Source organism: Delphinus delphis, chromosome 6 (genome assembly GCF_949987515.2).
Source record: "Delphinus delphis chromosome 6, mDelDel1.2, whole genome shotgun sequence".
In the NCBI taxonomy this organism is placed as follows: domain Eukaryota; kingdom Metazoa; phylum Chordata; class Mammalia; order Artiodactyla; family Delphinidae; genus Delphinus; species Delphinus delphis.
This window is the reverse complement of record NC_082688.1, coordinates 60,838,472-60,982,650: the sequence shown is the minus strand read 5'-3', so window position 1 is coordinate 60,982,650 and position 144,179 is coordinate 60,838,472.

Genomic DNA, 144,179 nt, shown 5'->3' with positions numbered 1-144,179 from the left:
GCGGCTAGGCCCGTGAGCCATGGCCGCTGAGCCTGCGCGTCCAGAGCCTGTGCTCCGCAACGGGAGAGGCCACAACAGTGAGAGGCCCGCGTACCACAAAAAAAAAAGAATTGTCAGGGAAGGGAGAGCTGAATAAAAACTCTTTTAAGACTAAATGTCGAGCACATTCTTTCTAAGATGTGTTTTTAACTTGTATTGAACCATTTCTTAAAAATGTAGTGGATTTTTAAAATACCAACTTTTTAGAAAAATTTTATGTTGAAGTTGCAATTGCTTAGGTAAAATAGTTTTCAAAATATCTAAATATGCCAGTGACACCATGTCCAGAAGTATACTTCTAAAGTAAATAGTATTCTTATAACAAAGAGTATATGAGTATATGAGTTTTATTTAGACCAAGAGTTTTTAGGGTAAAGAACAATTATTTCTATTTACCAAGTAATCTGATAAATTCTCCCACAATGTTTCATCATTGTATTCGTTTAATCTACCCATTAAAGGAATATATTATATATGCTTATATTAAACCTCAGCAAAAATTTAAGAAAGTGACTGTTTTGTCTTTCTTAAAAATGATAATTTTGATGTCCTGAGTGACTGACAGATATTTAATTAATATCATGCACAGCTTTTATCTAGGAAGATTAAAATACAACTTTCAACTGAAAGATTACATGAAAGAATTTCTTAAAAAGAATAAAACTGGAATAAAATGACAGATGAACAGAATAAATTCTCATACTTCAGATGAGAGCTTTTAATGTTTTTGTTTGTTTAAGTGTTGTTGAGATTGAAGCCAGTTTCGGTTATTATGTATGTCTTCTTTTATTGGTCCCCAAGAGATTGTTACACAGGACTCAGTTTATCACATATTTTGCTTCCTACAAAAGAGTCATAAGTTAGAGCACTCCTCTGGCCCATTTCTTCAGATAATGTATTTTCAAACCCCTATACTAATCCCTGTCCTCCAAAGGAATAACGCTTTCAGAAAATGCCTGATAAACAGAGGCATCCATCTGTAGCTACGTAAATGACAAGTAGATAGCTTGACGAGAAACAGCAGCATTATCTAAAAGCTGACCCGTTCAGTATGGCTTTCCCCACCAGTAATAATTAGATGTTACTGCTCAGTGATGTGTAGCATTGTTCACTTCCCAGGTGTATTTCTCCCCGGAAACATACCCAGACGGGTATCTCCAATATGTCTAAAAAACATTGTACTCATTTATACTGGTATAAAAGAAGTAAACATGTCCCTAAACAAGGGAAGATAGGCAATATCTCAAATCTACTGAAGAAAAGTATAGTGCTTTCCTTCCACATATTTTATTCAATAGCAAATTTCCTATTAATATCTACTCACCAAGTGTTTAGATCTGGAAAGATTCCCAAAACATGTTTTGGAAAGTTTATCCCTTTCTTTCCTTTTGTAACTGTAATTTCTTTAGCTATCCACTTCCTCTGAGTGACATTACTACACAGACACACAAACACACGCACACACACACACACACACACTCGTGCATGCACATATGCACACTGGTCAATTTCATACCCTGCAAAGTGCAAAACCAAGATTATGGCAGTTATTCAAGTGTTGAAAAAAGAAGATAAAGACATATAAGCATAACAGCTAAAATACTCCACTAAAAATAATGTATCTTCAACCCAGCAATTATACTGCTGGGCATTTTTCCCAGAGAAATGAAGATCTATGTTCAAGCAAGAATCTGTACACAAATGTTAACAGAAGCTATATTTGTAATAGTAAAAAACTGGAAACATCCCTGATTTTATTTCTCTCAATTTTAAATGAGATAATATCTGCAATGTCCTTAGCATCATCAACATTGTACTAGTCTTAACTGAAGTGTTTGTGTAGATTCAGAGTTGGCAATTGACACGTTTAATTAGTTGTTTATGTCTACATATAAACTTGCTAATTCATTCCATGTCTTGGTTAGAACTTTATGCATTTCCCACGTGTTCCATGCTGTCTCTGCTATGTCAAGTGTCCTTATTTGCCTCATGACCATCGTAAACTTCCACTAATCTTCTAACACCCAGCTCAAACATTTCCTTCTTTAAGAACGTTTCCTTTCACATCATTCGTACTATCTATACCAACATAGTTGTGTGTTCCCTTGATTTTACGATTACTATTTCTTATGTATGTTGCTAGTAAAACACAAATTAATGTCTATTGGACATGTATATTTATGTGTAAGTTATGTGTTCAGTAACTATGTAATTTATTGTCCAAACTGGAACACTTCTGAAAGTAAAATGTGATGCTGTTAGTAATAATGCCAGGCTAACTCATGTAAATCCAAACGATAACTTAGAATCCAGGACCAAACTCAACACTAAATAATAATCAAGTTGAATCTGGGGACCATATGTTATACTAATTATGTATGAGGACTCAAGCAATTTGCTTTTCATGTAATCAATGTGTATTAATGTTCATGGCACCTAAATGCACAAATGAATCCATAAATGACTCAATGTATCATACTCTGGCCAATGATTTCTGGTGACTCCTTTGATAAGGAGTCACCAGTTGATACCAGTTGATAAGCTTCTGTCTCTCAGTGATTTGTTTTACAATTTTGGAGGTAGAACTTTCCACACCACATTTTTGTTCTGCCGTTTTGTTCCCTTTCAGGATCTGCCAATAATGGACACTTGAGAGAGACTGAGAAGCTGGGAGAAGGAGGTAGGTCTTGTTTTCTGTTTGCCTCCTGTTCCTTTAGCAACCTTGTTTCTTCACCAGAGCAGCAGCAGTTACATACAATGGCAGTGACTGAATCTAGTTTGCAGCTTTTTACAAAAGTCACAAACACAGCATCATTGTTCCTCCTCAGAGATACCAGCACCTTGGGCGGGCACCTCATCTTCAAAGTTCTGGTTCCCTTCAAGCTCAGAAATACCTGTGTCAGCTGGCCAAGACCCACTCCTCAGAGCTCAGAGTTTCAGCTGTGCAGGCCCCTTTCTCCAAGCTCTTAAATTTTAATGACACAATCCACTTCCTTTTTCCCACCAGCCCTAAGAGTGGCAGGTGTTTCATGCAAAAGTTACCTCCATGATACCTTAGGGTTTTCTCTGTGCCTTTCCCATTACGAATTTGACACCGTCAAACGTAATTAAGAATTATTTACATTAAGTTATCTTCTTAAATAACCAAATTGTACAAGCACCTTCTGCAGGGTAACATTGGTACATATTCCGCACAATATGTGTTTTTCTCCTTGTGGTCTCATGTTCTTTTACAGTTCATTACTAACTAGTTATGAGTCACCAAATTCATAAAATCAATAATCAGGCCTATGAAGGAAATAATTATTGCTATGATCCCATCTTGCCTTTTTTAGCTCCATATCTGAAGACTCCATCAGAGAATATTAATACCATGACCTCTAATTTTTCCTGACTGCAAAATCTCATCTTTGTTTTGGTAGCTCCTTTATAAACCATTCCTTGATCATTTATGCCCTTTTTGAGGTCTTAATAAGCAAATACAAAATCCCAAGAAAGGAGCTCCTAATGGAAAAACTTTAGCTTCATCTCCAATATCCATTTTTCTTTTTAAGTGTAATTTATTTATTTTATTTATTTACTTATTTATTTTGGTCATGCCACACAACATGCAGGATCTTATTTCCCCTACCAGGGATCAAACCCCTGCCCCTGCATTGGAAGTGCAGAGTCTTAACCATTGGACCACCAGGAAAGTCCCTCCAATATCCATCTTTCTAATATCCAATATTTATTTTCTTTCTATTTTTACTCATCATGTACAATATAACAATTACAATAGTGATTTAATATAAAAATACACAGAACTGTAAGATATTAACTGTACCCATAGTTAAATAATTACTGTACACCTTCCTATTTTAATTAGTGTAGTGCTTTATTTCTTTAAGCTCTTTTAATTCACACATAATTATCTATGTTCATATGTCTTTACAATGACCATTTATATAGCTAGAAATATTTTATTAATTTGATAGGTGAATATTTATGTAGCCATACTCCAGCTTCTGGACATTCAGTTTGGTTGCAGATTGTCTACTCTACACCAGGCCACAATGAATATGTTTGCATACATATTTATATCTATTTTTTGTTTGGAATATATCCTTAGTGAAAATACCTAGATTTAGAAGTATTGTGTCTGAGAGAATTGAAAACATGCTCCTGTAATAAACTCAGACAGAATCTGCTCTCCTGATGATTCACCTCTTGGCTCATCCAAGACAGGGGAAATCACTGCAGTCTCTCTTATGGAGCCAAAAGATTTTGGACAAAACTGGTGCTTAGAAATAGGGGACTATATTCATGGGAAGCTTGTTTGTTCATAGTGAGTTTTTCAGGTATTTGGTACGTGGAAAAGGAAGGGGACCAGTCATGTTGACGTTCAGTAGTCTAGTAAGTTGTTACTAGTAAGTTCTTTTTGTCAGTCAGTCTCCAGGTGAGTTGAGGTTGATAAGTAGAGAGAAAGATGAAGATTCTTAAAAATACCTTAAGACTACAATTGATTTAGACTTGATAGTACATTGGGAGAGTCCAGTGGACTCTATTAGCAGAGTAGTGTTGCAGGGACTCCTCTCCTGAGCACATTGTGAGTTTGCTCTTCCTCACTTCCTTTGAAGTTATGTGACTAACCATCGTGCTCTCACCAGTGAAATATGAGCAGAAATGATAGCTTCAATATCTTAGGTCAGAACAGAGAAGGATGAGGATGTGTGTGGCACATGAAGAGAAATTCGGAGGAAAAATAAGCAAGTGCAGGGAACAGTAATGCAAAAGAAACCAGTGGTTAACAGTATTAAGTCCTAATGGAAGAGCAAAGAAAGATCAGAAACAATACCTACACTCTTGGAAAATTAATAAGACAGAGGCTGTTGGTAATCTGTGGGAGAGAATTTTCAGTGCTGTGATGTGAATGAGAACTAGATTAGAAAGATTAAAGAGTAAGTAGAAGTTGAGAACGTGTACATAAAGTATTGGGACTGCTTGTTCCAGAAGTTTGTTTATAAAGAAAATGGAAGAAATAAAGTGATAATTGCAAGGAGTAGTAAGATCAATAGAGAATTTAAGGTTTCTTTTTTAATTTTTTGTATTCAAGATATGATGACATCTGTATGTTTAAATGTTGATGAGACAAGAACATATAGGTGCAACTTTTCCTTCAGGACATGATATATAAGAAATTCATACAAGCAATAGATAGGAAAAGTTGAAGCAGAAGCTTCAGTCAAACCTGGATAGAGATTCAGGGAGCTGAATAGACGGTTTTGTTTTATGAATACATTTTGAATTGAATAGATAGAGTTTTAAATCATGAATATATAGATAGTAGTAGCAATAATGGGAGTGAATAATATTACCAAATACTGTGCAGAGTAAAAAAGGGAAAGGAAGGGAAGGGAAGAGAAAGAAATCAGGAGAGGAATAGGGGGCCTCCAGAAATATCTTAGGGTTGGTTAAGTAATAGAATGCTTTTGTTTATGAATAGACATATTCTTGTAACTTTCCAGTTGTCATTATCTATATTCTATATAGGTATATCTATACCTATATCTATATCAATATATGTATTTTTTTCTATCTGTCTAAATATCTGTATTCTGGAACTTATAAATATAGGAAAATAGGAAAACTTCTTTGTCTTTACACAGCCGCGTTTGATAAACAAGATCTAAAATACATTTACAAAATTATGAAAGTATATTTTTTGCTGTGTGCCATTTTTAAAATTTGATTTTGTGTTTTTCTTAAATATGGATTTTCAGTATCCAAAATGTATAAAAATAATTAACAGATTAATTTAAGATTGATAAACAGAGCATTGTTTGAAAACTATGTCTTTAATTTTTATGGAGAGCAGAAAACTAAATGTAGCCAGTAATAATATGATATTGAGGCATCTACTCCCCCAAAGTGGGCTGGAGAAATATAGCTCCTAATTTTTTATAGGGATATAACTGCTGCTTAATTGTGATATGTAATCAAAATAAATTTATGTATGTTAATTGTATTTTTACTAAACAATTTAATTAATAACTTTGAACATTTTAAAATTAGAATGTTCAAAGTTACATGAATCTTTTTTCATCATAATTACTTGGAGTGGCCATTACACTTTCCCCAAGATATAAGAAAACAAAATCCATGGGAATGAGGCAAAGGAATCTTCAGATTCAAGAAACACTTCAGAAGATCATTGTGTTAGGCAGACTCCGAAATGTCCCTCAGTGAGTCCACCTCCTTGTAGTTCAACCTTTGTATAATCATTTCCCTTCAAGTGTGGGCTGGATGTAATGATTTGCTGCTAACAAACAGAATGTTCCAATGTGATGGAGTCTCTTTCCAAGATTAGGTTATAAATCCTTACTCACATTTATTTTACCTCCATTGTTCAACCCTACCTGCTCAAATTGATGAAGCCAGCTACCATGTTGTAAGGTATGGAGAAGCCCATATTATAAAGAATTGAGGACAGCCTTGGCAAATAGCCAGCAGGTAACTGAAGCCTCCAATCCATCAGCCTACAGGAATTGAATGCTGCCAACAAACACCAAGTGAGTGTGAGTGGATCTTGGATCCTATTAATATCAAATATTAAGAGGATCCTAGGTCATATCAATGTCAAATATTGATATGACTACATCTTGGATGACACTTTAATTGCAGGCTTGTGAGAGTTCCTAAGTCTCAGAACCCAGAAAACCACATACAGATTCCTGCCCCACAGGTATTATAAAATAATAAATGTGTTGCTGTAAAATTCTTATTTTTGGAAAATATGTTGTCCAAAATAACAATAAATAACTACTAGAATAATATTGCACACTAAGACCTAGAACCTCCATTAGAAAAAATTAAAATGTGACAAAAATCAATGATGAAGAAGGCAAAAGTTTTCTATTTCATGCCCTTAAAATTTACTAATACATCTTGAATGTTCCAGCATTATACACCCACCAAAAAAAAAAAAAAAAGGCAAGAAAAAATACTCTGAGAATCACTCATATGATATAACAAAGAGGTCAAATCTTCTGCACAGCAAAGGAAACCATAAACAAGACAAAAAGATAACCCTCAGAATGGGAGAAAATATTTGCAAATGAAACAACTGACAAATGATTAATCTCCAAAGTTTACAAGCAGCTCATGCAGCTCAATATCAAAAACACAAAAAACCCAATCGAAAAATGGGCAGAAGACCTAAATAGACATTTCTCCAAAGAAGATATACAGATTGCCAACAAACACATGAAAGAATGCTCAACATCATTAATCATTAGAGAAATGTAAATCAAAACTACAGTGAGATATCATCTCACACCAGTCAGAATGGCCATCATCAAAAAATCTACAAACAATAAATGCTGGAGAGGGTGTGGAGAAAAGGGAACCCTCTTGCACTGTTGGTGGGAATGTAAATTGATACAGCCACTATGGAGAACAGTATGGAGTTTCCTTAAAAAACTAAAAATAGAACTACCATAGGACCCAGCAATCCCACTACTTGGCATATACCCTGAGAAAACCATAATTCAAAATGGGTCATGTACCACAATGTTCATTGCAGCTCTATTTACAATAGCCCGGAGATGGAAACAACCTAATTGTCCATCAACAGATGAATGGATAAAGAAGATGTGGCATATATACACAATGGAATATTACTCAGCCATAAAAAGAAATGAAATTGAGTTATTTGTAGTGAGGTGGACGGACCTAGAGTCTGTCATTCAGAGTGAAGTAAGTCAGAAAGAGAAAAACAAATAAATACCGTATGCTAACACATATATATAGAATCTAAAAAGAAAAAAAATGTCATGAAGAACCTAGGGGCAGGACGGGAATAAAGACACAGACCTACTAGAGAATGGACTTGAGGACATGGGGAGGGGGAAGGGTAAGCTGGAACAAAGTGAGAGAGTGGCATGGACATATATACACTACCACATGTAAAACCGATAGCTAGTGGGAAGCAGCCGCAGAGCACACGGAGATCAGCTCGGTGCTTTGTGACCCCTTAGAGGGGTGGAATAGGGAGGGTGGGAGGGAGGGAGACGAAAGAGGGAAGAGATATGGGGATATGTGTATATGTGTAGTTGATTCACTTTGTTATAAAGCAGAAATTAACACACAATTGCAGCAATTATACTCCAATAAAGATGTTAAAAAATAAAATAAAATGTGAAAAATTATAAAAATAAAAAAAATAAAATGAATATGAGGAAAAAAAAAAGTCAAAGTTGCTGAGAGACTAGACCTTAAGAATTTCCACCACAAAAAAGAACTGATAATTATGCAGTTTGATAGAGCTGCCAGCTAATGCTATCATGGTAATCATACTGTAATATATACGTGTATCAAACCAACATATTGTACACCTTAAACTTACACAATGTTATACATCAATTATCTCTCAATAAAAATAACTTTTAAAACAAAAAAGAAAAAATATTCCCTTCACATGTACCCGACACTGCCCAAGGGAAGTCTTTTTGGTCTTGGAGCGAGCCCAGAGGTTTCAAGCCTGTGCAGATAAATACAGAAGTCCTAGAGGGGTCTTTTCAGCTAGCCTGTGCAACTAAGAATTGGTAGTATTGACATACGTACAGCTGCTTGCTACAAGATTCATTCTACTCCATTTTATCATTTTTTAGAACTTCCACATAAGCTGTGTGCTTATCCTTGGAATTTCTTACAAGCCAAGAATGCATTTGAAATTGAACAGAGACATATTAATAGGAACCACGCATAGGTGTCAAATACACTTGCCTAGGAAAGACATAGCCTAAGAAATGATTAAAGGATTCAATCCTGGCATGAAGGAAATACAAAGTATCTGGCATTCTTCTGCAGAATTGTAATGTGAGATAAAGTCAAATAAATGACTTTTTCATGATTAAAAAAAAAATATATATATATATATATAGTGCCTAAATAAGATAGATTTTCTTCCTTTCACATAACTTTGTAATGATAGCCAAATTGCCCCGAAATGAAACTCAAGTCAGTACAAGCAGTAACAATAGGACTCAGGTACCATCTATCTTGCTCTTCTGCCATCACCAAGAAAGTTGACTTAATCAACATGGTTAAAACTGGCTTATCACCATAACATCTAGATTTTTCACTATTGGAAGTGGGAAGAGGATATAGAGAGCAAAGAGTTTTCTTTTAAAGACATGACATAAACTGTGTACTTTCTATTCACATCCTCTTAGCTAGAAAACTGTGTACTTTCTATTCACACATCCTCTTAGCTAGAACTTAGTCACGTGGCAACACAAATCTTCAAAGGAAGCTGGGAAAGGTAGTTTCTAGCAGGTAAGCTATATGTGCAAAAAAACTCAGAAAGCATGCATGTATTTTGGGAGACATGAGCAACATCTGCTACAGAAACCAATTCTTCATCAAAGACATTGGATATTCATAAAGAAAGAATAATGAAACAACTTAGACAAATAAAACACAAAAGCAAAAAATGAGGTTAAGACAGAAGTTGGCATTTTCAAGAGGTAGGAAATGATATACATGGTTTCAGTGTAATGATACATTATGGTTGGAGGGGTCTGAATGAGCTTATTGAAAAAGGTGAATCCAGGAAGGTAGCTTGGTGTCTTGGCAGAAGGTTTGAAAGCCCTACAAATAATTATTTTTTTCTAAGAAGAGTAAAAACTTTTACTCATTTTGAGCAAAAGAGTAAAATAATTAAGTTTGTATTAAGAAATATTTCAGAAAGCAGATATAAGGGTAGGCTGGACACAAATATAGTTTTAAGCCATATTATAATTTGCAGTTAAATTTTAAAGCACATTAGAAATAGAGCCAAGGAAGTGAGAAAGAAGAGATGACAGTTTAAAGCATACACTTGAAATAGAATAAAGTAAGATAGAATGGGATAGGACAGGACAGAATAGAACAAACATCGTAACATAACATAACACAGCATAACATAACATAACATGCAAATTGATAACAAGTCAAATATAAGGAATGAGCCAGAGTGAAAATCTGACTATGTCTCCAAAGTTTCCAAGCTAAAATTCTCCCTGAACAGCAGCTCTTATGAAAGGAAGTGGTACAGTAGAAACGACTGAGGTTTTTTTTGAAAAGGAGATAATGTTTTCCATTCTGCGTATGTATAGAGTCTCAAATACTTATGGGATGATCTGATAGAAATTTGTTAACGAAATCATAAATTATATTTTGGTTTGCCTATGTTTATCACCTTGGCTTATTTTAGAACACAATGCTCTTATTGTGCTGAGTTGATTGATCTAGTAGTCTGTCACCAGGCCAGTATTTCCATAACTTATTACCCAGTTAATGCCTTTCACTACCTCCTTTTCTCTCCATCAGCATGCGTTGGGCAATGAAGCACAAAAATTGCATATGGTGCCTTAATTTTAATATGCAAATATATACTGCTTTACTGTTGTACTTATGGTCTTTCTTTTCCTGAAAGCTTATTGATTGAATTTTTGACTCTAATTGAGAAGACTGAAATAAACGAGTTTTTACCTTGAATAATGATTTTCTATTATTTGCTCTTCTTGAATAATATGAACTATATACCTAACTAGACAGGAATTAAATTTCTTTTGGAAATTCTGAGAAATACTTTTGTATTACGTTTTTAGGATTTATTTCCTTTAAGTAATAACTTTAAATGTTGGTAAAGATAAAAAAGAAAACCAAAAGGAAAGTATTTACTGTAATAATAATGAGCTTTATACAAAATTACTTCAGTTTGAGAATTCTTCAGTTATTCTATCAGTGAACTAATGTACTGCCCTGTTAGACAAGGTCTTTAAACCAATTACATAAGGTTAATTGTATAAATTAACATACCTAATATGATAGCAACAGCACTAACTGGTTGAATAATGAGTGTTTTCTAACTGAATGCATTAAATTCATCTCTGTTCATCTAGTAATAAAAGCAATAACCTTTTAAACATTAAATGGAATAACCATGTCTATAATTATTTGCTTTTTTAGAGAATGAGAGAAATAGATATGAATCATACTGTTTGCTATTTATTTCTAATTTGCATGCTATAGTGATGTTCTCTCAAATCACAATACTTGAATGTATTCCAAAAATAAAACCACTGTCCAGGGCTTCCCTGGTGGCACAGTGGTTGAGAGTCTGCCTGCCGATTCGGGGGACACGGGTTCATGCCCCGGCCTGGGAAGATCCCACATGCCACGGAGCGGCTGAGCCCATGGGCCATGGCCACTGAGCCTGCGCATCCGGAGCCTGTGCTCTGCAACCAGAGAGGCCGCAGCAGTGAGAGGCCCGCGTACCGCAAAAAAACAAAAACAAAAAAACCACTATCCAATGATTAAATAGAGATGCAGAAACTAAGCCTAAAGGGTAGCAAGCTATATCTAGAATTTTCTTTATATATTGTGTTTTTAACAGTAGCTTGCTAGATTTTGGCAAACCTAAGACAACCATACTGAAATCTGTCAAATGCCATAACAGGACATTTAATATATTTCTCAGTTGATCTCCAAAATTGTTTTTATTCTATACACCTTGTGGTCCAGCCACAGCTACTTCCTATTGCTTGAAAGTGTCATTCTCTCATGACTATAAATTTGCTGATTTTCTTCACTCATTCTAGTATAGCCATATCTTTCCTTTCTCTATTTTGAGTTCTTACCCCCTCTTCCTTTCCCATGCCATCTTTCTACTGCTCTTCTTCCTTCTTTCTCTCCTTCTCCTCTTCATCCTTCTCCTCCTCCTTTATCACACCAAATTTATCTTTTTTGCATACCCAATTCATTTCCTAACAGACCATCTCATCACAAATAATTCTATACCTCTCTGTGCAAATTTAAGGGTCTATTTTTATTTTTCTTATGCCATCAATCACTGTCTCTCTTAGGCTATGATTTCTTACATACACATGTGCTTTTTATCCAAGATAATGTAGGTTTAAAAGAGATTTACTATGTTTCATTCACATTTTTTCTTTAGTACCAAGCCCAAAAACTTTCACATGTTTAGTTCTTAATAAATACTTGCTGAAATACACCCACTGACTATACATAGTAGTTCCTGGCAAGATAGACTCACTAAATTAAAAATTCATGCTTAGGGGGCTTCCCTGGTGGCGCAGTGGTCGAGAGTCCGCCTGCCGATGCAGGGGACATGGATTCGTGCCCCAGTCTGGGACAATCCGACACGCTGCGGAGCGGCTGGGCCCGTGAGTCATGGCCGCTGAGCCTGCGCGTCCGGAGCCTGTGCTCCGCAATGGGAGAGGCCACAACAGTGAGAGGCCCGTGTACCGCAAAACAAAACAAAACAAAACAAACAAACAAACAAACAAAAAATTCATTTTTTTTAATATAACAAATAAAATTGAATCTTTAAATTTATAAAGAAAAGAAACTAAACAGGAATACGGAAGTGCCAGCTAAAATTATGTTTCTACAGTGGATTCTCGTTAACATTAACAGCTTGGGGAACTGAGGTGAGTCAATTTTTTTCTGACAAAGTGAGTCCCTAAGAGCCCCAAGAAAGAAAAAGAAAATGTTTCCATTTGGATCAAAAAGAAACAGTGAAATTATCGGTAGAAATAGGTAGGAATAAAAAGCAGTGGAGGGAAAGTCACAGTGGAAGATTACAAGTGAGAGGCAGAATAATTATATTGATAAACGAAACCATTAAGGCTATAGGTAGAAAAGGTAAGATGAAATGATACCACAAGCAATAGAGAGAATGTAAGTTAAAAATCACAAAATGAATGTTACATTGTTTTAGTGTAATTTAAATGAAAATGAAGTAAGTCAAAATTACAAAGATACAATACTCTGGTTTTGTTCTTTTATTCTAAGTCTATAGTAAAGACTGTCTAATATAAGAGAAAGATAAGAGCATAAACGAGAAGAAATATCATTCAGTATGACCATTTCCACACCTTAAGAGGAAACTAGGTCTTTTCTGAACCTCCCATCTCCAATGTTTTTCTCTTAAATGGCAGCATTTATTATCCAATATTTTATATACTTGAGAGGTGCCCTTGCTCCCCATTGCTTTTATAATTCATTATTTTCCACTCTTTTGTTGAAAATAATTTCTATTCCTTTGATGCCCCTGCCCATTCCTTTGATGCCCATCTGGCTATACCAAAATTCCCTCTCCTAGCAATTATTTGTCAATGTCTTGATTACTCTCATTCATCAAAACCTTCACATCTGACTTTTCCTTTTTCAACCCAACTTTTCACCTATCAACTCAAGCTACGTTTTTATCTTGGATGCATTCAATGTCCACATGGGTGATTATCACTTATTCCGCCTATTGGATTATTAATCTCCTTATTCCAAAGGATCTTTTCCAGGGGGAAGACATGCCTTGATCTTTTAGTAAGGATTACTAAAATCTTAAATGACGACTTCCCTCTACACGTCTTCAGTTAAATGGATCACAAGATCATACCTAACAGTAATGAAATCAAAGAAGATGAGGATTTTTAACTGGTAACATCATCATTCTGAAAAAATTGAGATTCTTGCTGTGTAGAGAGTCCATACGGGATAAGCAATCAGCAGAATCTGTGAGACCATCTACTTTCACATCTCAGAGTTTGTACTACTGATATTTTTTCTCTCTTAGATATACCTCAGCTACCAAATTAAGTCTTCCCTTTGTCTTTTAAGTATTTTCACATCTGTCTCATTTATATAAAATAAATCCCACACTCAAGCTGCATGTCTTCTGAAGCTACATTTCTTTCCTCCATTTGCATTCAAACATTCTTGAAAGGGTGGTTGAATCACAGTGTCTATTTCTTTGGCTCTCATTTATTCACAAGCCTAATTCAATTAGGTTTTACACCCACTTTTGCAGTAGCTCTCATTGAATTTATCAGTGCTATCCATGTGCTACAAAGCTACACACAGCATTTCATTAATTCTGTTTCTTGACCACCTTTACCTCTTGACAATATTGACCACTATCTTCTTAAAATAATCTCTTCTTTTGGCTTCCTTAGCAAAAAAGTCCTCTGAGTTTTCAACCCACATCTCTAGCATCTGTGTCTCTTTTTATTCTTTTTTACACAATCCTTACATCTTTGTTTTTCTTCAAAGTCACACTTTATTATATTTCTAGCTATATTATCTTCTTAGGCCGTCTAATACTTTCACATGTTCACAAACATTTACTTAACTACTTATTCTTTGCCTAACACTCATTCAGGTGCCAGAGACTGAAAAATGCATACAAAAATTTGTGATCGCATAAAGTTACATTTTAGCTTTGGAAATGGCTAATACACACAAAAATTAAATAAAATATATAGTATATTACAAAGTGACAAGCATCAAGGAGTAAAAAGAAACCAGGGATTTGGAATAGGGATTGTCAAGATGGAAGAACTGAACTTTTGGAGAAAGTAAAGAAAATGTCTCACAGAAAAGGTGATATTTAAGAAACTTGTAGGAGGTAAGAGAATGGAGATATGTGAATGTCTAGGAGGAGATAACTGAAGGGAGGAAACTGAAGGACATATTAAAGGAACTATATAAAGAGCTTTGATTGATTTCTATTGAGAGGTATTAACTTATTGAATGAATAAATGAATCATAGGTAATCTTCATGGGAAGAGACATATCAAAATATTTTATAATCAGTGAAATATATTTTATTTAGATTATTTTCATTCTTTCATTTGTAATAAGTATTCTCCTTTTATACTGTAAATTAAATCTAAAATATAATTAAAACATTGATATAATAAAAGTATAAATATGAAATAAATTTATAAAATGTATTAAATATAATTAATGATACAGTTTAGTAGCACTCTTCTAGATTCTGGGATTAAAAGGAGAAAGCTATATAGGAAGACCATAGTAGTTTACACAGTGGGTTTTAAATAATCAAGTCATACACATATACTATAAAAATTTGGAAAGATAATTTTGAATTCTTATTATGGTCCACTCATTCTGTTCTCTCCGTCCTTTTTCTTTACTGTCTTGTAAGTATGTTTTGGTGACCATAAGAATAACCCTAGATTTTCAACCAAAGAATTTAAGAAGATATTTCTGTAAGAATGAGGTTATTGGTCTCTTAGATATTCGGCTCTTAAATAATTTTAATCGTAACTCTCTAGGCTGCTGATGATTTCAGTCAAGGCTGAGGTTACAGCATTTTGGCCTAGACATATCTTGCTCCCTGAAGTTCAATCAACAGCTTATTTTGTCACCCCTTGTCACTTTGTAAATTTCAGGGAATCGGTTGTAGCATGGTTAGTTAGTCGATGGCCTCGGTTATTTTTGTTGGAATCTTCTGTTTCTATAAAGGTTATAAAATTTAACAAAGCAATGAGCCCTATCAGCTGGAAATCAGTCAGGCTTTTCCCTTCTATTGGCACATCCTCCATGTCTGATCATTGCTCCAAAGGATTGAGTAGCAGTAAGAGAACAGGGAATCCACTGAGACTAAGGCTAAGATCTTCTCTCCATCAGATATATAATTTCCTTATTTTAGTTTAAAGTAAAACATATCCATTATTTAAATGCAAGGTTTTTGTGATTTTGCCTATAGTTTTCAGAAAAAAAAAAACAGAAATGATTGTGAAATGGACTAAAGTTTAAAACCACAGTAGGCTGGTAGGAGTTGGGGGAAGAGTCTATACATTAAATAAAGAATACCTATGGTGTCAAGAAGAATATTGAGATAGGTATATAATATATGTAATAATGCAACCCCCTCACACTTACTTTCCAGACTGATAAAGCCACCAAAGCTGCACAGCAGTTCACCTCCAGTTTCTTGCCCTTTGCAATCACACACATTTTAACCACAGTCTTACAATACGATCAGGAACTAATTCTCACCTACATTAGGGGATTTTAAAATCTTTTAAACCCCTATGTTTCAACATTCAGGTGGACTTATTTCTGTTTCCGTTAGTTTTTACATTCGGAATGCCTGCATACTTTCTGAATATATTCCTGAATGCCATGAATACTTTCATAGAATATTCCCTCTTATTTGTCATAATCACTTTGGATATATTGTTTCTGCTATGTTTTTGTTGCTTCTACTCACTGCTTCTAGTAACACATGGTCTGAGTTCTTTCAATTCTTCTTCACATGGCATAATTTCAATTCTCCTTTCCATAATTGTTATGCCCCTCTTCTACTTTGCCTTTGATTAATTATCTTGCATGATAGAGGCTACTATTTAGTAATAACCAAAGTGCCAGAAATACCTTGAAACAAGGTACACAGCATATCGTAGACTGTAAGAAACACTGCTTAACTGAAAATTATCACTATCTTGCTAACAACTAAGTTACAGAAATAATATGTTTGGAATCTGAAATTCAAAGCAAATCTTTCTGGTTCCAAAGTCAATTATGTTTCCACCCTATTGACGGCTTTATGCTTTTTATCCTCTATTTTCCCTTCTTACTCTATTAGTTTCCTGTAGCTGACATAACAAATTACCATAAATTTGGGAGCTTAAAATTACAGAAACATATTCCCTCACAGTTTTAGAGGTCAGAAGTCTGAAATCAGCATCACTGGGCTAAAATTAAAGGGTTGACAGAGCCACACTTCCTCCAGAAGCTCTATTGGAGAATCCATTTTTAACCTCTTCCAGATGTCCACTCTCAGCACTTTTATTCAACTAGAATTCCTAATCAAAGAAATTAGGCAAGAAAAAGTAATAAAAGGCATTCAGGTTGGACAGGAAAAAGTGAAGCCAGCCTTCTTTGGCTTGTCATTGTATAACTCTAATTGCTGCTTTTGTAATCACATCACTTTATCCTCTTCTGTCTGGGTCAAATCTCCCTTTGCCTCCCTCTTATAATAATACAGGTAATAACACTTAGGTCCCATGTTATCATCCAGGATATTCTCCCTGTTTCAAGGCCTTTAACTTAATCACATATGTAAAATTGGTTTTTTTTTGGGGGGGGCGGTTTGAGGGGGTTGTTTGGTTTGTTTGTTTGTCATGCAAGGTAACATCCACAGGTTCCAGTATTTAGGAGGTGGATATCTTCTGGTGGGAGGTCATTACTTAGCCTACTGCACTCTCTATCCTTCTCTACTCTGCTCTTTTTTCAGGTTCTGATAACCATGTCTTCCCTTCATTCCTTCTGCTCTATAGGGAGCTACAGCTCCTTCTTTGTAACCCTGTGGTTTAGCACCATTCCTCACACTTTCACTCACCTATACTTTTGTAAATAAAACAGTTTATTAAACTCTTCTTCAATTATCTTAATTATCTTAATTTGTGTGTGTCTATATGATGCTTGGACCTTTAAAATATCTAAGACATAAAATATAATTTGGGACATCAGCAAGATGGCAAATAGGAAACCTGAAATCTCCTTCCCCTTATGGACACACCTATTTAGTGACAATGCACAGAACAGTTCCCCTTGGGAGAAATCCAGAAACTGACTGAGAGGCTCCTGAATGCTGGGTGAGCACAGAACCAGCCACATCAAAGCTGGTAGGAATATTTCATCATGAGTCCTGTACCAGAGTACAGCACCATGCTATTGAAAGGAAACTCCCAGTTTCCAAATTCTTCCCAGGGAGTGAAGGAAAGGGCTAGACCATAGATTCAACATTATGATTATGCTGGGGGCTTCCTGAGCCACTGACTTCTGTCTCACCTGTTTTGAAGCTCTGATGAGACTTGGGATACTCTAAATATTGGGGACTATTGAGAACAAAAACTGTTGTTTGAACTGGCAAACTAACACATGCCATACTACACACCCCAGCTCAGCACAAAGCAAACAGGCAAGAAGAAACCCAGCCCCCAGCTTCTCCCATGGAGGAAAATAAAAAAGCACAGGCAACAAAAGTAACAGTATGGAGATTCCTTGAAAAACTAAAAATAGAATTACTATACAACCCAGCAATCCCACTACTGGGCATATATCCTGAGAAAAGCATAATTCAAAAAGAGTCATGTACCACAATGTTCATTGCAGCACTATTTACAATAGCCAGGACATGGAAGAAACCTATGTGTCCATTGATAGATGAATGGATAAAGAAGATGTGGCACATATATACAATGGAATATTACTCAGCCATAAAAAGAAATGAAATTGAGTTATTTGTAGTGAGGTGGATGGACCTAGAGTCTGTAATACAGAGTGAACTAAGTCAGAAAGAGAAAAACAAATACCATATGCTAACACATATATATGGAATCTAAAAAAAAAAACAAAAAGGTTCTGAAGAACCTAGGGGAAGGACAGGAATAAAGACGCAGACATAGAGAATGTACTTGAGGACACAGGGATGGGGAAGGGTAAGCTGGGACAAAGTGAAAGAGTGGCATGGACTTATATATACTACCAAATGTAAAATAGATAGCTAGTGGGAAGCAACCGCATAGCACAGGGAGATGAGCTTGGTGCTTTGTGACCACCTGGAGAGGTGGGATAAGGAGGGTGGGAGGGAGATGCAAGAGGGAGGGGATATGGGGATATATGTATACGTATAGCTGATTCACTTTGTTATACAGCAGCAACTAACACAACAATGTAAAGCAATTATACTCCAATAAAGATGTTAAAAAAATAAAATAAAATATATTTTTTAATAAATAAATAAATAAATGCATTGCTATGCACCTTGCTTTTCTCCCTTAATAATGTTCCAAAAGAGGGATTGCTGAGTCAAAGGATAAAATGCATTTTTAATTTTATAGATAGCATGATATTTATTGTCCTCCCAGAATCTTCTTGATGTTGCTATTTTTCTCTCTATAAGAAAGTTTTCAGCTGTTTCAGAAGCTTATGAGCTTCTCTCATTAAGATTTAAATGACAAATAAAATCTGATATACTTTCCCAGATATTTTCATCTAAACAGAGAATAAAGTCTGAAATGAAAAGAACAAATCTCTAAATGATGGTATCAATTAGCTGAAAGAATTTAGAGAGGGACATATTCAATATTCTAGAATTTGTGCCAAGCAAACAGAAAAAGTTGTCCTTACTCAAGGTCTTAGGGTGTAACTATTATGTAAACATTTACTTTAAATGTCACTTCTTTGAAAGTCTGACCTTGGCTGTTAGGTATTTGACACATTTGTTAGACCAACTTCCTGCCTGAATAATTGAATCAAGTAGAGTTCTGTTTACCCACTTAGAAATGTAACTGTTTATTTAAGTTCCTATACAAACTGACCACTTCTGTTTCTACTATAAACCATGAAATATGTAAATTAGTTAAATAAAATCTCCTAAAGTTAAATACGTACAAAAATAAATAAATAAATAAAAATAAATAAATAAAAGGATCATATACTATGACCTAGAGGGATTTATCCCTGGGAGTTGAAGATGATTTCAACATACAAAAATCAATTAAAATGATAAACCATGTTAACAGAAAGAAGAAACTTTTTATAGAAGGATTTTACGCCAACATAATAAAGGACATGTATATTAAAAGCCCACAGCTAATAACATACTCAATGGTGCAAAACTAAAAGCTTTTCAGGAAAAGCTCAAGAACAAGGCAAAGATGTCCACTCTCAGCACTTTTATTCAACTAGAATTCCTAATCAAAGAAATTAGGCAAGAAAAAGTAATAAAAGGCATTCAGGTTGGACAGGAAAAAGTGAAGTTGTCTCTGTTTGCAATGGCATGATATAGAAAACCCTGAAGACACTAGAAAAAATTCTCAGAACTAATAAAGAAATTCATTAAAGTTGCATTAAGTAAAAATAATACAAAAATTAGTTTCATTTCTATAAATTAACAGTGAGCTTTCTGAAAAAGAAATTAAGAAAACAATGTAATTTACAATAACATCAAAAATAATATACAAAGGAATAAACTTAATTAAGGTGAAGCATTTGTACACTGAATACTACAAAACATTGATTAATAAAATTAGAGTCAAATAAATGGAAAGCCACTCTGCATTCATAAATTGGAATATTTAATATTGCTAAAATGTCCATACTACCCAAATCAATCATGGATTCAATGTAATTTTTATCAAAATCCCAACGACATTTTTTTTATAGAAATAGAAAAAAAAAATCCTAAAACTCACATGGAACAAAAAGATCCCAAGTAGTCAAATAATCTTGAGAGAGAAGAACAAAGCTACAGGCATCACACTTCCTGGTTTCAGGACATATTACTATGCCACATTATAAAACAGTATGTGCTAGAATAAAGACAGACATTTAGATCAATGGACCAGAAAAGAGGGCCCAAAAAATCTCATGCATATATGATCAACTGTTCTTTGACAAGGATACATAGAATGCACAATGAGGAAAGAATAGTCCCTTCAACACATGGTTTATGGAAAACTGGATATCTACATGAAATCGGACCATTATCTTACACTATACCAACAGATCAACTGAAAATGGATTAGAGACTTGAACATAATACCTGATATTATAACATTCCTAGGACAAAACATAGGAGAAAAGCTTCATGACATTTGTCTTGGCAATGACTTCATGGATATCACACCAAAAGCACAGGCAACAAAAGCAAAAACAAACAAGTGGCATTACATCAAACTAAAAAGCTTCTGCATAGCAAAGGAAACAACAGAGTAAAAAGGTAACCTATGTAGTGAGAGAAAATATTTACATATCATGTATCTGATAAGAGGTTAATATCTAAAATATATCGGGAACTCCTTTAACTTTATAGCAATAATAATAATAATAGTAATAACCCAATAAAGATAGGCAAAGGTCCTGAATAGAATTTCTCCAAAGAAGACATACAAATGGCCAAAAAAATATGAAAAGATGCTCAACATCACTAATAATCACAAAAATGAAAATCAAAACCACAATGAAATATTACTTCACCATTGTTACTATGACTATTATTTTTTTAAATGATGAGTGTTGGTGAGGATGTGGAAAAATTGGAACCCTTGTACACTGTTCACAGGAATGCAAAACTCTGCAGCGTCTATGAAAAACAGTATGAAATTTCCTCAATTTTTTTTAAACGAACTACTACATGATTCAGCAATCTGACTTCTGTGTTTTTATCCAAAAGAATTGACATCAGAATTGAATATCCTCGAGAGATATTTGCATCTTCATGTTCATTGCAGCATTATTCACAATAGCCAAGATGCAGTGTCCATCAACGAATGAACGGATAGAGAAAATGTGATATATACATAGAATGGAATATTATTCAGCTTAAAAAAAAAAAGGGAAATCCTCCCATGTGTGACAACATGGATGGACAATATATTAAGTGAAATAAGAAGTCACAGAAGGAAAAAATACAACGTAATATCACCTACATGAGATTTATAAAATAGTCAAACACATGGAAGCAGAGCATGGTATGGTAATTGCCATGGGCTACAGAGGCAAAGGGAGGGATGGTGAGTTGCTACTCAACATGTGTAAGGTTTCAGTAACACAAGATTAAGTTCTAGAGATCTTCTGTACAGCATATTGTTTGTAGTTAACAATACAGTCTTATACACCTACAAATTTTTTACAAGGGTAGATTTCATATTAAGTATCTTACCACAATATGTATATAAAATTTGATCAGTGTACTTTCCTACTTCAAACACTGGTGGATTTAACACATTTCTAGGTGTGGTGGAAGGATTATTTTGAAATATTCACTTTGGGTTTTAAAAAGGAAAAATTCACGATTATTACTTGTGTGAGTCCATATGGACAAGATATTATAATTCAAATGGATGTCTTAGGATCTACCAGTCTAATGGTTTATGGTGCTCTCCTGGTACACAATGTTAGTCAAGAAAGTGTGTGTCCTGAAAAATACCTGACTTTTGCTAATGTCATGAATGGAAAAGAGAATCATCTAATGTTGATGGAATTCTTCTTAGCCCCCTCATTTGTATATTTTTGTTACTTTTAATTACTTGTTTATTTTGTATTGTCTGAAAGTTATCACTACATTAGAACACTTTATTTTCAAAAATGAGATACAAAGGTCTTCCAGGAAGGTGAAGTAGGGGTATAACTGAGGGGGAATAATAATAATTCCCCCTAATAATTCATATATGATGTATGTAAATACAGGCATTGTATAGCTCTACAAATTGACCAAAATGTGTGTTGGCCCAATATTCAGAAAACAAAAGAAGAATGAGAGCAAGCTAAATCAGAAATTTCTGAGCAAAGAATAATTTAATTAATACTTGATTAGTATAATGTAATTAACATTGATTGCATTTGTTTCATTTTTTCCTAAAAATGAATACAAAGATATTTTTCAGGTCTTGTTCAGACCTATACTGAATTTGCTTTTAATCCCCAATACTACTGTTATCCTTTGAGTTTACTCTCTGGTTAAATAATACATGAGCTGCTGTCCATTAACCTAAGTAGAATGTACTGGGTTAGCCCAAAAGTTTGTTCAGTTTTAAGTAAAAATAAAAGACACATTTTTCATTTTCATGAAGAACTTTATTGAACAACGTATTCACTAACCAAATGGACTTTTTGGCCAATCCAAGAATATTGAAGTTTCTATTTGGGGAAAAAGTTTTATCTAAAATGTTGATTTGAGTAGCGGATTATAGATTTTCAGTTGAAAATTAATAACCATTACATTCACATTTCTAACGTCAGGGTGAATAAATTGGTGCTATTGACTTTCAAGGTCTGAACAGAAATGATTTTTGGGGATTAAAATGGGGAAGAAACAAGGACCTACTGTAAAACACAGGCAACTATATTCAATGTCTTGTAATTATGATGGGAAATAACCTGAAAAAGAACATATATATATATATAAAACGGAATCACTCTGCTATACACCTGAAACTAACAAAACATTGTAAATAAACTATACTTCAATTAAAAAAAATTTTAATGGGAAAGAAAAAATATAGCTACAGATGGCTCAACTTTATTGTAAGGAAACCCTAATAAGACAATTCAACATGTACAATATACATTATTATTGATTTTGGAAGTACCCCCTTTACTCCAGCCTATGGATTGACTTCCTAACTGAATTTCAAAAAGGAAATATAATTGAGAAATGCAGTTAACAAAATTAGCCTTTCTTCAGGGAAATATATTTAACTGTTCCTGAGGCAATTTTATATGTGAATTACTGATCAATGAAACGTAAGTTTCTAGGAAACTAGACAATTTTAGAAACAGAGGGCAGAATGGAAATCTGGAGGTTATCCTGTCTATCTCATCTTCCTAGAAGCTCAGCCTTATGCCAAATAGTGTGGAAGTATTCCTTGAGTGCAGAAACCTGCCCTAATCTTATAAAACTGTTACTGTGCATATGAATGTCTGTACAAATGTCAATGACAAATGTGGGACTGGGACCATTTATCCCAAATGTATCCTCTTTCACCCCTAATAGTTTAATTACCTTTAAATACATTTCTTAGTTTTATAGGTCATTTTTGCCTTTGGCCTGTAAACATGTTTTAAAGAGCTTAAACTCCTCCCTCTAGCTGATTAGCACCAGGACTGGAACAGACCTGCCCAGCAGCCTGCCTGCACCAGTACTGGGATGCATCAGGCCCAGCCAAGCAAGTAGCCAGGCAAGGACAGAGCCCCACCCACCAGCAGGCAAGCTGCTTTAAGACCCCCTGAGCCCACAGCTGCTGTGGAACACAGCCCTGCACACCAGAGGGTCCAGGACCTGACCCCACACACCAGTGCACAGGACCAGTGCCAAGGACCCTGAGGGCCCTGCAGACAGATATCTTAGGTAGTAGCTCTGCCCATCAGTAAGCAGAAACCAGCCCCAGAACCCCCTAGGTCCATGGAGTTTCCTCAAAAAATAAAATATAGAACTATTACATGATCCAGCAATTCCACTCCTGGGTATATATCCAAAGAAAATGAAAACATTAATTTGAAAAGATACATACACTAATTTACAACTGTAAATAGCATTACTATTTACAATTGCCAAGAAATGGAAGCAAGCTAAGTATCCATCAAGAAATGAATGTATAAAGAGGATGTGATATATATTTGCAACAGAATATTACTTAGCAGTAAAAAAAGAATAAATTTTGCCATTTATAACAATGTGGATGGACCTGGAGGGTATTATGCTTAGTGAAAGAGAAAGACAAATACTCTATGTTATCACTTATATGCAGAATCAAAAAATAAAACGAGTGAATATAACAAAACAGAAGCAGACTCATATATAAAGAACAAATAGTTGTTAGCAGTGGGAGAGGTAAGGGAGGAGGACAAGATAGGTGCAGGGGATTAAAAGGTGCAAACTACTATGCATAAAATAAATATGCTACAATAATATATTCATACAGCACAGGGAAGATAACCAAAATTTTATAACTTTAAATGGAGTAAAAGGGCTTTTCTTTTAATGTAAAGCTAAAATTTATAAGTTACAGGGATAATATTGAGCACAATGTATCTGTCAGTGTTAGCAACTAACGTATAATGGTATCCAACTGCCTTCCCAAATGAAAAAGCTGCTGCTCAGTAGTATTGGCCAAATTATTTTCACAACTCTTTCTGTTTCCTATGAGCTCTAATTCAACCTCTAGGATGACAGAAAAATCTCCCTCCCTGGCATGTGATTTCTGCTATTTTACTTGCTCAAGGTCAGTGTTTCTTCATTACTTTAGCTCTTATCCTCTTTGCAAGCCCCTGGACCTGTATCTCAGGTCAGATTGTTACACATACATTAATAGTGTACTCTGAGAATCCCAGGTGCTTATTTCTATACAGTCATATGTTGCTCTGGAAACAACAGGGTTTAATTATTCTTTGAGATCCTTTCTAATGATATTTTTATGATTTTTTGGGTCATATACATACTAAAACTAATTTTACAATAAAAGTAATATGAGTTAAAATACAAAATTTTAATGGATCAGGTTATATAAAGTGAATACAGACCCCTCCTGCCATCCTAACTTCTTCCACAGTCCCAGAAATAATCTCTATTAATTGCATCTAACATGTTTTACTAAAAATGTTCTACACATAGGTGTAAGTATTGTCATACTATCATAAAATACCTTCTTTCACTTAACAGTATATATATATATATATATTATATATATATATATATAAAAGTTTTTCTTCTGTTAGGACATATTACTTATCTCATATTTTAACAGATATATATAATCTTACCACACAAATGTGACATTTTATATTGAAGCTGTATTCTACTGGTGAACATTTATGTTCTAATTTGTATAAATTATAAGCCATTTTGCACAGCATTCCTTTATACTTCTGATTGTGTTTTCTACAACCTGTGATTATACAAAATAAATTCCTACAAATGGAACTGCTTAATCAATTTTTTAAATTTTTAAATAGACTTTAAAAATTGTAACACTTTACAAAAAATATCATTAGTATTATTTTCCTATTAACTTGATAAACTTATTAATCACTTTAATGTTTGTTAATTTAGTTGGTAATAAAAATAATCTAGTTATTATTAGTACCCTTAAATATGTGTGAAGCCCAAAATATTTTCATATGTAAATCATCTTTTTAAATGTATTTTTCTGTGAACTGTCAGTTAATTTCTTTTTACCCTCTTTTTCCTCTTTTTAATTATTTTTGAGAGATTAAGGAATGTATCTATTTGTTTCCTACAAATTTTACAACTCCATATTTTTACTTGGTACTATCTAGTATTTTTCTAACCTTACATTACTTGAATTAATTCCAAATGATAATGCAGAATTATTTTTATAATAGTTCTCAAATAATTTACATATGATATCTGCATCACTACTCATAGTAAATTTGGTCTCTATTTTATTTATTTATTTTTATTTTTGTGCTGTGCTACGTGGAACCCTCCACACCAGATGCAGCAAAAACCAGTGTTAAAGCAGAGATGATATGACAGAACAAACTCTGAAACAAGGAATCCCTTACTGTCGAGACAATGTGTGCCCCATTATAAGTCTACTCTGTGACTGAGTTTTCAGTGTGATACTACAACGAGTCCTGAGTCCATAACTGATTTCATTGATTGATTTTCATTATCTCTCTACTTCACAACAGTTTCTAGCTTCTTCTCATTTTCAGTCAACTCTTTATCTAGTTTGGTGTGTACCTGACAGTAATCTAGACTTCTATCACAGAAAAGTCTGAGAATTTGTTTTTCTTGATCTTTGTCAGGTAATGGCTCCATCAGATACACACTTAGGAGTATCGTGGAGCATGAAAACACTAAGAGATTTCCCAGGGACACCTGAGCTCTAGACATGCTTATAGGTCCTTTTGTATAACACCATACCTGGCTCATAATAATATGAATTTATTATCCATGCCAGTAGTATAACTCATTTCTCTTCTTTCTAATATACCAGCTTACAATGCTTAAAATGACCAGAAAAGAAGTCATTACTTTAGATTTACTGTAATCTTATTGTATTCTTTGGAGGAAGGGTTCTGCCTAGAAAGAAAGACATCTTAACCATCAGAATTTAGAGTACCAAGTCAATGTGAGTGACAGTGAGGCCAATCCTACTTCCATTTTACCTCCAAACATACCCATTCGAGTTAAAACATTATATATCTGCACTTGACCAAGTGCATTTATTACAATTCTGAGGCCATCTCTCAAAATGTTTTCCCTGAGGTGGCAACTTATCTAAGCTTTCAGTAGGCCACCCTGTCATTCTTTTAGCCTGTTGGCTTCTCATAATGTGTTATATGGTAGGAATAGTGTGTTAATTATGGTACTTCCTTTGCCTTTATTGAATATCTTGATCTGAGACAATATTATGTTACCTTCTATGTCAGTAAATGTAATTTTCTACAAGGCTTGCCACTGCTGTTGGCAAAAATCCATAGTTGTATTAGTTCTCAATTCTTGTGAGAAAAAATTAATACATTTTCCAAGGTGGAAGGGATATAACTGAATTAAACTGAAGCCAAGTAACTCTGATCATCTGAAAGAATGGTACAACTGGAGGATCTGTGCAAATCATTTCCAGTAAAGATACCATATATAACAAAGTTGCTGAAAATATCAACTTGAATAAGTTTACTGAGTTCCATTTTTTGGGTCTTCCTTTAAGGGAGGGATGACAAACAGGTGAAATGAAGAGAATGTAATAGGGACTACAAACCTCTGCAACCTTTAAAGTCATGGATTGCACTGAAAATTTCAACAATTTATCCCACGACAAAGTATCAATATAACTTATGATTTATTAAGTTGGCAAGAAGGGATGGGAAGCAGCCTGGAGGGCTTCAAGTTGGCCTTTTCTAAGATCATCTTTCTATATATCAAGTCAGGAAGCCACTGTGAGGACTATTCTACCAGTGTGTGTCCATTCTAATTATGCACTAAAGTACCAAGTAAATAAACACAAATGGGGTCTGTGTACCTATTGTATCAAATGTGAGATGTTTGTGCCAGAATGTCATGTATTATCTCATCCCAAAAGGCTCCCTCTAACAAGTTGGCCATAACAGTAATTCAGGATCAGTGCTAGTGAGACTACATATAACAGACTTAAAATACCTGGTATTCCTCTTTCTCCAAAGGTCTGCTTCAAGGAAGGATTAAAAGGTGTTGCAACAATGTCTTCCTCAAGGAACACAACGTCCACCTTAATCAGTGTGCTTCGGGTCTGATAATAGAATTGGATCTAAAAAGTGAATGAAAATTGCAATGATATCCTTGTAGCAGCTGACTCAGCTTTCTTTTCACCACCTCTATTTTAAACTTTTTTAGTCACACAAATGAAGTAACATCCTAGATGACAGCCTATTTTGCCTTTAGCTCCTATGGCTATTATCTTGCTCTTTGTCCTCCTAAATAACCCTTGACTTACTTGGCTAATTTCCAATAAACATTTAAAATTGAACTCTTTTTATCTCTTCTATTTTCTCACCTACTCTAGCCCAAAATATTTCATTACATAATCTTTTTAGGTACTTATAAAAGAATTCAGTTAAAGGCCCCAAACAAACACACAGTTTGTCATTGGCACTTTTTACTTGCTTCCAGTTCTCTGCAGTTTTATCTTAACCTAAATCTTACGCTATTCTGCTTGAAGATATAAGGCTCATACTACAGCTCAAATAGAGCATTCAACTAAAAATATATAAAATTTCATTTGGAACGTCAAATAGTCATTTAAAGTATGGTCATATTTTACTCTTACAGGTGACATGTAGAATAATCTAATTCAGAACTGGGAGAATTTTGATGAAATGATTTTTTCTTAAATATATCCAAATGATAAGTCATTTAAAAATACAGTTATGATAAATCACCAAAAATATACAATTATAATGGCAAGTAGACAATTTAAAACACTTAATTTTTAGGTAAATTTATCTTTTTAGCATCTATACTAATAGGTAGTATAGACATTTAAATAATTCTCTGTACATATTACATTCACATCAATTCATATTCTTGGTCTCATTTTAATAATGTTTCTTTTATTTCCTACTACTTTAGCAAGTTCTTTTCATATGTTCACTCCTTGTGATTAATAAAAAGTCATAGAAAAGTATAAAATCCTGTTTAAATTGAATATTTTTTATATTCTAGGCTAGAAACGCTTTCTATATTAAGCAAGACCACTTGAGTTTTAATGCATACTTATAGAAATATGATCCATTTATTTTATATTATCTGCTGGAAATGAAAACTGTTCCTGGAGGTCTTCAGCTACCTGAAATGGATCAAAGTTCACATGTTAAGGGTAATCAGTATGTACAGTCAGTCGTCATTTTCTGCAAGTTGAAGGAGCCATACTGAGTACCTCTAGCCATTGAAAAAACGTAATTGTTCACTTCAGTTGATGTTGTATCAGGAATCAAACATATTAAAAATATGTTTATTGTGATTTTGTTTCAATTCCTAAAGGAATCTGAGGGATGTCTTCTGGCCTTGGGCAATGGTTGTCTGTTTTTCTTTCTTGTACATTTAAAGCAGAAAACTAAGAGACAGCAAAGTGTGGCAGAACTGAGTATATTTTTTCATATAAGATGCTTCTTAGAAGTATGCAACGCACAAGAAATCAGCAGTAATACTTTAACATAATTTTAAGTATCAAGCTGCAGCCTACTTTTCTCTAATACACTTAAAACCATATGGTTGTTTCTGTTTTCGGTGTCAATTTGGTTGGGTGGGCAATACTTAGGCACAACATAAGACAATTTCATTGAGTCTTAAAAGGTCTTTATTCACACTTGAGCTAAAGCAGCTGGTGGAGGGTTAGAGAGCACTCGAGTCACCAAATCTCTGGATATTGCCTTCTGCTGCACCATCTGTGCCCTGTTAAATATTCTTGATTTTTGCCAAGTTTGGGCCAATTTATATGTTAAATCAGTTACTGAAATCAGGATCCAAGAAGCTTCAGGGAGAAAAAAAAGTGATATTAAACTGCACAACTCTTATACATTAATTATTAGTATTGGAATGGGAAGTTCAAGTACTGCCACTCAAAAGATCATTGTGAGAAATCAGGCTCGCTGAATTTTGGGAGGACTGTGAATGTGAATTATTTTTCAAAAGCATTCACCCCAGAAAAATGTACCCTTCCTAATCTTTCAAGATAGTGAGTGAATTTTGTATGGAATGTTACAGAGCAGCTGCAGACTCAATTCTGCTCACAAATGCTTTTTAATCTTCTATGCACCATAGCCTAGCAAAGCCTAATACAGTGGCTAATTACGTTGGTAGCCTAACAGTTTACTGTCTTGTACCTGACAACAGCTTCAAGTAACACAAATTAGCCAGTATGTAACATCTTACTTTAAGAAGTATAACATTCTAAATTGCCACATGGAACAAGGCCTCAAATTAGGAAGGCTACTGTCCTGGTTTTGAGATATTGATTTTCGACAGTGAACCAGACTGTATTATTTCAAAATTAAAAGAAAATCTTAGGATATAAAAGTCAAATTACATTACATTTTTAGATATCTTTGATTAAATTAAATATAAAGTTTCAATGAGACTAGTAGCCAAGAAGGTAAAACACTAAAAATTGACTCTGAAAATTTTAGTGCAAATAAAAGAGAAAGACTAATGGATAACTAAGAAACAGCAGGATTAAAAAAGCATGTAGACACAATGCCCCTAAATATTTAGCAAAGCTATATACATGAAACCATAATTAATCTAATTAGAAATTTTTTTTAGTGAAAGATCAACATGTTCTAATGTGACTAATGAGATGGATATTAGCTAATATTTGCCAATTATCATCTCTGTGATCAGTTCTCTGCTGAATGCATTGATTCATTACCTCATCCAATCCACTCAAACCATACATATGTATACACTCAAAATATACAGTAAAAACTATATAAGATGTTTCAGTGTCATACAAAGGAGGCAGTAAGGAACTATTTATTGACATCAAAGCCATATCAAATTCACTCACTGCCAAAGTTCCTGTTAAATCATATACAAATGTCTTCAACAATTGTCTCACATTAACTAACTGAGACAACAACCTTTGACATCCCATATTAAGGAGTAGTAACATATTCTGCAAAAAGATAGCATTCAGTACATTGCCCCTAAAAAGAAACAAAGGTAAAAACAATGGTCCACTGACAAACTATCAAAGAAATTAGCCAAGCATATTTTTAGAATTGTTTGAATATTTGCCAAGTTTTCAATTCAGTATTTACATCTAAAACAACAATATTCCTCTTCTTTTTTTTGGCTGCGCTGCATGTGGGATCTTCGTTCCCTGACCAGGGATTCAACCCACACCTCCTGCATTGGAAGCGTGGAGTCCTAACCACTGGACTGCCAAGGAAGTCCCAAACAATATTCTTTAGGATTAAATGTTTAGTTTTGTTTGCCACAAGTAAAGCTAGGAATCACTTAATCTGTACTGGGATGTTCAGGCATTCTGTCATGATCGTCAGTTCATGTAGTTCAAGTTCAGATAGTACTACCAAGTTTCAAAGTATTTTTGGAAGAAGGGAGGTTGTGTTAAATAAAACAAATAAAACCAATCTCTTTGAATAGGTCAAAGAGATTGGGGTTTTTAAATTATTTTTCAATTCCGGAAAGAGAAACATATATATTTTCTTAGAGAAGGTAAATGTAACTTCACAAAATTCAATATGATTTAAAAGTCCCTGAGAACCGACTGTAAAAAAATGTTAAAATTGGGAAATGTGTCTAAGTTTATGTAATTTCTCCAGGATAGAATACTAAATTATGATATAATTTTTTAAAGATCAAGTATTCCACACATTATTTTTATTTAAATGTACAATTTTCCCAGTTTACTTTATCCCTTATAAGGACAATGATAGTGAAGGTGGAGAATAACATATATATTTAAATAACAACTCAAGTATAGAATTACCCAAATTGTCTTCTATACCACAATCAGTCAATAGACACCATGCCCTTCAAGCAGTAAAGCAAGATATAAATGAATGACAATGATACTTCCTCAGTAAGAATCAACCATATAAGCCAAGGTGAGTGGAGAGATCAAGATGGAGGAGTAAGAGGACATGGAGCTAACCTCCCCCATGAGCACAATGAAAATTAATTTACATGTGGAACAATTCTCACTGTTAAATAATTGGAAATTGGCAGAAGGACTCTTGTACAACTAAGGCTCTAAGAAAGATAGATGTGTAGTTTGGTAGGAAGGGAAGAAGAGTGATTGTGTCAGAATCTATACCCCTGGAAGGGGAACTTAGAAGAAAAAGGAGGTTGCATGGAGGGAAATCCACCCTGAGGAGTGAGCAGTTCTGGCCACAGGCTGGATGCTCATGTCCTGGGGTCCTACATAGGAGAGATAAGCCCCCTTAGCTGGTTGGAGGAATGCTGGAACAGACAGAATGGCTGTGGGAAGCCTGGACTCTGCTGATGAGGAGCAAGCATTTGCTGGCTAGTCCCCAGGCAGGGCAGAGAGAGGTCTGCTTTAGTGGTGGCTGGATTTCCTATGAAAGCCTTGCTGCGCACCCCAGCCTGACCTGAATGAAAACTCTGGACCTGCTTACTCCACATCACAGTGCAGCACTGCATCTGGGGCACCCTCAACCAAGGAAAAGACTCAACCATGGGACACAGAGGTAACCAAGTGACAGGGTAGAGCCTGAGGGAGTAGTAGTGACCATTGTTGGTGCTTACTCAATGACATCTCAGAAGCCTCTCCATCACATCTCACCTCCTGATACACTCTGAGAGTCCACACAGGCCCAGCCCTGCTGAGTGATTCCACAACAGGGTTGGGGCAGTGGAGGTTGGGGGTAGTTATCAGTTATGAGAGAAAACGGAGAGTTGTACTCCAGGCTGGGTCTGAGCGGAGGTATGGGCACCTACACAGACAGCCAATTGGACCTCTGTCTATGCACAGGCCCCACTTGCCTCAGCACTCCCCTCTTCTGGGGCAAAGTTCCTGGTGAGGGGAAAGAGAAAAACACACACATGAAAGGAGCAGAGCCAGCTTGGGCCTGACCCTCAGAGCTTCTGCTTCCACAATTTGGGATCAAACCCAATCCCTGGTAGGGCAGTGATGGCCGCTAAATCAAGAGGAAGTACTGCCTCACACCTGGCACCAGCTCTAGCTCCTTCGTTTACAGCCTCACCCCCCTACCAAGATGTTAACTGCCAGCACTTCTTGAGGAAAGACATGACTTTCATCCATGTCAAATCCATCTTTCCCACCAAAAGGCACTGGACACAGGCAATGGGTATAGGGATGTCCCTCATAAGAATACCCTTTCAAGACCATAATATGTAATGGTTTCACTTAAATTCATAAAGGCAGAGAAAGTTAAGCAAAATGAAAAGGCAGAGAAATTACTCTCAAATTAAAGAGCAATGGAATATCCCAGAAGAAAATTAATAAAACAGAAACAAAAAATTAATCAGATAAATAATTCAAAACATTAGTACTTGGTAATAAAAATGTTACGTGAATTAGGGAAAGGAATTGATGTAAACAGTGAATACTTTAAAAAGGAAATAGAAAATATAAAAATGAACCAATCAGAAATGACTAACTCAATGGATGAAGTTTTTTTAAAAACACACTAGAAGAAATGAACACCAGATTGAGATACAAAAGAACACATAAGTGAAATGAAAGATAGAAAAATGGAAATAACCTAATCAGAATAGATGAAAGAAAAACAAATTTTAACAATGAGAACAGTTTAAGAGATCTCTGGCATAATATTAAGTGTTCCAATATACTCATTATAGGGGGTCCCAGAATGAGAACAGAGAGAGAATGGAATGGAGAATGTAGTTGAGAAAATTATGGTTGAAAGCTTCCCAAACCTGGAGAAGGAAACAGATTTCCAGATACAGGAAGCACAGAAAGTTCCAAACAAGATGAAACCAAAGAGACCCACACTAAGACATAACATAATTAAAATGGCAATAGTTAAAGATAAAGAGAGAATTCTAAAGTCAGCAAGAGAAAAGCAAACAGTCATATACAAGGGAATCCCCATAAGGTTATCAGCTGATTTATCTGCAGAAACTTTGAAGGCCAGAGGGAGTGGCATGATATATTCAAAGTCTTGAAAGGGGAAAACCTGCATCCTAGGACACTTTACACAGCAAGATCATCACTTAGACTAGAAGGAGAAATAAAGAACTTCTAAGACAAGAAAAAACTAAATGAGTTCATTAATACTTAGCCTACCCTAAAAGAAATGCTAGAGGGTCTTCTCTAAGTGGAAAATCTATAGGATTTATATAGGAAAATCTAAGTGGATTCTACAGGAAAAGGAAAATCCCACTAGGAAAGGCAAATATATAGTAAGGACTGAGAATCAACCACTTAAATGAGCCAGTACAAAAATTAAAAGACAAAAAATGTAAAAGCAATTATAACTACAATAAACGGATAAGGGATAAGCATGGAGATGTAAAATATGACATAAAAAACATGAAATGTGGAGAAGAATAAAAAATGTAGATATTTTAGAATGTATTTGAACTAAATGACTACCAGTTTAAAACAAGTAGATATAATTATAGGTCAACATATATGAACCCCATGGTAAGCTCAAATCAAAAACATACAATAGAGGGACTTGCCTGGTGGCACAGTGGTTGAGAATCCGCCTGCCAGTGCAGGGGACACGGTTTCAAGCCCTGGTCCAGGAAGATCCCACATGCCATGGAGCAACTAAGCCCATGTGCCACAACTACTGAGCCTGCACTCTAGAGACCGTATGCCACAACTACTGAAGCCCGCGCACCTAGAGCCTGTGCTCTATAGCAAGAGAAGCCACCACAATGAGAAGCCTGCGTACCGCAACAAAGAGTAGCCCCTGCTCGCCACAACTAGAGAAAGCCCGTGCGCAGCAACAAAGACCCAACGCAGCCAAAAATAAATAAATAAATTTTAAAAATGCAATAGAGACACAAAAACTAAAAAGAAAGGAACACAAGCATACTAATAAAGAAAATCATCAAACCACAAGGGAAGAAACAAAAAGAAGAAATGAATAGTGAAGAACAACAAAAACCAGAAAACAAGTAATAAAATGGCAGTAAGTACATGCCTATCAATAATTACTTTAAATGTCAATGGATTAAATGCCAATCAAAAGGTATAGGGTGACTGATAGAAAAAAAAAAAGACCCTTCAATATGCTACCTACAAGAGACTCAGTTCAGGGCTAAAGACACAAACAGACTGGAAATGATGGGATGAAGAAAGAAATTTCATGCAAATGAAAATGACAAGACAGTGGGGGTAGAAATACTCTTATCAGACAAAACAGACTCTAAAACAAAGGCTATAACTAAAGACAAAAATGGGCCTTATATAATGATAAATGGATCAGTACAAAAAGAGGATATTATATTCATTAACTTATATGTACCCAATACTGGAGCACTAAATAGAAAAAACAGATAGTATTAGATATAAAGGGAGAAATTAACAATAATACAACAGTAGGGGAATTTGACACCCCACTTACATCAATGGACAGATCATCCAGACAGAAAATTAATAAGATAACAGTTGTCTTAAATGACACAATTGGACATTAAGACTTAATTGCTATCTACAGGACATTCATTCTAGAAACAGCAGAGTACACATTCTTTCCAAGGGCACAAGAAATGTTCTCCAGGGTAGATCACATACAAGGCCACAAAAGAAGTCTCAACAAATTTAAGAACATAGAAATTATATAAAGCATTTTTTCCAACCACAACAGGATGAAACTAGAAACCAATTACAGAAAGAAAAATGGAAAAAGAACAAACACATGAACACTAAACAACATGATACTAAGAAACAAATGGGTCAATGAAGAAATCAAAGAGGAAATCAGAAAATACCTCAAGACAAATGCAAATGGAAACACAACACTCCAAAATCTACAGGATGCAGCAAAGCAGTTTTAAGAGGGAAGCTTATAGGAATACAGGCCCTCCTCAACAAACAAGAAAAATCCCAAATAAACAACATTATCTGCCACCTGAAAGAATTAGCAAAAGAATACATAAAGCCCAAAGTCAGCAGAAGGACAGAAATAATAAAGATCAGAGAAAATAAATGAGATCAAAAAAAAAAAAATAGAAAAGATAAATGAAACAAAGAGCCATTTTTTTTGAAGAAATAAACAAAACTGACAAACCGTTAACCAGACCAATCAAGAAAGAGAGGGCCCAAATCAATAAAATCTGAAATGAAATGGAAGAAGTTACAACAAGCACCACAGAAATACAAAGGATAATAAGAGACTACTAGGAACAACTATAGGCCAATAAAATGGAAAACCAAAAAAAAATGTACAAATTCTTAGAAAGCTACAATCTCCCAAGACTGAATCAGGAAGAAATAGAAAATATCAACTGATCAATAACAAGTAATGAAATTGAATCAGTAATTAAAAACTCCAAACAAAAGTTCTGAACCAGATGGCTTCACAAGTGAATTATAACAAACATTTAGTGAAGAGTTAACACTATCCTTCTCAAACTATTTCAAAATATAGCAGAGAAAGGAACACTTCCAAACTCACTCTATGAGGCCTGCATCATCCTAATACCAAAACCAGAGAAAGGTATCACAAAAAAAACAAGACATTTTCAAGCCAGTATCACTGATGAACATAGATTCAAAAATCCTCGACAAAATAACAGCTAAATGAATCCAACAATACACTAAAAGGTCCCTACAAGTGGGATTTATCCCAGGGATGCCGGGATTTTCCAATACCCACAAATCCATCAATGTGATACAGTATGAAGGATAAAAACCATATGGTCATCTCAACAGATGCAGAAAAGCTTTTGACAAAATTCTACATCCATTTATGATAAAAAATTCTTCAGAAAATGGCCACAGAGGGAACATACTTCAACATAATAAAAGCCATATATGACAAACCCAGATCTAACATCATACTCAAACGTGAAAAGCAGAAATCATTTCCTCTAAGATCAGGAATAAGACAAGGATGTCTACTCTCACCACTTTTATTCAACTTAGTTTTGGAAGTCGTAGCCATGGTTATCAGAATAGAAAAAGAAATAAAAGAATCCAAATTGGAAAGGAAGAAATAAAGCTATCACTATTTGCAGATGACATGGTACTATACATAGAAAATCCTAAAGACACCACCAGAAAACTCATAGATCTCATGGATGAATTTGGTAAAGTTTCAGGATACATAATTAATATACAGAAATCTGTTGCATTTCCATACCCTAACAGCAAACTATCAGAAAGAGAAATTAAGGAAACAATTCCATGTACCATCCCATTGAAAAGAATAAAATACCTAGAAATAAACCTACCTAAAGAGGTAAAAGACCTGTACTCAGAATACTATAAGACACTGATGAAAGAAAGTGAAGATGACACATACAAATGGAAAGATATACAATGCTTATGGATTGGAAGAATTAATATTGTTAAAATGACCAATATACCCAAGGCAATCGATAGATTCGATGCAATTCCTATCAAATTACCAATGGCATTTTTCACAGAACAGAAACAAATAATAAATAATTTTAAAATTTGTATAGAAACACAAAAGACCTTGAATAGCCAAAACAACCTTGAGAAAGAGCACAGCTGAAGGAATCATGCTCCCTGATTTCAGACTATACTGCAAAGAAACAATAATCAAAACAGTATGGGACTGGCACAAAAACAGACACATAGATTAATGGAACAGGATAGAGGGCCCAGAAATAAACCTGCACACTTATGGTCAATTAATCTATGACAATGGAAGCAATAATATGCAGTGGAGAAAAGACAGTCTTTTCAATAAGTGGTGCCAGCAAAACTGGACGGCTACATTTAAAATAATAAAATTAGGACATTCTATAACATCATATACAACAATAAACTCAAAATGGACTAGAGATCTAAATGTAAGACTGGATACTATAAAACTCATAGAAGAAAACACAGGCAGAATACTCTTTGACATAAATCATAGCAATATTTTCTTGGATCTGTCTCAAATGCAAAGGAAATAAAAGCAAAAATAAACAAATGGGACATAATTAAACTTAAAAAAGCTTTTGTATAGCAAAGGAAACCATCAACAAAATGAAAATACAACAGGTTGAATGGGAGAAAGTATTTGCAAATAATATGACTCATAAGGGATTAATATCCAACATACATTAATAGCTCATACAACTCAGTATCAAAAAACCAATAGCTCAATTAAAAAATGGGCAGGAGAACTGAAAAGACATTTTTCCAAAGAGGAAATGCAAATGGCCAACGGGCACTTGAAAAGTTGCTCAACATCATTAAACATCAGAGAAATGCAAATCAAAACCACAATGAGATATCATCACATAGCTGTCAGAATGGCTATCATCAAAAAGATCATAAATAATAAATGTTGATGAGGATATGGAGAAAAGGGAACCTTCATACACTGTTGGTGGAAATATAAATTGGTGCAGCCACTGTGGAAAACAGTATGGAGGTTTCTCAAAAAAACTAAAAGTAGACGTAATATATGATCCAGCAATCATATATATCTGGATATATATCCAGAAAAAAATGAAAATATTAATTTGAAAATATACATGCATTCTAATGTTCATAGCAGCACTATTTACCATAACCAAGATATGGAAGCAACCCAAGTATCCATTAAGAAACCAATGGATAAAGAAGTGTGGTATATATATTTACAAAGGAATATTACTCAGCCATGTAAAAGAATGAAATTCTGCCATTTGCAGCAGTGTGGATGAATCTAGTGAATATTATGCTTGGTGAAGTAAGTCAGACAGAGAAAGACAAATACTATATGATACCACTTGTATGTGGAAATCTAAAAAATAATACAAACAAATGTATATAGCAAAAGAGAAGCAGAATCACAGATATAGAAAACAAACTAGTGGTTTCCAGTGGAGAAAGGGAAGCAGAGAGGGGGATGGTAGGAATATGGGATTAAGAGATACAAACTACTATGTACAATGTAGATAAGCAACAATGATAAATTGTATTGCACAGAGAATTATAGCCATTATCTTGTAATAACTTTTAATGGAGTATAATCTATAAAAGAATGAATCATTATTCTGTACACCTGACACAAATATAATATTTGAAATATCTTATACTACAATAAAATAATATTTTTAATTTAAAAAGGAAGAATCATAAAAATCAGATAGATAAACAAACAAACCAAGGTGGGTGTATCAAGGCTGATAATGTGGTAATTATTTTCCATAATGTATCATACTGTCATTTCATACTTTATTAAGGATTGATGAAGTACCATTTCTATAATTCACATCAAAATTTCAAATATTAACAATTTATAATGTTTGACATTATTAATGGATAATTAATGGCAATTTCTATAATATTCACTGATGTTTTATGAATACAAAATGACTTTCAGGTTGGTTCTACTTCAGGATATAGGCAGCCACTAATTTAATATAAAGAGACGATAATGCCATTAACACATCATAAATACCCTATGTTTCTATATACTGGTTATAAAAATTCAAATAAGTAACACAAAACTTATTTCATTTTGACTAGCTGTGATATTCAAAATTTACACACTGAAATCCAGCCCAATAAAGAATTTGCTTTATGCTGGGGCAAAGTCCAACTATCTCAGGACTCCTTTTCCATCCCCTTGGGCTTAGTTTAGCCTCACCCAAGATAGGGCAGCAAATGCCACTGAGCATGGGATAAACCCTGACTCACACTTGGCTCCAGCTGTAGCCCCTCTGACTCCAGCCCTTCCTCCCATCAATGCAGTGGCTGCCCATATATCATGGCAGAAGACGTGGACTCTGCTCACTACAGATCCAGCTCTCTCACCAAAGCCACCAGGCACATGCAAACTGCAGAGGCATGCCCCCACACAAGGACATGCCTTCAAGACCAGGATAGGTTACCCTTTCACCTAATTTCATAGAGAAAAACTGAGAAAGTTAAACAAAATGAGAAGAGGATTATGTTTCAGATGAAAGAAAAAGACAAAACCTGAGGGAAAAAAAAATCCTAATGAAATAAATAATTTACCTGATAAAGAGTTCAAAGCAATAGTAATAAAAATGTTCACTAAACTCAGAAAAGCTTCAACAAAGAACTAGAAAATATAAAAATGAATCAATCAGAACTAAGGAATACAATAACTTAAATGAAAAATACACTAGAAGGAATTAACAGCAGATTAGGTGATAAAGAATGCATAAGCAAACTGGAAGAGAGAAGAGGGAAATCACCAAGTCAGATGAGCAAAAAAAAAAAAAAAAAAAAAATGAGGGATACGGGACATCTAGGACAACATCAAGCATACTAACATTCACATTATAGGGGTCCCAGAAGGAGAAGAGAGAGAGAAAGGGACAGAAAATATGTTTGACGAAATTATGGATGAAAACTTAGCTAACCTGAAGAAGGAAACATTTCAAAAATACTGTAGATATAACATCTTCAAGATTAATGGTCACGTTGTCCCAAAAGAATATTTTGATAGAAGGAGGTGAATTGGTCAATTTCATAACTTAATAATAATAAGCTGTGTATTATGAAGCATTATTTTCTAAAGAGATCAAAATGGTTTTTTGGACACACTAGACCTAATAATAGGAGAAAATTAGCATATCTCCATGGTAATTTCCACATAGGTCATAGATACTGATTAAGGTGGTGAGGTGCAATAGATATGTTCAATGGTGACTTTTTAGATTAACAAGGAAAAGAAGCAAATAGCTCAAAATAAAACTTGTGGCCACTTCAAGAGCAATGTCTGTCTTAAAAATAACTAACTTAAGAAGAACAATAAAGTGATGCTGTCCATTCTAAATTACTTTCAAGTAATAGTCTCACTTTTCCTAAATATAAGTAAACGTAAGCCTTTAAAATCCTTTTTAAATTTTTCTTAAAAAATCATAATATGTCTCTGCAAATAAGGTAAATGAATACATAATAACAAGAAAGGAGGAGCATTTTAGGATACATAAATGAAATTTATGTTGTTACCAAATTGAGTGTTGGAAAGAAAAATAGAAGAATAAAACTTACAGGTTTCTCTTCTAGATAATTAGAAGGATAGTGTGAACATTATCTGAGTTAGGTAAAACTGTATAAAAGCAGTTTTTCCTGACAGAAATTGACTATGATTAATACAAGGAAATGAAAATTTAGATGCAAAGTGTGGAATTGGCATCAGGATCAGAGAAACAGATTTCAGAGAAATCAGAGTTAATGTCTGAAGGCAATGTAGTAATGAGGAAAAAATTGAGCAAAAGTTTCAAAAGGATAAATTTTAGTTATTGCCTTTTCTTATATTTCTTTTTTCCAAATTTGCATTGTGAAGTAGGAGCAACACCCCCCCCCCCAACCTATTTTATAGAAAACTAAGGCAGTGAACTCTGTACCTCAAGTTCATGCAGATGGGAAGAGCAAATCAACGTTTAAGACTCTCAGGCTTAGCACAGGGAGATCAGCTCAGTGCTTTGTGAACACCTAGAGGGGTGGGATAGGGAGGGTGGGAGGGAGACACAAGAGGGAGAAGATATGGGGATATATGTATATGTATAGCTGATTCACTTTGTTATAAAGCAGAAACTAACAGACCATTGTAAAGCAATTATGCTGCAATAAAGATGTTAAAAAAAAAAAAGACTCTCAGGCTTCTGCTGTTTATAATATATCTTTACACTAGGAAAGAGTTGTTTAAAAGGAAGGAAAAGAACCAGGATAAAATATTGTTATTGAAAAGGTTCAATAAATATTACTCAAATGAATTAAAAGAGCAAAGAAGTGATAATTTAATGAGTCACTACTTTAAAGACTAGATAAAAATATCCAGATCCTATAAATGTTATGATTTCAGGGAGATTGGAATTCCATCAACATATATCTAAACAATCATTTATAAATGAAAACAGATATAGATTCAAAAATTAATGAAAATCTGATTTATATTTTGGAGAGAGTGAATTAAAAGTTGATGTATGGAGGTTTAATACAGCTACAGGTGATGGCTTATTTGTACAGTCAGATTATGATGGAAATTTCTAACCAGGTTATTATTCAATATCAGGTCACTAAACAGCCATGGGCAGATGCAAAGCCTGTCTCCAAGTCCAGATGTAAAACCTCTTCTTGACAAGGTTCAAGGCTTGTCTAATACCTAAGTTATGTTGGAGAGTCCTGTAGCAGAGGAGTTTAATTTGCTTATGTACTTAGACACCTTGAAAACAAAAAATAACTTTTTCCTTTTAGCTACCAGCTTTTTTTTTTTTTTTTTTTTTTTTTTTTTTTTGCGGTATGCGGGCCTCTCACTGTTGTGGCCTCTCTCTTTGTGGAGCACAGGCTCCGGACGCGCAGGCTCAGTGGCCATGGCTCACGGGCCCAGCCGCTCCGCGGCATGTGGGATCTTCCCGCACCGGGGCATGAACCCGTGTCCCGTGCATTGGCAGGCGGACTCTCAACCACTGCGCCACCAGGGAAGCCCCTAGGTACCAGCTTTTTAATACGGTATTATTATTTCATAGTGTGCAGGTGATGACAGGAACTGTATGTAAGATTGGAGTTTGACATTGATAACTGATTTGCTTGTCTGCAGAATGTTGAAGATGCATTTGCTTCAATCTATGCCGCATCTGAAGTATTCTGGCTCCTACTCTATTCCCTCTCTCCTGGGCTTTGGAAATCTAGACATGCATTAGGATGTGGGAAATGTTCTTCCTATGTGATTCACTAGCCTGACAATGGGTAATAAAAACCTGATGGAAATGTTTTATTAGGCAGTGGAAGTAGAGTAACTGAAGCTAAGTTAGAAAAAGAAAACTAGGCTCCAGTAATATATTTAATATATTTGTGTATGTTTGCAGAAGAGTGAGATGGAGAGAGAAAAAGGTTGTTTTGAAGGAGCAACGAAGACAGGCAACTAAATTTTATCATTAGGATACATATTTTGTGTAATTTCAGTGAACACAAAGCAGAAATTTTTATTATGCAGTTACAGTATAATAAAAACATTACTGCAAAGAAAACAAGAACAAGAAAATCAACATATTCTAAAATAAAAAACTTAAAAGTTACTAAGAATTAAGGGGAAAACATAAGCTCTATAGTTTTTATATGTTATTAGAAGCTGAGACAAAAAAATCATTCAAGAAAAAAAGAAATTCTGAATGTAGACTAAAAGACTTAGAAGACAAATATGTTTTTAATTTAAAAAAATCATAAAAGCCCTTTTTGAATTATGAGTCAGAGTCTCAATTAAGGCAATATTAAAATACGTTTTAAGAGAGGCCAAGGACTCTTAGCATAATAAAATAAAATTACTGAAAACCACAAAGATCAGCACAAAAGCTGGATCTTCTCCAAGAAAACTTGGCATGACAAAGTAGATCAATTTATAAACTACATCTATTCTGTTAGAATGCCAGCCAATTAGACTTAATATTTTCTTGGATATACATTACAGTTTTAGATAAGCCAAAATGTGAACCATTCGTTATCAAGCTAGTTGAGAAAATTTTCTTGAAGATATGATTAACTAATAAAATTGCATTTTAAGGATTTCTAACGTTTAAGGAGCTGTGAGTTACAGGAGTTACAAAGATTTATTTTCTGCCTCCTTATTCTACAATTATCAATGTATTAGTTAACTCTTGTTCAAATATATTTTCACATCAATATACTGGAAATTAACGTTTTCTTAAATATTAAAGTTTGATCTAAAATAGCCAATTAATAGCTTTGAGAAAAATATAACATGTTAAGAAAACCCCACAAACATATTAAATATGACCAAACTGAAGCCAAAGACCCGTTACAAAAGTGTTTATGTTATTTCCATTCAATTTAGTTATTTATTTAGAACCTTCTATATGTTGGGAACAAACAGGATTGTGATAATGAACAAGACCGTATTTATTGTGTCTAATTGAACTTTCCTTCCAGTCAGCTGTTTTTGGATTAGTCACATAATTTGTTGATAAATGGAAGCAAAGTTTACCTACTTTTCACTTTTTTTCCTCTATCCGAATTAAATCTGAGGAATTAACTCTCTTTTGAAATTTATATTTTGCAAATTTTTATTATGAACGTTTCCAAAATTACAGAACAGCTTAAAATAATAAAATGATAGTATAGGTTAATCAATTAATATTTTTCACATTTGCTTTAACATCTATCTCTATCTATGTATCTCTTTCTATCATCATCATCTAATCTATCTATATTTATTTATCCATTTATCTTTGCTCTTTTTGTTTCTTTATTGAACAGTTGCAAGTCAGTAGTCCATATTCAAATATGTTGAACCATTATTCACTCAAAAATCACACATTATATTTGGCTCTTAAATGTCTTTACATTATTTAAATGTAATATAAACATTTTTACACTATTAATTTTTTTATAAGATCAAGATAGTTGTTTTATAGACTGTACTGAAGTCTGGACTTATCTGCTTTTACATTTGTGGTATTGTTCAATTTGTTCTTTCATACACTGTATTCTTTATGAACTGGAACACATGTCTAAAGACAGATCAGATACAGGTTACACATTTTATTTGCAAAAATACATCTTAGTTGACTGGCTAGAACTAGGATCACAAGGGTCCACTTACTGACAAGTTGTCCTACTACTAATCATGCTCATTTGGATCACTTGATTTCTTTGGAGACAATGAGATCTTCTCATTGTAAAGCTACATTTTCAAACTCTCTGATATTAGTAAGTAACATTTATGAATGATGCCTAGCTCATTAATAACATGCACCTGAATAATTATTGCTTTGAGTTTAAATCATAGAAATTTTCTTAATTTATCTTGTTTTTAATTCCCCTATTTGTTCATTTTTTTTCTTTTCTTGTAAATTTATTTTATTTATTTATTTTTGTCTGCATTGGGTCTTTCTTGCTGCACGCGTGCTTTCTCTAGTTGTAGCGAGCAGGTGCTACTCTTCGTTGCAGTGCGTGGACTTCTCATTGCGGTGGCTTCTCTTGTTGTGGAGCATGGGCTCTAGGTGCGCAGGCTTCAGTAGTTGTGGCTAGCAGGCTCTAGAGCACAGGCTCAGTAGTTGTCATGCACGGGCTTAGTTGCTCCACAGCATGTGGGATCTTCCTGGACCAGGGCTCGAACCCATGTGCCCTGTATTGGCAGGCGGATTCTTAACCACTATGCCACCAGGGAAGCCCCCATATTTGTCAACAGGTGTTCTTTACAAAGGATTACAGCTAATCTCATGGAGCCAATCTCATCAATTATGATAAACTACAATGCTGCCCTTGAAAATAAGATATAAGTTTGATTCTTTGTCTTTACCATTTCTTTAGTAAGGATTTGTATGTCATTTACTTTCATTTTATTTTTTTATGGGCATCCATATGTACTTACATATATTTATATACTTAGTGTATTACAATCAATCATAATGCATTTTAATGGTTAAATTGTTCCAAATTTGGCCAGGGAGCTCCTTCAATTTTTCATCTGTGTCTTTTGACATGTCCCCAAATTAGTCTTTGAAATCTTCCTTGCTTTTTAATAAGACAAGATATATCATATTTTTCTTGTAATTCCCCTGCCTTATATACAGAAATACTTCTCTAACTGACCCTATATTCTATTAGTGAGCAATGGTGCTTAGTATCCAAGATTTGCTGTTTAGGGGTGTTCATTGCTAATGGCCTTCTAGTAGACAGAGCTCAGATATTTTCTTAAATTTTTTAGAAATATGTTTGTATTTATTTGTTTATTAATTAAAAACATTGGATCCAAAACTTGACATGTTTTATGTATTTGCTTACCCTATAATAAACATTTAATAGCTTCAATATTACTAGTAACATTGCTATATTACTTTAGTATTATATTTGTGTTATGCTTGTGAGGGAACTGTATAATTTATTTGTGGTTCTTTTTCTTCTCCTTGGGTTATATGCCATTAGTGATTTACAATATTAAAAAATCATGTATAGGGTGTCAGGATTTTATTGTCTTCACTTATGAGTGTTTGCAATTGTTTTTGCAAATAATTGAATTGCTTGCGTATCATCTTAGTCCTTTTAAGGCTTGTTTGAAAATTTTGTAAGGGCAGGTTTAAAGTATCCTTTACTATAGAGCAAATTGAGCCCTACCGATAAAGTGTGACCTTCTGTGGTCTCTACTAAATTGACCATGTTTTCCCTACTAGGGCTGATTAAAACTCAAATGTCACCCAGCATGGTTGGAGCTCCATTGTTGAGCTTACATCTTGTTTTTTGTTTATTTGTTTGTTTTGCTGCTGTTGTGCATACATGTGTGTAGGTGTATGCTCTTGAAATTGTATAAGTTACAGTTTTTTAAATTCCTGGCTTCATAAAGCCTCACTTACATATACAGCCTAACATTTAGCCTGATATTCATAAAAAAAAACAAAAAACAAAAAACCTCTGCATATTTCTGGAGCTCCTTCTCTGTAGTTTCCTTCTCTTTGTTACTCAGCCCCATAAATTTTCACTGTTCTGGTTCTTCTAAATATTAGTCTCATTCTCAACAACTTAGAGAGATCAAAGACCAGCTTATATTTCATGGACTCCCTTCTCTAGCCATGATCCAGATAGGGCATGTGGGCATAAAGTCACAGCAATCATAGAATTGTCTCATTTGTTTCTTATCTCTAAGAGAAAAAAAAGTCTCATTTTGCCTGCTGTCCAATATCTATAACTGTTATTTTTATCTTTTGTTCAGTTTTTTTATTGTTTACTTCGGAATGTGAGTCCAATATTAGAAACCTTTTCATAGATAATAATGGAAATCCTTCATATTCATTTTTCATATGCTTGATAGATAATATTAGCTCAGTGAGGCACACATCTTAGTATTTTAACAAGGTTTTCATTTAATATATAAACTAATTTAGATGGAATTGTCATCATTAAATGTCGAGTCCTCTTATCCAAAAACAAGTAAGAGCTTCCCTTTTGTTCAAGTCTACTTTTGTGTCTTTCATCTGTGTTTTAAACTTTCCTCACATTTACTTGTGTAACTTTTAAAATTTATTACTATTTTATATTTTTCTTACTATTATAAATATATTTTGCTTTGTTATATTTTATAATTGGTTATTTGTTGAGAATACAGACTATTTAGTTCATATTAAATTTATATCCTGCTATACTTTAAAATTAATTTTTCATTGATTTTATCAATCATTCTTGGATTTACCAGTTATTCAATCGTATCATTCACAAAGAGAAAAAAAAAACTATTACTTCTTTTCCAATTTGTATCCCTTCATTTTTTTCTTTCTTGTTTAATTGCATTGTCTAATAATTACAATAAAATGTTAAATAGCACAGAAGTCCATGGTCAACTCTGCCCTTTTCCTGTCCACGGTGGAAATTCTTCAGTTTTCCCCATTAAGAAAGATGTTAGTCCAGAATAAAGTATATATGCTTTGTCAGGGTAATAAAGATAGCATCATGTAATATTACTCCATGTATGTGTTTTAACCAGAAATGAGTATTGAAGTTTGATGAAAGTCTTTTCAGCATTTTTGCAGATAATCATAATATTTTCCTTAGGCCTATTAGTATGAAAATCTTAATATTTTAATCCTCTACTCCCTCAGCTGTAGAACACCATAATTGGGTAACTAGTTTTTTCTTTAAACAGTAGCTTTTAGGGCAAAAGACAACACCCACATCAGTCTTATAAATAATATACCTCATATAATTAATAAATTATAAGTTGTGTTTAAAAAATAAGGTATATCAAGTTTAACTTCTTTAAGTCATCTTGAACTTTCTGAATAAAACATCAGGTGAATCTTCATTTGTATTTAACAGATATGGAGCATACAGCATTATTTTATATTACTAAGAAGGTATTCTCTTTCTTATTTTTTAATTTTAAAGTGGTATGTTTTTAAAAAATTTTTTCATAGATGAATATTTATTGTCACTAAGAGACAACAATATATACATCATAACCCCATTTGTAAAAATGTGTAGAAACATATAAAGACAAGTGTTCTAAGATGCTATTCTCTTTCATTTGACTATTGTTCTATACTTCAGACTTCTTATTCTCATTTCAAAAATTTATATTTACTCCTAAAAATGTCAGTAAGACTAGCTAAACATATTATAGAATAATAGAAACAAGCTAATAAAAGACTCTGGCTATATCTACAAAAATGTTTCTTGCTTTTACCTCAGCAAATCCACTTAAAAGTTATAAAATATAATCTTATAAATGTCTAAAAATATATGGAGAATGATATTCATTATAACTTGTTTTGCAAGTATCAAAACTGGAAAGAATCAATATGTTCATCTGGGACTGCTTATGTCAATTTTAGTGTATTATAGTGTATATATACAATGGAATATTCTTAAACTGTTTTAAAAAAAGTGAAAATTAGTATATGTTGACATAGAACAATCTCAAAAATATGGTAAAAATGAAAGCAATTTTTAAATATGTATAATATCCCATTTGAAAATTAATATGTGCCCAGAGAATCTCTGAGAGAGGATATACAAAAAATTTTACCTTGGAAGGAGGAATTTAAGTCAATGGGAAGGAGGTCTTTATATTTTTTAGAATTAAAAATGTTCACATATTGCTTTTACAATAAGCAGTTTAAGTTAAAAAATGTGCAAAGGTATATTATTAAATGTATATAAATAAGAATCAAATCATGCATAGAAAATCCATGATTGAATTTTAACACTCAAATTACAGTTTTATTATTTTGTTGTAACAATCAGATTCAAACACAATTTTCCAAATTATATAAACTTTAGAAATTTTTGGCTTCAAATAACCACTTCGTTTTTTTTCTCTTTTGGTTGTTATTCCTCAGAATCATAGAATTCAAAGCTAAATATCAATATATTGGGTAGTTAGGGAATGCACCATGCAGGGGTGAACCTATCTTTCCTTCCATCACTCTTGTTGTGTATGAAATTTATTGTTCTAGGAGGCTAAACAATAAGAGCTAAGGAGGTCTAGATATGTTCCTCTATACATTATAGGTACGTAGTAGTTGGAGATGTCACTGAAACTCCACTGGCCAGAAAATGTTAGATTCTGTATCTGAATAACTAGACTTTTCCAGCACATCTCAGAATGATTGCTTAACAAAGAGCCAAGTTAGGCTATGAGAAGCCAACCCAGAATTCAGAGGCAGCTTATATGCATCTAGAAACTGTTGAATCCCAAAATAACTGCATACAGATCCCAAAAGTGAAATGAAGTTCATAGAAAAAAAAAAATGTCCTCTGGCAGTAGACTTTCATTAGCTACTCTGGCTTTCAAGCTTTTAATCAATGACAATCTCCTTTCTTCCCAGTGCAGAGGTCTTTAACCAAGTAGTTTTTGTTTGTTTGTTTGTTTTTGTTTTTACCTGAAAAAGAAAGCTGATCTCTTAAATGCCCTTCAGTGTCTACTTACTGGACACACACAGTTGGAATCACTTTTAGATAATTCTTATATTTTTCAGTCCAAGGTGGGTGAAACAAGAAAATGTTATGAAGTTTCCACTATGAGATGAGCCCTTGGGGAAATAGATAACCTAAATAAAGGTAAGTTTGTCTATATGGGTAGTATTAAAGAAAAAAAATTAATTTGGTTGAATATCTAAGCTTTAATGTATTTTTGGCCTTAGATGGTACTTTTGGGCACCACTCTGGGTTATAAAATGTAAGCTCTTAGTTTGGAAATGGGCTTTAGAGGTCATAGAGTGCTAGTCCAACTTTCCTTCTACATATCACTTATCCCTGGAGTATGCTGGGAAAAAATGAGAATTTATTTTGAACATGAATATTTTCAGTGAGAACTTTACCACTTATGAGATTGGCATAATGATTAGAATTACCTTCTTTAAGTTAAATTCTGTCTCCTTGTGTCCCTACTCAATAGTCTTTGGTTTTCCCTCAAAACAACGTAGAACCAAGTCTCCCAATTTCATAATACAACTCATAGCTGAATATTTCTACCTAAACTCCATTTAGCTACTACAAGTTAATAGTCCTCTGTACCTTAAATCACTCTCCCTTGAACACAATAACCAAATAATTCAATGCTTAAGTGTAGTGTAGAACTGTCTTTTAGACCTCCTTTTCTTCTGTTTTCAAACTCCTAGGCATTCTTAAGAATCAAGAGATAGCTTATGCTACTTCTTGCTCTAATAAGCACTTTAAAATGCCACTTTTTGTCCACTCTAGCATCATACAAACTTCAAAACATCAAGGACTCTGTATCTAATTTAAAATTCATGCTTCATGTGAGGTTTTCTTCACTTTCAAACAACAGTTGTTCTCAGTTCAGTTCATAGACCCATGAGCAGCCCCAAGACACTTTTAGGGGACTTGCAGTGTCAAAATTATTTTTTAAATAATATTAAGATGCCATTTATCTTTCACTGCATTGATATTTGCACTTCTAGTACAAAAATAATGGTAGATAAATGTGCTGAATCCATTCAGTGAATCATGGTAGTTGTAGTCATTTTATTTTCACCACCATGCTCTTAAAGGAAGAAGACTGCTTAACTTAAGATTAACTTTATGAATGAGTAAAAATTATTATTTTATTAAATATCAAACTTTATTATTCTATGTAATGAAATGGAAAATATATATAACAAGGAAATGATAAAAAAATAGATGTGATCAATTACAAGGTATGACCATGAGAGAAAGAGATAAAATGGAGAAAATCATAATTGAAAGTGAATAGTTCAAGAGACTGCGGAGCCAAAGTGTTTGTGGATCCCAATATGGATGATGATATCGTTGAGGTGGTGACAACAGAGATGGAGGAGAAAAAAGTGAGGTAGAATACAAAAAATACTCTTCAGTGATTGAAAAGGGTGACATAGATAACTAAAGGTTGGTAAATGACAAATTAGGGGAGCTAATTTTTTTTTTCAGTAGTTGATGGCACAAGTTTCAAAGAAGCTGATTTTGAAAGAGTAGCTAAGATAAATGGTTTCATTTTAGAGTGGGATACAGTAAAACACTTAAACTACCCCTGGTGCCTAGTTATAAGGAATAAAAGGGATAAAACATCTTCCACTAGCGAAGTCTACAAGGGAAATTGATTATTCAAGAAGCAAGAGAACTCCAGTTCTCACTAAGTGAGAAGATTAAAGAAACATCAAGAGAAGTTCTTTAGGTTAGAGAGGACTTTTAAAATCCCATGTCTAAAGCGTGGGGGAAGAGAGGAGTAAAGCATTAGGTCTATGAGAAAGTGAGTGGACTAGTATGATAATGAGTGTTCTCTGTATAACTGATGGCCTGAGATGAACAGGGATAAAAGGGATGAAGATATAAGTCCTGATCAATTTCCTGCTTTAAAGTAAGCAGCCCAGTCAATTCAAACTGTGATCCTGAACTTTCAGAAATCTTCACAATTACTCCCTCTAGAAGCTACTAAAGATATGCCTGTGAGGGTAGAAGAGTGAAAGAGGTCCTTTATTGAGGGCAGGAAAAAAACTTCTTTCTTTCCTGTATTCTGTCTTACCTTCTGTGCTAGTGAAATACCATAAGGTGCCAACTGTTCCCATTCTTTCAAATATGTTGCTGCTCCTGGAGGTACAAGGCCCTTGATGTGCTGTAACAGAGAGGTTGACAAGGAGAGAAGAAAGCAGTCTTCTTGGCTCAGATCAGTGTGATAAATTAACACAGTTGGAAAAATAGCGTCAACATGCACATGACTGGGGGCTGAAACTTGATGTTACTATGCAGTGGCTTACGTGAGAGATGCTGACTAAGAAGGATGAAGTTGAAAGCAATGAAGTGATATTTAACCAGCATACAGCATGACTCAGTGAGGAGTAGAAATCAATGAGGCAGAAACAGACTCCTCTTGAAAACAAATGAGGCTAAAATGGACCAACTCCCAGCCCTTTTCAGGTTCCCTTTTTTGTTTGCAACTAAGTCAGCCAAGCTGAGTTCTAGTCATATTTCTTCCTGCTCTGAATTGCCTATATTTATGTCCAGTTATGGACATGAAAAACAGCCCACTAAAAGCATAATTGCTCATCCTCCTTACTCCTCAGCCAAAATTGCTGTTTATACTGCACTAGTTCTAACTCACAATGTGCTTAAATGTCATCACTCAGTCAGTGTCCAGCTTAAACCAAATACATCATCCCATTTCTCTTTTCAGAATACTGGGTTTGAAGTAAACAAGGACATTAGAGAGGACATTGATCTAATGGATAGGAGTAGAATTCACACACAAACATCAGGATCCAAAGGAAATATTCAAACCAAAATTTATGTTGTATTCCTAGGAACAGGTGTGCAATTTCATAAGGTTCTGAGAATATTTTTAGTTTGGTTCAGAGTTAAGGGTCTATCTTTTTTTTTTTAACATGTTGGGGGTAGGAGTTTATTAATTAATTTATTTATTTTTGGCTGCATTGGGTCTTCATTTCTGTGCGTGGGCTTTCTCTAGCTGTGGCAAGCGGGGGCCACTCTTCATTGCAGTGCACGGGCCTCTCACTATTGAGGCCTCTCTTGGTGTGGAGCACAAGCTCCAGACGCGCAGGCTCAGCAGTTGTGATCACGGGCCTAGTTGCTCCGCGGCATGTGGGATCCTCCCAGACCGGGGCTCGAACCCGTGTCCCCTGCATTAGCAGGCAGATTCTCAACCACTGCGCCACCAGGGAAGCCCAAGGGTCCATCTTTAAACAATAGTTGAAAAGCATGGGATGAGTTCACTGTTTGGTAGCAAATATTCAGGCAAGGATGTGTGGAGGAGTTAGTGTCTTAGAAAAATCTATGGAATTTGTAGGGAGGCAAGAATAATGCACTCTAAGATTCTGGGTAAAAGTTCAAATTCTCTAGTATTGTTTTCAAGGCATTCTATGATCCACTGCCTGCTTCCTCACGAGAATTATTGCTCACTAAAGGCACTGGTAATATAGAGAGAGTGTACACCTTCCCTTTGCAACTTTTATAATGTTGTTCTCAGCATGGAATGCAAAGTACCAATGCTCAGGATATGAAAACCTTACTCTCCAAAGCCAATATTACCTCTCTGTTTTCCAGTTCTTAAAATATCATAAATCACTTGGAGGAAAAGCCTGGGACTTTTTTTTTTCTTCTACACTATGTCTAGCACAGAGTTTTGAATTATATATATTGAGGTTGGATTTTGAGATGACATGAAACATGGCAGAAAAAATCTTTTGAGTTGTGGACTTGGAGACACAGGTCTGATATTTAATTCTGCCTCCACTGAGTACAAACTCTGACATTTTAGAAAAATTTAGATTCTTTGTGTGTATAATAATGATAACAGATCAAATTAAATATAGCATATAAAGGGGTTTAGCACAATATAACAATAAATGATCATCTAATGTTAATTCATTTTATTTTCCAGCCTAAAATAATGACTCAAATAAAATAAAAGAGAAGAATTCTGGACTTTGAAAATAGATATCAAGTTTGGCCAAGCTTTGAAACAAACTTGTAGAGATAGCATACCTCTGAGAAGAAAGGTATTTCTTTCTTTTTCTGAAACTTTTTTCTCCTAGCATTGAAATAAGAAAAAGAAAATCTGACTATTTTCCACTGATTTTTAAAAAATTATTTTATGTGCAAGGCCTATGTTATGCATACAACTTTGGGCAAAGACCTAGGCCTCAGTTTTAACTTTAAATGAGGAATGGGGTGATATGTTCTTTTATCCCTTAAAAGATGAAGAATATAATTCTTTATGAACATAACATCTCTTATGATTGTATTAGTGTCAGTGAGCAAAGAATATTAAGCCAACTTAAGGAATTAGTTATGGAGTTGTAGAGACAGGTGTAGTGATGATGTTTCTTAATGTCTTTAAATTTTATTACTTAAAGGACAGCTATTTTAAGGCAGGTATATCTTTAATATCTGAATATTTCAGGTAATTATAATGCAGATGGACTAGCTTAGAGCTCAGAAGCAGATGCAATGTAAAAAAGGAGTAGCATTGCAGTTTGCCACTTATATCCTCATTGATTTTAACAGTGATTAATTTTGCCTGATTATTTGAAACACTAGACCATTTTGTTTATCTGAGGTGAATCAAAGTTAATCAAACAATCTTCATGTTTAATTTCAATGGATTAACAAAATATGGTATCATCATTTTCTCTTAATCTAAGTTTCTTTCCTGTTTTTTTTTTTTTTTTTTTGGCCACGCTGTGCGGCATGCGGGATCTTAGTTCCCTGACCAGGGGTCGAACCTGTGCCGCTTGAATTGGTCTCCCCTATCTTGACACATGGAAAGATTGCACTTCCTGGAGCCTTGAAGTTAAGTGCGATCATGCGACTTACTTGGCTAATAAAATGTGGGGGGAAATGACATATATTGCTCCTAGGCAGAAGTCTTTTAAAGTAGATAAGTAACTGTTGAAGTTCCTTCTCCCTGCTACTATAAGCAGTCTGCATGTGTGAGTGAGGAGTACATAAAACACAGTCCCCAGTTTACATATGAAGGACTTGTCCCATCAGTGAAAACTAAAGCTTCTTTTTAAGCCACTCATATGGTGAGGCTATTTTTAACTGCAGCATTAGACTCTCCTGAGTGATCAAGAAACTGAAACCAGAAATTGAGTGTCTTCATAACAAAAATCGTAAGATATTTTGCATAGGCTTAATGGTTAAGTGGCTGACAGCAAGGAAACTCTAATCCAGGGTTTGAAATATGGCCATACATGTAAGGCAGTAGCAAATTTTTTGGTAATACTGTTGTCTTTGTATGTTAAACAGGTACTCTGGGAGAAGAAGTCACACAACACAATATTAGTTATGTGTGTTGTTTGTTGGAGACTGTCACTGGAAGAGTATCACAGGAGAGAGATGACCTCAGAAAATAAGTGGACAATTTGAAAGCAGGAATGAAAGGGATTAGAGAGACTCTAATATTGGAAACTTTTAGGTTTAGAAGAGACAAGTGATTCTCAATTTGGCATAATAAAATTATAAGTAAAAATGGCTGAAAGTAACAAAGACTTACTAAGGTTATCAGCAAAGGCCATTAATCCCTTGTAAAAACCTGTGAATAAACTTAAAGCATGTGAGAGTAAACATCCAACCAACCATGTATTGCAAGTGAAACATGACCATTGAAAATGGTAAATACGGTTCATAAAAAGCTAAGTATCTCTGTTTTCCACCATCACATGATAGGCTCAAGGCACTCATAGTTACCTTGAAAGAGAAAGATATATGGCAGTAAGAAAGAAAGAAATATTGTAAATATGAGAATTATAACTCAGAGGATACTTTGTGGATATTAGCACATGGAGCTGTTTGGAATTTTACGGCAATGTTTTTCTCATGCTCCAGCCCATTCATCTATTTGTTTGCTTTACTTTATAGTAGTGTAGATTTTTCTCTGTTACTTGACTTATATCTTCCTTGAACTAGGCTGAATATCAATCAGTTAATTTAAAAACAACAACAAAAATATGGTGTACTGATTACAGGTTTCAAAGAAAACTTTATATGACATCAGAGATAATGGACAGATTATCCAAGCAGACCCAAGCACTAAGGAAAAGACAGATTCACTCTCCAGAGATGAGGTTTATGACATAGGGACTCCTGAGGAAAAATTCTGTTTATCAGGAAAATGAATAGAGCTATGCAAATGAATGTTGTCTAATGTGAGGAAAAGTTTGAGACATTTGGATGGGGCACAACGTGCTGAGGGGATTGTTAATGGAATTCAATATAGGGAAGAGGAAACAAACGCCTGAGGTAAGTTGTCTTGTCCTAGATGAGTTTTTCAAGGATATAGTATAAGTTAATTCCCACTTCCTGAACCTAAATCCAGGTGCCTACTCCCTCACTTAAAGCAGCTTGAAACCGGTAATAGTTCTTTGTGTGTTTCCTTTAGGTATAGTCCTAATGTTATGACCTCAAAACTTACCTATAAATTCATGAGATTATTCTAGAATTTAAGTGGATTTTACTTTATGTCTGAACACTTTCACAAGCAAGACAACCCAAAGTACACTTCATGTATTCAAACATGTACTCAAAATGCATAATTTAATTTTATGTTCAGCAAGCATAGGGCATTTGCCATGATGCATGTTGAAGATTGAGAATATTTATATCTACAAAGCTTAATTATTGTGACTATGAAGAAACTCTACCTTTTTCAACATCAGTTGACTATTTATTCCAAAATTATTTCTCAGGCAGATAAAACTGTAAAACAACAAATAATTTCATTATTTGGTTTTGGAAAATCTTGCAAGCCAATTCACCCAGACAAAAGTTTGCTCACATGGGCAAACAGCTTGCTTTATCAAACACTTTATCAAGGCCCATAGCCTCTCCTTACTGCGTCTATGAATTCCATACTATTATGTTATTAAATTTGCCCAATTAATACCCAATAATAAGATAAATTGTCCCCCATCATAAAAGATTTATCTTAAGCTACCTGAGTCCAGATCCCAAAGCCTATAGATACACTTCCCTGACCCTCTCTTCCCAGACACTACTGAAATGTTTTCAAGATTATGTTCTTTACTTCAGCTATTTTAATGAACTTAGCTTTCTTTCACTAGCACTTTTCTTAGTGGTGTTTGGTGGAAGGCTGACAGCTGACGATGTAATGCCAGAAAGCATTGTATCCTTGTAGATTTGTCAGAAAGCATCATCTGCAATTTTTTGACTAACATTGGAAGACAGCCAGAAATTAACAGACTTTGGAATACATAAGGCTTGGTTTGAAGTCTACATTGTCCACTAAGTAACTATCATATCATATCCATGATATACACAATATATATCACTGTATATGCTCTACTGGCATGTAAATCCAAAAGTTTGAGTTAAATAGAAGAAAAAGTCATAATTAGGAGAACAGAACAGAGGATAAAATTAGGCACCATGAGAATGCTGGGTCTGACAGGTAGCAAAAGCAAGTGTCTAGGGAATCAGGTAGCAGAAAGAATTTAATCAAATTGATAGTAGACCTCAAAACCCACCATCAAGAAGAAAAGTAATAGCTGTAAGTAGGATTGGTGGCAACAATCACCTTAAACCTGAGCCAATTTCTTTGAAGAGGATCTTTGTAACTTCCTTATGCAGAGACACAATGATGATAACAAACTTGCTACAGAAAACTACATATATTCTCAAGAGGAGTTCAGGAGCAGAAAGCCAAGTGGGTTCTTGGAAATGTCCTAATAACATCTGCCTAAATATTAGAACAAACGAATCCTCTTAGTTAGCATCATCTAATTTGACATAGACTCAGAAAAGGAAATGTAGATGAGAATGTGTATGATTTGCTTCCTTCTTTTCATTTTACAAAATTGCATGAGAAGGAGGAAAATTTTATAGCTTTTCCAGGTAATTTTTAATCCTTTCTATGAGGGGATTCAGGGTAGATTGTTTTCTTTTTAGTATCTTTACTTGTCCAGGCAAGTTAAACATTTCACGTGACTGACATATCTGACAGACATTACATCAATTGAGAAGGTACTTTTCCAAAAGCATTATTGTGAATTTCTATTATGCCAGTTATTATTTAAAGATACAATGTCTTCTCTTCCTTCAACTTAGCTGTCAGCCTTTTTCTTTCATTCCATTTCCACAAAGGTAATGGCCATCACTGACAATTTCCATTTGGAATGTTGAATATGAGATAGAAATGCTGAGAAGTGTTAATGATGTGGAGTTCATTATTGTTTTACTAATAAGTTCTTAATAGTAGTTGCCATTCCCAAAGCGTTTTTATTCTGAATGCTTATGATCCATTTTAGCACACATCCTTGTTGAAATACAGTTTAGTTGTTTCAATTACAGTTGTAATGTTTCATTGAAGGAAAAATTTTAAAATACAGAGCTGAGCCAGAGCTGGGATGTTTAATTTGCTCTGGTTAACCTTAGAAACATCATTCATTTAACCATAAAATATAAAAAATTTAAAATATATGAAGAGGGTAAGCTGTGACAAAGTGAGAGAGTGGCATGGACATATATACACTACCAAACATAAAACAGATAGCTAGTGGGAAGCAGTCGCATAGCACAGGGAGATCAGCTAGGTGGTTTGTGACCACCTAGAGGGGTAGGATAGGGAGGGTGAGAGGGAGGGAGACACAAGAGGGAAGAGATATGGGAACATATGTATATGTATAACTGATTCACTTTGTTATACAGCAGAAACTAACACACCATTGTAAAGCAATTATACTCCAATAAAGATGTTTAAAAAAAAAAAGGGAAAATAACATGTGTTGACAAGGCTATGGAGAAACTGGAAGCCATGTGCATTGCTGGTGGGAGTGTAAAATGGCACAGCCACTGTGGAAAACAGTTTGGTGCTTTCTCATAAAGTTAAACATAGAATTACCATATGACCCAGCATTTCACTCCTAGGTATATACCCAAAAGAACAGAAAACAGAGACTCAGACAGACTTATACACCAGTGTTCAAAGAAGTATTATTCACAATAGCTAAAAGGTGGAAACAAGTGTCTATCCACAGAAGAATGGAAAACAGAATGTGGTATATACGTACAATGGAATGTTATTCAATTGTAAAGAGGAATGAAGCTCTGATACATGCTACAACATAGATAAACGTTGAAAACATTATGCTAAGTGCAATAAGCCATACACAAAGGTCAAATGTGGTATGATTCCATTTATATGAAGTATCCAGAATAGACAAATTCATAGAGACAAAAAGTAAAATACAGGTTACCAGGGGCTGGGAGAGGGGGGCAGTTATTGCTTAATGGGTACAGAGTTTCTCCTTGGGATGGTGAAAAGTTCTGGAAATAGATAGTGGTGATGATAATACAATGTTGTGAATGCCACTAAACTGTAAACTTAAAAATGATTAAAACAGTAAATTTTATGTTACGTAAATTTTACCACAATAAAAAAATTAATAATAATAAAAAATATATATGAAGAATCAAAATGAAACTTTAAGCAAAACCTTACATTTTTAAAAGTAAAAACAAATATTTGCCTCAAATTATTTTTTAGGTTTGAACTTTTTTAGTTTTTCTGCTTATTATATTTTGTTGAAATTGATCTTAGGGCTTTTGTACAAGCTATTTCTATGCCTTGGGACATATCTTCTCCTATTCATCATCTAAGTCCTAGTCACTCTTCAATTCTCAGTTTTTCATTTTCACTAAAAGCCTCTCTTTTGAACATAATCTACATCAGATCCCCTGATTTTCCCTCACAGCTCGCATATTTACTCTCCTAGAGTGATTATTTCTTAATATTTGCCTCTATTACTCTCATGGAGACTGCATAATTGTAGAGACTATGCAGTGATATCTATGAGCTTGTGTGCATTGTCTTTGTATTATGTTGCTTCTGATATTAAATTCAAATGCTTTGAAATTTAATCAAAATTTATCTTAGCCTAATCAAATATTTATCTCTTAGTTATGTTTAATTCATCTCTTATCATTCACTTAGTCTTTTATTCATTTTGTTGGTAACATACTGAGTGCCTTCTATGTGCTAGATATGGTGCCAAGTAATAGAAACTTAGTTTTTTAGATTAACTCAACACTTGAAAGATACTAGGTTCCTATATGAAGAGACAGTAGACAACAAAACTTAACTGTCAATAGTACACTAATTGTTATGTTAGAAAAAAACAAAAAGGGGGAGAATCTGCATCAGTTAAAATAATTCAAATTAGGCTTTACAAATTAGGCTTTTAATACACCACAGGAGATGACTTATTAAATTTTAAGTAGAAATTAGCCAGTTTGAAAAAGACTACAGAGTGTAGAGAAAGTGATGGCATGAATAAAATATTTCAGACAGAGGATTTGAATTAGACAGTAGCTGGGAATGCCCTTGGGACTTTTACCTCAGTTATTTTTCTCTACCTAAAGCACTAATCTCTTAGATGGACAAATGGTTGACTTCTTTACATTCTTGAAGTTTTATGCACATTTTACCTCAGTAAGTCTTTTTGGCCAAACTATTTAAAATTGCAGTTTTGCAGATCTCTCAATACCCTTTGCCTTGCTCTGTTATTAACATATTTTTAAAACTGCTTATTTATGAATTTTATGAAGAAGTTATGTATCTACGACTTGCTTTTATTCATTTGACATTTTGTCACTAATTTTCATAGTCTGTTATGTGAAGCTATTGTTGACTCATTTTTACAGTTAAATATGACTCCAAATATACCACAATTTATTTTTTCATTTTCCTTTCAATGGGTCTTTGCATGTTTCCAGGTTTGTGCTATTACGAAGAGAGGTGCTACTAACTTTTGCTTTGGGATCCTTTGGTCTACATGAGCGAAAGTAAATTTTTCAGATTCCAGGAGTACAGTTGTTGAGTCATAGGGTAGAGGGAAGCACTGCCTTTGAAAATGACGCCAAATTGTTTAACCAAGTGTATATAACAATTTACACATACATCAGTAATGTATAAAATCTTTATTTCTGTTATCAGTCTTCTCTTTAAGTCATTTTTCAGCCTAAACGAAGGACATAATCTTAGAGACATGTTCCATCCAGATCTGCCTCTCCGTTCCACATGTTGTGGTAGGACATTGATGAGGTTTAACTTCTGTAAGTGTCAGATTTCCTTGAACTTTTTCTTTAATGGTCATTTATCAAATAATGTGATGTGACTGCAAATGTACAACATTTGAGACTCTGGAAATTACATATACGAGCACTGCAACACAAATGAAAATTAATAGAAAGATTATGGTCATAGTTGGTGGTTCACTTTTAAGCCAGGATCAAATAAAAGTTAGGTTCTAGATCTTGTTTCCAAATTAAAACGTTCAGAACTATTTGACAGCCAAAAAAATAAAGAATAAGAGCATAAAGATTAAACCTGATAATACGTGGTTCTGGGTTTTGTTTCATCAGACTGAGGAAGAAATAATTATTCGCACACTGGGATCCATTGGATGTAGAATTACTACATCTGAAAGGTCTTTTGTAGAAACTATCTCTTCCTGAAAATCATCTGATACTTTCAGTTTGAAGTCTCTGGCTAGAACAGTTTTCTAATATTCCATGAATTCCTGAAAAATATGCATGTGAGAATCATTGCCTTAAATTTTTTTTTTTAACAAATCATTGTTTTTTAAATTTATTTTATTTTTGGCTGTGTTGGGTCTTCACTGCTGCATGTGGGCTTTCTCTAGTTGCGGCAAACGGGGGCTACTCTTTGTTGTGGTGCACAGGCTTCTCATTGCAGAGGCTTCTCTTTGTTGTGGAGCATGGGCTCTAGGCATGCGGGCTTCAGTAGTTGTGGCACATAGGCTCAGTAGTTGTGGCACACGAGCTTAGTTGCTCTGTGGAATGTGGGATCTTCCCTGACCAGGGCTTGAACTTGTGTGCCTTGCATTGGCAGGCAGATTCTTAACCACTGAGCCACAAGGGAAGTCCTTGCCTTAGAATTTTATTTCTGGGCTTGCTTTTATAACACCCAACAATATGCTGTATTGAGGTTTGAACCCCTTGAGGGCTATCTTTCTCTGCAGTCTTCCAGAAGACACAGTCTCTAGATTTTAGGTGACAGAGAAGTTCTTTAAGAGGTTGTTGAGGAAAATCTAGCTGTATCAGCTGGTGAATTTCATAAGCCATTTGCAGTATTTTGCCATGTCTGCTTGTAACAGAGCAGAATCTAGTGTCAAAGGTGGTATTTCTACATGCATGGGTATCTCATTACTAATTCATAAAAGTAGGAAAAAAATTAAACAGAAGGAATTGATCTCATTGTTCATAGAGCTGTTGACACTACTTTTTAGATGTGGAAGTTTGACAGTTTCTGAATGTTTTCTATTTTTAATTCAGAATTCCATTTGTTCTATTTTTTTCAGATGATTGCTTTAATATGAACAGTGAAGTTTCTGAGTAAATGTCAAGGGTTTTCAAAGATTTTAAATGAAACTCCCATTAAAATGGGCAGATAGTCCCTAGAGAAATAGATTGGAATTCTCTAGAAGAAGAACACAGAATCACACAATTTTGTTTTGGTTGTTACTATCAGAGCCAGGGATTTCTAACAAGGAACAGCTACATTCCATTCTGGGAAAAAGAAAATAATAAACAGGATATATTAAAAATCCAGTGCATGAGTATAGTTCCATAAAATGCACTTGGAAATATTCAAAGCAGCCTTGAGCTGTGGTCAATTTTCTAGGCCCAGTCTTTACAGTTTTACAATGATTATGTTGGTGACAGACAGGACATGAAAGGAGGAGAGTCTCGGCCAGCTTAGTATAGTTAAGCCAACAATGTTGATGGAGTACATTGGTTGTCCTTTGTGTGGTGACTGATTTTTATGGAAAATTTTTGCAGGGTTCCATGTGAGAACATTGGTGGTACATAGAGAGCCATCCTGATAGCATCAGAGGTGATCATCACGTAATACTCAACAATATTAGTTTCTGATTACAGAGTCAATTATTGACCTTCCATCATAGCCCCTGGGAACTTCTTCACAGAATTAGCTCTTGGGGTAACATAGGGATAGGGCTTGGTCTTAGATATAAAGCTAGTTGATAAACTAGGACATGTGCTTTGGTCTCCATGTTACTCCATTATACTGGTCACTTTCTTACAGAACAATAGAGAACTTAAAAAATCTTTAATCTGATGATCTTTCTGCATTGGGGTTTATGGTGGGGTCAAGAATTCCTACTCTCTTAAAAGCATTTCAAAATTATATATTACCTTAGAGGTGTACTCGTTTGTTTGTATATAACTGGCAATCTACTGAGTGCAATGAGTTCTATCTTCTCACCTGGTTTAGCCTCTGGACAGGTTAATTTTGATGGGTGCGTTGAGGCCTTTTATAATGTTATCTAGCGTGATAGTTTACTCTTTCAATTGTAAACAAACAAGAATATATTTGGATTTTTTATGGGTTATATAATAAATTCTTCAGAATTTGGATAATTCCCAGATAAATCTAGTCAATTTTAAGATTGTTCTTTTTCCAATAATGGAAGGAATGGAGCATGGTTTAGCTATTTACAAAGATGGATGGAAATCTGTGAAAAAAGAAAGCAATATAATCTCATAAATGGTCACCCTAACTGCAGAGAAATTGTAGTTTTTGTTGAGCAATAATTAGTACACAACCTAAAGGAACATCAAATTTGAGGGAGAGCCTAAATTCACGTAAGCAGAGACATTCATTCGTTTAATTTATTCAGTTAACAGCTTCTATTGCCCTGAGACAAGATGTATAAGCTTTTACTACTAATTAAGAGAAATGCCATGTTAATCTACCTATTTCTAATCATTTCCATGAAGCTGAATCAGCACATCAATGACTGTTCACATCATTTACATAATCTTGGAAGAAAGGTTTATGATAGTTAAAAAGGCCAAATAAGTGAAGCCATCCAAGAGTTCATTTTTTAAAAATTGCCTATTCATCCTTAGGATGTAAAGGAAGAATTCTGGATACTAGTCCCTTGGTCATGTCATATGGCGTGGCAATTTCAAGAAAGTTGGAAATTCAGTATCTGAATTACTAGGAGATTCACAAGAATCTCCCTAATTGACACTTAGTAACCTGCCTGGAAAATATCTGAATGGGTTATAAGTCTGCCAGAAATGAGAGATTTATTATCTTGGGACAAAGACAGGCAGAGAGGCAAACAGTTAAAAACAAGAAAGCATTTTACCAAGAAAATGGTATTCTTACATATGAACAGTCATTGAAAACATCCCTAATAGAATCGTCTTTATTCATAGGAGGCAGAACAAACTCAGAATTTTGGAAGTCAATGAAAATAAAACACAGCTTTGATATAACCTGGGACCTGCCTCACTGTCATGAACACAGAGGCTCCTTGGACCTAAGGGAATATGGCCTTCCTGGATCAAGGGTCTCGGTATGTGAAAATGAGGTCGTCTTGGCTGGCACTTTGTGAGACACCACGCATGCCAAAGCTTCCACAAACACTACAAGAAAATAGTTACTTTAGCAAAACTAAGGCTACCATATTTACTAAACAAGAGAAAATGCCATCATTAAAGAGCCCTTTAGTATCTCAAGGTTATTTTCTAAAATATCTGAAAAATGTATATTCCCTTAAAAATCTGCTTTTCATTGTCCCTTCACAAATATTACATTTATTAATTATTGCTAACACTGTAATAAATAATAATAATAAATTATTATAAATAACAGTACCATTATAGCTGATATTAACTGAGTGCCTAATATGTGTTGGGCAATACGAAAAATGTTTTATTGTGTATGGGTTTTTCTTGCATTTCTCATAAAACCCTATGGTGTAAGAAATAGTACAGATAAGAAAATTGAGATAGAGACATCAAATTGCTATGTGTTACAACCGAAGTTGGAATCAAATCAAATTCCTATTATGTACCAGTCACTGTTATAAGCACCACAGATTCAGAAAGATAAAAATGCTTATATTTGTGGAGCTTATATTCTACTAAATAGAGAAAGACAGTACGAAATATAAGCAAGGGAAAGAATTGGAGGGTGATAGTCAAAATGTGAACAATATAGCAGCAAAGAAAAGTGGGGAGGGAAGAGGAGGTAAGATAAATGTGATGGTCAGAGAAGGCCTATTGAGAGGAAGTATTTGAGAAAAGATAGAGATGAGCTGATGGAGTAAGCCATGGGGTTATCAGAGTGAAGGGAATTCTGAGAAAGTTGAACAACAAATAGAAATGTCTCAAGAGAGGGCATTCCTGACTCATTCCAGAAATGACACTGAGATCAAAGTGGATTTAGGAAAGAGAAGACAAGGAAGGGTTAAAGGGAGGTCAGATCATAAGGTCCACGGAAGTCATTTTATTTTACTTACTTACTTTTCTACTGAAGTATAGTTGGTTTACAATATCATATCAGTTTCAGGTGTACAGTGTAGTGATTCAATATTTTTATAGATTATAATCCATTAAAAGTTATTATAAGATAATGGCTATAATTTGCTGTGCTATAAAATATATCCTTAATGCTTATTTATTTATGCATAGTAGTTTGTAGCTTTTAATCCCATATACTTATCTTGCCCCTCTCCCTTTCATTCACCCTACTGGTAATCACTAGTTTTCTATATCTGTGAGTCTGTTTCTATTTTGTTATACACATTCATTTTATATTTTTAGATTCTACATATAAATGATAACATACAGTATTTGTCTTTCTCTGTTTGAATTATTACGCTAAACATAATATTTCCTAGGTTCACCACATTGTTACAAATGGCAGAATTTTATTCTTTTTTATGGCTGAGTAATATTCCATTAAAACAAAATATATATATATATATTTTGCCATAAGCCAAATGGATAAAGAAGAAGTGGTATATATACCACTTCTTTATTCATCCATTCATCTCTTCATGGACACTCAGGTTGCTTACATATTTTGGCTATTGTAATTAATGCTGCTGTGAACATTGGGGTATAAGTATCCTTTTGAATTAGTATTTACATTTTTTACAGATATGTACCCAGGAGTAGAATCGCAAGATCATATTGCAGTTCTAGCTTTAGTTTTTTGAGGCCCCTTTATACTGTTTTCCATAGTGGCTGCACCAATTTACATTCCCACCAACAGTGTAAAAGGGTTCCATTTCTCTACATCCTTGCCAACATTTATTTGAAGACTTTTTTTTTTTTTTTTGCGGTACGTGGGCCCCTCACTGCCGTGGTCTCTCCCGCCGCAGAGCACAGGCTCCAGACGCACAGGCCCAGCAGCCATGGCCCACGGGCCCAGCCGCTCCGCGGCTCGCGGGATCCTCCCAGACCAGGGCACGAACCCACGCCCCCTGCATCAGCAAGCGGACCCCCAACCACTGCGCCACCAGGGAAGCCCTATTTGAAGACTTTTTGATGAGAGTCACTCTGACAAGTCAGAGGTGATATCACATTTTTGTTTCCATTTGCATTTCTCTAATGATTAGTGATACTGAGCATCTTTTCATGTGACTGTTAGCCATCTGTATGACTTTGGAAAAATGTCTATTCAGGTTATCGGCCCTTTTTTTTGTTGTCGTTTGGTTTTTAAACTGTTGTCTTATAAACTCATTTCCAGAGTTACATAGGTCAGCACCTTTTTTTTTTTTTTTTTAAGAAGATGTTGGGGGTAGAAGTTTATTAATTTATTTATTTTTGCTGTGTTGGGTCTTCATTTCTGTGTGAGGGCTTTCTCTAGTTGCGGCGAGTGGGGACCACTCTTCATCACGGTGTGCAGGCCTCTCACTATCGCGGCCTCTCTTGTTGTGGAGCACAGGCTCCAGACACACAGGCTCAGTAGTTGTGGCTCACGGACCTAGTTGCTCTGCAGCATGTGGGATCCTCCCAGACCAGGGCTCGAACCCGTGTCCCCTGCACTAGCAGGCAGACTTTCAACCGCTGCACCACCAGGGAAGCCCCGGCCCATTTTTTGATTGGGCTGTTTATTTTCTTGATATTGAGTTGTATGAGCTGTTTATATATGTCAGATATTAACCTCTTATCTGTCATATTATTTGCAAATATTTTCTCCCATTAAGTAGGTTGTCCTTTTGTTATGTCAATGGTTACATGTGCTGTGCAAAAAACTTTTAAGTTTAATTAGGTTCCATTTGTTTATTTTTGCTTTTATTTCTTTTGCCTTAGGAGACAGATCCAAAATACTTATTACTAATATACATATCTAAGAGCATTTTGCCAATGTTCTCTTCTAGGAATTTTATGGTTTCAGGCCTTACATTTAGGTCTTCAGTCCATTTTGTATATGCCATGTGGAAATGTTCTAATTTAATTGTTTTACCTATGGGTGTCCAATTTTTCCAACACCACTTATTAAACAGACTGTCTTTTATCCACTGTATATTCTTGCCTCCTTTGTTGTAGATTAATTGACCATAAGTGTGTAGGTTTATTTCTGGGAACTCTATTCTGTTCTATTGATCTATGTGTCTGTTTTTGTGCCAGCACTATTCTGTTTTGATTATTGTAGCTTTGTAGTATATATAGTCTGAAGTCAGGGAGTGTCATACCTCCAGGTTTGTTCTTTTTTTCTTAATATTTCTTTGGCAATTTGGGGTCTTCTGTTATTCGATATAAATTTTAGGATTATTTGTTCTAGTTCTGTGAAAAATGTCATGGGTATTTTGATAGGGATTTCATTAAATCTGTAGATTGATTTGGGTAATATGGACATTTTCACAAAATTAATTCTTCCAACCCAAGAGCATGGGATATCTTTGCATTTCTTTGTATAATCTTCAATTTCTTTTATCACTGTTTTATAGTTTTCAGAGTGTAGTTCTTTCACCTCCTTGGCTAACTTTATTCCTATTATTTTATTCTATTTGTTGTGATTTTAAACCAGATTATTATTAATTTTTTGCATTCTCTTTCTGATAGTTTATATTAGTGTATAGAAAAGCAACAGATTTCTGTATTTAACCTTGTATCTTGCATTTATTAAATACATTTATTAGTTCAAATAATTTTTGGGTAGAGACTTTAGGGTTTTCAATATATTTATTATCATGTCATCAGAAATAGTAAGTTTTACCTCTTCCCTTCCAATTTTGATGGGTTTTGTTTCTTTTTCTTGTCTGATTGCTATTGCTCAGACTTCCAACACTGTTAAATAAAACTGTTGAGAGTGGAAATTCTTGTCTTGTGCCTGATTTTAGAGAAAAGGCTTTCAGCTTTTTTCTTTTCTTTTTTTTTTTTTTTTTTTTTTTTTGGAATTTTGGACCATAGTTTATTCCTGCAAGTCACATTGAAAAGAAAAAAACAGCTAACATGGAGGTGGTGGGTGTATGCTGTTGTTAGAAGCTTGCACCACTAAAGTTCTCCATGGAACAAATTATACCCCTTTTGTTGTCATAATAAATATACAAAATTTTTCTTTATTAATTTTTTTACATCTTTATTGGATTATAATTGCTTTACAATGTTGTATTAGTTTCTTCTGTACAACAAAGTGAATCAACTATATGTATACATATATCCCCTCCGTCTTGAGCCTCCCTCCCTCTCTCCCCATCCTACCCCTCTAGATCATCTCAAAGCACTGAGCTGATATCCCTGTATTATGCAGAAGCTTCCCACTAGCTATCTATTTTACACATGGTAGTGTATATATGTCAGTGCTACTGTTTCACTTCTTCCCAGCCTCCCCTTCCCCTCCTGTGTCCTCAAGTCCATTCTCTAAATCTGTGTCTTTATTCCTGCCCTGCCACTAGGTTCATCAGTACCATTTTTCTAGATTCCATATATATGAGTTAATACACGGTATTTGATTTTCTTTTTCTGACATATTTCACTCTGTATGACAGACTCTATTGACTGTTGAGTATAATAATAGCTGTGGGTTTGTCATAAAGGCCTTTATTATGTTGACATATGGTCCCTCTAAACCCACTTTGATGAGGGTTTTATCATAAGTGGATGTTGAATTTTCTCAAATTCTTCTTCTGCATCTATTGAGATGATTATGTGATTTTTATGCTTCTTTTTTTTAACCCTCGTGTATCATAGTGATTGATTTGCCAATATTGAACCATCCTTGTAAGCCTGGAATAAATCCAATTTTGTGGTGTATGATCCTTTTTATATATTGTTGGATTCAGTTTGCTAATATATTGTTGAGCATTTTTACATTTATATCATAAAAGTAGTTACTTGTATTTTTCTTTCTCTGGTTTTGATATTAGGGTAATTGTGGCCCTGTTGAATGAATTTGGGAGTGTTTCATTCTCATAAATTTTTTGGAATAGTTTGAGAAGAATAGGTATTAGCTTTACATTATAATTTTGGTAGAATTTCCCTGTAGAGCCATCTGGAACTGGATGTTTGTTTGCTGGGAGGTTTTTATTATTATTATTATTATTATAATCAGTTTAGCTACTAGTGATCAGTCTGTTCAAATTGTCTGTTTCCTCTTGATTCAGTCTTAGCAGATTGTATAAATTTGTCCATTTCTTCTAGGTTGTCCTATTTATTGACATATAACTGTATGTAGTATTCTCATGATTTTTTTGTGTCTCTGTGGCATTGGTTGTTGTTTCTCCTGTTTTGTTACTTATTGTGTTTATCTGACATCCTCTTTTCTTCATGATGAGCCATGCTAAAAATTTGTTAATTTTGTTTATCTTTTAAAAAAACCAGCTCTTGGTTGTATTGATATTTTCTATTGGTTTTTCAGTCTCTATTTTATTTATTTCCTCTCTGATCTTTATTATTTTCTTCCTTCCACTGATATTGTGCTTTGTTCCTCTTTTATTAATTCCTTTATTTGAGATTTTTCTTGTTTCATGAGGTAGGCCTGTATCACTACACACTGTCCTCTTAAAACTGCTTTTGCTGCATCGTATGGGTTTTGGAAAGTTGTTTTCCCATTTTCATTTGTCTCAAGGTATTTTCTGATTTCCTCTTTGATTTCTTCATTGACTTATTGGTTTTTTAGTAGCCTATTGTTTAGTCTCCACTTGTTTTTGATTTTCTCCTTTTTCTTTCTGTGGTTGATTTCTAGTTTCATACTATTGTGGTCAGAAAAAATGCTTGATATATAATGTCTAGGCTCTTAAATTACTGAGACTTGCTTTGTGACCTAGGATGTTGTCTATCCTGGAGAATGGTCCATGTGTATTCTACTGGTTTGGGATGGAATGTCTCATATATATATATTATGTCCAAATGGCTTATTGTGTTATTTAAGACTACTGTTTCCTTATTGATTTTCTGTCTGGATGATCTGTACACTGATTTAACTGGGGTGTTAAAGTCCCCTCCTATTATTGTATTGTCAAATTCTCCCTTTATATCTGTTAATATTTGTTCTATATATTTAGGTGCTCCTGTATTAGATGCATATATGTTAACAAGGGTAACACCCTCTTCTTGTACTGATTCCTTTATCATTATATAATGTCCTTTGTCATTTGTAATAGACTTTGTATCAAAGTTTATTTTGTTTGATATAAGTATTGCTACCTCTCCTTTCTTGTCCTTTTTATTTGCATGGAATATTTTTTACCATCCTCTCACTTTCAGTCCATGTGTGTCGTTAGTTCTGAAGTGAGTCTCTTGCAAGCAGCATATAGATGGGTCTTTTTCTTTTCTCCAATTAGCCACCCTATGTCTTTTGATTGGAATATTTCGTTCATTGACATTTATTACTTGTTTTACTGTTGTTTTTGTAGTTCTTTCCTGTTCATTTCTTCTTTTTTTGTTTCTTCCTTTGTGGTTTGATGATTTTCTTTAGTGGTATGCTTGTGTTACTTTCTTTCTAGCTTTTGTGTATCTATTGTTTGGTTTTGATTAGGGATTACCATGGGGTTCATATATGTTGACCTATAACTGTCTGCTCTTTTTTAACTGGTAGTCATTTAAGTTCAAGCACATTATAAAAGATCTACATATTTTACTCCCCTCCCCTATATTTTTTTCTTTCTGATGTCATAATTTACATCTTCATGTTTATACTTAACTATTTATTATAGTTACAGTTGCTTTTACAAGTTTTTGTCTTTTAATCTTCATACTAGCTTATTTAAGTGGTTGGTCTTCAGTCCTTATTATATATTTGCCATTCCTTGTTGGATTTTTTCTTCCCTATATATTCTCACTTATTGTTACATCCTTTTTTTCCACTTAGAGAAGACCCTTTAACATTTCTTTATAGAGTACATTTAGATTTGATGAACTCTTCTGGTTTTTGCTTGTCTGAGTTCTTTATCTCTCCTTCAATTCTAAATGATAATCTTCTGGGGTAGAGTATCCTACGTTGCAAGTTTTTCTCTTTTAGGACCTTGAATATAACATGGCACTTCCTCTGCCCTGCAAAGTTTCTGCAGAAAAATCATCTGTTGGCCTTATAGAGGTTCCCTTGTATATGACGCTTTGCTTTTCTCTCACTGCCTTCAGAATTCTTTCTTTAACTTTACCATATTAATTTTGATATGTCTCAGTTTGGATCTCTTTGGGTTCATCTTGTTTGGACCCTCTGTGCTTCCTGTACCTGGATATCTGTTTCCTTCTTAAGGTTTGGAAAGTTTTCAGGCATAATTTCATAAAGTACATTTTTGACTGCCTTCTCTCTCTTCTCCTCCTGGGACCCCTATAATGTAAATGCTTGGTTTTTTTTTTCCCCAGAGATCTTGTAAAATATTCTTATTTTTTAAGTTGTTTTTCTTTTTGCTGTTCTGATTAGGTAATTTCCATTATCCTATCTTCTGTATCATTAGTCTGCTGTTAATTACTTGTAGTGTTTTTTATGTCAGCTATTGTATTCTTCAGTTCTGACTGCTACTTCTTTTTTATATTTTCTAGTTCTTTGTTAACATTCTCACTGTGTTCATCTACTATTTTTCCCAATTCAGTTAGCATTCTTATTACTAATGCTTTGAATTCTTTAACTGATAAATTGTTTATTTCTGTTTCATTATTTATTTTTACATGGGTTTTCTCTTGCTCTTTCAGTTGAGACCTGTTCCTCCATCTTCTTATTTTGCTTACTGTTCTCTATGTCTATGAATTTAGGTGAAACAGTTACCAATTGCAGTCTTGAAGAGGTGTTCTTATGTGGGAAAATCCCTGTAGAGTCTGTGTGTCCCCAGGGCCTTTGGTGGGAGTGCTGGATTCAATGTGAACACCAATCATGTTTTTCCTCTGGGTGTGCTGGCAGCTATCACCTTGATAGGAGATGGGGTTGGAGATGGAGGGGCTTAGGCAAGAACCAGGAGTGAAGTGCGGCTTCCCTTATACTCAGTGCTGTCTGAGCCTATCTGGGACAGGATCAGATCTCAAGTAGCTGGAGGAGGCCCCCTGAGGGTCAGATCTGAGCTGGGTCTGTTCGCTCTAATCGTGTACTCTCCCCTCTCCCAGCACTGGCACCCATGCCTCAGATGGGAGCAGCACTGTAGCAAGAGAGGCCCATGAGGTCTCTAGGCTTGTTTTGGGGCCGAGGCTGTGGCAGTCTGGTTACAGACAAAGGTCTTGGCTGCTTCTGATGTGTTGCCTGTGCAAGCACCAGTAATGGCTGCCTACACCCTGCTCAGGCACTGCTTCCTCACAACAGATCTTTCCCCTCAACCTCTGCTGCCCCTGCCCTGGTGTGGAACCTTGCCACAGGGGGCAGACAGGGATTGTGTGGGCTCTCAGCATGTGTTGGAGCATGGGCTGTGGCAGTCCACCTTTCCTCAGAGATTGGAACTGCTTCTGATGCCTTGTCTGTGTAGCAGTGGCTGCTCCCAAATCACTCAGACACTGTTTGGGGTTTTAGTTGCTTCTGTGTCTCATGGCTGATCAAATTCCACAGTTGTGTCAGCCCTCACTCCAGTTTGGAGCTGCAAAGTGAAGTAAGCAGGGTTAGAGTATTCCGTTGGCTTAGGCTGGGGCATGTGCTGGGGCAGTTGTGGGAAACTGGGCAGCCACTCATGCAGTATTCAATCTGCCCTCTCCTCCCTGCTTTGGGAGTAAGCATTTTCACAAGGATGTGTTCCTCACAAGTGAGGTCCGGCCTTACCACAGCCCTCCTGTTAGTTCCACCAGCCCTTCGACCAGCAAGAGAGCTCGTCTTCCCTGTGGTGGACATCAGGACTGGAGCCACCAATATGTGGCTTGAACTACTCACTCTCCAGGGAGGATCTCCACTTCTGTAATCTCCTTTTTCCTCTGTGTCTCCTCCCAGGGGAACAGGTCCCAATCTGATTGCTTCTTTTCCCTTCTTTCTTAATTCCATGTAGCTCTTTCTTACAGCCTTGGTTGTACAGAAGTATTTCTGACAGTTTCCAGTTAGTTTTCAGTGAGAATTTTTCCATGGGTAGATGTATTTTTGATGTGTTTGAAGGGGGAGGTGAGTTCCACATCCTCCTACTCTGCCCTCTTGCTCAGTCTCCAAAGTCTTTTTATTTTTATTTTAAATACTCTTATTCTGAGAGGGCTTGAGAGATATTAGAGGACAGGATACAACTGCACTTCCATTTTGAAAATCTCTTTTTGGCAGCTGTCTTCAGTATAGTTTGTAGGAGCTCAAGAATGGAAGCAAGGAGACTATGCAGGAGAAATGGTGTCTATTAGGATATTTCCTCTCAGCTTAAACCCATTCTGCTATGTCATGCCTTGTGATCTGTGGTAGTACTCTCTAAACCTGCTACCTTACAATTAGTTGTGTCAATAGAGGTGCCAGTGGCCGCCTGGAAGCTGAAGGAGAAAGGAATGACACTGTCCTTCCCTTTTGCCTCTTCCCCCTTCAGCTGGACCCCAGCAGTTCACTAATAGTTCCAGAGGCAATAACTGATTCCAGTTCGTAGGTTCTTCACAGCTCCATTAACCAGGATCCTTGTGCCTTCTCTAAGCATAAGCATCAACACTTCAGTGATTCTGAGTCTCAGATCCATAAGTCCCCTGCTTGAGCTCCTGGGCTACCTTTTTTTTTTTCCTTGTCTATAGCACATAAAAGATCTCATGAAACACATACACGAACTGAAAAGAAAAGCAAGAGAGTGACTACTATAAATGTCAGAACAGTGTTTACCCCCAAAAAGGTCAAGAGGATCTAGAAGGGCAAACTTGGGGGGGATGGGGACTTCTGCCGTGATTGAAACTTTATTGATATGGGTAATAATTTTATGATAATTTGTTGTATAATTATTCACTATGCTGTATATTTCTGTTTTATACACTTTCCTGTGCATTTTTTCACAATAAAAATCATAGAAAAATTTAATGTAAATTGTAGAAATATCCTCTCAGTATGTGAACAATATCAATAAATTGCTTAATAGATCTCTAAGTTGTTAAAACAAAAGCAAATCTGGGAAAATCTACCAATGTAACAATGTTCTCTCCTCAATTCAAATTTGTATGCAATGTTTTGATACATGTCTTTTGAATTTTTTTCCAATCTTTTTCTTCTGCTATTGAGATATATATGATGTTTTTTCCTTTTATTTGTTATTGCAATGAATTACATTTATAGCATTTTAATGTTAAATACATCTTTCCTTCTTAGATTAAAGACAATTTGTCCATTGGCTTCTGAAATTTAAATTGAAGGAAGATTAAAAATACAAAATTTTATCTGAATGCTTATAGGATTACTCAGACTTATCACTTTTTCATAATTTAGTTAGTAAGTAATTTTATTGAAAACTTAAAATTCATTTGTTTTGATTTATTCATATAAATACTGTATTTTAGTTTTTAATATTTAATTTCATTTTATACTGTAATTCTTGTTTATTTGTGCATTCTTTATCAGTCTCAAAGTTATTTTTTAGCTATTATTCTTTTAAAAGTAAACTTTGCCTTTGCTAACTCTTTACATCTTATAATTTTATTTTTCCATTCTCTTTGCCTTCATCCTCTTATTCTTCTTCTAACTTACCTCTGTAATTAAAGCATTAATTATCAGCTTCTCTTTCTCTTCTAAGAAACTACTATTCTTTAAAATACTACATTAGAAACTCATGTTTCTATATGTAACAACTTTTGTTTCCTTGCATTCTCAATGGGTTTTAAACTTTCATTTTTTGGATACTTATATTTCTAAATGTATGAAATTTTAAGTTGGCTTTTGCTTACCTTTTAGCTTCATTATATAGTACGTAGAGAAGGCTGCCTATATGTTACATTTATTTGAAATTTGTTGATATATTTTTCACGGCCTAATATATTATGATTTTTTGCAAATGTGTCAAGTGTTATTGAGAAGAATGTGTATTCTGTAATTGTTTGGTGCAGGATTTTATATGTGTACTTGTTAACTGTACATTAAAAACATATTATAACTCAACTATCTATACTTGGGATATTTGTCTTGCCAGCTCTCACAAGATAAAGATTTAGCTTCTCTTTGAACGTCTATCAATTTTTGTTTTATATATTTACCAAAGCTCTCTTGTTACATGCAGACAAGTATAAAATTGTTAGTGCTTTCTGAGTAGTTGAGTTCTTCATCATTACATAGTGATTTCTACATGATGATTTTGCATTAAAATCTATTTTGTGTTAAATCAACATAACTTTATTTTGATTAACATTTTAGGGGATTTCCATCCATTAAATGACTTAAAGGCATTCAATGTTAGAACATTCTGGTGCCTATCTCATACAAAGCCTATAGTTTGATTTTGCATTTTCATCCAGACTGACCATTACAGTTTTGTGTTTTTAATCTAGCATGTTTAGTTTGTTTGCATATTGTATTATTACTGATGTTTTGCACGTAATTGTATATATTGTGTACTTCCAAATCACCTCTCTCTTTTTTTATCCTTCTTTTATTCTCTTTTATTACCATATTATGGACTGCGTAAGGTTACCCTTTCCCATGCCACTTTATTTCTTGCTATCAATTTGGATGTATATAACTTTAAAAAAAATTATTTTAGTTGGCCCTTTAATATTCTTACCTTGCATACTTATTTTTAAATTCTAGAATAAATTGGTATTTTAACCTTCTCAATACCAGATTTTAAAACATTTTAACACACCTCCCCATCCAAAATTACAAGATTTTAGTTTTGTCTTTTTACTGTCAAACACATGTGATGCATTCTGTAGTCTTAGAGTTTATTGCATTAACATCAGATAAAAGTTAGATAATTTTACAAATTTCCGAATATTTAGCCTAATGTTTGATTAGAAAATATCTTAAATTAAAATTTATTTTACATTTGAATGATAATTTTCTTCTGAATTATGTACCTTTTTATGGGATGCATGCATATATTTCTCAAATCTTATTTCCCTTTAGAATTACCTTGTAGTATTTTAGGTCATAGCATTCAAAGTCCCTGTCTTTAGATAGTGTTATTTAATTGGTCTAGGTTTTAACCTGAGCATCTGTACTTTTATAGACGACTTCCCCTCCACTCTCACTCAGGTGATTACAATAGCAGCCAAGTTTAAAACAACTGGTTAACCTAAATTGTGGGCTCTTTGAAATTTGAAAAAAAAGTCTTGGTATTTTTTCTATTCCTAGTACACAATACATCAGACACAGTGGTTGCATATTAGACAAATAAGAGAATAACCACATATCATAATGACATTCAGAGCTCATATAGTACCAAAGTCCAGCATGATAACAGAGTTCTTCAACTCAGGTTAAAAATTAGAAACAAAAGTAAACAAAAACAATATCCATTCACTTTTCTATTGAAGTGATTTTTTTAAGGTTTCATTTGCTTTTTGAGAATAGGATTATTTCCATCACCATAATTTTCCATCTCCCTATTTTATCCATCATTTGAAACTGTTAGCCATTGTTAGTATTTCACAACGCACCTATTTATCTTCATTATATAAAACCAGACTTATTTATTTGCTGATTATAACTGAACAAGTTTAAAGTTAGTGATATTTTTAAATGCAAGCAGCAGTTTTGACTTGTAGCTTATTCCACAGGACAGTGCTGAACTAAGGTTTTTTAGAACTGCTAGATCTCTGATGAGGTAGGTAGGCTTAATTAATGCCAAATGATGCTCACACCAGGAAACAAACTTCTTGCAGTGAGGGAGGAAGCAGCACATTTAATTTGTTATTACTAAAGGAAATGTGATACTGGGACTGGATGTTGTAGAAGGCAGAAGGGCCTATCTAGCAATCTGTCAATTTAGACTCATTTGCATTCAACAGATAATAAACTCTATTTAAATAAATATCAATATGAGCTATATTTTTGTTAGATTGATTGCTCTTAATTTTGGTTTCTAGCATTTTTTGAAAGTCAAATTCAATGTGGAGAGCTACAGGGGAAATGTCATTCAGTCACATCTCACTATTACTATAGATCATTCTGGATCTTCCTTGATTGCCAGTTTACATAATAAACTTTCTATTTAATCATTAATTCATATTCCTGGCTGAAGACATATTGGCACATATAATAAACAGAGTCTACATATATTTGTATGTGTGCATATAATTCTCATATATATATTTTTATTTTCTCTAGACACATTATTTTCTAACATATCTAGGAATGAAGTTTACAGAAGTGTATTAATAAGACTGAAAATTTTTTCAAGGTTTCATTGTAGTTCTAAACTTTAAAAAATGTATTTAACTGATTTGTTATTTGGTGCATGCAATTTTATAACTACTGTGTTTTCTTTATAAATTTTGAACTTTATCATGACCCAATGTCCTTTTATACTCCTCAGTGATTTGTATTTTAAAGTCCATATTTTCTTTTATTTGTATTTTAGTGTGCATGCCTATTAATAGGTACTGTTCCTTGGAATAACACCTGTAGAAAGAAGGTGAGAAGACACTGTTGTATACATCTTTTAGCATGTTTATAATTGTTGCTTTGAAATTATTGTCTGATAACTCCAACATCTTTGTCACCTCAGATGGTCTTTGCTTTTGATAATTAATCCCATTTTTCTTATTTTCCATATGTAGGCTCATTCTGGATTGTATCTTGGACATCACAAGTATTATATTGTAGAGGCTCTGTACTGCTATATGACTCTGAAGAGTGTGGGGTTATTGATGTTATTGTTGTTGTTATAATAAACACTTAATTGTGTTGCATTCAAACTGCAGTTAATTGAGATTTAGATGTGGTTGTTAGAATTATTTTTAAAAAGTAGGAATCCACATGGGAAGAGCTAAGAGGTCTCTATTTCTCTGAACTTGGCATGCAGAGGCAGGCTTCCTGTGGAACCTCTGTTGATGGTTTCCTGTTAGCACACATAAAGAAAGGCTCCTTACTCTCCAGGCTCCCTGTACTCTTTGAGGTAGGTAAGACTCAGCCTACATAAACAGCTTCTTTTGCTTTTAGAAATCAGAATGTACTTAAACTCAATGAATTAAAAGAAGCTAATTTCTGCAATGATCCCTTTAACCATAGATCTCTGAAGCCAAACTCTGCCACTTTCCTCAAACCTACACCCTAATTCACTTCTCTTGATATTTTAACAGGTAATGAGGGAGACAGCCTTGTCTTGTCTGCCAGTTTTATGTGCCAGGATCGTAAGAGTGGCCCAGTTCATTACACAATGCTGCTGTGTGGATCCAAGAAATCTTTTGGCTTTGAAGAGGCAACTAACTTGAAGCTGGGCATGGTAAAAACTGAACCATATTCAGATCAGCATGATTTTAGAACCCCCAGATTTTGCTTATATTCTCTACCTTGGATAAATGTCCTGCTTCTGTAGTTGACCAGTTTTAACTTGTGTCTTCCAGTTTTTGGTTATACAGACCATGCTGTACCCTGGTTTTTGTCCTAACACACTACAACTTACTCCACTGTATCTGACATTAGGTTCCTTAATAAATACAAGTAAAACATTTCTGGTCTATTATACACAGAGAAAAACTATAAAGATTTTATAATATAGCTGATATGCATATACGGCAATACGTTTTAAGTATACAAATTAGTAACAGTTTCCAAAAAATTATAAAATTAATATTCATTATTCAAGGGATGTGACTATGGCTTTGTATGTCTTCCAATAAATTGCTACTCAAAACGTAGTCCACTAATCAGAGCCAGTCTGAGAACTATTAGCTGGTCTGTTACAAGGTAAGTGCAGACATCAAGAGTGTTAATACACTTCTATAGAAATGTGTTGAAGCAATTCTTATCTGAGAAATGTAAAAATAATTAAAAATGACCTTGCATTTTTATGTCTTTGTTTCTCTATTTTCTAATAGTCTCATTTTATTATATTTTGTGGCGTCATTTGTCTGCAATTGATTGGAAATTTAAAAATTATATATCATATTCTTTAACCAAAGACAAATTATCTTTAACACTGCCTTAGCAACTAAGGATATGGCTGTAAGTGTAAGTATATTGATAAAAGCATGCCTGTACCTGGTAGAGAATAACTCAGGAACTTCAGTCAAGGAAAGAATTTGAGACAACAGAGTTTAAGAGGATCATTGCAGTGTCAAAGTGAAGAACGCCTAAGGACAAGAAAAGACACTGCAAAACTTAGTGTATGAGGTGGAAACTGAGAACCTGTTTCAAGATGACAGTGGGGTAGGAAGAGTAGAAATAAGACTTGAGGGATCTTGATAAAAAACATCAGTAGACCTGGATACATTTTCTCAAAGGGTATTGTTATACTGTCAAATAAATCCAATAATACAAAGGATTTTCCTGTGGGACATAATGAACTTTGTGACAGCTTTGGAGTCACAAGGCTTCGAAGAAATAAAATGAGTAACATTCTACATGTACATTATGTCTAAAGACCCATAATATCAAGAGTATAGTACTTTAGGATTATTATTTATTTATTTATTTATGTGTTTATTTTAGGCCATGCCATGGGGCATGCAGGATCTTAGCTCCCAGACCAGAGATCGAACCTGGGCCCCCTGCACTGGGAGCGATAAATCTTAACCAATGGACGGCCAGGGAAATCACTAGGATTCTTAAAATGTACAAATTTGCTCTTATTATAAACTTTTCCATGGAAAAAAAATTTTGAGTACAAATTTAATAAGACATTTCTAACTTGAATATAATTTTAAGAGAAAAAATAGTGACGAAAAAATATTTGTTTTATGTGTGATGAAAAAAACTGATGGAGGGGTGATTGTACAGAAATGTCAATGTCAGTCTTTACTTTTTTCTATTTATAACAACTCACAAATAATTATGAAACCTATGAAATATTTTAGGAACATATTTTATATATCTAATCAAGCTGATTTTTAAAGTAAATGCAACCAAAGCATTTACCAACAGTGATTATCTTTCCCACAGTTTGTTAGTAAAAGTTTAGCACAAATAAATTCCAAAGATGATTAAGTTCAGAACAAATAAATATCTCAAAATCTAAATTAATGCAACTATTCCAATACAGTCAGAGGATATGAGATAATTATTCTTACAAGTAGCATTTATTAATTAATTTATTTGAAAACCTCTGCAAGTTTTTTTTTTACTTTATTTTACTTATTTTTTTAACATCTTTATTGGAGTATAATTGCTTTAAAATAGTGTGTTAGTTTCTGCTGTATAACAAAGTGAATGAGCTTTACCTATACATATATCCCCATATCCCCTCCCTCTTGCGTCTCCCTCACACCGTCCCTATCCCACCCCCCTAGGTGGACACAAAACACCAAGCTGATCTCCCTGTGCTACGTGGCTGCTTCCCATTATCTATTTTATATTTGGTAGTGTATATGTGTCCATGCCATTCTCTCACTTCGTCTCAGCTTACTCTTCCACCTCCCTGTGCCCTCAAGTCCATTCTCTACGTCTGCATCTTTATTCCTGTCCTGCCCCTAGGCTCTTCAGAACTTTCTTATTTATTTATTTTTTTAGATTCCATATATATGTGTTAGCATATGGTATTTGTTTTTCTCTATCTGATTTACTTCACTCTGTATGACATTCTCCAGGTCCATCCACCTCACTACAAATAACTCAATTTCATTTCTATTTATGACTGAGTAATATTACATTGTGTTTATGTGCCACATCTTCTTTATCCACTCATCTGTCAATGGACACAGGTTGCTTCCATGTCCTGGCTATTGTAAATAGAGCTGCAATGAACATTGTGATACATATCTCTATTTGAATTATGGTTTTCTCAGGGTAAATGCCAAGGTAGTGGGACTGCTGGGTCGTACAATAGTTCTATTTTTAGCTTTTAAGGAACCTCCATACTGTTCTCCATAGTGGCTGTATCAATTTACATTCCCACCAACAGTGCAAGAGGATTCCCTTTTCTCCACACCCTCTCCACCATTTATTGTTTGTAGGTTTTTGGAAGATGGTCATTCTGACCGGTGTGAGGTGATATCTCATTTTAGTTTTGATTTGCAGTTCTCTAATGATTAGTGATGTTGAGCATCCTTTCGTGTGTTTGTTGGCAATCTGTATATCTTCTTTGGAGAAATGTCTATTTAGATCTACTGGCCATTTTTGGATTGGGTTGTTTGTTTTTTTGATATTGAGCTGCATGACCTGCTTGTATATCTTGGAGATTAATATTTTGTCAGTTGCTTCATTTGCAAATATTTTCTCCCATTCTGAGGGTTTTCTTTTCATCTTGTTTATGGCTTCTTGGCTGCACAAAAGCTTTTAAGTTTCATTAGGTCCCATTTGTTTATTTTTGTTTTTATTTCCATTTCTCTAGGAGATGGGTCAAAAAGGATCTTGCTGTGATTTATGTCATAGAGTGTTCTGGCTATGTTTTCCTCTAAGAGTTTTATACTGTCTGGCATTACATTAAGGTCTTTAATCCATTTTGAGTTTATTTTTGTGTATGGTGTAGGGAGTGTACTAATTTCATACTTTCCCATGTAGCTGTCCAGTTTTCCCAGCACCACTTATTGAAGAAGCTGTCTTTTCTCCATTGTATATTCTTTCCTATTTTATCAAAGATAAGGTGACCATATAAGTGTGGGCTTATCTCTGGGCTTTCTATCCTGTTCCATTGACCTATGTTTCTGTTTTTGTGCCAGTACCATACTGTCTTGATTACTGTAGCTTTGTAATATAGTCTGAAGTCAGAGAACCTGACTCCTCCAGCTCCAATGATCTTATTCAAGATTGCTTTGGCTATTCAGGGTCTTTTGTGTTTCCATAAAAATTGTGAAATTTTTTCTTCTAGTTCTGTGTGAAATGCCACTGGTAGATTGATAGGGATTGCATTGAATCTATAGATTGCTTTGGGTAGTAGAGTCATTTTTACAATGTTGATTCTTCCAATCCAAGAACATGGTATATCTCTCCATCTATTTGTATCATCTTTAATTTCTTTCATCAGTGTCTTATAGTTTTCGTCATACAGTTCTTTTGTCTCCTTAGGTAGGTTTATTCCTAGCTATTTTATGCTTCTTGTTGCAGTGGTAAATGGGAGTATTTCCTTAATTTCTCTTTCAGATTTTTCATCACTAGTGTATAGGAATGTGAGATATTTCTGTGCATTAATTTTGTATCCTGCTGCTTTACCAAATTCATTGATTAGCTCTAGTAGTTTTCTAATAGCATCTTTAGGATTCTCTATGTATAGTATCATGTCATTGACAAACAATGACAGTCTTAATTCTTCTTTTCTGATTTGGATTCCTTTTATTTCTTTTTCTTCTCTGATGGCTGTGGATAAAACTTCCAAAACTATGTTGAATAACAGAGGTAAGGGTGAGCAACCTTGTCTTATTCCTTATCTTCGTGGAAATGATTACAGTTTTTCACCATTATGAATGATGTTGGCTGTGGGTTTGTTATATATGGCCTTTATTATGTTGAGGTAAGTTCCCTCTATGCCTACTTTCTGGAGGGTTTTTATCATAAATGGGTGTTGAATTTTGTCAAAAGCTTTTTTCTGAATCTATTGAAATGATCATATGGTATTTATCCTTCAATTTGTTAATATGGTTGATGACATTGATTTGCATATATTAAAGAATCCTTGCATTCCTGGGATAAACCTCACTTGATCATGGTGTATGATCCTTTCAATGTGATGTTGGATTCTGTTTGCTAGTATTTTGTGAGGATTTTTGTATTTATGTTCATCAGTGATATTGGCCCCTAGTTTTCTTTTTTTTGTGACATCTTCTTAATTTGAAAACCATGTATTTTATAAGCGGTCAATATCCAAAATATATAAAGAGCTCATACAACTCAATAACAAAAATCAAACAATCTGATTGTTTTTTCCAAAGAAGACATACACATGGCCAACAGGTACATGAAAAGATGTTCAACGTGACTAATTATCGAGGCAATACAAGTCATAACCATAGTGAGATATCTCCTCATATCTGTTAGAATGGCTATCATAAATAAGGCAAGAGATAACAAGTGTTGGTAAGTATGAAGAGAGAAAAATACCCTTGTGCACTGTTGGTGGGACTGTAAACTGGTACAACAATAGGGGAAAACAATATGGAGGTTCCTTAAAAAATTAAAAACAACTATGATATTATCCACCAATTTCACTTCCAGAGATATATCCAAAGGAAATGAAAATAGTATATTAAAGAGATACCTGCACCCTCCTGTTTATTGCAGTGTTACAATAGCCAATATATGAAAACAATCTGTCTGTAAATGGACGAATGGATAAAGAAGATGTGGGAAAAATATATATATATACAATGGAATATTATTCAGCCATGAGAAAGAAGAAAATCCTGCCACCTGCAACAACCTGGATAGGTGGTGATGGCATTATGCTAAGTGAAAGAGACAGAAAATGATAAATAATGTATGATATCACTTATACATAAACACTTAGAGACAGAGAGTAGAATAGTGGTTAGCAGTGGATGAGAGGTGGGAGAAATGAGAAGATGTTGGTCAAATGCTGCAAAATTCCAGTTAAAAAATGTTTTAATCATCTAATGCACAGCACTGTTATTATCAATTCTGTATTATGTATGTGAAAGTTGCTAAGAGAATAAATCTTAAATGTTCTTACTACAAAAAAAGAAATGGTAATTATGTGACGTGATGGAGGTTTTAGTTAACACCATGGAGGTAATCATTTTGCAATATATAATCGTATCAAATCAGCAAGATGTACGCTTTACACTTAAACTTTGATTTATATGTCAAATATATCCCAGTAAAGGTGGAAGAATTTTTTTTGCCATCCTGATGATTTTTCCTTGGGTCAATAAAGAATTTTGAAATAAAAAAAGAGAGGGAGAGGCCAAATACTTGGAGAAGACTTGTTCTTTCTTGACTGAGGATCCTTAAATGGATTATAAACTATAAGAAAAAAAGACAAATAAAAAAGAAAAGTAGGGTTCTTTATTTGGTACAATTCTAAATACATTCAATTATTTATTAGAATCTGCTGTAATTATCATATTGCTGTGCTAGGGGAGGGATATATTGCAAAACTTAACATTTAATTAAATAATTTATGTGTACTTTATAATTACTTATTTTGTACTTATTGTATGAGAGGTGCTATGTGAGGTAGAGAAATGAAAAAAATGAAAGTGAATCAGACACGAATATTGCCCCTAAGGACTTTAAAAAATGGTATAGGTTTCTCAAGCAAATGCAACTGGAGAAACTAGGAGAGAAAGCTTACTACTTGATTTAATATTCCTAGGTGCTAGCAGTTGTCTTCCCTGCCTGATATGATCCCCATTGGCCCATTGTCTTAAGCAGTTCAGTCAATGGAGAAAACTAGTCAGCACTGCACCTTAGAGATGGGCAGAATTATTCAAGGTTAATTCATAATATAGGTCAAACCGTATACAAGTTATTCAGAAGTTATTACATTTCTGATAAAAGATAATATGGAACGATTTTATACCAATATACAAAATAATGTATACCAATAATTACAGTCCCTCTCTAGTTAAGAACACAACAACTCTACCCTTTTACTCTCCCCTTTTATGTTATTGATGTCACAATTTACCTATTTTTATGTTATATATTCCTTAAATTATAGTAGCTATAGTTATTTTTAGTACTCTTTTCCTTTAACCTTGATAGTGCAGTTAAGTGGTTAAGTTATTCAATGGGAAAAGGAAAGAGTGTTCAAAAATAGTAATGGTAAAGTTGGATATACACAAGCAAAAGAATGACGTATGGACCCTACCCTATACCATATACAAAAATAAATAATTCAAAATGAAACGCATAACTAAATTTAAGAGCTAAAGCTATGTAACTCTTAGAAGACAACAGAGGAGCAAATATTCACAGCCTTGGATTTAGCAGTGGTTTCTTAAATATGACCCCAACAGCACAGACAACAAAACAAAACAGATAAATTGTACACAATGAAAAGTAAAGAGTGGATAATGATGTTCCTAAATTAAGATTACACAATGTAAATTGGTATAAATTTTAGGTAAACAGAATCTTTACATACTAACACTAAAGACAGTAGCCTTTGCTTGTACAAAATATTGAACATTATCTGCTTTTTGTGTTTAGGTTTTTTATTTGAAAAATATATACACTTCTTTAGGATCATTCTAGATTTAGACAATCCAACAGTTCTTTCCCCCAGATCTTACACTTAGATGTCTAAAACTTTGTACCCTTTATTGTTATGTGTTCTAGAGGGCATGAAGTATACCTGACTACTCCTGTTGCAATCTGTGCCTTTCTGTTGTTTAAAGTATTTATGTGGCTTCTTGAGAGATTCTGCCTATCTATAGCAACAAATTATTAAACTCTCTTTTGTATGTAATACTTGAAAATAATAGTGTTTATTCCATGATTAGCAAGCTGAGAAGAGACAGAGGGTATTAAAACGCTTTTTCCAGCGTTAACTGCTCTTTTCCTCAACATTAGTGACAGATTAACAAGGATTAGAAAATGAGCACATTGGTTCTCAGAATATGGTGAATGACAAGCGGATGCTCTCAGAACTATGCAAAATAATCTTTACATGAATTTCATGCTTGAAAAATGGCAAGTTTGAGGGATCCATAGCTATTAACTAACTTTTAAAAATTAGAAGCATAATCTGCAGAGGAATTAGAAAAAGTCACTTAGAAAGGCTGATTGGCAGTTATGAATATATGTGGAACACACAATGCTTTGGCATCCGATTAGGAGTAGATTCCTCACTTGGCATCCAGACCTTCCATTGTCAAGCATGCCCGATATTGTAAATCTCCATTTGTGAGCATGGCTATTCTAAGAGGCTGAAATATGAAAATGACTTGCAAATCACCATTTGGGGCCTACATTGCAAAAGAATTAAAATGATAAACATGGCAACATTAGTATTTTCTGTCTGATTGTGTTGGTTTTAAAAAAGTATGTTTAATGTGGACATGTAGACAATATATAAAAGATTAAGCTGTGAATGAATCCTGATTACAGATACTTTTTAGTAAAGGAGACAAATCATATTCATGTTGCTCAGAGACATGTTATAATTTTCTGTAGGATATTAATTTGCAAATCAGTGGGCCACATTAAAATTGTATAGTGAAGTGATCCTCAGGATCACTGCTGTACTAATAGTGAGGGATAGTAGGTCGGGGGAGAAGAGCGGTGCGGAGAGAGAGAGAGAGAGAGAGAGAAACAGGGAGGCATTCAAATAAATAAATCCAGTATAACCATCCCACCCATCATTTTAGGAAATACATTTTGTAAATTCTGGCCATTTAGTCCCAGTAGTTCACAGATTGTCTTGTTTAACTTCATTTTCATTAATTGGTACATCAACATTTGCTACTTCCATTTTATATCATGATGTTATGTAAAACAATATGCATCAAAGGCTCTACTTTAATTATGCTTATTCAGATATGAGATCGGATAGGTATGAGGCCTCCACTTAATTATTCCTTTCTTATTGAATTGAGTAAGGTAATTTTGATTATAAATGAAAGATTGACAAACTAATCACTGCTTATAAAAAACGTTTATGTTATATAAAAATATCTACATGATTCTACAGATTGTTCCTCACACTATATTATTCGTGAGGGCCTCATTTTCACAGTAAGCCCTTTCATACATTAAGTATTGTGTTAGGCTCATGGCTGCATAGCTTCAAATGTCACATCTTCACATGTCTATGTTCTAAATTGGAAGGAAGACGATAGAGCTAAAAGTTTTGTTTGGTTTGTTTTCTCCTCCCTTATATTGTCAGTCTTTTTTATTGGAGAGAATGTCATCTGAAAAAAAAACAGAATAGAATTTTCCTTTTGACTCAGTGGCCAGAATTAATCCGATCACTGGCAAAATATATGTGTTGAGGAGGAGGCAGGTGTATAGATAACTCTTCGTTCTTGAAGAATATTTACCAGTCCCAACAAATCTAGCATGACATTTGTCTATCTTTCCAACATTTCACACAATTATAACATCCAATGGAGAAAACTTGAATTCTTCAAATTTAGGGCCATACTTTATTCATTGTTTTATCTCTAACACCTGGCATAGTTCCACCTTATAAACTATAAGCATAAATGTGTGTGTGTGTGTGTATACACACATATACAAGATAAACAGAAACAGGTGTGTGTGTATATACATGGAGATACATTAAAAATAAACATTATGTGTGTTCCATGTTTGTTGTTATTCTTCAGTATTACGTTGGCTAAATTAGGCCTTTTCCCATTCTATACAAAATTTAAGATCAATTTGTCAGTACGTACAAAATAACTTGGTGAGATTTTCATTGGGAAGAATAGGTTACTTTTTATTATGTGAAGACTATGAAATTGATGGTACTAGATGGACAAAAACAGTAATGTCATAGGGTTCAATCTGAAGGAATCTAAAAGTTTCTAAACCCTGAGATACAACTTGTGTAATCAGTACATTTAAAACGGAAATTGAAGCAAAGGAATACAGTGACGTGTAGAAGACTGTAAAATAATCAGTAGTAGAACTCAGACTTGAACCTAATCTATTCACTGTTAATTCAGTACTTTTACAAAATCAATCTTCTCAACCACCACCATCCAGTTATTCAACAGAAAAGTTTGATTGCTTATCTGTTATTAAATTTTGATAACTTAGAGTTGCAGTGATAAATAATAACTTCTCTGTCCATATGATTCAATATAATATTCTAAGTAATATGCTTAATACATTACTCTTTAAAAAGAAGGCACTTTAAAAAAAAAAAAAAAGAAGGCACTTAATAGATTTCTGTCTAGTGAGAGATTCTCACTAGAGAATCTAGTCTGTCCAGTGAGAGATTACACTCACCCTTTTCCTTTATTAAAAAATATTGATAATTTGGGGAAAAATGTATATTAAAAACTTAAAGTCCCCATTCATATTTGGTTTACAGTGTCGCTCTTATGAACATCAGTAATCTAACATTTAGGAAAAATAACAGTAAATTCTTCATCCAATTTTATAAATGCCACATTTTCCCATGGTGGTATTTTAGATTTTCTTTTATTTTACTTACTTATTTATTTATTTATTTTAACATCTTTATTGGAGTATCATTGCTTTACAGTGGTGTGTTAGTTTCTGCTTTATAACAATGTGAATCAGTTATACATATACATATGTCCCCACATCTCTTCCCTCTTGCGTCTCCCTCCCTCCGACCCTCCCTATCCCACCCCTCTAGGTGGTCACAAAGCACTGAGCTGATCTCCCTGTGCTATGTGGCTGCTTCCCACTAGCTATCTATTTTACATTGTATATATGTCCATGCCACTCTCTCACTTTGTCACAGCTTACCCCTCCCCGTCCCCATATCCTCAAGTCCGTTCTCTAGTAGGTCTGTGTCTTTATTCCTGTCTTGCCCCTAGGTTCTTCATGACCTTTTTTTCCCCTTAGATTCCATATATATGTGTTAGAATACAGTATTTGTTTTTCCCTTGCTGACTTACTTCACTCTGTATGACAGTCTCTAGGTCCATCCACTTCACTACAAATAACTCAATTTCATTTCTTTTTATGGCTGAGTAATATTCCATTGTATATATGTGCCACATCTTCTTTATCCATTCATCTGTTGATGGACACTTAGGTTGCTTCCATGTCCTGGCTATTGTAAATAGAGCTGCAAGGAACATTTTGGTACATGACTCTTTTTTTTGTTGTTGTCGTTGTGCAGTACGTGGGCCTCTCACTGTTGTGGTCTCTCCCATTGTGGAGCACAGGCTCTGGACGTGCAGGCTCAGTGGCCATGGCTCACGGGCCCAGCCACTCCATGGCATGTGGGATCCTCCCAGACCAGGGTATGAACCTGTGTCCCCTGCATCAGCAGATGGACTCTCAACCACTGCGCCACCAGGGAACACCCCATGACTCTTGTTGAATTATGGTTTTCTCAGGGTATATGCCCAGTAGTGGGATTGCTGGGTCGTATGGCAGTTCTATGTTTAGTTTTTTAAGGAACCTGCATACTGTTTTCCATAGTGGCTGTATCAATTTACATTCCCACCAACAGTGCAAGAGGGTTCCCTTTTCTCCACACCCTCTCCACCATTTATTGTTTGTAGATTTTTGATGATGGCCATTCTGACTGTTGTGAGATGATACCTCATTGTAGTTTTGATTTGCATTTCTCTATTGATTAATGATGTTGAGCATTCTTTCATGTGTTTGTTGGCAATCTGTATATCTTCTTTGGAGAAATGTCTATTTAGGTTTTCTGACCATTTTTGGACTGGGTTGTTTGTTTTTTGATATTGAGGTGCATGAGCTGCTTGTAAATTTTGGAGATTAATCCTTTGTCAGTTGCTTCATTTGCAAATATTTTCTCCAATTCTGAGGGTTTTCTTTTCATCTTGTTTATGGCTTCCTTTGCTGTGCAAAAGCTTTTAAGTTTCATTAGGTCCCATTTGTTTATTTTTGTTTTTATTTCCATTTCTCTAGGAGGTGGCTCAAAAAGGATCTTGCTGTGATTTATGTCATAGAGTGTTCTGCCTATGTTTTCCTCTAAGAGTTTGATGGTGTCTGGCCTTTCATTTAGGTCTTTAATCCATTTTGAGTTTGTTTTTGTGTACAGGATTGTTTTGAGTTTGTTTTTGTGTACAGGATTGTTTTAATTTCATTCTTTTACATGTAGCTGTCCAGTTTTCCCAGCACCACTTATTGAAAAGGCTGTCTTTTCTTCACTGTATATTTTTGCCTCCTTTATCAAGGATAAAGTGACCATATTTGCATACTCCAGGCTTTCTTTTGATTTCCATTTGCATGGAATATCTTTTTCCATCTCCTCCCTTTCAGTCTTTATGTGTATCAGGTCTGAAGTGGTTCTCTTGTTGACAGCATATATACTGGTTTTGTTTTGTATCCATTCAGCCTGTCTGTGTCTTTTGGTTGCAGCATTTAATCCATTTACATTTAAAGTAATTATCAATATGTATGTTCCTTTTACCATTTTCTTAATTGTTTTGGGTTTGTTATTGTAGGTCTTTTCCTTCTCTTGTGTTTGCTGTCTGGAGAAGTTCCTTTAGCATTTGTTGTAGAGCTGGTTTGGTGGTGCTGAATTCTCTTAGCTTTTCGTTGTCTGTAGAGGTTTTAACTTCTCTGTCGAGTCTGAATGAGATCCTTGCTGGGTAGAGTAATCTTGGTTGTAGGTTTTTCCCTATCATCACTTTAAATAGGTTCTTCCACACCCTGCAAGTTTGCAGTTTCTGGTGAAAGATAAGCTGTTAACCTTATGGGGAGTCTCTTGTATGTTATTTGTTGCTTTTCCCTTGCTGCATTTAATATATTTTTTAAATTTAATTTTTGATAGTTTGATTAATATGTCTTGGCATGTTTCTCCTTGGATTTTTCCTATATGGGACTCTCTGTGCTTCCTGGGCATGATTGACTATTTCTTTTCCCATGTTAGGGAAGTTTTCAACTATAATCTCTTCAAATATTTTCTCAGTCCTTTTTTTTTCTCTTCTTCTGCTGGGATCCCTATAATTTGAATGTTGGTGTGTTTAATATTGTCCCAGAAGTCTCTGAGACTGTCCTCAATTCTTTTCTTTCTTTTTTCTGTACTCTGCTCTGTGGTAGTTATTTCCACTATTTTATCTTTCACATCACTTATTCGTTCTTCTGCCTCAGTTATTCTGCTATTGATTCCTTGTAGAGAATTTTTTAATTTAATTTATTGTGTTGTTCATCATTGTTTATTTGCTCTTTAGTTCTTCTAGGTCTTGTTAAACCTTTTTTTTCTCCATTCTATTTGCAAGATTTTGGATCATTTTTACTATCATTACTCTGAATTCTTTTTCAGGTAGACTGCCTATTTTCTCTTCATTTGTTTGGTCTGGTAGGTTTTTACCTTGTTCCTTCATCTGCTGTGTATTTCTCTGTCTTCTCTTTTTGCTTAACTTACAGTCTTTGTGGTCTCCTTTTCACAGGCTGCAGGTTCTTAGTTCCCATTTTTATTGGTGTCTGCCCCCAGTGGGTAAGGTTGTTTCAGTGAGTTGTGTAGGCTTTCTGGTGGAGGGGACTGGTGTCTGTGTTCTGGTAGATGAGGTGGGATCTTGTCTTTCTGGTGGGTAGGACCATGTCCGTTGGTGTGTTTTGGGTGTCTGTGAACTTATTATGATTTTAGGCAGCCTCTCTGCTAATGGGTGGGGTTGTGTTCCTGTCTTGATAGTTGTTTGGCATGGGATGTCCAGCACTGGAGCTTGCTGCTTGTTGACTGGAGCTGGGTCTTAGCATTGAGACGGAGGTCTCTGGGAGACCTCTCGTTGATCGACATTACGACATAGGAAGGCTCTGGTGGACCAATATCCTGAACTCGGCTCTCCCACCTCAGAGGTTCAGACCTGACACCCAGCTGGAGCACCAAGACCCTGTCAGCCACACAGCTCAGAACAAAGGGAGGAAAAAGAAAAGTAATAAAATAAAATGTTATTAAAATAAAAAATTATTAAAATAAAAGAAATTAAAAAGTAATAAAAGAAAGAAGACAGCATCCAAACCAATAAACAAATCTACCAATGATAACAAGTGCTAAAAATTATATTAATAAAAAAAAAAACAGACAGAAGCCTAGGACAAATGGTAAAAGCAAATCTATAGAGACAAAATCATGCAAAGAAGCATACACATACACACTGACAAAAAGAGAAAAAGGAAAACATATATATATTTAAAAAAGGAAGAGTGCAACCAAATCAATAAAAAAATCTACCAATGTTAATAAGCTCTAAATACTAAACTAAGATAAACATAAAACCAGAAACACATTAGATGCAGAAAGCAAACCCCAAATCTACAGTTGCTCCCAAAGTCTACTGCCTCAATTTTGGGATGATTCTTTGTCTGTTCAGGTATTCCGGAGATGCAGCTCACATCAAGTTGTTTCTGGAGACTTAATCCTCTGCTCCTGAGGTTGCACAGAGAAATTTCCCTTTCTCTTCTTTTTTCGCACACCTCCTGGGGTTCAGCTTTGGATTTGGCCCAGCCTCTGCATGTAGGTTGCCCTCTGGTGTCTTTTGGGTTGTCTGAGGTCTTCTGCCAGCGTTCAGTAGGTGTTCTGTAGGAGCTGTTCCACATGCAGATGCATTTTTGATGTATTTGTGGGGAGGAATTTGATCTCCATGTCTTACTCCTCCGCCATCTTGAAGGTCCCCTTCTGCAAGTTTTTAAGCTAAGGGTCACCTAAGTAAAATTCTTCAGTGGATATGTTGCAAGTCAGAATCAATTGCATTATTTATTTCTACGTCCTTCTATAAAGAATGAAAAATGACTGGGACTTGATTAGGATAAATTGAAATATGTTGTAGTGATTCCAGGTATTTTCATAAACAAATTTATTATTGAATAATTTCATTCCTAGTTGAAACAGAGATTTTAAGACATAAGGAGGATGTTTTTGTAAAAAAATGGATATAAAGAAAATGATAGCAATAGACAGTCTGAATTATGCATATAACTCTTTGGGTTCATTGTTTACATAGGGTATTTTATATCTGACTTTCATATAGTCTAACATATTAAGGTAAATTATATGGAATTATGCCAGATTTAATTAAATGGAGATTCTGTTACTATGTGAGTGTGTGTGTATATTTGTGTGTTTGTCCAATATCATATTTTTATGCATACTGAGCATGTCAGTGAATATCCTTAATACCTTAAGCCCAGTTTGGATGACACATGCCTTTAATGTAGAATGTAGTTACAGCCAGTTTTCATAGTTTTGACCCCTAACAAAAAATAAATATATAAAAGAGCACAGCTTTAGTAATTCATTTAAATTCATTTCTTCATGTAAATTAATCTATTTATATAAGGTTCAAATATATTTGGTACCTAGATAACTGTTCTCTCAATTTTATAGCCCCTTGCTGCCTCTTACTGCCCAAATTCCTCAGTAGGCATCATTTCCATCCATTTGAAATGTTCTGTTAATACTGAATCCCCAAAGGGGACTGGTCAGTCTCTCTTCTCCCAGGAAGCTCCTTACTCCTCCACTAATTTACACACAATGAACTGCATGGAAAAGTTTTGGAAGAGACTGTCTTTGAAAGGGTGTATACAGCAATTTGTGACACCTTTCCACTCTTACAAAACAATGTATTTTACTTTTCGTACACTTATATTACTTATAGGAGCCTAAAATGGGTTCTACTACAAAGAAGCTGCCTGAGTGTCTAATCTTCTACATGTAAGATGTTTTTAAAAGTTGGTGGCAATCAAAAAGTAAAGCATTTTTCAGTGAATAAATGAAATTTAAAACTTTAATTTCCCTCTTATCAGAACACCTAGCTACATATTACTTCTCCACAGAGTCAAATTTAGAAGAATGGGTTTAAGGTTCAAATATAAATTACACCAATTTCAGATTATTAAGTTTTGGTTTTTAGGCTTGATCTATCTTTTAATTCTTGATCTATCTTTTAATTTTAATTCCAATGATGAAAAACGACCCTCATCAATGAAAAGCCCTAGATATTCAGGTAGGTGTATGTGTCTGTGTGGTGCAGCGGGAAGGGGGTCACAGAGGGGATATGAATAAAAGGAACCTATGTGGGTCAGTTTACATTGTTCAATATATAATAATATTTGATTTTTGCTCTGTATACTGGTGTAATTTGCTTGTGGTAGAGTAGTTTCTGACATAGTACTTCTAAAATTATTGGGCTACTGTCAACAAATTTCTATTTTCTTTTATCTGTGTAATATCTAAATCTGTGTATTCTGCTCTACAGAGGAGAGGAGGTTAACACCAGTAACATCTATTCTGTAAATAAATCCCTGCCAAAAAATTAAGGAACCATTGTGTGATATCTTATATAGTTACCCAAATTGCATAAAAGCAACAAAGAAACAAACCTAAAATCACCAAAGGCAAAAAAAAAAAAGGTAAACTATTGGAATTTTTACATTTTAATTGCCAACACAATAAAGTTAAAGAAACATTCTCTCTGGCACAAGCAACAGTGCCCTTTGTTCTCAGCAGAATGTGAAAATTTGCTATTTATGCTATACATGAATAAAACAGATTGCTAGCCTTCACAGAATTACACTTGGGACAAGCTTTGAATCAAAATGTTTTTACCTTTTTTCTTCCTTTTTTTTTTAAAAAAATAGCAACTATCCCAGCAATTTTGATATTAATTCATTTGTATGGTCCCTGTCTACAACATGCTATGTGTGGTTTATTTTGCTTATCTTATCTTGGTACCTTATTGTTATTATGGCAGTTTGTCCTTTTCTCTTATTTGCCATAAACAGATAATCATTCCTTTATCCTTAGGTATTACATTTTTCTAACATATGCTAGGGCCTTGTTTTGGTCCTATTACTTAAGATACTCACACTCTTCACAGTTGAATGTTTTGCAGTAGTGGCTGATATAATTTTTCCAGTAAGAGACAAAACTTTCTGGACTTCTTCCTTAGTACTTGGGCATTAACAACCTCTCTAAGACCATATGGTGCAGATGGCCATCCCACTTCATCTGGTACCTTTCCAAATTCAGTTCAAATTTAATTCCAAATTATTCAAAGTCAACTTATTCCAAGAAGTTAATCTGCCTTCTTTTTAGTAACAACTGGTGTGTGGCTATAGATAAATTTAGAAATGTGATTATTAAGTGGACCAAAAAATGCATACATTTGTTCTCTCTGAAGTAATATATTAATATTTTCTAAACTATCATGTGTGGAAGCTGTTACAATGTCAAGGTGTTTGTTTTTTTCCTTTTTATGAAGTAACGTTTATTACCACAAACTAAAACCATACGGTTTTACATCAAAAGCAAATCTTTAATAATAATATATAAAATAATACTGGATAAAGCCCACAGTAAAAAATGACTTGTGAAACATTTTAATACTGGAAAAATACTTAACGGAGGAAATTCAAAGATAAAATAAAGCATATTCTCTTTCTATTCAGATTTTGACAAACAACTAAACTATCATTATCTTTAATAAATTACTAATGAAAAATAAATATTTCTATATGATTAAATCCCTAAACAGTTAATGAAATTTGAATATTTAAGAGATATTGTTTAAACACCTAGTGTGTTCAAAGAATTGTGCTAGATTTGGAAACAAATGATGACAAAAATTTTTTTCATCTTCAAGAAACTCACAGTTTAATGAAGAACACAGTTGAATAAATGAATAATGGCAATATAATCCAATATGCTGAGTGCTATACTACAGATTTTAACAATATGTTGGGGATTTAGAGAAAAACAGCTTTTATTTCTATCTAAGAAAGTGAGGGAATGTCTGACAAAAGGGAAGATAGGAGCTTGTTTTCATTGAATCCAAATATCCTAACTACCAAGAACATTAAATGGGGAGGAAAAGGTGCAAAGAAAGATATGAACAAATGATAATGCCCAGCACATAGGTTAACCAGAATGTAGTAGAAATAATGTTGGTAAATGTCATAGTGTCAAGAATTTAGCTGAGCTACTCCATGGTATTGCTACCTCAGCCTCCATTTTGTTTGGACAAATGGCCTGCAAAGGTGCCTTAAACTGATATTAGCCCCTCATGCGAGAGCATGTCCTACATAACAGCCCTCAGAGGCACAAGTAAATGTAAGTTCCTGATATGACTTCCTCAATGGCCTTTGTGATAAACAATCTCCCTCGTCTCCCATTATATAAGGGACTTGTGCACCCATTATATAAGACACTGCAGAGCTTGCGCACCCATTATATAAGACATTGCAGAGCTTACCAAAACCCCACCTTATTTTTTTGGTTTGAACTGACCAATCTGGCTTTAGCCTGGGAATCCCAAAGGACTCCACCGACAGACATTAATAAAGGCATGTGCACCAGTTCCTGTGCCTCTCCCTCTAACTGTACCCTGCTTTGACCTCCCCTCACAACCCCTGAAGGCATGCATTTTATTTCATCCTGGACTTGTGAGGAATAAACTACTCTATTTCAACTCCCTTGTGGTCTTTTGTTGAACTCTGGTTCATCATTCAACAACCCTGGGATCTACTTAACAAGTGTTAATTTAACTAAGTCACAATACGCAGAAAAGAAAGATTAGGATATTTTATGAAAGAGATTTATCTCATAGTACAGGGTTTATGTTTTGTCTTTAAAAACATTAATTGAGTGAAGGTGCTCAAACATAAACATGACATGATAGAATTCCATTTTTTAACAAGAAAATTTTGGTATTTCTGTGGAAGAGGGAGAGAAGTCAGAAGAGACACTTTGCAGGACAAAGTAAGATATTGGTGTAATAGAGAATGTTGGTGAAGTAGAAATAATGTAAACTTGGAAATAAAGATGAAGAGAAATATTCAAGAGTTCCCCTCCTCACCTTTGTAAAAGATAGAATACTTGGTGTTTATTGCATGTGGAAAGAGAGAAATAGAAAACATCTATATCATCCAGGTTGGAGGTGATTTGGGATGGAATTTATACTGGGAGCATCCCAACTTTTTTTTTTACTTTACTGGATAACTTATATTTTTCTCTTATATTTTGTTCCTGTTAAAATAATAGGAAGTCAAGCCCTGATTTCCCATACATCTTCTCCTGTTGTCACTGTCAGAGAACTAGTTTTTTAGTATCTTAGTTTCTATCATATATCTGATGAAGAGTGAATTTTCAAATTATATAAGGGACTCGTACAACTCAATAGCAAAAGGACAAACTACCTGAATGGACATTTCTCCAAAGAAGAAAACAAATGGCCAAGAGGTATATGAAAAGACAACCAACATCAATGATCATCAAAGAAATGAAAATCAAAACCACAATGAGATATTACCTCACACCTGTTAGGATGGCTATTATCAAGAAGAAAACAAAACAAGACAAAACAAAAAGATGGTAAATGTTGGTAACAATATGGAGAAATTGGAACCCTTGCATACTTTTGGTGGAAATGTAAATTGGCACAGTCATTATGGAAAACAGTATGGAAAGTCCTCAAAAAGTAAAAAGAGAACTACCATATGATCCAGCAATCTCATTTCTGGGTATTTATCTTACAAAACAGAAATAAGGATCTCTAAGAGATATGTGTACTGCCATGTTCACTGCAGCATTTTTCACAATAGCCAATATGTAGAAACAGCATAAATGCTCATCCATAGATCAATGGATAAAGAAAATATGGTATATACATATATGGCATATTATTCAGTCTTGAAAAAGAAGGAAATCTGACAATATGCAACAATGTGGATGAATTTGGAGGGTGTTATGCTAAGTGAAATAAATCAATCACAGAAATACACTGTTCGATTTCACTTATAGAAGATACCTAAAATAGCCAAATTTGTAGAAGCATAGAGTAGAAATGTAGTTGCCAGGGGCTAGAGGCAGGGGGAAATGGAGAGTTGCTAATTAACGAGTATAAAATTTTAGTTATGCAAGATGATTGTTTCAGGGATCTGCTGTACAACAGCATGTCTACAATTAACAGCATTGTATTAAACACTTAATTTGGTAAAAGGGCTAATCTCATGTTAAATGTTCTTAATACAATAAAAATGGCATTTTCTATTTTCTCTTATAACATTAATCTTAAAATGATGTAGCATTAGGTCTGTGTTCTTTGGTATGAGGAAACTAAATTTAAAAATATATATGATGCACATAACTTAGCCTGTAAAATTACTAGAGAGATATGCATTCTTAAACATAATTTAGCCTGAAGAATTACTAGAGAGGTATGCATTCTAAAGTTCACATATCTTGAAATATGTGAACTTTAGGATTGTGGGTAATTCAAATTTCCTTCTTTCAATATATGTGTTGTTTGTCAGAGAGAAAGCATTTGAAATTTTATATCATCTTAATTGGCTTTCCCCTACAACTCTTAGTTAACAAACTACTCAGTAGGGTACGGCACTTCTAATTTCAAGTGATAATTTAAAGATGAGCCTTTCAATCTTAACAGAATCTATTAAAATTTTTCTGGAACATTTAGAAAAATAATACATTTATCTAGTTGTGCCAAAGTTTGTTACTACAGTCTTTACAATTTCTTTACAGTGAAACTAGACTCTAAGTCTTAAGAAATTGCATTGTCTTTGTTCTGGGTTTGGTTCTTTCATTATTTCAGTTATAATGTATGAATATGGAATCTCTTTTTCTTCCTCTCTCTCCTCTCTTTCTCTATGTTGTCCCTAATTTCCAAAGATAACCCTGTTAGACTAGTGCTAATTAGTAAATGATATTAATTTGGCTTTATTCATTTTAACTATTGGCCATCACCTAAACTACTATTACATGCAGAGATAACTCTGGCATCCATCATTACCAAAAATGAGATACAAATGGGAGAAAATAAATCCATCTAATCTTGACTCAAATTAACTTTTCTTCAACTTTCAACTGAAATTTTGTTTGAAAGAGAAAGAGAATAGGAAGGAGGGAGGAAGGGAGAAAGAGAGGGAGAGAGGGGGGGAGGAAGGGAGAGAAAGCTATAATATTATATTTTTCCATGCTATATGTATTATTTTTAAAAGTATTATTACTTTTATAAACTCCACACTGATTATTAATGTAGAAATGTCTAGTGTTGCTTGTTTTTCCTTCCTAAAAAGCAGAAAGCTGATTATGAAACAAAATAATTTTTAAAGCCAGCGTAAAAACTCAATAATTTTGGTTATGTAGACCTGTAAAATTTAAATGTAGAAATATTAAATATTGTGAATAGTATTGACTTCATATGGTTCTAGAAGCTTACAGCAGACACCAATGCTTTGGGCTTTGTTTAGTACATTTTTTTATTCAAAAATATTTTTTTTAATCATATCCAGATCCCTTAGGCACCATTCCTACCCAAATAGATTTTAAAATCAAAACTTGTTTAGTGCCATAACAACAGTGCTATTGCACCAGCAACAGCACAACTGAAGAGTTATTCCTAAAGACAAACCTAGGATCACTATTTATTCTCCTTGTGTAAGCACTAGGTAAGCTGAATGACTCAACCTCTGTTTTCACTAATTCATATCTGACTAGATATGAAACCCCTATTGCTGATATACAGTTGACAGAGTCTTCGTTCTTCTCATTATTGTTGTGTTTTCGGGTACCTATTTTATTGCCCCATTAAAAATAATGGATGATTGTATTTAAATTCATTAACAGGATAACAAAATAAAACAATTACATAGGCAATAACATCAGTAACCCAACATGTTCAAAATAAGAAAAATCAACTGATAACAAGTAAAAGACAAAAACTACAAACTGTAATTTTACAGTTAACTCAAACTTTATAATTTAGTTTTAGCATAATATGATCCTTTACATTAAGTTAAGGCTGTAATTAAGAAAGTTATGTTTTTTTATTCGATTTGTGTTTACTTTGTAAATTTTTTGTGCTATCTAAAAAACAAACAAAAAAACCCAAAACAAAACATGGACTATAAGCTACCCCTGAACTATCAGCTCAAATAAAGCATATTTAGCTTTATACTTATGTGTAAGTTGTACTATAAGAAAATTATATAAAGAATATCTACAAGAATATCTTTCTATTAAAAGGTCGAGCAATGGTTATTATATATATTTTTAATTCCTTTAATGGCTGGTGTTACTCAAGGGTATAGCTTTCTTTTTCTCTTACTCTATTAGGGTGATACATCCAAGGCTTCATTTATAATCTGTATGAATTGCCTGTATTATCTGTTATGTATTATCAATATTGAGTCACTTTATAATGGAGCCCTTTTGAGAAACTGCAGTTCAACCTTCTTGTGCAATGCACATAATCTTGGTGTGATTTATATGTATTATTAATACATATATTTATATGTATACACACATACATAGAGAAATTACAGGGTAGATTTCATTGACAGCTATATTAAATTAATGTAAAATTCTAACTTATGCTTTATTCTGGAGAACTTTTTATATAAGGAGGTTTTTATATTGGTACATGTAGTATATGAAAATTGGTGAAGAGAATAGTTACCATTTAATCTGGACCAATAGCTGTGCTAGGTGCTTTCCGTATGTTACTTCATTTGATTTTAAAAGGAAGAATAAAATCTTTTAAGTTCACACTTTTTAACAAATAAAGTAGGAATTTCTGCCGTGGTTAGTAAATTTAATTACAAAACTAAAGCTTTTCACTACCACATTCTATTAGTATTCTTGGAAAGCGCAGTACTGGAAGAGTCAGGGACCCATAATAAGACTTGCTTGGCAAGGTGGAAAAATTCTGCTCTTAGGGGATGAAAAGTGGTTCAGGATATTCCTGAGTATGTATGCTCAGAACTCTGTCTAGTAGTTCAGAGTATAATTGTGTACAGGCATTTACATACATACATATATATGTAGGTTTGGAAGTGCATGTGCTAAGAACTCTAGTCTGAATTAGAACCAGTATGGAAATCATGCAAAAGTTGGCATTAAATATACACATTCTAAGTGGTGAGAAATTTATATCAGTAGGAAGAGCATAAGGAATTCAGGGGATACCCAAACTATAAGTATTCAGGAGGTCTTTCAGTAACAGAGAACTATCCAAAAGCATTCTAGTCCCCAGAGAAGACTGCTGGAAATGAGTTCTATCCTAGAGAGAACATACTAAGTCGGGTACTAAACCAAGACTTTGAACTTAGTGGCAAAAATCTGTTTACAAAAATGAACTTGTGGACTTCCCTGGTGGCGCAGTGGTTAGGAGTCTGCCTGCCAATGCAGGGGACATGGGTCCGAGCCCTGGCCTGGGAGGATCCTGCATGCCACGGAGCAAATAGGCCTGTGCACCACAACTACTGAGCCTGTGCTCTAGAGCCTGAGAGCCACAACTACTGAAGCCCGCATGCCTAGAGCCCATACTCCACAACGAGAAGCCACCACAATGAGAAGTCCACACTGCAATGAAGAGTAGCCCCCACTCGTCCGCAACTAGAGAAAGCCTGCGTGCAGCAATGAAGACCCAACACAGCCAAAAATAGATTAAAAATAAATATATTAATTAAAGAAAAATGAACTTGTGTTAAGTGAAATAAACCAGACAGAGAAAGACAAATACTGCATTGTGTCACTTATATGTGGAATCTCAAAAAGAAAAAAAAAAAAGTCGAACTCAGAGTAGAAAATTGGTTGCCAGGGGCCAGGGCAGTGCGGAAATAGGGAAAGGTTGGTTAAAGGGTAAGCCTTAAAGGGTAAAAGATATGAGGGTAAAAGCTTTTGAGGTAAAAGGGTTAAAGGGTATAAGCCTTTGAGGTACAAGATGAATAAGGTCTGAGGATCTAATGTATAATAAGGTTACTACTGTATAACAGAAATTTGCTAAGAGGGTAGAATACAAATATTCTCACCACCAGCCGCCCCCCCCAAATAAAAACCACAAAAGAACGAACAAAAAAAAAATACCAAAAAGCCAAAGGTAAATAGGTAAGGTGATGGATGAGTTAATTCCATGTGGGAAAATCCTTTCACAATGTATAGGTATATCGAATCATCACATTGTACACTTTAAGTATCTTACAATTTTATTTGCCAATTATACATAAATAAAGCTGGAAAAAATGAAGCTGGACTGGATTATTATAAAATGATATTTATTGGAATTAGTTAACTATTGGTGCATAAACAAAATGTTACTCAGAATTTACTGGATTATGGCAACAATAATTAATAGCTCACAGTTTCTTTGGGTCAGGAATGCAGGCATAATTTAGCTGGGTCTTTTAGTTCAGGGTCTCTCATATGCTGCAATCAAGTGGTCAACTGAAACTATAGTTCTCTCAGGGATTAACTGGGGAAGGATCTCTTTCTAAGCTTAGTTTCTGCGTGGTTTTAGGTATATATCTCTGTGCTGACAACCTGTATTTAAGTAAACGTCTTTGCAGTCATCAAGTGAGAATACTTTCTTTAATAGTTTAACCAGAAAACATTCATAAAAAAAAATAGTACCTGAGTTACTTACGTTCATTATAGTTTGTGCTTCTTGTTTAAATGTCAGTTTGGTTTTATATGAAACTCCAGACTAACATTTTTTTTGAGTATCATATGTGTTAATTATTGCCTATTGACCAAAAGCATATTTGTTGAAAAGTCTGATATTTTAATCATATTTCAAAATAATTTTAGAAAACAATCTTAAAGTTTAGGTGAAAGAGTGCTAAAAATTATAGCTCTTAAAAAGAAGGAGCAGAGAAAAATAAATGGAGTCCAATACTATGAATATAAACATGTTTTTTGTTTTGTTTTTTTATCTTTCTTGTAATAAGAACACAACATGAGATCTACTCTTGATAATTGTTTTTTTTAATGTCTAGAAGCTAATTTATTTCAAACATAATTTTGTAGGGTGAACTTTCCTTTTTTCTAAATTTAATTTATTTTTTTATACAGCAGGTTCTTATTAGTCATCCATTTTATACACATCAGTGTATACATGCAAATCCAAATCTCCCAATTTATCACACCACCACCACCACCCCCGGCCGCCTTCCCCCCTTGGTGTCCATACGTTTTTTTCTCTACTTCTGTGTCTCAATTTCCGCTCTGCAAACCATATTCTAGGTTCCACATACATCTGTTAATATATGCTATTTGTTTTTTTCTTTCTGACTTACTTCACTCTGTATGACAGTCTCTAGATGCATCCACGTCTCCACAAATGACCCCAATTTCATTCCATTTTATGGCTAATATTCCATTGTATATATGTACCACATCTTCTTTATCCATTCGCCTGTCGATGGGCATTTAGGTTGATTCCATGACCTGGCTATTGTAAATTGTGCTGCAATGAACATTGGGGTGCATGTGTCTTTTTGAATTTTGGTTTTCTCTGGGTATATGCCCAGTAGTGGGATTGCTCAGTCATATGGTAATTCTATTTTTAGTTTTTAAGGAACCTCCATACTGTTCTCTATAGTGGCTGTATCAATTTAAATTCCCACTAAGAGTGCAAGAGGGTTCCCTTTTCTCCACACCCTCTCTAGCATTTGCTGTTTGTAGGTTTTCTGATGATGCCCATTCTAACTGGTGTGAGGTGATACCTCATTGTAGTTTTGATTTGCATTTTTCTAATAATTAGTGATGTTTAACAGCTTTTCATGCACTTCTTGGCCATCTGCATGTCTTCTTTGGAGAAATGTTTATTTAGGTCTTCTGCTCATTTTTGGACTGTGTTGTTTGTTTTTCTAATATTGAGCTGCATGAGCTGTTTATATATTTTGGAGATTCATACTTTGATGATTCATTTGCAAATATTTTCTCCCACTCTGAGGGTTGCATTTTTGTCTTGTTTATGGTTTCCTTTGCTGTGAAAAGCTTTTAAGTTTCACTAGGTCTCATTTGTTGATTTTTGTTTTAATTTCCATTACTCTAGAAGGTGGATCAAAAAATATCTTGCTGTGACTTATCTCAAAGAGTGTTCTCTCTATGTTTTCTCTGAAGAGGTTTATAGTTCCTGGTCTTACATTTAGGCCTCTAATCCATTTTGAATTTATTTTTGTGTATGGTGTTAGGGAGTGTTCTAATTTCATTCTTCTAAATGTAGCTATCCAGTTTTCCCAGCACCACTTATTGAACAGACTGTCTTTTCTCCATTGTATATCTTTGCCTCCTTTGTCATAGATTAGTTGACCATAAGTGTGTGGGTTTACCTCTGGGCTTTCTATCCTGTTCCATTAATCTATATTTCTGTTTTGTGCCAGTACCATACTGTCTTGATTACTGTAGCTTTGTAGTATAGTCTGAAGTCAGGGAGTCTGATTCCTCCAGCTCTGTTTTTTCCCCTCAAGACTGTTTTAGCTATTCATGGTCTTTTGTATCTCCATACAAATTTTAAGATTTTTTTTGTTCTAGTTCTGTGAAAAATGCCACTGGTAACTTGATAGGGATTTCTTGAATCTGTAGATTGCTTTGGGTAGTATAGTCATTTTCACAATATTGATTCTTCCAATCCAAGAACATGGTATATCTCTCCATCTGTTGGTATCATCTTTAATTTCTCTCATCAGTGTCTTATAGTTTTCTGCATACAGGTCTTTTGTCTCCCTAGGTAGGTTTATTCCTAGTTATTTTATTCTTTTTGTTGCAATGGTAAATGGGAGTGTTTCCTTAATTTCTCGTTCAGATTTTTCATCATTAGTATATTGGAATACAAGAGATTTCTGTGCATTAATTTTGTATCCTGCAACTTTACCACATTCATTGATTAGCTCTAGTAGTTTTCTGGTGGCATCTTAAGGATTCTCTATGTATAGTATCATGTCATCTGCAAACAGTGACAGTTTTATTTCTTCTTTTCCAATTTGCATTCCTTTTATTTCTTTTTCTTCTCTGATTGCCATGGCTAAGACTTCCAAAACTATGTTGAATAATAGTGGTGAGAGTGGACATCCTTGTCTTGTTCCTGATCTTAGAGGAAATGTTTTCACTTTTTCACCATTGAGAATGATGTTTGCTGTGGGTTTGTCATATATGGCCCATAGTATGTTGAAGTAGGTTCCCTCTATGCCCACTTTCTGGAGAGTTTTTATCAATAATTGGTGTTGAATTTTGTCAAAAGCTTTTCTGCATCTATTGAGATGATCATATGGGTTTTTTTCCCTTTATTTTGTTAATATGGTGAATCACATTGATTGATTTCCATATATTGAAGAATCCTTGCATCACTGGGATAAATGCCACTTGATCATGGTGTATGATCCTTTTAGTGTGTTGTTGGATTCTGTTTGCTAGTATTTTGTTGAGGATTTTTGAATCTATATTCATCAGCAATATTGGTCTGTAATTTTATTTTCTTGTAGTATCTTTGTCTGGTTTTGGTATCAGGGTGATAGTGGCCTCATAGAATGAGTTTGAGAGTTTTCCTTCCTCTGCAATTTTTTGGAAGAGTTTGAGAAGGATGGATGTTAGCTCTTCTCTAAATGTTCAATAGAACCCACCTGTGAAGCCATCTAGTCCTGGACTTTGGTTTGTTGGAAGATTTTTAATCATAGGTTCAATTTCCTTACTTGTGATTGGTCTGTTTATATTTTCTATTTCTTCCCGGTTCAGTCTTGGAAGGTTATACCTTTCTAAGAATTTGTCCATTTCTTCCAGGTTGTCCATTTTATTAGCATAGAGTTGCTTGTAGTAGTCTCCTAGGATGCTTTGAATTTCTGTGGAGTCTGTTGTAACTTCTCCTTTTTCATTTCTAACTTTATTGATTTGAGTCCTCTCCCTCTTTTTCTTGATGAGTCTGGCTAATGGTTATCAATTTTGTTTATCTTCTCAAAGAACAAGCTTTTAGTTTAATTGATCTTTGCTATAGTTTTCTTTGTTTCTATTTCATTTATTGAAATAATGAAATAGAAACAAAGAACAAGCTTTTAGTTTAATTGATCTTTGCTATAGTTTTCTTTGTTTCTATTTCATTTATTTCTGCTTTGATTGTTATGATTTCTTTCCTTCTGCTAACTTTGGGTTTTGTTTGTTCTTCTTTCTCTAGTCCCTTTAGGTGTAATATTAGATTGTTTGTTTGAGATTTTTCTTGTTTCTTGAGGTAGGCTTGTATAGCTATAATCTTCCCTCTTAGAACTGCTTTTGCTGCATCCCATAGGTTTTGGATGGTCGCGTTTTCATTGTCATTTGTTTCTAGGTATTTTTTGATTTTCTCTTTGATTTATTCAGTGATCTCTTGGTTATTTAGTAATGTATTGTTTAGCCTCCATGTGTTTGTTTTTTTTAATGTTTTTTTCCCTGTAATTGATTTCTAAACTCATAGCATTGTGGTTGGAAAAGATGATTGATATGATACCAATTTTCTTAAATTTACTGAGGCTTGATTTGTGACTCAAATTGTGATCTATCCTGGAGAATGTTCCATGCGCACTTGAGAAGAAAGTGTAATCTGCTGTTTTTGGATGGAATGTCCTATAAATATCAATTAAATCTATCTGGTCTATTGTGTCATTTAAAACTGGTGTTTTCTTATGAATTTTGTGTTTGGATGATCAGTCCATTGATGTAAGTGAGGTGTTAAAGTCCCCTACTATTATTGTGTTACTGTCGATTTCCTCTTTTAGAGCTGTTAGCAGTTGCCTTATATATTGAGCTGCTCCTATGTTGGGTGCATATATATTTATAATTGTTATATCTTCTTCTTGGATTGATCCATTGATCATTATGTAGTGTCCTTCCTTGTCTCTTGTAAAATTGTTTACCTTAAAGTCTATTTTATCTGATATGAGTATTGCTACGCCAGCTTTCTTTTGATTTCAATTTGCATGGAATATCTTTTTGCAACCGCTCACTTTCAGTCTGTATGTGTCCCTAGGTCTGAAGTGGGTCTCTTGTAGACAGCATATATATGGGTCTTGCTTTTGTATCCATTCAGCAAGCCTGTGTCTTTTGGTTGGAGCATTTAATCCATTCACGTTTAAGGTAATTATCAATATGTATGTTCCTATTACCATTTTCTTAATTGTTTTGGGTTTGTTTTTGTAGGTCCTTTTCTTCTCTCGTGTTTCTCACTTAGAGAAATTCCTTTAGCCTTTGCTGTAGAGCTGGTTTGGTGGTGATGAATTCTCTTAGCTTTTGCTTGTCTGTAAAACTTTTGATTTCTCTATCGAATCTGAATGAGATCCTTGCCGGGTAGAGTAAACTTGGTTGTAGGTTCTTCCCTTTCCTCACTTTAAGTATATCATGCCACTGTCTTCTGGTTTATAGAGTTTCTGCTGAGAAGTCAGGTGTTAACCTTATGGGAGTTCCCTTGTATGTTATTTGTTGTTTTTCCCTGTTGCTTTCAATAATTTTTCTTTGTCTTTAATTTTTGCTAATTTAATTACTATCTGTCTCAGCGTGTTCCTCCTTGGGTTTACCCTGCATGGGACTCTCTGCACTTCCTGGACTTGGGTGGCTATTTCCTTTCCCATGTTAGGGAAGTTTTCGACTATAATCTCTTCAAATATTTCCTCTGGTCCTTTCTCTCTCTCTTCTCCTTCTGGGACCCCTATAATGCGAATGTTGTAGCCTTTAATGTTGCCCCAGAGGTCTCTTAGGCTGTCTTCATTTCTTTTCATTCTTTTTCTTTATTCTGTTCCACAGCAGTGAATTCCACCATTCTGTCTTCAGGTCACTTAACCATTCTTCTGCCTCAGTTATTCTGCTATTGATTCCTTCTAGTATATTTTTCATTTCAGTTATTTTACTGTTCATCTCTCTTTTTTTGTTCTTTAATTCTTCTAGATCTTTGTTAAACCTTTCTTGCATCTTTTCATTCTTTGTCTCCATTCTTTTTCTGAGGTCCTGGATCATCTTCACTATCATTATTCTGAATTCTTTTTCTGGAAGATTGCCTATCTCCACTTCATTTAATTGTTTTTCTGGGGTTTTATCTTCTTCCTTCATCTGGTACATCACCCTCTGCCTTTTCATCTTGTCTATCTTTCTGTGAATGTGGTTTTTTTTCCACAGCCTGCAGTATTGTAGTTCTTCTTGCTTCTGCTGTCTGCCCTCTGGTCTTGATAAATTTTTAAGTGCACAAAAACTATGTTTTGAGGTTGTAATAACTGAAACGTACTAAGTTTAAATGTAACTTAAAACAGTAACATTATGTTTCTGGAGTTAGAATGAAAACCAAATGTAGCTACTGGTTATTGTTGATGTTAGTGTTGTTACTAATTAGTAGCACTAATATTTGATGGAATATTATGCAAAGATTAGACTGAGGCATTTGAACTAATTATTATTACATTTTCACTAAAAATAAATTATACAAGACTATCAAAATCATATATATGTAAGTGCATGTACATACATATGTGTGCATACTTAAAACTGAAGGAAATTCATTAAAATTAAAATAACTCTAGGTGCTTTGATTTTAGGTGACTGTCCATGTTTTACATATTTCTAAGATACATATATGGCATGTGTCATATATACAATTCATTTAAATTACATATTTATTGCATGTAATTTCATTTAGGCATGTAATATATAGTAATCTGATTTGCATGTAATATACTTAAGGTCATATGTGTCATATTCTAACATGTATAATTTAATATAAAAAGCATAACATTAATAAAAGCAGCTTTCCCCGTTGTAGATAAGCACTTCTTTCACCCCAGTCCCTGTCAACCACTGACATCAGTTCTGCCCCTTTAGTTTCACCCTTTCCAGAACGTCATATAAATGGATCATACACTTGCAATCATTTTGAGTCTAGCTTCTTTCTCTTAAAATAATGCACTTCTGATTAACTGACATATGTGTATCATGGAGTGTTGTATAGATGTCTAATTGGTTTATAGCATTGTTAAAACCTCTATTTCCTTTTTGATGTTATACCTACTTGTTATATCCATTATTCAAAGTGGGATAATGAGGCCTCCAACTATTATGAAATTTTCTATTTCTCCCTTCAATTCTTTCCATTTTTTACTTCACGGATATTGTGGCTCTGCTTTTAGCTTCATGTATGTATTTATAACTGTTCAGTCTTCTTGATGAATTGACCTTTTTATCAACTAAAATATCCTTCTGTGTCTCTAGTAAAAATTGTTGTCTTAAGAGTCTATTTTCTGATATTAATACAGTCATTGTCACTCTCTTATGGTTACTGTCTGATAGCATATCACATTTTACCCTTTTACTTTCAATTATTTGTATCTTTAAATCTAAGTTGTGACTCTCAAAGACAGCACAGAGTTCCATCGTGTTTTTGTTTTTACCCTTCTGCTAATCTCTGCTATTTCTTGGAGTGTTAATCCATTTACACTTAATAACTAATAAGGTAAAATTTATATCTGCATTTTGCTATTTATTTTCTATGTATCTTATTTATTTTTTGGTCTACCTCTCTATCATTTAGTACTTTCATGCTAAAAAAGGTATTTTCTAGTATACAATTTTATTATTTCTTTTGCAATATATTTTTCAGTTATGGCTCTGTGTTTTCCCAAGGGGTTACAATAATCAACAATTCAATTCAGATTATTACCAACTTAATCTCAATAGTACACAATAACTTTTCTCTAAAATAACTCTATTTCTTCTCCCTTTATGGTGTCATACAAATTACATCTTTATATATTTTAAACCCATCAACACAAGTTTTATAATCATTGAATATATGCTTGTATCACTTAATAGTTCTAGAATTTTTTGGTGGTGGATTCCTTGAGATTTCTTTGTAGAAAATAGTATTATCTTCAAATAGGGATAGGTTTACTTATTCCTTTCAAATCTGTATGACTTTTCTTTTTCTTGTCTTATTGCAATGGGTTGAACTTCCAGCACAATGTTGAATAAGAATAGTGAGATCCTTTGCCTGTTTCTGGTTTCAAGGGGAAGGCTGTCAGTATTTCACTACTTGGCATAATGTTAGCTGTAGAATTTTTTTGTGGATTCTGCTTATCAAAGTCAGGAATTCTGCTCTATTCCTCCCTTCCTCAGATTTTTTTTTTCAGTGCAGTTTTTTTCTATTGTTTACAGTTGATCATTTCTATTGTTTTATCTTTCCAGTTCATTGATTACTTCCTCTATCCCCTCCAATCTACTGATGAACTCATTCACTGATCTTTTTAAAAATTTTTGTTAATATATTTTTCAGTTATAAAATGTTCATTTAATTCTCCTTTATATCTCCTTGCTTAGAATTTCTATTTGTTTTCTGAGACTCACTATTTTTCATTTGCTTTAAATGTTTTCATATTTACTTGGTGAAGAATTTTTATCATGGCTGCTTTAAAATCTTTTGTCAAGTAATTCTAACCTATTTCTTATGTCTATGTTGGCACCTAGTAATTTTTTTTTCTAATAGTTTGAGAGTTTCTGGGATCTTATTATAATAATTGATTTTCAGTTGAAACCAGGATATTTTCATATTATGTTGTGATACTGTTTAAACTTTTAAAACTTTTTAAAAACTTAAGCTGGCTACCTCTTACATTACTCCAACAAGGGAAGGGGAGAGAGGCTCTGTTTTGTAACTTCCAATTAATGGTAGAAGTATAGGTTCCTGATTCAGCCTCCATTGTCATTTGAGTGAGTTGGGCATCTAGGTAGAGGTGGCAGTTCCACATCCACTGACATAATGGCGTGGTGGTAACTTCTGAAAGTGCTGACTCTCCATAAGATCTCCTCTGAGAGCACTACAGTGGGGAGGGGTAGGATTTCCCCTTAGTGCTTGGTGCCAGTGAAATTCCAGGCTTCTCTTGTAGTCTCCACTGAAATCATGATGGGTGGAGGCTTTGTTATCAGTGGTGAAGTTGAATGGTCTCTCTACTTGGCTTTCTCTGACAGCACCCAGGTGAGGATTCTGGAGATACTAATTATAGCCTCATGAGTATGGAAGTTCAGTTTCCCCATTAACACTTTGCTGGTGTAGGTGAGTGTATGGCCACAATATTTTCTGTGATGTTTGTTTGGAGTATAGTGGATATCGTCTAAAGTTTTTGTCTTGCTAGATTCTCCCTTTTCCTGGTCATTTGGCTAGAGAGAGAAGACTTTGGTTGGAGATTTACTTCTGTCTGCAGCCACAGGCATTTCCATTTTTTCAGCTTCTTCAGCTCCAATTGTGACATACACAAGACAAAAAGAAAACCCAGGAACTCAATGTACTTTGCCCCTAGCTCCTAGATTCGTAGCTTATCTACCTTCTTTCTATCTCTCAGTATTCTTATATTTGTTTTGTATATATAATACTCTTGGGATTTAGTTATACTTAGTGGGAGGATAGGAGAAAGTATACATGTTCATCTTCCTAGATGTGGAAGAAGCTCTTCTTCATATTTGAAGAATTCTTTTCTTGGATATAGAATTCTTAGTTAACATTCTTTCTTTTCAGCACTTTGAATATCATCCTTTTCAAGATTCTCTCTTTTCTTTGGCTTCTGACAGTTCAGCTATGATGTAGCTTGGTGTGGATATCTTCAGGTTTAGGCTCTCTGGAGGTTGTTGAATTTATTGTATATGCAGATTAGTTTTTCATCAAAATTAAGAAGTTTTTGGCCATTATTTCTTCAAATATTGGTCTGCCCCTTTCTCTCTTTATTGATATTCTCTACTTGTCAAGATATTGTTCTCATACTTTAATTCTTTAGACATGGTTTCCTTTTGTTTTTTAAATATACTTTTAACAGCTGATTTAAAGTCTTTGTCCAATAAGTCAATGTCTGGGCATTTTCAGAAAGAGTTTCTATTGACTTTTTTCCCTTTCCAAATTCTTTACATGGTTTGTAATTTTTTGTTGAAAACTGGACATTTTAAATAATATACTGCAGCAATTCTGGGAATTAAATCTCTTCCACTGCTCAGGAATTACTGTGGTTGTCTTAGGGACTATTGTTTATTTGTGATTTCCCTCAATTAATTCTGTAATGTTTGTATTATTTATTGTATATGACCATTGTGGTATCTGCTTGATTATATTAAGAGTAAGCTAATGATTGGACATACATTTTTCTTAAATGCCTTGAACCAATAAGTCTCTGAGCCTTTGCCAACAGATTTTGTGAGTACCTTGGGGGACACTTTAAACACTCTTGTAATTTAAAATTCTTCCTTCGCTTTACTTACTGCTATCACTTATCCAAAAGATCAGGCTACGATTATATATTGGGTGGGGTTGTGTATAGATCTCCACATGCATCTGGCTTTTAGAGTCCCAGGAATCGGCTGGAGCTTTTCAAAGGTCTCTACTGACATCTTATTCTCAGCATTTTATTTAACAATTTTTAGTCAGCTTCTAGTTTACACAAACTGTTACTGCTGTCTCAAACAGCTGCAATGATAAATAATTGCCACTAATTATTTTTGATAAGGGTTCCAGGGAAAAGGCTGTTAACACTGAGTGAGTTCTTAGGTCAAATAAAAACAAGCAATGCCAGTGGCTCTTTCCACAGAATTGCAAGACAAGTCAAATAATAAAGATTATCTGGTGTTGGGACTTTGTGGGGGGGTTGAAACACATTCTTTTTAAATGACTGCTGATCTCCCTAGTGCCATAAGTACCATGATTATGAGGTTGTTGGTGTTCAGGTTAACGTGGAGTAGGGAATGGAATAGGGAAAACTAAAATGCCACTGATCTCATCATCCTTAACAAGAATCAGCCATTTTTCTTAGATAAATGTTTCTCAGATTGTTCCAAGTCTTTCATTAATTTCCTGAATTCTAAAAAATTGATTCAGACAATTTTTGCCAATGTTCTTGTACGGTTATGAAGCTGCAGGCTTGCAGAGATTTTTTACTCCATCACTACAGAAATCTTCCTCAATATTATTTCCTAAAAGTTTGATTGAATTTGCTAGGGAAATCTTCTGGTCAAGGAATATTTTTTTCCTAAATATTTTTGTTACACATTCGATTTCCTTAATCCATACAGGCTTACTCATGTTACCTATTTTCTCTTGAGTATACATACATAAACTCTTTTTTGAATTATTTGTAATAATCTCTCATTATATTTAAAATGCCTTTATGGTCTGTAATAATGTTTATTTCATTCTTGACATTTGTGATTTATGTGTTCGCTATCACTCTTTTTTCTCCCTGGTCAGTCTAACCAGAGGATTTCCATTTTATTGATATTTACAAATAAGCAGCTATTTATTCATTTTCACTATTTTCTCTATTGTTTTCTTGCTTTCAATTTCAGTGATTTTGTTCTTATGTTTATTATTACCTTTCTGCTTTTTTGTAGGGTAATTAGTGTTTTGTTTTTTCTAGCTTCTTATAGGGATAACTGATGCCTTAAATTTCCATAAACCCCTGCTTTAGTAGCTTTCTTCAAATTTTGGTATGCATAGTATTCATTTTCATTCAATTCTTTATATTGCCTAGTTTCCTTTGTCACTTCCTCTTTGACCCCATGGGTTACTCAGAAGGATGTTTGTGCAGTAATTCAAGCATCTGCTTCAGTCTGGGATGATAGTGATGGACTGATCTTTCATTTCATTGTGAGTAATATTTCCCTGCTTCTTTGGATACCTGATAATTTTTTATTGGCTCCACATATTGTCAATTTTACCTTGGTGAGTGATGGATATTTCTGTATTCTTATAACTTGTTTTTGAGATTTGTTCTGAGACACGGTTAAGTTACATGGAAACAGTTTGATCTTTCAGGTTTTGTTTTTAAAATTTGTTAGGCTGTACCAGACAGAGTAGTGTTTAATCTAAGGCTAAGTGTTCCCCATTTCTGAGGCAAAACCCTTCTGGATAGTCTATCCAATGCTTCATGAGTTGTGAGTTTTCCAATCTACTTAGCAGGAACAGGCACAATCCCAAGCTCTAAGTAAGTGCCAGATGCTCTCTTATCACTTCAGGTGGTTCTTTTCTCATTCTCAGGTAATTTCCTTTCATGCGTGCATTCGTGCATATTTTGCTGAACACTCTACTGGCAGTCTGTGCCGATCTCTGTGGTCCTTTCTCGATGCAGCTCTATTATACTCTGTCCTACAAACTCTAACCCTATTATTTTCCCAGATTGATAGCTCCCTCTTCTCAAATCAGATAGTAGGTTGGACTCTGCTTAGGAGCTCTCTCCCTGTGCTACAGGATGGGAGCTTTCTTAGGGAACTGTAGAGCTCATCTCTTTTGTTTCCTATCTTGTAGGGATTATTGTCCTCCTTTCTCATTATTGTGTCTTTCTCTCAGTACTCCCTTCTCTCTAGCCTTCACCACAACAGAGAGTTTCTCCAGTCTCCCTGCCACTTTGCTCCCAATCCTGCTTGTATATGCTCAACAAAGAAAAGAGGAAAAAAAGACTTCAAGTGGGTGTGAATTCTCCTGTCTATGGCTAAAAGCGTTCTATAATCTCCTGCTACCACATACTTGGCCTTCAGCAATTGGTTAAAATCTGTAATTAAATTCTCCTTTCTGGCTTGTATTAGGGCTGGCGTCTTTCAGATAAACAAGTCATTGCATCACGTTTCTTTTTACAGGTGTCTGTTTTTCCTTGTATTTCAACTTAGTTGACTGCTGTACATCTTCACCTCTGAAAGTCTCAAGAAAAATTGTGATTTTGCTCTTCGGTAGTAAATTTGGGGGAGACACCTTCTGGTTTTCTCCCTCTTAAGTGAAAGCTTACACTTAACTTTTAAACATTTCTCTTGTAGGGATGGGGGTAATGAATGGTGACAAGAAACAGGAAAGATTAATTATAAAAGTGCCTAACAAGCTTACATTTTGTCTTTAATATGTGTATTAGTTTGCTAGGGCACCATAACAAAATACTGTAGAACTGGTGGCTTAAATAATGTAAGTTTATTTTCTCATAATCCTGGAGGCTAGGAGTCCAAAATCAAGATGTCAGCAAGTTTGGCTTATTCTGAGGGTTCTCTCCTTGCTTGTAGATGACCATTTTCTCACTGTGTTCTCATGTGGTCTTCCTGACATTTGTCTTCTGTGTCCTAATCTTCTCTGCTTATAAGGACACCAGACATACCCGATTAGAACCCCCTCCGCCGAATCTGACCTCATTTTATCTTAATTACCTCTTTAAGGGCCGTATCTCCAAATAAAGTCACATTTTGAGGTACTGGAGGTTAAGATTTTGAAATATGAATGTGAAGGAGGACACTTCAGCCCATCAGCATATTTAAAGCAGCAATCCTGCAACTTAGAGTTCATTTTTTATTTTTATTTTTTAGGGAATCTTCCTACAGCTAAAACATGAATGGGAAACCCAGAGAATGGTACACCGTGTGATCAGGAAAGGTTTCTTTTCTTTTTTTTTTCTTTTTCTTAACATCTTTATTGGAGTATCATTGCTTTACAATGATGTGTTAGTTTCTGCTTTATAACAAAGTGAATCAGTTATACATATACATATGTTCCCATATCTCTTCCCTCTTGTGTCTCCCTCCCTCCCACCCTCCCTATCCCACCCCTCTAGGTGGTCACAAACCACCTAGCTGATCTCCCTGTGCTATGCAACTTCTTCCCACTAGCTATCTATTTTACATTTGGTAGTGTAGAGTTCATTTTTTTTTTTTTTTTTTTTTGGTGGTATGCGGGCCTCTCACTGTTGTGGCCTCTCCCATTGCGGAGCACAGGCTCCGGACGCGCAGGCTCAGCGGCCATGGCTCACGGGCCCAGCCGCTCCGTGGCGCGTGGGATCTTCCCAGACCAGGACATGAACCCGTGTGCCCTGCATCAGCAGACGGACTCCCAACCACTGCGCCACCAGGGAAGCCCTAGAGTTCATTTTTAACATTGTATATTTATAGTAACTTATAAAGCACTTGCTAAAATATTTGAATTTGAAAGAGAAGAGGCTATTTTTAGATGTTTAAGGGCCACTTCTCATATACAAGTGCAAAACCAGACAAATACCAAGGAAATAAATAATAATTGTGAAATAAATATTAGCTTTTAAGTATATTATCCACTTAGCTACTATTTCAGCATGTACACACAGTCAGTTCTGAGAGAAACTAAGCAGTATTTCAACTCCATAATTCCAGCTGTTACCTTTATATTGGAAGATGAGATTCCATTAGTCTAGAATGCTTTTTAATAATTTTAAAGATGATAAAATTTACCCATTCAGTATTTGTAACTATGAAAAACATATACTTTACAGAAAAAATTTCTGTAGATCAGCAGAATCATATAAATTAGAATATAAAAACCCAAGGCCTCAGAGGTAATTTAGATATCCTAGGGATGGTTTCTTTCTTATATTACTGTCAATGATACTTGCTTCAATTTAAAATGCGACATAGCTGTTCCCTGCAAAGTAGCTTAAAATGTTTGTTTCTTTGTAGCACATTACTCCAGTTATTTTACTTCAAATTATTCTATTGCTTTTCTTATTTGACTTTTACCTGTATCAGTTGTTAGTTTACATAGTTTATGTCTCTACACACATATACCACACATATACATTGTGTGTGTATGTATATATACATATATTTATATATACTCTCCTTTAGCTATCTCAGTCTACGGTGCATAAATGTATTCTCTGAATTTTTTTTTCCTCTACGATCAGAGGTTTTAAAGATGGGAAGGAATTCCCATATACTATTCCAGTCCTTAATGCCACAATGAAATTCATCACAGTTTAGAGCTTATTCATGCACATATTAAATCAGTCTTCTAATACCACCCTCCAAATTTATACCTTTCCTGTATGCTTTCTCCCTCATAGATTTTTCAGTAGTTTTTCGAGGCTTAGCCAATGACAGCTACTTAATTTACATGTAAAGCAAAATTTTTAGGAAATCTCTCCAACCCTTTAACTTCTGAAACTCTATTTCTCTGCCACTGTAGCACCACTCTTAATAAGCAGGTTGGGGAAAGGAAGGGAAACTGTAGTAAAAAATAATGGATCAAATTATATCCAGCCAGCAGATCTCTTACATTATTTGAAAGTAGAAATAAACAGTATCTTTCTGTCCACTGCACAAATTTTCCCATTGTTCCATCAACCACTGAACTCAAAGAATTCACACACTTCTACCTTTTTTCAGCAGGTAATACTTTTTTTGTTTCTTTGGCAATATTGGTTCACAATCATGCACACAAGTAAACAAAGTAGAAACCATTTATATTGACTGGTAAAAGCTGATATTTGCATGCATTCACAAAGAATTGATTGCAAGTATACCTAAATACATAATCTTGAAACCATATGTATGTAAAGGAATAAAAAACATGACAAATTCTCAAAACTGTTTGCTTTAAATGTGAACATCAGAAGTCTTATGTTTTCCCCAAAACAAAAGGGTTTAATCTTGGTGATTCAGATTTGAAGTGATCTTGTAGGTCAGTCAGATATATATTCCTGTATTCATATGGAAGTCAGCAAGATATATTTGAAAGAGTAAGCTGGATAAATATTAGAATATATATTTAATATTTATTTGAGAGATTATAGTTATCTATAACTCTAGCTTTCACAACGAAACACAGAGGAGTGGTAGACATAGAGGAGATAAGGCAAAAACACAAAAACAATAAAAAGCATCTGTACTTTGAAATAAAAACAAAGCAACAAACAAATAATTATCTTTTCTATGGCATAGTACTGCAGGTTAGCTGATAGCCACTAAAAGTCCTTTACTCTAATTTTTCTTGCCTGCAAAAGCCATTAGGTAAATAATGGCCCATATATAATTGTTTCCCTTGTTTTTCTTCACATGATTTTAATATGTGGCCCTGACTTTAAGGAATATTCTCACTAGTTGTGGAAGCAACACACACACACACACACACACACACACACACACGTGAAACAAATAACAACACAAAGCAGTTTATGGATAGGAGCCTGTGTGAAATGTTTGGAGAAAAATCACTGTTGAATTCAGTATTGGTGATGAGGATGACAATTCTATGAATGTTAGAAGTAATATAAATGCCTCTACATTTCCTCAAAGTATGGAGCTCACTCAGGCTTTCAGAGGTAATGTTAGAATTGGTGGGCATGGGAATGGAAACTAGTTTATAAGAGAAAAGTATGGCAGGGAAATCTGGGGTTGAGATAGGCAGCCTATGGATAGTGAAAGCACTAGACCAGGAACCAAGCTATCTCCTAACCATCTTTGTGACTCTGGATATGAATTTTATCTCTTAGGTCTCACACTCATAGAATGTCAGGTGGAGGACACAGTGCAGGCCTCAAGTCTCCTGACACTGCTAACCCCAGCAAAGAAGGTCTACTGTCATCTGTCATGTGTGTCAAATATACATCTGTTTGGGGATCAAAATATAATTATGTTTGAAAAATGTTATATTAAAATTTTTTGAGAATCAGTGGTTTCTAGCTATGATGTTTTACTGAAATATTATTGAAAAAACTCACTGAGCATGGTAAGAGTGTAGTCTTTATACCACTAGAAAATTCTAAAGACAAATTAACTGCAGATCCACATTAATAGTTTGTACTGTCATGTATAAAGCCCAAGTCATATTCTCATATATGCCAGCAAACAGCATCCATGGCCAGGGGGTAAGTGTGCTATACCAGAGAAAGGTAAGTCAATTTAGCTGAAATTTGGAAAGGAACAAAAGCACATCTATCTCTCTCAGCCCTCTTTTCCTCACTCTTGCCTCCCAGTTTTAAGCCTCTATCCTTTGGCAATATAGGCATGCTCAAGTGTCTTTGCATCCTTCTCTTATACTGTGGCTTCTAATGCAAACTCTGGGGTATGATTCTCATGCCTAATGACCCTCCTTACATCACTGTTGCCAACAGTCACTCACAAGTATTGCAATGTTTCTCTTTATTTTCAAGAACATTTTCTTACCAGGTTAAACATCTTTTAAGCCACATATTAAGGCAGACTTGCACTGTGTTAAAACTTCTATTTTATTATTCTTTTTTTAAAAAATTTGTCACAAGAGTCTTTGATGCTAGGTAAGATGATGATACAAATGATCATACATGGACCAACACTTGAAATTTTCTTTCTTCAATACTGAGTCAATAAATGTAACTTTAATTTTCTCCAATTTCAAGAAAATTTATTGTTAACACACTGTAGTAGAAACAGAATGGACTTGGTAGCTCAAAAGTCCTTGGTTCATACTCTAATTTTTAATTTTCTAACTATAACCTTGGGGAAATTACTGAATGACTTACAGCATCCATATCTATAAAATAGTGATTTAATTTTATTTCACAAGATGGTGTAAGAAGTAATTGCCTAGTGAGATGCTGGGAACATAGTAGGAATTAACAAACTGAAATTTCTCCAGTTTCTTCTCCTGCCAGCACATTAATTTCGAGTTAAGAGGACCTGTGTGTGCCTCTAATTTCCTCTGACATGTCTGGCCAAGATGCACTCTGATAACTGTGTAATCCCGCAGGCCCAAGGGTACCTTATGCAAATTTCTGTGGTAGGCATAGAAAGAGCTCCTTGTGGCATCCTGACTATGCTTTCTTCATGTGTTAGGGCCTGACATGTAATATCTCCCAAGTAAATATCTGACCTTTTCATATACAGATTTCATTCTATTTCTAGAATATGTCTTGGAGTTTCTAATGCCATCCTGCTCCTACTGGAATAAATACTATTTCCAATTGTCTGCAGCAGACATCCCCTTAAGGCTGCTATTCAAAGCTTCACTAACACTGCTGTAAACCCAGACCAGGAATACATGAAAATTGGCCCTGGTTTTCTAAGTGAGCTGAGCGTTGCCTAGTTATTCATTCTTCCAATAAACATTTGTGTAGTATTTATGTGCAAGCACTGTTGTAAGCACTTGGGATACAATGCTGAAAAAGGGAGGTAAGGTTGCTCTTATCAAAATGGGGATTCTATGGATAAACAAATAGTTAAATAATGTAAATTAGGGCTTTAGACAGATGAATACTGCTTAGGTGTCAAAGGAGATTAGAAAAGGAATTCCTGAGGATAGGGTACTTAAACTGAAACCTTAATGCTGGAAAAGAGCTGACTCAGCAAAGACCGAAAATGTTATGGAGAAACAGTATGAAGTTTTCTAAAACAGTTTGTAGCTATGTCATTAGCTTGATAGGCAGACCTATTACCCTTTAGAAATTTAGGGATTTTTATATAAAAATGTTCATTACTATTTTATTTTTCTGTGATATTTATGTTTTCCTTATAAAAGAATTGAGCAAGGCTGTTGGTTTTAATTTTGAGGAATATATTTTGTGTGGTTCAGTGTTCAGTATTTTACCTAATTTTACATTTATTTTTAATATATTCAGTATTGTAGTTTTTAAGAAAATCACTAGTAAAATCGTAACAATTTATTTATTGTGGTTCTGTCATCTTGCACTTTTCTAATATCCCCATATATTTAAATATAAAATCTATTTAGTTGGAATAAATTATTTTCCCAAGAAAAAATACATTCTTTGCTTATTTACCTTGTATTGTCCTATGTTGAATGTCCTCTCAAAATTATTGTTTCAACTTTTCAACAAGAGTATATCCACCAATATGGTTCTGGAAAAAATTAAATATAGTTAAAGTCAAGTGGTTTATAATTTGTTGGTATAATTGATTTTTCTGAAGGCTTAGGCATCTAAAATTAAGTGTACTGTCCTAGAACTGAAAAGTATATTCTTGTCCCTATGTTATCTCTTCATTAGTAAATGCTGGCATGTTTAATAATTGAGTAGTATGTAAGCAACACAATGCAGGAAGATTTATTTTAAGTTTCCTTAGATTTGTATAGGGTCTAGTGGGAGCAAAATTTTCAGTTTAAACCACTTTTTGCTGTTTTTATTTTAATTTATTAATACTTTAATCTGAAGTAAGAAACATGGAAAAATATAACTGTTTTTCATAATACAAAGCTCTGTGGTTACACAGAAAGATTCCACTGTCAAAAATTAGAAACTTAGCAGGAGCATTACCAACAATTTGGCTACATCTAATTCTACTATGAGGTGATATTTGTAGGTCTAGAACAGCAATTCTCAATTCATGAACTATTGGACCCTTGGAGGTTCCTGGGACACTTTGCAGGGAACTGTGAGATCCAAACAATTTTTATAATAATCATATAATTTTTTATTGCCACCATAACAAATTACCACAAACTTTTCAGCTTAAAAACAACACAAATTAACAGTGTTGTAGATAATAAGTCTAACACAGGTCTCACCAGACTAAAGTCAAAAGGATCGGCATGGCTGTGATCCTTTTTGGATGGTCTTTGGGAAAACCTGTTCCCTTATTAACTCAGGTTGTTGGCAGAATGTAATTCCTGGCAGTTGTAGGACTGAAGTTTCATTTTCTTCCTGGCCGTCAGCTAAGGACCATTTTCAGTTTCTAAAAACTATGCACATTCCTTGGCTCATGGTCCTCTCACTCAATCTTCAAAGTGAGTCAAGCGCCTCTCACAAAATGCAAATCTCTGCCCCCACCCCCTTTCTCTCTCTCTCTCATTGTAGCTTGGTAAGTTTCCCTGCTTTTAAGGGCTCAGGTGACTATATTGGGCCAAGTGAATAACCTAGGGTAATCTCCTGAACTCAAGGTCCATAAACTTAATGACATTTGCAAAGTCCCTGTTATGTAAGATCACATATTCACAGGTTCTGAGGGTTAGGACATAGATATCTTTGAGTGATATTATTCTGCCTACCACATTAAGACTTTGTCTTTTTAACCCTGTTAACATTTGAACTGAGAGTGCAATAGCATATAAACTGTTAGCATTTTAGCACAATCAAGGCATTGACATCAAACGGTATTTGAAGTTACTATATTTTCACCTCCATGTGTTTGCAGTAAGATGAAAAAATAAAGCACATAAAGACTGACCTTGATGAAACAGCAAATTATTAATTTTAATGACAATCCTTAGGTACATCTCTTTTTAATATTCTTTGTCATGAAAAGAGAAGTGTTCATAAATATTTCTGTTGTATTCTGAAGTATGATGGTTAACTTGAATAAAAACAACTATGCAATTGTTTGAACTATATACATAACTAAACTTTTTTCAAGAAGCTGCATTTTTGCTTGAATGAACAGCAGACAAATTACGGTCATTTAGACTTGTGTATTTGGCTGAAAAGTACAGTGCACATGATACTTCAAGAAACGAACTCATACTGTTGCCAAAAAAAAAAAAAAATTAAGACTTTAAGCCAAAATACAAATTTGGAAAATTTTTATGTGCCACCATGAAGTTGACAACTTAACCAGCTTCAGGGGTGATAATAATGAATGCTATTTTCATCATCAAAAAATCTAGAAACAATAAATCCTGGAGAGGGTGTGGAGAAAAGGGAACACTCTTGCACTGCTGGTGGGAATGTGAATTGGTACAGCCACCATGGAGAACAGTATGGAGGTTCCTTAAAAAACTACAAATAGAACTACCATATGACCCAGCAATCCCACTACTGGGCATATACCCTGAGAAAACCAAAATTCAAAAAGAGTCATGTACCAAAATGTTCATTGCAGTTCTATTTACAATAGCCTGGAGATGGAAGCAACCTAAGTGCCCATCATCGGATGAATGGATAAAGAAGATGTGGCACATATATACAATGGAATATTACTCAGCCATAAAAAGAAACGAAATTGAGCTATTTGTAATGAGGTGGATAGACCTAGAGTCTGTCATACAGAGTGAAGTAAGTCAGAAAGAGAAAGACAAATACCGTATGCTAACACATATATATGGAATTTAAGAAAAAAAAAATTCATGAAGAACCTACGGGTAAGACAGGAATAAAGACGCAGACCTACTGCATCTTTATTGGACTTGAGGATATGGGGAGGGGGAAGGGTGAGCTGTGACAAAGCGAGAGAGAGGCTTGGACATATATACACTAACAAACGTAAGGTAGATAGCTAGTGGGAAGCAGCCGCATGGCACAGGGATATCGGCTTGGTGCCTTGTGACCGCCTGGAGGGGTGGGATAGGGACGGTGGGAGGGAGGGAGACGCAAGAGGGAAGAGATATGGGAACATATGTATATGTATAACTGATTCACTTTGTTATAAAGCAGAAACTAACACACCATTGTAAAGCAATTATACCCCAATAAAGATGTTAAAAAAAAAATACATTATTGCTAAAAAATGCTAACCATCATCTGATAATGCTAAAACTGAATTTTTAAATCTGTAAAAAAATGCAATATCTGTGGAGCACAACAAAATGAGGTCTACCTGTACATAATAATAAACAAAAGTTATTGGTTTCTTTGTAAATGTATAATGATATTTTTTATATATTGGGAAATATTATTTTCACTTTGTTAGCAAAAATATGTGTAGCTTATAGATTTAAGAGTACATATCTCTCTCTCTTTTCAGTTGTCAGTTTCTTTCTCAAATATTTGGAAGCCCCGTGTGTTGTTGAGTGCACATATATTGGGAATTGTTAGATTTTTGTAGAGTTAACTCCTTGGTCATTACATAATGGCCCTCTTTGTCCCTGATAACCTTCTTTGTTTAGACTTTGCTTTGTATGAAATTATTATAGCTCTTTCAGCTTTCTTTTGATTAATCTTATCATGGTATATATATTTTTATCCATACCTTTACTTTTAACCTGTGTCATTATATTTAAATCCATTTCTTATAGACAACATATAGTTGCTTTTTTGTATCCATTCCAAAGGTCCCTGGTGTGCTACAACTATTGATATATTTAAAGTGATTATTGAGGTAGTTAGACTAATAGTTACCCTATTTGTAACTGTTTTTTTATTCACTTTATGATTATATATAATTATCTACATATATATAATACAATGAATGCATTATAATTAAGGGTTCACTAGAGAGGGTTTAGTGGAAAGATACAAATAAATGTACCTCTCTTAGGCCATGAATAGGAATATTAAAAAGATGGTTTACAGGGCTTACTCAATGGACAGTCATTATTTTGTATGGCCATTAAAATAGTTATAATAGAAAATTCTAACTTTTGGCTATTATTAGTTTTGGTTAGGGATATTGAAGTCTATATCAAGACATATTGGGAAATTTAAATTCAGATAAATGATCTTAGAATAATTAAGCCCTGATTCTTATCTTTGCTCCATCAAAGATCCATTATCTGAATTTTGTATTTTAGGACCTCCCTGGTAGTCCAGTGGTTAAGACTCTGTGCTTCCACTGCAGAGGGTGTGGGTTCGATCCCTGGTTGGGGCAGTTCTACATGCTGCATGATGTGGCCAAAAAAAAAAAAAAAAAAAAAGAATGTATTTTCTATTTTAATTGGAGATCTACTGTATCATAGAAGCTAACAAATTTTATATGGCAAGAAATGAAGACTACAAAGGTATAAAAAAGTTAGTTTATACACCTGTACACTAATTATATGTGCTTAGTAGGTAGTCATTGTTATTTGATTTGAAAATCCTGCCTTTATATTAAACTTTTAAAGAACAGGATAAATTGTCCTTGGCTTTTTTCTGGCTTTCAAACTTTTTTTTTAATAACAGAGAATTAGTATAGCTGTGAGGCGTTCTGACCTAATGAAAAAAATACTTAATATGAATATATTTAAAAGAATTAAGAGTATTGTAACTCAGATCCACCTTAAAAAAACCTGTGGTCTAATTTAGGCAGTTCACTTTTCTTTCATTATTAAAGAGAACTTGGATTAGTAGTTTAATATTGATATAACTAAACATTCAAGAGACATTATAACTTTACCACTTAGTTTTTCCTAAATAAAAGTAATTATTTCAATTGTTTCAAAGTGGTTCTTAACATAACTGTGTTTGAAAAGTTCATAAAGGAAATCAAATTACCAAAGTTGATGATGAGAAATAATTAAAAGCAATCTTACACTGTCAGTGTTATGACAGTGTCTTATCAAATTCAAGTTACCCCTATTTTATTTTTTTTATCAGGTAAGTTGTTTTTTCCTAGTGCAAAAATATCTTTCCATCAAAGTAATTCTTTAGTAAATACATGTTTGTTGTTACTGAGCTTAGAAAGTTTATTGGTATTTCATTGAGGTCCTTCTTTTAGATGGCTTTATTCTAAGTTTTCTAAGAAATTGTCAAAGGTCAACCCTTAAGAACAAATCAATGATTTAATTTAAATGAGATTTGTAGAAATTGCTAATCCTTCATTTATTGTTCAACACTCTAATACACTGGTTTTTTTTTTGTTTTTTTTTTTTGCGATACGCGGGCCTCTCACTGTTGTGGCCTCTCCCGTTGCGGAGCACAGGCTCCGGACGCGCAGGCTCAGCGGCCATGGCTCACGGGCCCAGCCACTCCGCGGCATGTGGGATCTTCCCGGACCGGGGCACGAACCCGTGTCCCCTGCATCGGCAGGCGTACTCTCAACCACTGCGCCACCAGGGAAGCCCTACACTGGTTTTAAGAAGTTAAATGGCTATGAATTCCACTGAATTGTACACAGTACAGACATTGGATTCTCTCTTTAATAGACTGTTTTGGGGGGATTTAATCATTGTATCATGTGAGTTTCTCCTCTCTCTTTTTTTTTTTTTTTTCGGTATGCAGGCCTCTCACTGCTATGGCCTCTCCTGCTGCAGAGCACAGGCCCCGGACGTGCAGGCTCCGCAACATGTGGGATCCTCCTGGACTGGGGCATGAACCCGCGTTCCCTGCATCGGCAGGCGGACTCCCAACCACTGCGCCACCAGGGAAGCCCTCTCCTCTCTTTTATTCTCTCTCTCTCACATCCACAGACCAAATACTACTTGTCAGTTATGTTTCTTTGTCATACGTATCATCTTATAAAACACACACTTTGACTATTTTAAGACAAAATTATTTTCAAGAAAATAGGTAAAAATTACTGTATAGATACAATGCATTATAATTAAAGGTTCATTAGGGTTTAATGAAAAGACACAAATAAATCTACCCCTTTTAGACCATGAACGAGAATATTAAAAATATGGTTTATGGGTCCTAATCAATGGAAAATATTTATGTTGTATAGCCATTGATATAGTTATAATACAAAATTCTAATTTTGGCTATTATTAATTTTTTTATGAATATATGTCTATATCAGGACTTTATGTTGGCAAAAAAACTGCCTATACATGAAAAATAAAAGCGTATATGTGCTAACAGGGATTCTTTCTCTGTTACTATATGACAAAATTGAAATATTAGGTTTATGCCTGTAGTTATTTATGACTTTGCTGGAAACAGCTCAACTTATTTTATTTTTTTTGCGGTGTGCGGGCCTCTCACTGTTGTGGCCTCTCCCGTTGCGGAGCACAGGCTCCGGACGCGCGGGCTCAGCGGCCATGGCTCACGGGCCTAGCCGCTCCGCGGCATGTGGGATCTTCCCGGACCGGAGCACGAACCCGTGTCCCCTGCATTGGCAGGCGGACTCTCAACCACTGTGCCACCAGGGAAGCCCCCTCAACTTATTTAAAAAAAACACAAACAAAAAAACTTCTGATATCAACAGGAATCGAGATGGCATCAGATTATAAAAAGAAATTTAATTGGTTCTTCATTTCAAACAAACATGAAGGTTTATTGAATTTTGATACTGAGCTGCTTGTTTTGTAGGCTAGAGACATCTCACTTATAACCTATATTCTAGTTTTAGTGCCTAATTGCCAACATAGAGTCTTAATTTATTCTACTCTGTGTCATTAGTACTAAAAGGAAAATAAATATGTTAAAATGACTATTTTTTAAGACAAATTACTCAGCAAAATGCTATTACTGGTAACTGTCATGTAGTTATGTCATATAGAATATGTAGAGACCTCTATGTCCATATCATGTAGTTAGAATATGTAGAGACCTCTATGTCTATATCATGTAGATTGTACAGTGTCATGGTAAAAATGCAGTTTCTAGAGTCAAAATGGTGAAGCTTTAATTTTAATGCTATATATCTTTACTATGGGACTTGAGTAAATCATACAATGATTAGTCCTTAGGTTTCTCATCTGCCTAAATGGGAATATTTATTATAGATTTACTTTAATGATTAAATGCAAGACTCTATGTAAATGACTCATCAGATTTGCTGTCACATAGTAAATTCTATAATAAGTATTAGCTATCTATAAAGTATGATTGCTATAAGCCTGGAAAATCTTTGCCAAATAATTATTTCCCTCCCAGTGTCTTAAATTTCACAATTATAATAAGAGAAGTTTTTGAGTTGAAAGGGACATCAGAGGTCAGAATGGCACTGCTTGACTTAAAATGTTGTAAAGCTTTCATAAGAGAGCTTGTGGTTAGAGATAAATGCTTTTGTGTTCCTCCCTTGGTGATCTTATCTTAGAATGCAAATGCTCTGGGGAAGAGTAATTTCTTGAATTGATTCTCACAAAGTGATTAGCTACTGAAGAGGGCAACTATCTATTATGGGAATGCACATTTGCATAGTAGTTTTAGAAACATGGGACCTGAAGTTGAATAGTGGTTCTAATAATTACTACTAATTCTGGGTAAATTATTTCATTTTCCTTTGTCTCAGTTACCTCTGTAAAATGTGGATAAAAATTTTACCTACCTCATCACGTTGTTAGAGTTAAATAAGTTAATAACTGTAAAGCATCAAGAAGAGTGCCTAGAACATAATGAGAACTACACAAAAGCCTTTTATTATTATATCATTATTAATCCAACAGATATATATGAAGACATGAAGAGGTACCATGGAGGAAAACACTTTTAAAGAATTGCAGCTCAGCTGCAAATCATCTCATTTGTTGCAATTTGAACAAGGTGGTCCCAAATTATTAGCAATCCCAGTCACCCAGGAGAAAATTATGTATATCCTTTTTGGAAGAAAATGGCAATATCTAAAGCCACACATATTTCTATAATTAATACTATAAACACACTGAGACAAAATAATTATGAATGTGAAGAGAAAAGATAACATAAAAGAAAATCAACATAGGCAACTGGAAGAAGAAACACACACAAAGGTTAAAATTATTGTTAACAGACACAGCCTTTAAAATGTATATGTTGAATAATATAAACAACACATTTGAAAATTTCAATAGAAATTGGAAATTATGTAACCCAAATACACAATGTAGAAATTTAAAAATCAATAGGTGAGTTTAGCAGGAGATTAGAAAGGGTTAAAGAGAGAGTTACTGTACTTGTAGACAGATTGTAATAAATATCTAGAATGAAGCACAGAGAGACAGAATATAAAAAACTACCAAAGAGAGGGAAGAGGCATAAAGTAAATGATGAGAATAATTAAGATATTTTAATTACAATCCCAAAAGAAAAAAAAAATATATATATATATATAGAGAGAGAGAGGTCATATTTGGAAAAGAATGAATGAGAACTTTTTAGACTGACATAAGATATCAAGGGAGAGATTAAATATACCCTAAAAAACACAAACAGTATAAACAAACAAACAAAAAAATCCACAATTACACATGCATAAATATTTTTACGGAAAAAGTTTAAATAGAAGATTCTTTAGGGGGCCAGAAAAATAAGGCAGATTACTTTCAAAGGATCAAACATTAGACTGATAACTAACTTGTAAATAACTAACTTGTACCAATAATGGAAGCTAATTATATCTTCAAAGTAGTGATAAAAAAATCGCCTCAAAAGAAGAATTCAATAGGATAATTCATCCTAATTTGAAAGTACCCTTAAAGAAACACTGACATCCTCAGAAAAATTAAAAAAAAATTCATATTTACTAGAAGTATTATAGGATAGAATAGGGTATTTTTCAGCCACAAGGAAAATGATCCCAAATGGAAAACTGACAGAACAAAAAGATTTCAAAATGAGTGTACAATTTAACACTGAAACAAAGTTTTATAGGTCCATTTGCTCCACATGCTGCAGAATATTTGGTGTTTTCATTTTAGCTATTTTAGTGGCTATGTAGTTGTATCATTTTTGTATTTATTTATACTTATTTACCGGCTAATGATGCTGAGAATTTTTAATATATTTATTGGATTTTTCTTTTAAGAAGTATCTGTTTAAGTATTTTTCCAATTTTCATTGGTTTATTCACCTTATTACTAAGCTCCAGATTTTTATTTTAAAAAATATACTGTGGATAGAATTCCTTCTCAGTCAGATATGTGACTTACAAATATTTTCTAATAGATATCTATTGATTACACTTTTTGATGAGCATAGATGTTTGGAATTTTTGTAAATTCCAAATTAACAATGTTTTATCTCGTAGTTCATACAGTCTTTGTCCTCTCCAAGATATCTGGTCTAACTCAAAATTGTGAAGATATACTTCTGATTTCTTCTACTATCCTACTGATTTTAAGTTTTGGTCTAACGGTCCATCTCAAATTGATTTTTGTATAAGCCATGATATGAGCCAAGAGCAGCAGCAGCTTCTGCTGCTGTTTTTTCTTCTTCTTCCTCTTCCACCTCCTCCTCCTCACCCATCCCCCCCACACTATGCAAAACCTACACTTAAGAAGTGGTGAGTTATGATACCTTTTCTCGAGGGTAGAGTATCCACATGAATTATTTAAAATTCTCCATGGGAGATTTGTTTATTCTCCTCCATTTTTAAATTAATTCAATCATTTATTTATATCAATATGGACTCATAGTTATTTTACACATTGGTTTAAAATCCTATACTACTTGATTTATTTTGTTGTTCATATTGTTTTGAGACTCTTGAGAGAAGCCAAAATTTTTGGTGACTCTGTATTGCAAAGTTATTAAGGGTTAACTTTTAAACAATTGACTAGATTGTTAAAAAAAAAAGTGACTGTGGATGTAAATGAGACAGAGAACTCTCTGTGCAAATGATTTAGTCTAGAAATTAATTAATTAATATAGCACTTGGCATCAAGGGTCTAAGTTCAATCATTAATGCCTTTACATGTAATAATCAAAATTTAAGTATAAATTCTTCAAATAAATATTATATATACAAAATAATACACTTGAAAAGAGGAGGAAAAATAGCTGCCTCTGCTTTGCAGAAACTATATTCTAACATCAAAAGTCAAGTTAAAAAACAAACTTAAGATAATGTCTAACTCCCTGAACTAAGAAAATTTAAATCGGTGTAGGCTTTTATGAATGGTTGAAGGAAACACCAACAAGGAAAAAGCAGCATATCCTTAATATAATACATAAAATGAAAAATATTTCATTCTGTGGGATGATATAACATGAGATGTAATAGAAACATGTTTGTCTCTTTTATTCTAAAAACACTACTGTTTACGTTGGATTATGGACACAATACAGATAAACTTCATGAAGTTGTATGTAAAAGTCTGCAATGCTTAAAGGGTCCATAAGTAAATCAACAAAAGATGATTTACTCTTAAAATGTTCTTAGACATTCTATGTGGCATGAATAGATGAGTGATGTACAGTCTTAAAATGAAAAATTTATTCACTTAAAAGTGTATAAAATTATTTCCAAGGAGTGATGATAAATAACCCCTATGTTCAGTGAGAAGCTAATACAGAAAACAGAAACATTTAGGAGACTTCCCAAATAACATCATTACATTTAGTAGTAAGGGGAGTAAAGCCAAGTTTCTGTGTACTATTTGCATTTTTTATATTATCAGAATACAAATTCTAAATGTAACTTTGAATTTGAAGAACCATCTACATTGCTGCAGACTTTAAATAATTTAATTACCCACAGAGATATTACATCAGATATGACACACAGAAACAGCATTATTAGAGTAATTTTTGACGTAGGAATTTCTAAATCAAAGTCTTTTTTTCCTATATCTGGGGAGAAAAGTTGTTAAAATTAGCCACATGAATTAGTTCATTTTACAGGTAAGCTGTTTGTGCTCAAAAAATGTTAATGACCTTTCCAGCTTTTCAGAGTAGCATAAGCAGAATGAAAACTCAAGACCCTTCCCTTACTCACTCTTTCATTTTTCTATTCAAATGTAAAATAGACATTTTAAAGAACTAGAGCATTTATACATTTTAAAAACGTGATGGTAATAAAACTAAACTTATCACAAGTGTTCATAAGCATTGTGTCTGGGAGTTGTCCACACGGCATCCTATAGCTGCTGTTGGTGATAACGAGTAAGGTTACAGAAATGGGTATGTAGCTCAGATTCTGCAGTTCAGTGTTCAAGAGACAGTAGCATAGTGGTAAAAAATAGTGTTTGCTGTCTTTATTTTTATTAGTTACCAGTTTTGTGGGTGTGAAAGGTAACTGTGAGGATACTAGCTATGAGAAGAGCAACAGTAACTTTTCTCTCTCATTATTAGTTACAGCATTAGCTCTTGAAATCTCTTGCCCAGTTTTAGCTCCACTTACTTCCAATACTCCCTCTTCCCAAAAAGGTTTTAAGCACGATTCCATCTACTAGTCTATTTTTCAGTTAAAAAAAAAAACTGTGCTAAACTGTGACAAATTACATCAATAAACCTTGATAGTATAAATGTATCATTATATGACTAAGTCTAAAATAAGTCTCCTTCAAAACCTTTTTTTTTTTCTTTTTGGTAGAAGGAAAAAAAAAACACACTACTGAAATTCTCATTGAATCATTACTCTCAGAAAATAAAGCAATTATCCTGTGATCCTCAAATTATAAGTAGGAATATTCTAACTCGTATGTTAGAGAACTTCACATGTTGTGAATTTTATATTTCAGTAACCTTTGAGCCAAGTTTGGTCTTATAAAATCAGAGGTATTCAAAGAATACTCCACCCCCATTCTCCCTTGGGACCTACACTTTAGAAGTGGAAAAAACAATTTCTTAACCTTCCTTGAGAGTGAGACAGCCCTGTGACTCAGTTTTCATCAATGAAGTATAAGGACAAATCAGCAAATTTTCTAGGGAACTGACATGAAATTTATTTCTGATTTTAAAAAACATAATGGAATATCTCACTGGCAGGTCTTTTTCCTATTCTTTCCTCACTGAATGGTAATATGATGTATAGAGCTGTTGAAGTCACATTGTATCCACAGGCAATAAACACAATAAACTAAAGCCAACACACAAAACAATGGATGAGCAAAAAGATAGAAAGAGAACATGAACGTAATAATATCAATGAACTACTGAAACAATCTTTCAACTTCCTAGCTCCAGATTCCTCATTAAGTAATGGGTCATCTTGTGGTTTAGGACACTGATAATCAAGTGTTCTGTTGCTTGTGGCTGAATGTATCATTTTGTGAGCTGAAGCCTTCTCTGAGATTCCAGCAATCATATATAAAATTGAGATGTAGTTCCAAAGATGTGGTGGTTTACATTTAAGTAAAAGTGGAATTATACATAGAGAATACCACACTTAAGCAAGTAAGACCTCTGGACTCAATTTTTCAAAAGAATTGAGTTCATTATGCTTTACATAACTTTGGGCCCAGGGACAGCATTTATTTCTGTCCTTCTAGATTTGCAGATAAACATTGAAAGAAGGCCCCTGACCTCAGTTAAATAAAAAGAATTTGAGATATTAATCAAGGTGAATGCCATAAACTATACCAGAATATTATATGGAAAAAATACCGCTGGCTTCAATAACTTTAAAGAACTAATGACTACTCTACAGTGTACACTGAAGTCTTAATGTCAATCTCCAGAAATTCTAATTATTCATCCAATACAATCTTGTATATAATTAAGCAAAAATTCTTAGGCATCATGTTGCTGGATTAGCTAGTATTCAAACATTCAAGTGAAAATTATATCTTCATAAGTAGAAAAAGTATGCAGAGGTTAATAACCTAGATGATGTTTTTTCTAAAATACAAATATAAAAGAGTTTAAAGTTTTTGAATATTTCAACTTTGGGTACTATTTTGTAAGAGATTCTTAAATGACTGACTTCAAGTAACACTGTCCCGCTTAAGGCACTTGTGATAGCTTAAGTACCTTACTTGGCAACAATGATTGAACAAGGATTTTTAAATCAAAAAAAACTTTATCTATAAAGATAATGAAATATTAACGTGGAATAACTAGACTCACTAAATAGAACAAACATTTTGCATGTAACATTTAACATGAGCATAATTATATTGTTATGGCTGTGTTTACATACAATCTATCCACCCAGGTTGCATGTATTGTTACAAAATGGGTATTTTTGGTTTTAATCTTATTTTCCTGGGACTCAACTAGATTCAGGCCACTCAGTGTGTAACAGCAGCTAGGAACACAGCTCTAGCTCACATGGGATTATTCTAAATCAATCACATCATTGCTTCAAGGTTGTTATAGTAATTGCAGTGATAGTTCAATCACTCTCATCAATTTACCAACATTTTCTTCCTGGGGTAATCGTTCTTTTGTTATTTTTTAAACTCGTTGCTGCTTTCATCATTTCATTATCAAAAGAATTTTATTTTGATATTTCCTTCCTAATTTAAATAAAAATAAAATTAGCTAAAATCAGCACATGGCTTTTTTCTGGGCCTATTCCTCCTCTGGGAGGCATTTTTAGAAATTATTTTTTTCTTTTTAGGTGGGAATCATTTTACCTTTTTGGTTGAATGATGAGTGGTAGCCAAACTCTCTTTTATCTATTGTTTTCTTTTAATCAAAATCTCCGTATAACCATAAGGCTACAGTAAAATATGAGGGCCCTATTTTAAAATAGAACAATAACAACAAAAAACCTAAATAAATAATCAACATGAACAAAAAAAGACCATAATGGGTAAACAATAGTTTACATTTATGTGGGGAATAAAAATATTTTTTATACTGTTAGATGATCATTCTATAAGACTAGTGAACAGAAAGCAGATTTAAATAATAAGAAATCCCTTTACTATCAGGAAAGAACATTACAATTTGATGTTGAATTCTTTTGAAGAGGGCTCTTGATACAAGCCTAGAAACATAGGCGAAAGTTGCTTTGATGATTATTCAAGTTTTGTTTGCTTAATGTTTGTTTGATGAAAAGCGCTATTCATTATATCTGAAATCCCTTATACTATCCTGAACCATCTGAAGAATCGAGGCAAAAAAGGTAAGGTTTGAAGCCTATTAGAATGGCAGCATAATGCACCAATCCATACTGGAACACAGGGTGCTGATGGTATTCCTCTGGCTTGCTTCTAATCTTAAGCCACTGACCAAAACCTAGGAAGAATGAGCAGGCTCACCGTTTTTATTTCTAAGAGACAAAATGCAATAAGCAACATATGTTCCTGCTCACACTAACACAAAAGTCTCATTTTGGTCATTAATATTGCAAATACTCAGAGTGAGTTAAACCATTAATTATTGTGAGAGCATTTATTCTCCCAGTGGCTTATATATGATTAACCATAACATATGTTGCACTGTTTTAAAAAAAAATGTAAAGCAAAGGAAGAATCAGTGAAGAAAAACTGCATTTCTTCTGGCGATGTGATGAAAAACACAGCTGTACTCTCTCCATTTGTCTCTTTTACTCTAGCCTCTTCCTTATGTCTTAATTTGTGTATCACGAAGGTTTAAAAAGATCTTCAACTGCTGCTTTGAAACAGAACTTACATTTTAGTTAGTAAGACTTTGACATCTGCATGCCAAAAATGAAGAAAAAAATAAATATGCTGAATGCACATGTCAGTCCAAATCTCAAAGGCAGCATATTCATCGGAAATATCAATTAAGGTGCAACATTTTGCTTTAAGGGTGAAGTTTTGTTTACATTCTTTAAGGGGTGTTGCATCATTTTAGATAACAATACTGAGCGTATTCAATACACTAAGTCCCCTACATATGAATGAGTTCCGTTCCGAGCGTTCGTAAGTCCAAATTTGTTCATAAGTCCAACAACGTTAGCCTAGGTACCCAACTAACACAATTGACTAAATAGTACTGTACTATAATTGGTTTATAATACTTTTCACACAAATAGTACCTAAAAAAAAAACAAAAAATAAAGAAACGTTTTTAATCTTACAGTACAGTATCTTGAAAAGTACAGCAGTACAGTACAACAGCTGGCATACAGGCGTTGACAACGAGTGAACAGGCAAGAAGAGTTACTGACTGGAGGAGGGAGAGGAGGTGGGAGATAGTAGAGCTGAAGGATCATCACCAATAGGAGACAGAGGGCAAGCTGCAATTTCACTCATGCCTGAACGTACATTCACATCTTTGAAAGTTCGCAACTTGAAAGTTCGTGTGTAGGGAGCCCCTGTACATGATTTAGTTTATCTAAGAAAATCTATCTATGGATCATTATTCATAGGAAAAATATTAGGATAAACTGCAAGTTGAGGAAATAGGAAAGGCATGTGTACATCTTAACCTATAAGCTGCAGTTTATATTAATATTAATATCCTGGGCTTCTCCAATTATTAATTTTCAAAGGGAACTTATGACTTTTGTAAGTTGTATATAGAAACAGATCTCAATTGGAAATGGCTCCCCTTTTTTATGAGATTTTATATATGATGTTTACAAAATGAGGAACTATGACAAAACTTAGGAGGGAAGGGATGATTTTGTATAATGTTCATAGGACTTTTGTTGCTCTAAACATATATCCTGTGATTACTAATGGGCAAACAATGAGGTTACTGACCTATTTTGGCAGATTTTAAGTTGCTTCCTTCTGATTCTGCTAATTGCATCTGGTGAATACTAGAAAAGGAACTGCTGGGCTGGAAGGATTGCTGACATACAGCCAATCAGGTGTACACACAGCCAGTGGGAGTTCTCTTCCCGCAGCATACAGCCCTGAGGTGGTTCCAAGCAGCTGGTGCCCTACCCGAACCTTGTGTCACGTGGCTCTGCACAGAGATTCCCTACAGTAAGCAAGGGCTTCCCTGCAGCTTTCTTATTTCTGTGCAAAATATCCCCTTCTTATTGAGAAAGTGCTGCTAAATGTCTATGCCTACAAAGCTCTGGAGAATTGAGAAAGCAGAGAAAAATTGCCCTTAGTTCCTGGTACCCTGAACTTTGAGCAATGTTAATGGGAGTTATGTGAGCATAAAAGAAATGCAAGGGCAGCAGGACTGCACCCTCAGTGGTTTGCAAAGAGCAGCCTAAGCTGCAAGACCCATTAAAAGTTAGCTGAGCAGTATCAGAGGCTATTTCAGGGCTGAATACATTTACCATACTGCTCTTCACTTATACCAGCTGTCTCCAAAGTAGTACTACTACTATGAACTGAAGGGTTTTTTTTGTTGTTGTTATTTAAAATAGCTCCGCTTCACTCAAAAATGAGTCTTACACTATGATAAGCATTTGTTCTTTCTGGATTATTGGGCCATGATGAAAAGAGTATATTTCCTGCTAGTTATTTTTTTCTTCAAAGAGAGAAAGGCAGTATGCTGCAATAGACTGCATGAGAACTAAAACTGAAGGGCCTGCCGTTAGTCATGTGCGTTTTCTTAAAAAGAATCACTTAGCCTTTCTGAACCTATTTCCTCATCTTTAAACATAAGTTAATACCATTTAACTTCATAAAATTACTTTTATATCTCAAAAACAAGTAATATATTTGGTAACTACTAAAATGGTATCTATTATTAACATTATCATCATTAGTTTAGTCACTTTCAAACCACCCAGAGAAACAACAAATGCATACTGAGACACTCTTTTTTTGGACGATTTGTTTATGCTTATCTTGTATGTTCAGTATAATTCCTAAGGAGGTGACTATTGTAAATTTTGGTTTCGGCTAGGTTTTTCAGTTGTTTCTTAACACAAAACAGTTTCCTGTAATCAAAAATTTCTTAAGTAAAAACGAAGATTAGAAAGGAAAAAGGGAAATCAGAATTCTCCTTTATAAATCTCAGTTTACTATGGTAAAACCACACGCAGAGCAAACTATGAAAGTCTTCAGAATTCTATGTGTGCCCCTGATGCTTACAAGCAGTTTTCCGACATAAGTGCATTGGCTAAATGGTCAGAAAATGGATCGTCCAGATTCCATCCAGATTTCGTTCTCTACTGTTTTGTTTGAGCTCTTCAGTGCAATGTGCATTTCTATTTCCCACAGTGCCAAACATCACTCTCTCTTCTGATATTATACTTACCGACAAAGGCTCGAAAACTTCCCAGCTTATCCAAGTTCAGTCTCCTTCAGCGAATTTCAAACTTATTTTTCCTAGCTCCTTCTCCTTCTACTTACTACTAGAAAACCTAAGTATATGCTATGTAGTTTGAAGGCACTATTCTCCTTAACAACAATTTTTCTCTTAAAATACTTTCCACAAATTGTCTTAAACAAAGCGTCTCCCAGACAAGCGGTAAGACAACATCTAAGTCAGTATATCTACGTAGGTGGAGCTACGGACGTAGAGGCGGTGCTAGAGGAGACGTGACGTGAGGTACCCGTCGTAGATGAGACGTGACGTGACGTTACGTGACGTGACGTGGCGTGACGTAGACGTAGACGTAGACGTAGGTGAAAGCGCACGTATTCCGGGCTTGTTTGTTGAGCGAGTGACTTTTCTCCTCAGTTTTCCGCCGCTTTTGGAGAATGGCCTCCAGGCAGGACGTATTAACCTGGATAAGCAGAGCCACAGGCGTAGAAGTTACTTCCAGCACTTCTCCTGTCCAGCTTTGTGAATTTGGGTAAGTTACTTTAATTCCCTGAGCCTCATTTCTCTGAACATTCGAGAACATGATTATAAATAATTAATTGAGAGTAAATCATATTTAAGCAGCACACTGGACCACCCTTCACATGGTAATTGTAGCATTTGTTTTGGTGCATTCCTGCTCTTAAGGTAATGCCTCCCCCCCAACAAATTTTTTTTTTTTTAATTAATAAATGCCTCCAATGCAACAGCTGGGGTTAAACAGACTGCTGCGTCATTGGTATTTTTCTGTTTTACTGTTTAGTGCACATGTTTTACAGACTAGTCTGTATCTTCGCAGAAGGGTACCTTATGAAAAATCTAATACTTTTTAATCCAGGTTTGATGGTTATAACCCTCAACTTCTAATAGATTTTATAATCTACATTATAAATTTTGTTGTTGAAATGATATTAGTCGTAAAAATAACATGGTATTGTTAGAATAGGTACTAGATTTGCATTGTTAGGATTTTTGAAAAAACAGCAAACGACAGATGCCAAGGTTAGTACTTGATTAACGTTAGGCTAAATTTGGAACGTAAGAAATGTTAATTTTCTACAGCAGCTTCAAGGCTGCACGAGTCTTCGTTCACAGAAGTGCACAGGGTAGTAAACATTAATGATAGATGACACACATAGAGTATGGGTGTTTGATTTTTCATCCAAATATATTTGCATTTCCATATAAGGTTTCCTCATCCTTGTCCATTTCTTCTTCCTCCTCCTCCACCTCGCATAGAGCAATTTTGATGAAATTATATTCCATTATTTTCAATCCTCCTCATGTGTTGTTAATGTATTAAATAGTAAATAATACATGGCTAGCATAAATGAGATTCCGACTTTTCTGGGCTAGTCACGTGACAACTGAGTAGAAGCTAATTATGTATCATCTCTAGAAATCTGACATATTTGTGTCACTTTTCTTTTTAAATGCACTAAGGTGCTGTTTGCCCTGCTTCTTATCAGACTAGGAAAGCTCTAAACAGGGAATTATTGTAAAAGTTAAAGGAGATTCCAACTGTGATATGTCCATAAAATGTGTCTCTAAAGAAAGCTTTGATATACATTGCATATGTGGTATAGCAATTACATTTTTAAAAAAAAAATTATTTATATTTATTTTTGGCTGTGTTGGGTCTTCATTTCTGTGCGAGGGCTTTCTCTAGTTGTGGCAAGCGGGGGCCACTCTTCATCGCGGTGCGCGGGCCTCTCACTCTTGTGGCCTCTCTTGTTGCGGAGCACAGGCTCCAGACACGCAGGCTCAGTGGTTGTGGCTCACGGGCCTAGTTGCTCCGCGGCATGTGGGATCCTCCCAGACCAGGGCTCGAACCCGTGTCCCCTGCAGTGGCAGGCAGATTCTCAAGCACTGCACCACCTGGGAAGCCCAGCAATTACATTTTAACACTGCTTGTTGGCAGTTGAGTTTTCCAGCACTAGAGATTGAGATGGAGTTTGACATGCAAGATATGTATTAGAGATCAACATCTCTAGCCTGCAGTTATATTGCAGGATAACCCTGCAAGGAGCTCTGGAATATAACGGCTCATCAAAGTGCCCAATATGACTTCTGCTGAGTTCTGTGATGCCAAAGTTAGAGACCTGGGCCTCTAGCACTGCGTAGACAGAACTGTAGGGATCCAAGTCTTTTCCCATTGGCAGCACAGCAGCATGTAAAAGTTTTGATTCACTGTATATACTGCATCCTAAGGATGGTGCCTAGTTCTTGTGTAATAGCATCTTCAAGCTGATACTTCAACTGCATATTCAGGAGACCATATCATTCCTCTATCAGGCTGACAAAAAAAAAATGGGTGGTATGGTATTTGATACAACCAGTAGACCCCATGTAACTTGGCTTACTCCCATATCCCCTTTGCTATAAGTTGATTCCTCTCGTTTGGTACAATATTGCATGGTATTTCATGCCAATGAATCAACCAAACTTTAAGCCCCCAGATCAGGTGGTAGCTGGGTCAACACAGCAGTTGGGAAAATGCATATCCTCAGTATTTATCTCTTTTTGGTAGCACAAATATTTGGCCTTTCCAAGTTAAAAGGACTGTAATATATAATTTTCCACGAACTGGCCAGTTGTTCTCCTTGAGGAATAGTGTCATATTGGGGACTAAGCACATCTCTATTGCTGGCAGATTGAACATTCAGTATCAGATATATATAAATGAACCTCAGTGAATAGGAACTCATATTGTTGGTCCCATGAGTAGTCTCCATCTCTCCCAATGTGACCACTCTCTTTTGCATACAGCATGCCAACAGTAGTGTGGCTGATGACTTAGGCTGCCTGATATCAACTAGTTGAGTGTTCTGTCTGCTTGTTAATTAGTGTCTCTTCTGTGGTACATGCTTTAAGATGTGCATCCATACAAAGGTCTTCACACTTTGTTCCCACTCCCTTATGTCTGCCATAGGTTCATACCATGGACCCGTTCCATACTTTCTTTTCCCAGGGTCCTGACCAGTCAGGCCATTTGCCACAGCCCATGAGACCATATAAATTCTAATCTTAGGCCACTTTTCTTTCTTTACAACAAAATGGGTGGTCGTATGGACAGCATGAAGCTGCCCATTGGGAAAAATTTCATACATCATTAATTTTCCAGTCCACTCCTGAAGAAAGCGTCAGTGAAGATGTTGCTTATACTTGGCACATCTGTAAAGAAAGTGTCACTTTTTACTTCATCGCTCTTCAAACAATATTTCTTATATACCAGAGGTGTGGCCTGAGAGACTGGTGCAACAGTGGTGGGTGATATGCAGATCTGAGCTGTTTGTTCATGCAGCTTATTTATGACCTCTAGCTCTAATCATAATTGATCACAGAGGTACAACTTTAATATGATGGATTGCTTGTTCATATACCTGAAAATCTTCAGACTTGGTCCATATGACAGGATCCAGCTCATGGGGATAGTTCAGTCTCATGGTCCCTTGCTGTCCCTTCATCAGGCACTCCTCCACCAGAAGCACGCCCGAATTTTTTTCTCAAAAGGCCTGTACGTTGTAGATGGAATGGCTTTGCTCCAGAGCCCCAGAGACCTTTATTATGATTCTTCCACTAGCGTTTCCCGTAAGTTCCATGAGATATTTTTCTCCACCCTCACTACCACCTCTCATGCCATAAGGTCTGTCAGAATGTACAGCCTGGATCTGCTATAGAGCCCTTTCCTATTTTGGGCCACACTCAAAGCTAGTAGCATTGTGTCACACAGTATACAGCCCTGGACAGTATTCCCGGATGTGGAGTGTATTCCTCTAGAACCTAAAGAAGCCTACCAGGTAATATATTTCTTTCATCGTGGTTGGAGATACATGCTGCAATTATTTGTCTTTTAATTTGGAACATATGTTCTGGCATGCCAGTGATCACTAAATTCCTAAAAAATTTACTGAAGTGGAAGACCACTGAATATTGTGGGTTCTGTCTCCATCTGTCGAAGTGCATGTGTTTTACCAAGATTTCCGGTGAACTAGCCACTTTTTGCTTCTGTGGCCCAGTTTGGCTGTTGAACTAAATGGAAACCACTACTCTTGGGTATTTTAGATCTTTAAGAATGGAGTTATTTTTTTCCATCCCCTTGTGTTGTGATATTGTTTTCAAATTATTATCTTGCTTAGGTTAGGGGGTAGTTTTAATGGTCGCTATCTGGCCTTCTGCATAATAGCTGTTAACCTATAGGCTTAGGCCCAGTGTTTGGCTTGCACAAACTGTTATGTATGCCAATCGCAATTATATAGTTGGGGAACAGGAAAATTAAAATTAGGTAGGTCTTTGGACTCACTGGAACCAAAATAATCTGGATCTTAACCAGGACTTCATTTTTTACCTGTCCATCACATGCTCCCGCTCTCATATCAGGGCAGGGAGGAGTAAGGAGAGGGGCATAATGATGCATCACATTAATGGGTATCAATGTCAACCTTTTATGTAACATTCTTCAGTGTGACTGGATATTTCCCATTCACTGATGTACATTTGTCTAAGTAGATAATTGTAGGAATCTTTGGGGAAGCACTTATAGAATTTTTATCAAAGTACTTTCTGTAGTGTTGCAGGGTCCTTCCACCAGTGGGCCCAGCTGAATCTTCAATGGGTTCTGCGTCTGAAAACTGGCAGGAGTTTGTGACCTTTATCTAGGGGGGAGGGCTGGGAGGTTTAACTCCCCTCAGCTGCTTGGTAATCGAGCCTTAACTTTTTTTTTCTTAAGGTACAAGCTGAGTGGTGTCCTTATTGGCTGCCCATTTATATTTTCCCTAGGGACACTAAGTTCTTTTAACCATTTCCATAATTTTCTGTGGGTCATTACTCCTTGTCTGCAATTTGAACCTGTTACTCATTATGAAATTTTAGTCTACTTGACTTCTGGCAGTTAAGCATTGTACCTTGCCTTTATTGTTTTGGGATCCTGTTGTGCCCATTTTGATCAGGTAGTCGAATTCTGTAATGACTTTTCCCACTAAAAGAGGACGGCCACCGTTGACTTTTGTATTATGCCAGTGCCCCCTCACCAGCGTATTCCTTAAGGTTGCAGTAAATGGTGCACCATAGGCCATCTCATGGACATAATTCTGTGGGGTGTCTTCCATTGGGCCTTTTAATCCTTTTCTAAAGCATCAGCCACGGAAGTATGGAGTAGACTGAAAAGTCCTAAAGCACTGTAGGCCCAGCAAGCTTCAGCCATCATCATGGAGGAACATACATGGTCCACCAGGTATCCCACATTAGGCCTAATGGCTAGGTTTATACCAGCAGCTTCATGAGTCATTGGATAAAGACCACACTCAGAAGCGTACTCTCCTGGGTGTGATGGCTCATTGTGGTGAAGGGAACCTCCGAAGGAGGTTAGTCGGAGGCGCTTTGTTTACACCTGAGCAGCAATTACTTTCATGATCTCTGTGTCCACAACACTGCACATAAATCATTCAACAAACACATATCAAGTATGTACTGGGTATCAATTACAGTACCAGACACAGGATTATAAAAAAGCAGGAAGAAAACAGATGCAGGCCTCACTTCCAAAGATCATAAAAGTTAATGTGGGAGATTGATAGATAAACGAGTGCTTATAACAGCATCTAAAGAGATCAACGAAAGAGATATGCCTTGACAGTCTGGGAGTATCAAGAATGGGCAGCTTACGCAGACGATGAAGAACAGTGAAAGGAGATGGAGTATTTGAAATAAATATTGAGTAGGTATTAATGTAGATAAAAATTAGGTAGAACATTCAAAGGACTGTATAATCATATGGAAGTGGAAAAAATGTGGCCTATTTGAGGAAGTATTTCAGCATAATTTGGGCATAATATGACAATGGGAAAGTCATAAGAGTAAAAATGAAAAGGTAGGCAGGATTTGGATGATAAAGGCGAATGCATGACATGTGAGGGAGTATAGCCTGTAGGAAATACAGAACCATTGAAAAGTTTTATTCCAGATAGTGAAATGATCAGCATTACACTTTAGGATATTTACCCTGGAAACAATATATAGAATGAATTGTAGTAAAGTGAGCCAAGGCACAAGTTACCATGGTAAATAAGTGAGAAAACAAATGGGAGACTTAAAACAGTGGCATTTTTTGCTCCACAATAGAGTTGTGTTTTTAGAAATCTCTATTTTAATATTAAACAGCATTAATGAATATACTATTAATTTAATATTAATTAAATGTGGGATCTATGTATATTCCCCCAAACTTATAGTGCCTCAGAGAAGGTTGCTCCAAATGCTAACCATGGGTAGCTAGTAACATCATGACTGTGGTGAATTAAGATGAGAAGGGGAAGGAAGCTGGTTTTGTTTAGGTCACTAGCTTGAAGTCTGTCCCCCGTATCCAGTGTATCTAAGTTGTTTCATAAATATTTTCCATGGCTCACAGAGTCCATAGGAAAATTCCTTTCTTCCTTGTGTCTATTCAGGTCAGGAGAATTTTGTATCCTCTGCATACACATTAATTTGAATTTCTTTCAAAAGATTACTCTTCCTTATCCTTTTTTAACTATTCTCATCATTTCACATACTCTCTCTAGAATATCAGATGGTTCCTTTTTTAGCCCAAGTGTTCAAGTTCAACTAAAAAACACTGATTTTCACAAACAATATATGCCCATTTTATTCACTGCTTGTGGAATCATATGCTGTCTTATCTTTGTCTTGAGTCATCCCTAGTCTGTAACTGTGCCCTGCTTGTTTTAAGTTAGTGCTGGGCCACAAGAGCCTCTTCAGAGGTAAGTAGATCAAAGTGCCCTTTGGGGAAATGTTTTAAATGATCTGTATACTGCATTTTAAGCAAATACTTGACTGAAAATGCTCCTTTTTCCAAGTACAGCAAAGGTAGAGTTGTCAAGCTTTTTCCTGTTTATTGCTACCAAATTCACATATGTATCTTCAATATTCCATGTTGTAGTGTTCTCAATAGTTAGCACATTAATCATGCAATATCTTTAGTAGGAAGCTATAGATCTTTTTAAAGTATTTGTAAGACATTTGGATTTGAGCTGCACCTCATAACTTTTTACTCTGGGCATGCATAAAGAATAGGTTCTGTAGTCTATTTTGTAATGTTGTGACATCATGACTATATTCAAATCAATGGAAGTGATGTGTGCGAATTCCTGGTTGGACATTCCTGGTTGGAAGGGTAATTGTGTCTCCTTCATACTCTCTTTTCTGCTTGTACCAGCTGGATGCAGAAGAGAACAGGACCTCAGAAGAGGGCAGAGTCCCAAGATAGAAAGAGCCTAAGCCTCTACATGATAGTTTGGAGGAGAGCTGCCCTGCTGTCCTAAACTCCCACTAGGGCATGTTAGATGAGCAAGAAATAAAATCATGGGGCTTTAATCCACTGAATTCTTGAGGGCTGTTTATTCCTTTGTCTTACCTGATCAGTACAGTGTTTAGGCACACTTCTGTCTGGAATATACTTTTGTAATGCATCATGCGCAACTTACCACTTAAAACTTCAGTGGTCCAAGAGTATAGCCCACTTCCTAGCCTGATCCTCAAAGACTTAAGTAAACTGGTTTCAACCTGTATTTCCAACATCATCTTTCACCATTTCTCCCTCCTGATACTAAATTATTTTCTACTCCCTGGAAGTGTCATGGTCATACAAGTTTTTTAGCTCTTGGCACACATTGTTCCCTCTGAATTCCTTCTGGTCTACTTTCTTAGGAAATTTCCACTTCACTTTCAAGACCCTGCTCTTATATGAGTGGTTTATTGATATCTCAGTTAAGCATTAGTTGCTCTTCCCTAGGTGTTTCCAAATCCTACATGTCCATCATTACTGAAACACTTAGAGCTTTTTATTGTAATCATTTGCGTATGTATCTGTTTCTTATTCTGTACAACAAATTGTTCAAGAATGGGAAACTTTCCATATTCATCTTTATATTCAGTGTATATTGAAAAGACAAATTAGCAGTGTCTGTTTAAAAGAACGGATAACCTACAAATTAGTCATTTAAATTCTCTTTAATGTGAATGTTTAATTTGATTGACCCGAAACTACTTTTATTTACAGTTCACCTCTCTGTGCCCTTTTTAGGACATCTACTTAGAGTCTTAAGGATTAGCAGATAAACTTATTTTCTATAATTTTCACCTACTCGTGAAATATGTTTTTCTTCTTACTATTTCAAAAATTCTTAAAAGAAAATACTTCTAAGGTGGGTAATACAAATGTAACTTATAAGTCTTTCTTCCTAATTATCCCAAACTCTCCAGCTAGTTAAGGCCATCCAGTAATTTAAGATTTAGAAAATTGGCCTCACTCCCATATGGTGGAAAGCATAGCAGGCCTGTCAATGTCTCTAGGGGATACTCTGGGCAGCGGATGCAAAGCAGTGTTCCCCTTAAGGATTTTTGTCTCAAGGTTGTTGATAAGATTCTAAATGTCCATTTTCCTTTTTACCTCAGATATATTCTTTCTCTTTTCTGCATCATGACAGCCTGTTGGATACCACTTTGATCCCTTCCCTCCTTAAAATATGACTCAA